Source organism: Bos mutus, chromosome 7 (assembly GCF_027580195.1).
Source record: "Bos mutus isolate GX-2022 chromosome 7, NWIPB_WYAK_1.1, whole genome shotgun sequence".
Classification (NCBI taxonomy): Eukaryota; Metazoa; Chordata; class Mammalia; order Artiodactyla; family Bovidae; genus Bos; species Bos mutus.
Genome location: NC_091623.1, coordinates 56,997,364 through 57,107,875, shown reverse-complemented (window position 1 = coordinate 57,107,875; position 110,512 = coordinate 56,997,364). Strand labels below are relative to the sequence as shown.

Below are 110,512 nucleotides of genomic sequence, written 5' to 3'. Positions count from 1 at the left end.
GGACCTATCCCACCTGGACATCCAGGAGCCGGACTGCCTGCCCTCCATCCTCGGGCTCTCAAGGGGCTTCAGGGCTCCAGTGTTCTTGATGGGGTTGCAGCTGAGGCCCAGGTAACTCCGGCCAGGTGACCACGCTGCCACCATCTCCAGGCCCCCAGGCCCCTACTGAGGCAGCTGACACTGAACACGAGCTGTGGGACCATTAGGGAACCCTGGGGGCTCCAGACCCCCATAAGCTCCCCCGACACACACTTCTCAGCCAGAAGCCTTGGATCCACAGCTGGGTGACCCTGGGGAAGATTCAGCCTTTTAGGGGAGCCTTTTGGGTATGACATGCAACATGTGGGACTTTAGTTCCCTCACCAGGGATCAAATCCATGCCCCCTGCACTGAGAGCACAGTCCTAACCACAGGACTGCCGAGGAAGCTCCAAGACCGACCCTCTAAGTATCTCACTTTTCTAGTCCTTAAAGTGGGTGTCATGACAGTCTGCCTTTGGAGTTCTTGTGAGAATTCACAGAGGGATGGGGAGAGAGGGAGGGGGCTTGAGAAACGTTGGCCAGCAGTTGACATCCCTCCAGCCACCAAGCCTGTGGCTGGCTGCCTGGGGCCCTCTCAAGAACCTGGGGAGGAGGTGGGTCAAGGGTCCACTGTACAGATAGAGAAGGCGAGGCTAGGTTGGTAAGCTGACTGAGCCCAACTCTAGCCAGGCTCGGTTCCAAAGTCACACTGATTTCTACACGACCCCAGAAGTGGGACACAGTTACCACTGATGAGAAAACCCAGGCACTCTCACCTTTTCCTGCACCTCCAAGGCCCTAGACACCTTTGGGAATATGGCCCTAGGCTCACCCTTTCCTGCATCTCCAGGGGACCAGGGTCCCCCAGCGCCTAGAAGTCTTCACCCTAAGGCCCTCGTTCAGCCACCCCCGAATCCAGGCCGTGCCGTGTGTCACTTCCTAGTGTGTCAGGACCTTTCCAGAGAGACTCAGAGCCAAATGTTGGCCCAGGTACCTGCCTCCCAACTCCATCATCCACGTAGATGCAACAGCCCCTCCCGTGGGTACAGTGGGTCCACGGTCCCCATGCTCCCCGGGCCCCTCGCTGGCCTCTGGAGCAAGCTGAAAGTGCTCTGAGGCCTGGCGAGTTGGGTCACTGGAAACTGCCTCCTACCCTCGTGCATGTGTGTTCAGTCGCTCAATGGTGTCCGACTCTGTAACCAGTAGCCTGCCAGACTCCTCTGTCCATGGAATTCTCCAGGCAAGAATACTGGCATGGGTTACCATTTCCTCCTCCAGGGGATCATCCCAACCTAGGGGTCGAACCCACGTCTCTTGTGTCTCCCACATTGGCAGGCAGATTCTTTACTACTGCGCCACCTCCTACCCTCATCCCCTCTCAACTCATGTCCAATCTTTGTCTGCTCGCTTGGGAAGTCTTACTGCTCCCAATGTCCCCAATGTGCCTTATGGGCCTCTGCAGCCCCTGGCCTCTCTCTGACCAACCAAGCTGTGACCTCAAAGAGGGTTCCTCCACAGCCCCACCACCTCAACTCCAAGATGCCTGAAAGCAGTCCCTCTGAGGGCCCCAGCTCCGCCCAGCAGAGGGCGCTCAGGAGTGTCCATCTGAAGGGAGGATGAATGAGGGGCCCACGTGTCCAGGCAGGCACCCACCTTGTGCAGCTACCCGAGGGCGCAGGTTGGCCAGAGACTGCAGGTTCCCAGGCTCAGCAGCTCTGGGACACAGACCTCTTCATCCTCAGCCTCAGCCTCCTACTCGGAGGGGAACCCACACCAGGAATGTGACCCAGAGTGCATGTTGGTCTGTGCAGGGCCCTAGGGGCCCCAGAATCCCCGAGCTCTGCTCTTAGAGCAGACACACAGGCGGAGTCACTGCCAACTGCTGTCTGTAGCCTTCTGGAAACTTCAAACATCCCTGCTAGTCTAGGTGTGATCCTTGGACCACAGTATGGGCATCATCTGGGATGCTTCAGACTCTGACAGACCTGAGGCACAGCTCACACTTTATCGGGATCCCAGGGTGACTAGTGGACACAAGTTCTTTCCCAGCTTCACATTAGAATCACCCTGAGGGTATGTAAGAAATCCCCAGGCTCAGGCCACAACCCAGACCAATTAAGTCAGAATCCCCAGGAACAGACTTCCCTGATGGCTCAGTGGTAAAGAATCTACCTGCCAGTGCAGGGGACATGGGTTTGACCCCTGGTCCAGGAGGATCCCTCATGTTGAGGGGCAGCTAAGCCCCTGCACCTGTGCTCTAGAGCCTGGGCCCTGCAACTACTCAAGCCCCGCCCCAGCTCCCTAGAGCCTGTGCTCTACAACAAGCGAAGTCACCACAATGAGAGAAGCCTGCACGCTGCAACTAGAGTATCTCTGCTCTTTGCAACTTGAGAAAGCCTGCAAAGACCCAGTGTAGCCAAAAAGTTTTAAATTAAAAAAAAAAAAAAAAGGATCTCCAGGAGTTTCTGTTCACCTCTGTGAACTCTTCAAGGGACCCCGACGGTGTGGCCAAGCTGAGAATCAGGGCTCTGCTCTCCCCCACTGGGTGTTTTCTCCTTTCCTATGAGCCCCAAGGTCACTGACCTCTTGGGAACCAAGCCAAGCCATCAGGGTTTCCCTCCAGACAGTGCTGGTCTTGTGCCCCACCTTTACCCCCCCTTTGCCGGTCTCCCAGCCACCCCCATTTTCCTCCTTCCCTAGTCCTCTGGGAACCTGGACACTGCCCACCCATCCGCCCATCACCAAATCTGCCACCCCACCTGGGCCGTCGGCCTGTGTAGCAGCTGTCCCTGCAACAGGAAGTCCTGAGTCCTGCTCAGAGCTGGAAATCGGGACTGCAGGGAAGTGTTGAAATGAGGAAGGCATCTTGAGGCAACAAGGGCCAGCAGGAGGGCCTCACCCACCCGGCTCACTCCGACTCCCGAGTAAGCATGAAGCTTACCATGTCCCTTCCCTACTGAGAACTACCCCTCCCCTCGCACGGAGGCCCTGGCTGGAGGTGGCCTTGGCCTGCCTCTGTTGGCAGGAGGCCCTCCTGGCCTGGCACAAGTCCTCCCTGGAGTTCGGAGGCCAGCACACGGCAGGACTGGGGTGGCAGTGAGAGGGCAGCGGAATCTAGAAATGAGTGACTGTTGGGAGGGATTCTGCTAACAGGATGCCCAAAGCTTGCAGGGCAGGACAGGAATTCAAGAAGCACTGACAGGATCTGAGACCAGGCTGGGGCTGTCCCCGCCTCTGCCCCTTCCTCCCCTCCCCTCCCCGCCTGGCCAGCAGACCCCACCCCGTGGAGCAGAAGCCACAGTCACTTCCTGAAGGCAGCGGTCCTGGCCTGGGTCCCACTCGCCTTGTGGTCCATCGCCCTCCTGCAGCCATGGTGAGTGAGTCTCCAGGGCTTGGGAGAGCCCCACACTGGCTGGAGGTGAGGGATGCCACGGGTGGAAACCAGAGGGGCATATTCCAAAGCGGGGCGGCAGAAGGGCAGGAAAGCTGTTGGGGACATGAGAAAGACCGCCACAAATGCCCAGAGGTAAGAAGCAGCCGGAATCCACTTCTGGGACAGCTCAGGCTCCGAGGGGCGGCAATGGGCTGAGGCTGTGACCAGAAGGGGAACAGGTGGGCCTGCTGGGGTGACTCCCCTCCCCCAAGGTCAGCATGAACAGCCACCGGGTAACAGGCAGCCAGGGTGAGTGGCAGGGACTTCCTGTGGGTGACAAAGTAGGTCATATACCTGCTTCCCACCCCGCCCACCCCAGCAGTCCTCCAGGCCCTGACCTGCTGACCTGACTTCTCCGGCCCCCTGGGTCACCTGGGAGCCTATCCCAGCCCAGCTGGTGGGGGGTGCTTTCAGAGGTATCTCAGGCCCTAGGCAGGAACTGCCACCCTTCCTTGTTCTCTGGGTCAGGGGAGAGTGAAGCTCAGACAGGGCAGATGAGTGAGGTCCTACCCTTCCCCTCCCCAATCTCCTAGACCCCAGGTGAAGCCAGGCCCAGGGGCCTGTGGCAGGGCCACTTCTGGGGTCATTTGTCAGTCAGAGCAGCCCTGGCCTACTTGTGTGTCTCCTGTGTCTGTGACCGAGGGTGTAGGTCCTGTCGAGACGGGATCCGGGATGGACTTCATGTGCCAGGGCTGGTGCACCACATCAGACTGGATGTGGCAGAGTATATGCTGTTTGTCTCAGTGTCCAGTATATATATATAGATAGATAGATAGATTTTTTTTTTTTTTTTGCCGTGCCACACGGCAATATGTGGGATCTTAGTTCCCCAACCAGGGATCAACGCACCTCCTGCATTGGAAGCATAAAGTCTCAACCACCGAGCCACAAGGGAAGTCCCTAGTAGATTCTTTATTTCAACAAATAGTTACTGAGCATCTTACTGAGTGCGAGGCACTGGGAAGACAGCAGCGCTGCTGCCCTCGTGTCACGTTCAGGGGCAGCGGGGGAGGGAGTTGACACACACAACACACAAACCCTAAATAGTCAAGACATTTAAAAAACAGTACTGGGTGGCAGTGTAGCGGTTACGACTCCTTGCTTCCAATGCAAGGGGCACTGGTTCAATGCCTAGTTGGGGAACTAGGAATATATAGTAGCACATGCTACGTGGCATGCCAATAAGTAGTAAAAAAAAAAAAATAAGTAAAAATAAATAGGATGATATAGAGTGGTAGGCACTAAGAGAAAAATCAGGCAGGTTGGGGGGATCAGAGTCCTAGGGGGATCCTTTTTTTTTTTTTAAATCAGGGTGTTCTGGGAAAAAAGGCCTCTACCACATGGAATAAAGGAGTAGAAACCCGGAAGAGGAGAGAACGTGCAGTGGGAAGTGTGGCCCAGGCAGGCCAGGCGGCAGGAGCCAAGCAGGAGAGGGAGGCCAGGGAGGCGGCAGCAGGGGGAGGTCAGGCGTGCCGTTCAGGGGGTTCGTGAGCTCTGGAGCTTTTACTGTGGGGAAGTGACAGAGCACACCCAGATTCAGTGCAGACAGACTCAGGCCTCCTCTGGCTGCTGCGGGTGCACTGACCCGGAATGGGGGTGTGGGGCGTCGGGGGCAGGAGAAACAAGGAGGAGCCTCTTACAGTAATGCTGTTGCAGGGGAGGCCGCCTCCCCTGGGTGGATTCCAGGACAGGGGTGCAGGTGGTCCGAAGTTGTTCAGTTCCAGATATACTAATATACATTTCTTGCTTTTGGCTGCACGGGCTCTTAGTGGTGGCACGCGGAATCTTCAGTTGAGGCACATAAACTCTTCATTGTGGCATGTGGGATCTACTTCCCCAAACAGGAGCTAGGAGACTTAGCCACCTGACTGCCAGGGAAGTCCCTCCAGATACATTTTGAAATAAGAAAAGAAAGGCCTAGGGACATGCAGGAGGGGAGGAGGAGCTTGAGGATGCTCTACAGAGTTCGGGTGGGGGCAGGTATGGGAGCAGAAGGCCACAGGGGACCCCAGGAGCGTGGGTCCAGAGTGGGGTGAGGTTGGGTGCACATTCCGGGCTTAAGTGATGAGGTCAGAGGGTGTGTGGTAGTTCAGGAAGAGAGCCTGGCACTCTCACGGGGAGGCTGGAGACAAAAACATGGGAGTCTGGTCAAGAGAAGAGAGTCAACAGCAGAAGGCCGGGAGGAGGACGACAAGGGTGTGTGTCTGTGGTCGGTCTGCTTGTCCCCACGTCCGTCTCTCCATGGCCCCCATGTGTATGAGTCCCTTGCCTGCCTGTGTCCCCTAGGGGAGTCATCAGGACTTCCGGAGCCTTCAAGCAAAGTTCCAGGCCTCTCAGCCGGAGACTGGTGACCTCCCCAAAAAGCCCCCGAAGCCTGAGTTCCAGAAACTCCTCAAAAAGTTCCCACAGCCAGAGCTAGGCGAGCACCCCAAGAAGCCCCCACAGCCTGAGTTCACTGACCTGCCCAAAAAGCCTCCCAAACTTGAGTTCAGTGAACTCTCCAAGAAGTTCCTGCAGCCCGAGGCCACGCCGCTCCCCAGAAAGCCCGAGGTCCCTGAGGCCCCCTCTCAGAAGCCCCCGCAGCAGCCTGAGCTCAGCAACACCCCCAGGCCCCCCGTGGAGCCCAAGTTCAGTACTCCTCATAAGAAGCCCCCGCAGCCTGAGTTCTGTGGGCTCCCCAGAAAGCCCCCACAGCCTCAAGTCGGTGGCCTCCCTAAGAAGCCCCTGCCGCAGCCCGAGTCCAGTGAGATCCCTCCAGTGCCCCTCTTAAAGCCCGAATTCAGTGAGCCCCATCCCCACTCCTCAGAGCCTAACTTCAGTACTCTTCCCAAGAAGCTCCCACAGCCTGAGTTCTGTGAGCTCCCCAGAAAGCCCCTGCAGCCTCAGGTTGGTGGCCTCCCTAAGAAGCCCCTGCTGCAGCCCGAGTCCAGTGAGGTCCCTCCAGTGCCCCTTTCAAAGCCCGAATCTGGTGAGCCCCACCCCCACTCCTCACAGCCCGACTTCAGTACATTTCCCAGAAAGATCGCCCGGCCTCAGCTGAATGACCTCCCCAAGAAACCCCTGCCACCTGAGTTTGGTGACCTCACCAGGACATCCTCGGAGCCGGAGGTCAGTGTGGTTCCCAAGAAGCCACGCCAGTGTGAGTTCAAGGTGCTCTCCAAGAAGCCCCCGCAGCCCGAGCCCACCAGCCTCTCGAGGACATCCTCGGAGCCCGAGTTCAGCGTGTTCCCCTCAAAGTTTCTGCAGCCCGAGTCTCGGGGACCCCCCCGCAAGCTCTCCCAGCCGGAGCCCGGTTCTCTTCCCAGGAACCTCCCAAGAAAGCCCCTGCTCCCTGGCTCCTTTTCAGAGAGCTCGCTGCCCTCTGCTGTAGCGGGCTCCAACCCCCGGGTCCCGCTCAGCCCAGGGTTTGGGGCACGGCAGCAGAGATCAGGAGCCCTCGCTCGGAGTGCTGGCTCCAGGCTGGGTCTCAGACCTGGTCACCTGCCCCGGCGGAGGCCTCTACCCCCGGCCAGCAGCCTGGGCCCTCCCCCAGCCAAGCCCCCACTGCCCCCAGGCCCCAGGGACATCCAGAGCTTCCGGAGAGCTGCAGCAGCAGACACAGGTGGGTGTGGATGGCCCAGGTAGAAAGCAGGGGCAGGCAGGTCGATGCTCCCTGGCCTACCCACGTCCCCACCTCCCATCTCATCTCTCCGCAGCTCTGCCCAGGACCTCCTCTTCTGCTGGCCTCTACTTAATCCCACAGTGAGCATGGGGAGTCAGGGAGCACAGGCATGGGTCACGGGGCTGAAACAGGCCCTCACTCACGTCAGGTATCCCTGCAGGGACCCAGACGAGGTGTACGATGATGTCGAGCCCACAGACCACTCTGGACCCGGCCCCAGGAGCAGAGGTGACAGAGCGGGACACTCAGCCAGACCAGTCTGCTGAAGCATCCGAGGAGGGGGAACAGTCATCACAGGGGCCTATTCTGTCCATGTTGCTAGTACCAGGCCCCATGACAACCCATATGCCTGAGGGATTGAAAGCAGAGCTGCTGCTGCTGCTGCTAAGTCACGTCAGTCGTGTCCGACTCTATGCGACCCCATAGACGGCAGCCCACCAGGCTCCCCCATCCGTGGGATTCTCCAGGCTAGAACACTGGAGTATAGCTAGGGGAGAAAAAAAGAGAGAAAGGGGTCAGAGAGGTCATGGCAGCTCCTGGTGGAGGAACAGGAAGGACAGCCAGAGGCCAGCAGCCTGACCACGGTGCGGCCAAGCCAAGGGTTGTGTCCCAGGGTGGTGGCCGTAGACATGTAGAACAGGGGAAGAATCCCATAGAGGGGCATTTCCCTGGTCTAGTGGTTAAGACCCTGAACTCCCAACACGGGGGGCACAGGTTTCATCCCTGTTCCAGGAATAAGATCCTGCAAGCAGCGTGGCCAAAAAAAAAACAAAACCCAAAACCGGCAAGGATGTAATGGTGTATCACCAGGGATGATAGCAAGCAAACTCAGGATAGGGATGAGGCTTAAATGTTGAGCCTGCACCTGGGTGTCAAGTGGAGGTGACCCTGAGTAAGGAAGAGGTGTCAGGAGATCCACAGCACTGGAGGTGCCTGAGGGGAAGGGCTTGGGCCTGAACTCAAGAAGGAGAGGGCTGGAGCCAGGATATGGCCGACCCTCCAGATCCATGTGCTCTGGGTGTCCAAGGCCCCTTTTGTCTCGTTTTCCATGCCTCCGCTCCTGGAGAGCAGGAGGAAGGCCAGGCAGGTCCAGCTCAGGGAAGAGGCATTCACCGACCTCACATGAGAAATGCACCCCATCTCCCCACCAGCACTTAATGGATGTGCACTGTGCCCCCCACCCCCATTTTACACAAGTGGACGCTTGAGACATGACTTGCCCCAGCTCACAGCCAGCACATGGGAGCCTCTGCCCCCAGGCTGCTTCCTGCCCTTATCTCTGGAGGGCCTCCTGCCAGGCAACCTCTTGTCAGAGGTACCCGAGGGGTCCCCAGCTGCTGCCCCTCCTCACCAGCCCAGCCCCCAAAGCCTGCTGCCTCTATGGCTTGACTCCTTCCTGGGCCCTGCTACTTCTCCTGGGCTTGCTTTCCCCAGGGGCTGCTTGCAACACCTCTGTGAGCACAGAGCTTCCTGACAGGGCCCCTCTTGCTTCCGCTCTAGTGAGGCTCTGTGGCTTGGGTCTGGAGGGGGCTGCCACTCCTGGGGATGTGGACCTCTGAATGCGCCACCTCCAGCAACTCTGCAGGCATGAGCCCACCCTTTTCTGTTTCCCCAACCCCAAGTAGACCAGACACATCCTTAGCTTAGCTCACTGTCCCCCATCCTGTGCCGGTCATTCTCCAAGACTCTGACCCAGTACCACACGCTTGCCCAGATCTCTCCCTCTCGAGGGGTGGGGGTGGGTGCTCACAGCAGTGCAGACTGTCCCAAAGGCTGCTCTGCCCCTTTCGTTTATCCCTGACCTGAGGGACTCTGGGTGCCTCCCTCACACTCTCTGCCTCACTCGGAGCAGTGGCAGCTCGCTGCACAGACAGGGAGCTCCTCAAGGGTCAGGAGCTGAGGGCAGCCTGCTCAGGATCTCACTGCCCAGGGTGCCGGGGCTATAGGGCGCCAGGGTCTGCCCTGCTCGGCTGCACCCAGGGCTGTGTGCGCTTAGGTTGCGGGAGGTGTATAGGAGCCCTGGGATGAAGTCAGTACTGCTTCCAGCTGGGTGACAATCTCCAGCCCGGGTGGCCTCTGGGTGTGACTGTCACTTCAGTACCAGGCTGAGGCTGGAGGCAAAAAGTGTCTGGGGAGGGAAGAGTGCACCATGCAGATATGCAGCCCCCTCCCCACCCCAGCGTGGTCTGGTATGCCCAGGGCGGCACTTCAAATCGTTCAGAGAGGACTGCAAGAAGAGCTGGGGGCTACAGGTTCTAGATCCTTCACTCACCCAGTGTTCATGAGGCTCTCACTGTAAGCAGACCCTTGGCCAGCAGTGCCCTCACCTAAAAAGCTGGTCATCTGCCAGGTAGTGAGTGGGCTGCCACCTGGGTGACTCCTTCCAGTCCAGTCTCCTCATCAGCCAGACCAAGCAAGAACCCCAGCCAGACACAGCCCCTTCTCAGAGGCAGGCTTTGTTTGCTTTGAGGAAACACTTTTCTTGGCCTTCTTTTTTGACCCATGCCTCATTAGAATTCCCAAAACCTACGTGCTGTAGGAGGGAAGGGTGAAACTGCCTCAAAAGCTGACAGAGGAGCCCTGCCTCTACCATTTAATGGCTTGGTGGCCTTGGGCAGGCTGCCTTACCTCTCCAGCCCTTGCTACCTCCTCAGCAGGCAACTTGGGATGACAGCCATCAAGAAAGTTGAAAGAAGGGACTTCCCTGTTGGTTCAGCGGCTAAGACTTCACATTCCCAACGCAGGGGGCATGGGTTCGATCCCTGGACAGGCAATTAGATCCCACATACTGCAACTAAGACCCAGAGCAGCCAAATACATTTTTTAAAGAAAAGAAAGTTGAAAGAAATGGTTAACGGTTTCTGCCGTGCCTGGCCTGTGGCAGGAGTTAGGAAAATGGAAGGGAATCTACTATGAGAGGCCTGGGCAGCTGAGGGTGAGGAGGAGACCCAAGTCCTGAAAACTGACCAGGGAACATCAGGCCACCAGAGCCAGAGGCCCACACTCAATGGCCCTGCCCTAACTCGGCACTCTGACTGTCCCAGATGAAGCGTTGTCGGCTCAGCAGTACCCGTGGAGGCCACCTCAAAACCCAGAGCTCAGGTACCAGAGGGAGGTGGGCAGGGCTGGGCTGAGCTGGGGAGAACAGTAAAAGGGGGTCCCTGAGAAGCATAAGCACCTAATTCCTTGGGGGGGCGGGTGCTCAGGAAGGAGAAGGTGCCCCTCCAGCCACCGCAGGTGCCGCCCACGGACCTGAAGTCCCTGAAGCAGCTCCGGAAGGCAGAGAAAGCTGAGCGGGAGTTTCGGAAGAAGTTCAAGGTGTGAATGAAGAGTCCTGGGAGGGCTGGGCTCGGCCCCAGGTGGCCACCGCCCCACACGGGGTTCTGAGGGCAGCAGGGCAAGCGGCAGCTCTTGTGTCCCCCTCCCCAGTTTGAGGGAGAGATTGTGGTTCAGACGAGGATGATGATCGACCCCAATGCCAAGACTCGCCGTGGGGGTGGCAAGCACCTAGGGATCCGGCGTGGGGAGATCCTGGAGGTGATTGAGTTCACCAGCAAGGAGGAGATGCTGTGCCGGGACACCAAGGGCAAGTGTGAGTGAGTCACCAGTGGAGGGCAGCCTGGGAAGGCAGGCCGCCCAAGGAGGGAGGAGACCTCACCCACCCACCCTGCTCTCTTCACAGATGGCTATGTGCCTAGAACAGCTCTACTGCCCTTGTGAGTGCCAGCGCTGACTGGGGACAGGGGGTGGGGGTGGGGGTGTGACAATAGGGCAGGGTGACCCTGACCGACCCAACTGTGCTCTCCACCAGGGAAACGGAGGTGTACGATGACGTCGCTGCCTGGGGTATGTAGATGCTCTGGGTGGATGGGACGGGTGGGGCGAGGTCCTCTGCTACTCCTCCAGGGGCTGCTGGCTACCTGCTCACAGGGAAAGGGTCACTGAAAGTCACCTTTCTTGGCAGATCCTTTGGACAGCCAACCATTGCCCTAGGGACAGTAAGGCTGCAGGTGTGGGGATGAATGGACAGCCCACCAGTCCAGTCACCTGCTAATCAGGAGCTCTGGACCCCAGCGGTTGCCTGGGCTCCTGTCTGGCCACGTCCACAGACCACATAAAGTCCCTCTTTTAAAGTGACTCCTGTGTCTTGTCTTTTCTTTCCCTGCTAATGACCACACACAGTGGAGCCATGATCAAATACTGGGGGGAAATCTGTGAGGTCCAGGTCTCCTCACCCCTCAAGGATAAAGGCCAGAAGGGAAAAAGGAGGGCAGGGGAAGGTGGCAAGGGAGGGGGCCACTCTTGGAAGCTGAGCTGAGGGACCCTCTGATGGCACCAGGTCAGCTGCGGTCAGCGAGCAGAGGGAGATGCTTGGGGGCCCTCCACGTCCAGCACGACAAGCAGCTGCTGCAGCTCCTCACGGGCAATAGCCCAAGTCAGTCACATTGTGGAGAGAATGTGACCCAGTTCTGACCAAGTACAGTATCAAGTTCAGCCGAAACCTCTGACAGGGCAGAACATGCTCAGAAACCTACACTCTTCTTGGTCTGTTTTAGCAAAGAAAAGCTGCTATGGACTGAAGTTTGTGTTCTGGCTGTCAAAAACAAATTCCTAAATTGAAAACCTACCCCTCTAGGTGACGGCACAAGAAAGCATGAGGTCCAGAGGCAGAGTCCTCGTGGATGGGATTTGTGCCCTATGAAAGAGGTCTGGGGACTTCCCTGGTTGTCCAGTGGTTAGGACAATGCACTTCCATGGCCAAGGGCCTGGGTTCAGTCCCCATCCTGTTTGGAGAACTGAAGACCCACAAGCCACATGGCACAGCCAAATAAAATATTGTTTTAAATATCTGAGAAAGTTCCCTCGACGACTCCTGCCATGTGAGGTTACAGCTAGAAAGTGTCATCCATGCACTAGGACAAGGCCCTCACCAGGCCCTGGATCTGCCAGCACCTTGACAGGACCACCCACCCTCCAGGACTGACAGAAACAAATGCTCCTTTCAGCAGCTGGGGCAGACTGGGACAAAGTCTGGAAGTGGGCCCCTTGCAGTATCTGTGCCCCATAGAATCACTGCACTGGGGAGACAGGCTGGTTGTGACAGCCAAGTACACCACCACTGGCACTGGAGACTCAGGCCCACTCAGGACTCGGTTTCCATAAAGAGATTTTTCTCAAGAGGCTGAGGGCAGTGGCCTCTCACCTCAAGGGTCCACACAGCTCCAAGGGCAGAAAGGAGACTGAGTGGCTTTGGTTCCTCAACCTCAGGTGGTTACCCCACAACACACACACAGAAGCAAGCAGCTTTCAGGAACTGGTATTTATTATCAAAGTCATATTCGATGTCAACAAGATGCCACAACTACAAAAAAAATTGCGCACATTGCAATCTCAATGCAAACAGTCAAATGGAACCCCAGTCATTAAAAAAGTAATTCAAATTACCCCAAAAAGCAACTGAATTTTTTAAACATCTTTATACATCCAGCCAACAAATTAAAATGGTTAACAAGAAAAAATACAAATTCAGAGGTCTGGTATCGATGTTTAAAAAAGGCAACTGCTTAAGCATTTCTATCGATTCGAACATCAATCTCTCGGCCACTCAGCTTCATCCCATTCATCATCCGGCAGGCTCTCTCAGCCACCTCTGGCGACTCAAACTTAACCACACCGCACCCCTTGGACTTCCCATTCTCCATCTTGATGTCAGCATACAGCACGTGGCCTGGGCACAGGGAGGGAAGAAGAGACCACAACTCATCAGGCAAACCCAGAGCTCAGTCTGGGCTCCACTCAGTCCAGATCACCTGTTGGATTTCGGTTGACAGAGTCAAAAGGGAGAGCGGCCCTTGCGCCTGACGCAAGAATACTCAGAACACAGCGGCTGGAACCCGGCTACCATGGCCCTCCACCACACTGCCATTCTTCTGCCCACGGGACAACAATCTGACTCATGATAAGCAGTCCTGAAAGTACACCTTCATGCTCAAGAGTTATTTAAAAAAATACGCTGTGTGAAGCCAACTTTATAGGCAAATTTTACAGAGGCTTCACTTTTAATACACTGCTCCTCCGTGTTTACAAGGCCATCGCCAATACCATGGACACTTCTGTACTGTCCAAATACAAGCTTTGTAATCATTAACAAGCAGGTTATTCCTTCAAGCTCTGGTTAAGCATCCTGGTTATGTGTCAAGCACTGTGGAAAACAATACAAGGGAAGAGCTACAGAAACGCAGGGCCAAGAACACAAGTGTAGCGGGGCTGGCCTGCACAGCACTAGGGCCATGAACTCTGCTTAAGAGAAGGTCAAGCCCTGGAGGGCTTCTCACAGGCAAGTTCTAAAACAGCTTGGGCAGACACTAAGTGGTACAGGGCTTGTAGTTTTGGATTTCTCTTGCCAACAGAGGGACAGACACCTCCAGGCCTGGGAGGGGAAGTGGCATGATCCACTTGACTTTTCTACTACAATCTGTGAACTAAGGAGTAGGGAGAGAGGGCAAGAACAGGGCAAGAAGGCAGGCTATGGCTCAATAACTGACCCAAGAGAAGAACCAGGAGAGGCTGCAACATTGGTGAAATCTGAGTTACTGCGGCAAAAGGAAATGAGAAAACACTGAGGAAGCCTTGATCCAGAGTCAGCCAGGCCTCTGGCTTAAGGCTGGGGCTCCCAACTTGCCATGGTTCAAAGAACAAAAGTGGTGGGGGTGAGGGGCAGTGCCTCACCCAGAGACAACAGAACTTCCTTTTGGCCACAAAGCAAGCCATCCAGAGTGGCTGCCTGGTTTGCCAGGAAACCACACTGCACACAAACTAACACCTGCCCTGAGCCCGGGAATCCTCATCCGTGCCTGCTGGGTGAGTGCTCTTTGAGACACAAACCCATGGTGCGGTTGTGGAAGGCACCCTTGTCTCAGATGTACTTATTTTACTGAGCTTTGTCACTTAGAAGCCATGTGATCTTGGCAAAGTGACTTTGCCTGACTCTGTACAATGAGGACAATGCCCACCTCTTTTCAAAAACCGGAAAAGGCACACAGCAAAGATGAAATGAGAACAGGGGTGAAGAAGTGTCTGACACATAACAGGAAACTCAACAATCGGCCTGAGCATTTGCACAGGCAGAAAAATGGCAAGTCCCATCCGTCCTCTATAGAGTCATGGAAGGTGTCTACAAGACAAGGATGGGAGCCTTGACACAAGCCACAACACAAGGAAGCATTTAGGAAGCCGCTCTCAAACACTTACCGCATTCGTTGAACTTGTCTTTTAGCATCTTCCATGTAAAATCAAACGGGAGCTGAGAGTGGAGAAAGGGGGAACTGGTGAGTGATGCAACCAAATCCTAATGCAGAAACCTAAAATGTCTCAGGATGCCTTTAAAACCTCTCATTACACACAGATACTGGCTGACCTTCACACTGCGGTGATCAGCAGAAAACAAGTCTGTCTGGGTGAGGTCCTAAACTAGCACAGCAAGTTCATTCCCTGTTATCTGCGGCAACTTCACACAGGGAACAGGACGCACAGCTGCCCGTAGTCAACAGCCCACAGAACCACAGCACAGTGGCTAAAAGTGGTCCATCTGGTGAAGGTAATTCAGATATAGCCTTCTCCCCACTCTGAATTGTCATGCCAGGTATTTAGCAGCTCATCAAGCTGAGAGTTAAAAAAAAAAAAAAACCCTCAAGTTCTCCAGATCACAGTCTTCTCTACCTAGTAGTCAGAGAAGCCCAGGATTTCACAAAACCCACTATTTCTGCTGCACAAGTGTCGTAAGCTCTCATGTTCCCACCTCATTCTACCGACACCAAACCTTGGGGACAAAGGCAAGGTGGCCTTGCATGCTAAGCTCTCCTTCTGAGGCCATCCCCTCTCACTGCAACCTGCCACCCTTGGTCCTGCTGACCTCTGCCTCCCTCTTCCCCATGTGCACAGGGGCCGAGATGTTCCTGAAGAGCCACTTACATTTCTCACAAATATCTGGCAGGCCTTCCTGGCCACCCCAGGGGCATGGCCTCCAGCTCCACCAAAGGAACCCGCGAAACTTCCTCCAAAGTTGCCACGCTCCATCTCGATGGCACGGTCAAAGCTGGCACCGCCACCGCCACCCATGGCCAGGCCCATGCGCTCAATGCCAGCGCCCAGGGCCGGGCCCATGGCAGGACCCATACGCTCTAGGCTGTTGGCGCCCATGCGCTCCAGGCCCATACGCTCGAGACTGTTGGCGCCCATACGCTCCAGGCCCATGCGCTCCAGGTTGTTGGCGCCCATGCGCTCCAGGCCGGTGGCCATGCGATCCATCACGGGGCCCATGCGCTCCAGGCCTGCCCCCATGCCTGCGGGCACCATGCGCTCCATGCCCAGGCCCATGCGCTCGATGGCAGGGCCCATGCGCTCCACACCAGAGCCCATGCGCTCGATGGTCTGGCCCACACGGTCAATGGGTGCGGCCATTCGCTCGAGGCCAAAGCCCATGCCGGCACCCATGCGCTCCACGCCAGAGCCGATGCGCTCCATGGTCTGGCCCATGCGCTCGATGCTGGAGGCCATGTGGTCGAGGCCCAGGGGGCCCATGCGCTCGATGCCAGAGCCCATGCGCTCGACGGAGCCCATGCGGTCCATGACCAGGCCCATGCGCTCAATCTCGGAGCCCACACGATCCATGCCGTGGCCCAGGCCTGCGCCCATGCGTTCCATGCCGGCCCCCCCGATGCGGTCAATGCCAGGGCCCATCCTCTCAATTCCAGGGACACTGCCTCCGCCTCCACCTAAAACGGAGACACAGAACAGGTGTATATCAGGGGCTTGAGGACCTGTGTGCACATTGTGCCTGGAGGGCTCCCTGGGTGCAGAGGCCTGGGCAGTTTACAAGCTCAACCATGGTTCAGCAATAATTTATCATAGATAACCCTCAAAAGCTGGGTAGTGAGTACATCATTCTTCCTACTTCGGTGCCACAGTTAATTTCCACAGAAAAATTTAAAAGGGGGGAAAACCCACCCGAGGACTTTTATCAACAATGTCCTTCACATCACTTTGAGGGTGCTGATACTTGGGACAAGCTTTGTGAGCAACAGACATCAATTCTTGAGAACTCTGCAGTGCCCCCCCAAAAAGACATTTATAGGGGTGGGGGACAGAAGCCCCACACTCAGCTGGTCACCCAACCAGCTTACATGGAATATAAATAGTGACAATTAGGATTGCTCACAAGCTCTATCATCCCCCAACCTGTCCTCTACAATCCCCTGCTGGTAACCAGTTTGGCTGCATGTCCTTAGCACCTCCACAGCATACAGAAGTTATTACACAGCCAAGTGATCAGGAAGAGACAAATAAAACCAAAATCAACACTAATACAGACCCTTATCTATGAATGAACACAGCCAGCCACTTCCAATGAACCTCACTATGTCTGTCAGGGAAACCGTCACCTGACTGTGCCATGTGTAACTCTGCCAGCTTTGAAAGAAAAAGCCGATGGCACTGCAGAGAAGATTCTGGAAGTGGCCTGGGATCAGTCCCTCACTGCCATGGTTCCTGGTTCAGCTGGACACTGAACTACGGCAGGTCAGCAGGGCACAGGGACCCTGAGATACCTGCAGTTTTAGAGAGGAGGGTCTGCTCCATCACCAAGGCACCGCCCACCAAGTTTTTCCACATGCAAAGCCCAAGGGTTCCTCTCATTCAAGTTTCACCACCACCACCACCACCACCACCACCGGCCTCTGAAAAATGAGCAGCTGAGCACCCAGCCTGCCACTACTGAATCAAGTAGCCAAGGCCAGGATGCAAATCAAGAAGAGGAGATTCTTTGATTCTCTAACTGACCAAGCCCATGACCTTGCACAAGTCATGCCACTTCTTGGTGACTCTTTTCTTCTCTGAGTAACAACATACCAAGTGGCAAAATATAAACATAATTTTAAGTATATTAAACTTTCAGAGCCAAAATATCTCAGAAACTATAAAAATGTTAACAAGTCTAGAGAGGTTGGATAGCATACCCAGATGATTATCAAAAATGAGTGTGACACTTTAGATGCCAAGAGCAGCAGAGAACTAGGAAGAAACAGTACCCACATGGAATTCTAGAATCGGCCCACCACAGAGTAACTCCAGCAAGTGGAGTTAGCAAGGACATGCCAAGATGCTCAGAGCCATAAGAAAAACAAAAACAAAAACTTTTTTCCCCCCTTTTCTGAAATAACTACATTTAGTTTTAGGTACCCGTCAAAAAAGGTGTACTAATGCAAGAATGTATTTCAAAATATTTATAGCATTCATCACTGGGCAGTGAGATTTCAGGTATTTACGTTCTTCATAATTTTCTGAATTTGAGTACATGTATACAGTCCATTTGTTATGATTAGGTGGTGTACACTTTTATAATCAGGTTAAGATATTTACTTTTAGCAATTTGCAATTTTACACTAGAAACAAGTAAGTCCCCAAATCACATGGACATTCTGACAATGGCAAAAGTGTACACATTAACTCATTTCCTTTACAGACCAACCCTATGAGGTAGGTACCATGATAGCCCCATTTTACAGCATGAAAAACAGAGAAGTTCAGTAACTTGCCAAGTGTCACACAGCTAAGAGAAGGCAGAGCTGGTTTCCCACCCCAGGCAGTCTATTTTTGAGCCCGTGCTTTCAGCACTACACTCTACTACCCCCAGTAACACAAGCCTATTCTAAACATCAAAACATCAAAACTAAGCGTTTCCTACCTCCTCCCTGCTTTGCAATGATCTCTCCTCTCTTCAGGGCATTACTTAGGATTTCTAAGGAAATCAGGAAGAAAAAAAAATTAGCCAAATTCCTCTATGGAAATAGAAATTTATCACAGATTCCAGAGCAGGACTACTACTAATTAAAAAAGGAAAGGGGGAGGGGTTGAGAAACACACACACAGACAAGGTCATTTTACTGGGAAGCTGCAAGAGTCCTGACGACGGGTCAGATGGCAGGGCCCATGGAGCTCCAGGCCCAGGCCTGCTCGGGAGGGCCTCTGGAAAGAGGCACCCGTGAGCTGAACTCGGTAAGTCACAGCAGGAACGGGGGGCCAGCAGCCCAGTTTTCTAAAGCCGGTCCAGACCCTCAGGACTCGCAGACTGAAGAGCGCACTCACCCGCCCATTTCCAGTCAACCCCTCACAGGTACTCTTCAACAAACTGCTGTAGCTACACTGAGAGCCCAAACCATAAAAACCAGCAGTAACCTTGTGCAGTGCTGGAAGTTCGTCCCAGTCCACAAGCCAGGCCAGGCAAGGCGGTAGCCAACTGAGCCCACCAGCCCTGCGTGGAGGGAGCTACATGTGATGGTGACCAAATGACGGACGCCACCGCAGGAGAACAAACCCCAATATGCTCAGCTGTCCAAAACAGCAATACTGCTGCTTGCTTGCTGGCGGTTCAGAAAAACCTATTTTAAGCTAGTGTTAGCGTTTCAGTTTCTTCTGGGTCTTTCATTATGTAAGAGAGACCTGTCCCCACCCTCTCACTGGTCTTGAAGAGTACTAAGCAACATGGACAACAGCCATACAACACATCTCATATTGTGACGAGGAGACTGAACCCTCGCCCTGCAGCTGTTTTAAGTGTTACAATTACCTGCTAAAGGAAGGGGGCGGGAAGGTACACCAAGAAGCAGACCTCCCACCTGCAAGCAAGACCAGGGCTTACTCTTGCATGACGCCTGGGAGCCTGCTCTGTATGCCCAGGCCTGTGGTTTAGTTCCTATAATATCACATGGATCAAACCATTCCCTGCAAAAGACTTCGCAGTCGGCCCACTGCTGATTTGAAGAGAAAGACCAAATTATTTTCACAAAGGGCATTCACAGGCCTCTCTGCTCTGACTCTCAATTTTAATCTGTTCTTCCCATCCAAGGTAGACCAACACCTCCAAGCCTCTGCAACTGACTCTGTCAGCCCTCTCTATGGGCATGGACCCTTCTACCATGCTGAAACCCAGCCCTCCAGCGTGCCCTGCAGTTACTGCATCATCTTCCTGCACCCCCACCACTTCTACCAGTCAACTAGAGTGGTGCTTTTATAAATCCTAACACAGAGAAAACAAGAGCCTTTGTGTGGTGCTCACATGGTTGCCAAGAGCCCAGGAGCCAGCATCTCCACGGCTCCCTCAATTAGGTCACTTCTCCGAGTTGACCTGTGGCGCTGCCCTGAGCCACTCTTAGCATTACTCCTAGGTGACAGCACACTCTTCAAGGTCAAGGATCCATCTACGTCCCTGCAGTACAAAGTACAGCTGTCCGTACAGAGAGGTAGAGATCTACTGCCTTGACAGGAAGGGACACCGAATGGCACACCAAAATGACCTGTCGAATAAGCCACACAGGAATACAAGGCCAGAAACTGAATCTGAAAAACCACCCAGGCAACTCCTCTGAAAACCTGACTTCAAAATTTGCTTTGTTACAAAGACCGTTTTGCTAACTTGGGTCTGATCCTAAGAAGCAAGAGAACAAAAGCTCTTTACTGTTGCTATGGCCACTGTGGGAAGGCTCAGGACAAACAGGATGCGGTCTCAATCAGAGAGAAGGCCCAGAGGAGCAGGAGAGACCGAGGCCGGCAGTGGCCATTCTGTATTCAGGTCGGGAGAGGACAAGTTTCCTGGCACCACACAAGAGGACCTCAGCAGGCCACCTCCTTCCTGGGCCACCACAGGACCTGGGGCAAAGCTGACAGCCTCGTCAGAGCTGAGAGGTACCCAGAGCAACAAAGGATCAAGGCTCAAGAGGAGGAGAAAGTGCCTGAGGGAGCAAAGTCATGTGCCATTTTGTTCTCATCTACAAATTAGTATTTGCAGTCAAACGACAATAACTAATTTTTTTAATATCCCACCATTCCAAGACACAAAAACAAAGACAGTTATGGCAACAAGAAACTTGTAACTGACCTAATCACTTACCCCCAAATTCTAAAGCTCAATCTAGAATAAAGCAACAGTCATAACAAGCAAGCCAGGAAAAAAATCTTGACTACCAGTCAATGTCGATACAAGAAAAGTCACTCAACTTTCCTAACCACGGTCAGGGGGGTAAATGAACCAAAGTTCAACCGGCTACTCTGAAAGAAACAGTTCTTAATAATTCCTGATTTTCATGACGTAAACACAGAAGACTGGGTTCCTGGAGATAAGCTGCAGAATGTTGAACCCTGTCTCACTGATGACAAATTTTCTAGGGCCTTCATAAATTCTAAGAATACAGCTCAGCTCACACAAACTAGACATAAAAAGCTTACAATTCTCACACATAGCCCAAGGTGTCCCACAGAGACAGAGGCTGAGCACTCTGAGGCTAGGACCTAGCAGCCGCCTATCTGCTCAGGATGATGTGCCAGTGAAGATGGGGAAAGGGGGCATGTGTGTGGCGGGGGGGAGTTATCCACGTTCTAAATCTCCTGAGAGAAACAAACTCTAGAGCCCATGAATAGCCAATCTCCTTGTTCCACGCTAATTAACAGAGAAGAATTAGGCTGACAAATTCTTAGAAACATCTAAGCTCAAAACAGGGGAAACCAACTATGGAAAAGTAAAGAATACACTGCTCTACAAACTAACCAAAACTACATTTAGATGGACCCAGTACTCAAAGTCTTCCAACATTAGGAAACTTCCCTGGTTCACCAAGAGCTCTTTCACATGCAAGAGCAAGCACACCCTCATTCAACTGGAACCCTACAGGCCACTGGACTAAGGAGACTCACACCCCCGCTGAGCCTTGACAATCTTCCCCATGACTAGAGAGCCACAACCTCACATAAATACAGCAGTCTTAACTCTGCAGCAAGAAAACACCTTATACCAATGTGAAAAAAGCAGCCATTTGAAAAGACTAAAACAATAATAGTGCTGCTGCTGCTATCAATAAAAAATTCAAGGACCAAAAGTTTGTATCAGGTCTAGAAAACATACAATTTTTTAAAAGCCTTCAGAAAAATAGCTGACTTGCCTAAGAACCTCCCAATATCAGGGTGAGCCTGCACCCCTGGAGGGTTGACCCTGCCCACATGGGGTCCATGGGGCCTTCTTACCCATTCCTCTGCCAAGGGGCTCTCCAAAGCTTCGAGACATTCCCATCTGCTTTCTGGCAAAGTCTCTCTCAAATCCTCCACCCCTGCCACGCTCCATCTCTGTGGAGAAAAACATTACCCTCGGCCTTTCCAGGAATGCCATTATGTTTTAGACATTAAACCCCAAAACTATAGATACACAACTACCAGCAAGTCAGCACGTTTAGTTTTCTACAGGAAACCAGTATTCATCCTCTATTCCTTAAAAAAGCAAGTCACCACAAATGAATCCCTGAAAATACCCTACCTTCAGTCCACTGAGATGTAACTTCCGCTTACATCACAATCACACAGAGAGTGCACGGAGCACCCACTCCCGCAGTAGCTGGCGTGGGAAGACTACAGGAGAGCCTGCCCAGGTTACACACAGCAGCAGCAGCAGCTACCCGCTCTGGGGCACCCCCTCATGCTTGCCCAGCCCAGGGCCTTTACATGTGCTATGATTTCATGGACTCCTCATAACCAGCCTGCACACCTGCATCACCCTCCACCACTACTGGCCCCAAAGTGAGGCTCAATGACTGAGAAACTGACCGATGTCATATGTTCCATAAAGAGGGAGGCAAAGGCTGGAACCTAAATCCAACACAGAAGTCCACGGTCCAGTCACCAGCACAAGAACAGAAAGACACCTGTGGACAGACAACACAACTGCTCTTCCAATAACTGGAGCAGTTTGATCTATATAATGGGGTTTGGGAACTTCATTCTTCTACACTGACTGCAGGAATACTTATTATTTTTTCACAACGTCTTCTAGAAACAAAGGTCTTAGCTCCTGTGCAGGAAAAGCCCTGCCACTGCTGTCACCTGTTTGAGAAACCCTTTCAGGATTCCTGTCATTCACTACTTCTTCCCTTGTACATTCCTCTAAAGCAAGACAGAGTGTGCATCACACTGTCTCCTTTCCATATTGAAAGGTCCTTGGAAAATCTGGTTTATTAATTTGCTCCTGAGAAACATGAGGTGTACAGGTGCTATATAATGGATGCTTTCTATTGCACAATTATCAAAAATGCAGCTGGAGCCCCTATACTTTCAATGAAGCAAATGAATGCATTACATATTTATAAACATGGAAGCAGGCCAGCATTATGAATTAATAAGATACAGCAGATAACAGCAGTGGACTTCAGTCACAATTTGAATCCACCCCACTGAGCGTCACAGGTTGGTGGCTCGCTATCTGCTAGAAATACATCTAACTCAAGCAAGCCTGTGTATGGTAGGCAGAACAGAAATCCCAGAGTGGTAACGGATGGGAGCTCTGCCGTGCACCTTTAATCCTTATCATAAGCCCATGAAGAAGGCAACATCCCCCAACAAAGAAATCATATGCAGGCATTAACGTGTTGGCAAAGGCCTCAGAACTTATCTTCCCAAGCACAGGGAGCACTATACAAACTCCAAGGTACTCTCCCCAACACAAAAAGGAGAGCAAGAGTCAGAGAAAGAAGTTTCACTGTCAAATACTGCATCAAACCAATCACTGCTTGATATGTAATGACCTTCCCATAAAAAAATGTTTGTATGTATCCTAAGATTTGACCCTCACTGGCTGGTTGACTGGCCCTGAGAATCTGATCTCTAACAGTCTAATGTCAGCACCCGTGACCATAATGGAATGCATCATGATCATCAACTAAACATTAAGAGTTAAATCTGACACATCTTTATTAACTTCTCCAGTGACTGAAACCTTCCTTGGACCCAGCGCCCAAGGGCTCTGAAGCCAATTCAACTCAAATCTCAAAAGAGCTCCAATGCAGGAAACCTCCAACTCTCTGCTGCAGAGGATGGAGGAGGACGACTCCGAGTCTGGATCTGGGAACATCCAAGAACACAAGAGCAACAACACATCCTCCACTATGGCTCTTCAAGACACTCAGCACTTGGAACCTTGAATCACCAGGCTCACAAGTGTAACTGCTGAATTCCATTGGCCAGGTTTCCCAAGACTTAGTCCCCATGGCTCAGCATAGGCCCACCCTCATTTCCATCAACTTCTAAATCATATCACTCCACTCCTCAGAGCAACAACCCAAATCTCCTTTTTAATGGTTCATCTGCTCTGAGCAAATACTTCATCAAGCCAGACTTCTCCAATTCTTACTTTTTATTAAAAATCCCATGCACACATGAGCTAAAGACAAGCCTGAAAGTACACTGGAAACACAAACCTCTGTTCCTTCATTTCTTATTATTCTTCCTAAATCTTTTTATCATCATCTAGAACAAGGTACTCCATGAAGAAGAAGGGCAGCTTATTCAACAGGAATCTGTCTTTCCAGTTTGATAGTTACTATCTATCCTAGTAAGGTTCTTACTTGCTCTATACAGTCTTCACATGGTATGTTACACAGACCAGCAAAGAAACATTTAAACCGAAATCCTTACGTGTATAATAACTGAGTTACTTTGCTGTATAGCAGAAATTAACAAAACATTGTAAATCAACTATACTTCAATTTTAAAAGTTTAAAAAAAAAAAAAAAAAACCCTCCAGCCCCAAATTCTTAATAACTTCTCATTCCACAAAAGTTAGTAAAACAGCAGCATTCCCACAGCTGTGGGTCACAGAGGATTTCAGAAAGACTCTCAAAAGCAGCAAGATCTTCATGGCCCTCTATAGCCCTATTTGGGGGAAGGATAGGGTGGGAGGGAGTGGTGTCTATGTTGGAGACAATTCTAAAAGGCAGGATCTCAGATTAAGAGCCAAGCTCTGGAGTCAGACAGCCTGGGTCCACATTCCATCATTACTAGCCATGTGACCTTAGGCAAGTCACTCTGGGCCTCAATTTCCAATGAAATGGGGATAACAGTACCTACACATCATATGGTTCTTACAAGAACTAAATGAAATAACAGTTTTATCATTATACTTGACATAACTATGTCTCAGTTATTAAGATGGGAGGCCTGTAAGATTTAAACAGTAGTACACCAAATTTCACATGATATAAATACAAAATTAAACAAATGCTGCATCCACTCCCAATTTGCAGACATCAGAGCAGATGATCAAGCCTCACCCAGTCCAGCACTCTAGGGGAGACAAGTGCTGGAGGCCACAGGAATGCTTTAAAGTTTTTAAAGTTTTATTGGACAATTACAGGGAAGATCTGAAACAGAAAACCTCAAGAGTTTAGTAACTAAGAGAATGAACACTTGCCTACCATTAAATCTAGCTTCTGGAATACAAACTATTTAAGGCAATTCAAAGTTATCAGATTCAGCACAAAAGTGGGAGGGTGAAATCACTTATTAAAAATCAGTCTGCTGCCTAAAGGTCACCTAGAGCCAACAGACAGGAAAGGGTAGGTAGGCACACAGAGCTTACCGTTTATTCTGCCCATGTTCATCCCAGATCCAAATCGACCCATGTTTTCCATACCACCACCAAAGGGTCCTTCCATGCCTGAAAGAGACATATTTACATTTTAGCAGCAGCCTAACAAGACTCAAAGTGAACAGGAATAGAAAATGTTTTCACAAGTTTCACCTAGGGCATGTGCTGCCAAAAACTTACCAAGTCTTAAGGGCTTTTGGAGAAAAAAGGCTAGAGCCCTTACTTAAAAATCACTATCTTCAAAAGGCTGATCTGATCCAATCCAGTCAATGAACAGACAAGCAAAGAGAGACCCAGAGAGATGGAGTGACTTGCCCAAGGTCACAGAGCTAGTCAGTGAGAAAGCCAGAACCAAAAGCCAAGTCGCCCAATAGAAGGATCAATGGGTAAAAGTAATCTCTAGACTTAAACTGTTTGGAAACCCAAGTGAAAATTTCATGCAGGGCTTAAGAGAAAAGCAAAAGGGAAGAAAAGAGGGGAAACCATACCTAAAAGTAGTTACATTCATACTTCATTTGAGTTGTCTTACCTCCCATTTTATTTATTCCAAATCCTATGCCTTCCATTCCCATTCCTTAAAAAGAAAAAGTCAATGCAAACTAAAATTATGTCAAAGCCGTAATGTTTGAACTTAAAAAGCACAAGAAATTCCAAACAGCAAAAAATATCCCTGACTCCAAATATAGTTTGTCAAGGGGGAAAAAAAAATGGGGTAGGGGCTCTTCCATTTCAACTGACAAACTAGTACATCCCAAGAAAGCAACTTATGCCTTTAACTAAATAATCATCCTGTGACTCAAAATTTGATAGTGTTCATACAGTTTCACTAAATGACCAAGTTAGACATGAAATGTTAAGTTTTAGGAAGAGTGTAGGGCACATTCACTTTTTAGAAGCTTACTTCAGGGAACAGAAGTACATTTTAAAATCTCCTTTAAAGGTAAAATTCTCTAAGAGCAGTTCCTAAAAACACTGAGGCTTCCCTCTCCTCAACCCCAGACTCTCCTCTGAAGTGTCAGGTCAGGGGATGTGGTGTTCAGATCAGTAAAGCCACCTGAAACACTTTCTTCAGCCCCAGAGCTTAATCTGGGAGGGAGACAAAGGAAAAGCAGAACTGACGGTAGCAGGGTTGAGAGTATCCATCTTGCAATTCAAAGAACTGCAAGCAAGACATAAGTCTGAGGCCATAAAAACACAGTATGTTTAAATGATATGAATGCCTCATTGCACAAAAACACCAAAAAGTGAAGTTTAAAGTTCATTCTACATGTCAAAGCTTTAATCGTTAGCTATTGCTTTTCTTCTTAAACAGGCCTAGGAGAGCTATGTAGTCATGCGACGAGGCCCTCCATGTCTTTCTGCATCCGACAATGCCCCTGCCTCAAGAAGCCCTGTAAACACTAGGGGACAGCCCACAGGCATCTGGGTGATAGATGGTGGCAGTGAGGTGGTCCCAAGATCAGGAATTTCTGTCACTAACTGATAGTGTGACCTTGAGCAAGACCATCTCTCTGGCTTGCCTCCTCTTATCCAAAGGCTTAACTGAGTATCTCAGCTCAGAAGGACTTGTGAGGATAAAATGCAAAGCACGAAAGTATTCACTTGGTAAAAATGCAAAATACTGCCTTAATCAAAACGTTAGTTAGTCGCTCAGTCGTGTCTGACTTCTTGTGACCCTCTAGGCTCCTCTGTCCATGGAATTCTTTAGGCAAGAATACTGGAGTGGGCTGCCATTTCCTTCTCCAGGAATCTTCCCGACCCAGGGATTGAACCCATGCCTCCTGCACTGCAGGCAGATTCTTTACCGTCTCAGTCACCAGGGAAGCCCAATTAAAATGCATCAAAGATAAATAAGGAAGGAATTAATTTTGTCCCAATATGAGCCTCATTCCACTTGAACTACTCAATGTCCAATTATCCCAAAAATTATTAAGATAACTTTAACTTCCCCAGAAATCCCCAGTCAAGAGGCACACTGTACTTCTCACCTGCAGGTCCCAGGTTGCCCATTCCAATGCCTTTATTCAAATGGTTGGCATCAATAGGCTGCCCTCCTGGTCCTAACCCCATGCCAATACCACCAAGTCCATCTGAAAGGAAATGAGAAAGTCAGAGTATTGATTCTACTTCCTTAGGAAGCCCTGACCCTAAAAGTTAAAAAGACCCTTTGTTTACTGTGTAGTAGCTGTTACACTCGCCCCACCGCCCATCTGCACCACCAAATCCAGGGCCTAATCCATGATTCAACACTGATGCATTTGGGAGCTCTCCCTTTAAAGGCATAAGCTCTCCTAAAACAACAGGGACTAGAATGTGTGATCTATATAAAACGAGCACAACTAAAAATCAGTTCACATGAGAACTACAGAGAAGATCTGTGAACAACAACCCACACAGTGACAAGTTGTGAGCACCTACTTGTTTCCCTGAATAGTGAAATGAGAAATGTTTAATCAGAAAAGGCAACTGGAGACCTCACAAAGAAAGCAGCACAAATATGCCCAACCCTCATTTCTCAACCTGGTGACCCAAAGGACTTTTCTCCGGAAAAAACAATGTGATAAACCAGCCAATTAACACATTGGGCTTAGGCTATTCTCTGACTCTGCTGCAGGTGGTTTGAGTAATGAAGCTAGTGTATCCAAGGAACCCATCTAGTACCCAGAAAGCTTCCTGAGCCAAGGACTGCACCCTACCCACAGAATACAGGCCGATCTCAAAACAGCCAACGAGGCCTCAGAGTGTATGATACTTCCAATGCTCTGGGTGATTATGGCTTAGAGGCTAAGACCAGGTGAGATTTTTAAAAATAGGAACAAAGTTCACTTAAAAAAAAAAACAACATTGACAAAACAAAAAAACAACAGTTCTCCAATTTTTAATCTGATAAAAACCGTGTTCTGAAACCGCACATAAACAGCAGCAAGAGCTCACCAAGGTTACTTACTCCCAAAGCACTGAAGTCAACCTGAGATTTTCTGGGGAAACCAAAAGCCACAGATAATGGGCTCCCTGGAGCCCAGGGTGCCAGTCTGGCGGCCAAGCAGCCCTCACCTCCTCCTCTAGGCACAAAATCAGCAAGAGCCAGCACCCTGTTCCTGGTAATTACCGTAAGAGACCACACAGATTATGACAAGGAAATGGGGTCCATCTCTAAATAATGCTAACTTTCAACAGATTACCCATCTTATATTCGTGAAACCATGGACTTCCCCTCAAACATCTGTCTCTACTATGCTTCTATAATCCTAAACTGCAAACAAGAATTAGTATGCTAGTCTAGGCTCCCATTCAATTCAACCTCTGATGGCTAAGCATTAGGCATGAGCCACTGCTCCAGACAGGAGGTGGCCCTGGCCGGCCCTCCAAACACCTCAACCCCACAGCCTCACGTGAGGAAAAGTCCTCTCTCACAGACACCAGCTGGTCTGGCCCTATCCCAAGCCTCAGTCTGCCTCCCACAGGCCAGCCCTGCCTGCACTGCTGACACACAGCCCCTCAGGCCACCACAAACCTCCCCTCCACTGCTCCCTGTGCTCAGGCTCCCTGCCCTTCTGTGGGCTCACCCAGGATGACTTCACTATTACCCGCTCTTCCCACCTATGCCTTCCCTGCCCCAGGATGGACTTTCACCTGGATGTCACAAATAACCCTATATAAAAATTCTGACTGTTATACTTCACACACCATAAACTTCACCCTTTCTCCAGGCCCTGGCAATCACAATCCACCTGTCTTATGAACTCGCTTATTCTAGACATTTCCAATAGACAGAATCAAATTCATCCATACTGTAGCATGTTACCAGTACTTTGTTTCTTTTTTACAGCTGACTAATAGTCCACTGTATAGATTTACCATGTTTTATTTACCCATTCATCAGCTGAAACCATGCAGTCGTGAATATCTGTGTACAGGTTTCTGTGTGGGTACAAGGTTTCAGCTCTCTTGTAGTGTACACCTAAGAGTGGGACTGCTAGGCCATATTGTAATAACCAATCTCTTCTGAACCCAAGTGCAAGCTGGCTTTCATTTTTTTTTGCAGTTTGTTTCTTCCCAGCTACACCTTCTGTGTCCTGGGCTGCCTGCCTCACCGCAATGTAATCCTAACAACCCTTCCTTTATTGTCTCTCTGCTTATTTTTCACCCCAAAAAAATTTATAAGGAAACCAATCTTTTTGAATGTTTTGCTCAAGAACAGTCTAGATAACTGCAGACTGACAGCCCAAGTTCAAATGTAATTGTAATTTTCTGGTTAGAATATGTTAAATTCAAAATCGTAGCCATAATAATTGAGACACTTACGGGGAAGTTGTTGTGGACGCTCAGGAGGGAAAAAATCTCCCTTTGGTAAGGCCCTCTCATCCTGAAAGAGAAAGTGAATAAATCTCAGTATTCCCTGCAGCACTGCCAGCATCAGCAAAAGCTGGAAACAATTCCTACCAACAGAGGACAGATCAGAGACATGATGATACACCCATGCCACGGAAGAACATGCCAAGTATAAATAAAAGAATATGGGGGAAAAAAAAGAATACAGGAGAGTTGCGATCTTTCATGCAAAGGGGGAAAGATAAAAAATAAACGTTCACGTCACTGTGGAGGAAGAATGGGACCTGGACACAAAGTAAGAGAAAGACTCTCACACTCAACTTTTCATGTGTTCTGACTTTTGAATCACATGAAAGTGAAAGTCGCTCAGTTGTGTCCAACTCTTGGTGACCCCATGGACTGTCCATGGAATTCTCTAGGCCAGAATACAAGTGGGCAGCCTTTCCCTTCTCTAGGGGGTCTTCCCAAGCCAGGGATGGAACCCAGGTCTCCCGCATTGCAGGTGGATTCTTTACCAGCTGAGCCACAAGGGAAGCCCAAAAACACTGGAGTGGGTAGCCTATCCCCTCTCCAGCAGATCTTCCCAACCCAGGAATTGAACCGGGGTCTCCTGCATTGCAGGTGGATTCTTTACCAACTGAGTTATCAGGTGAATCATGTGAAGCAATTATCTATTCAAAAAACTAAACTGAACGCTTAAAGGAACAAAACAAATCCTTAATAGTTTCTTCTGTTTTCTTCCTGACCTTCAGTCCTAACTAGATGACCCTCAGCACGTTCCAGTCATGCCTGTATTAATCATTAATACTGTTATCTTTGGCATCTTTGGCACAGCCACAGCTGGGCTAATGTTTATACTAAAATGCTCCAAAAGAACTTTAAAGGCTTTCTGAATCAGACTTCATTATGTTTACAACAGATAGGATGCTAACCAAACATACTTTTAATACTCTGAAAATTGAAACCTATGTATATAACCATTCTCTGAAACCAACCATTTGCTCAAGCAGGATACAGGATACTCAAGTGACTCCTGATCATGCAAAGGAAAAAATATCTGAAGAGCTGCATGAGCAAAAGTTATTGGTTATTTCTGTCATAAATTTGCTCAACATACTGCAGACTCTGACTCAGACTGATCCATAAATAGAGCAGAATGGCTATGTGCATGTACACTCTTAAATAATCCCATGTTTTTGCTAACCTTATTTGAGTATATTAAAGAGATCCTTGGAATTCCCTGGTGGTCCAATAGTTAAGAATCCACCTTCCAATGCAGGGGACACAGATTCAACCCCTGGTCCAGGAAGATTCCACATGCCACGGAGCAACTCAGCCCATGAACCACAACTACTGAAGCCCATGTGCCCTAGAGCCTGTGCTACACAATAAGAGAAGTCACTGCAATGGAAAGGCCTGTGGCCCACAACTAGAGAGTAGCCCTCACTCCCAGCAACTAGAGAAAGTCAGTGTGCGGCAACAAAGATCCAGCAGAGCCAATAAATAAATAAAAGATCCTATTAACTTACCATTTTCACGTGCATTGGTCTGTCAAACAGCAGCTGGCCATTAAACATAGCTGATATTACAATTAAGGCTATTTCTTGCAATTCTAAAAACACGCATAGCACGAGAGAAATACCCAAGAGAAAAATACTCCAACTGCTGCCACCAGTCCCTCTAAGTAGTGAATTTATGAGTAATTTTGATTCCTGCTTATACTTTCAAGTATTTGTTCCTACAGTAAACATAAAAGCAACAATAAACAAGGCTCAAGGGGATAAAACGAAACCTCTGCTTACTCCTTAGGTGTGGATCTTCATTCAAAAAACCTTAAAAAAAAAAAAAAATCTTATACTTCTCACTAAACCATTCTCCTCTTAAAAAGCACTCACATTAGGGACTCCCTCCATGGTCCAATGGTTCAACGTCATGCTTCCAATGCAAAGAAAGCAGATTTGATCCCTGCTTAGCGAACTAAGATTCCATGTGCTACATGAACGCCCCCTTCGCCCGCCACCTCCCAGCAAAAAAAACAACAGCACTGACATCAGTTTTCCTAGTGCATCCAATAAGCCCGGTCTTCTAGCATGTTTTGAAGTACTGTGTTTTCTGGCTAATATACTCAGTGACAATCTTACCAGAGTTTAAGATCAGTGTTCCTGTGTGGTATCCTCTCTGTGGTCACTCTAGAGTGAGCAGCCTAGAGTCAGAGAGGTGCTTTTTCCAGAATGTCAATCCACTGGAGAAGACAGGCCCTGTAAGGATTTACCTCTCCCTTCAAATCAGACCCTCTAAAAAGAAAACCCTGGAGAAGACCACCCATTGACATGTGCCCATTTTCGAACCATCGCTTCTATCTACACAGTATTGGACTCCCGTAATAATATCCACAGTAACATATTCTCAATCCCAAAGAAAGGCAATGCCCAAGAATGCTCAAACTACTGCACAATTGCACTCATCTCACATGCTAGTAAAGTAACGCTCAAAATTCTCCAAGCCAGGCTTCAGCAATATGTGAACTGTGAACTTCCTGATGTTCAAGCTGGTTTTAGAAAAGGCAGAGGAACCAGAGATCAAATTGCCAACATCTGCTGGATCATGGAAAAAGCAAAAGAGTTCCAGAAAAAGATCTATTTCTGCTTTATTGACTATGCCAAAGCCTTTGACTGTGTGGATCACAATGAACTGTGGGAAATTCTCAAAGAGATGGGAATACCAGACCACCTGTCCTGCCTCTTGAGAAATCTGTATGCAGGTCAGGAAGCAACAGTTAGAACTGGACATGGAATAACAGACCAGTTCCAAATAGGAAAAGGAGTACGTCAAGGCTGTATATTGTCACCCTGCTTATTTAACTTATATGCAGAGTACATCATGAGAAACGCTGGACTGGAAGAAGCACAAGCTGGAATCAAGATTGCAGGGAGAAATATCAATAACCTCAGATATGCAGATGACACCACCCTTATGGCAGAAAGTGAAGAGGAACTCAAAAGCGTCTTGATGAAAGTGAAAGTGGAGAGTGAAAAAGTTGGCTTAAAGCTCAACATTCAGAAAATGAAGATCATGGCATCCAGTCCCATCACTTCATGGGAAATAGATGGGGAAACAGTGGAAACAGTGTCAGACTATTTTTGGGGGCTCCAAAATCACCGCAGATGGTGACTGCAGCCATGAAATTAAAAGACAGTTACTCCTTGGAAGGAAATTTATGTCCAACCTGGATAGCATATTCAAAAGCAGAGACATTACTTTGCCAACAAAGGTCCGTCTAGTCAAGGCTATGGTTTTTCCTGTGGTCACGTATGGATGTGAAAGCTGGACTGTGAAGAAGGCTGAGTGCTGAAGAATTGATGCTTTTGAACTGTGGTGGTGGAGAAGACTCTTGAGAGTTCCTTGGACTGCAAGGAGATCCAACCAGTCCATTCTGAAGGAGATGAGCCCTGGGATTTCTTTGGAAGAAATGATGCTAAAGCTGAAACTCCAGTACTTTGGCCACCTCATGCGAAGAGTTGACTCACTGGAAAAAGACTTTGATGCTGGGAGGGATTGGGGGCAGGGGGAGAAGGGATGAGAGGATGAGATGGCTGGATGGCATCACTGACTCAGTGGATGTGAGTCTGAGTGAACTCCGGGACTTGGTGATGGACAGGGAGGCCTGGCGTGCTGCGATTCATGGGGTCGCAAAGAGTCGGACACTACTGAGCAACTGAACTGACTGAACTGAACGTATTTTCTCTAGTCATGTGTACATACACGTTCACTTGTGTCTGACTCTTTGAGACGCCAAGGACTGTAGCCCATCAGGCTCCCCTGTCCATGGGATTTTCCAGGCAGCAATACTGGAGTGGATTGCTATCGCCTCCTCCAGGGGGTCTTCCTGACCCAAGAATCATACCCATATCTCTTGCATCTCCTGTACTGGCAGGTGATTCTTTACCACTAGCGCCACCTGAGGATCCTCTAGTAACACAGGAAATGCTAATACACAAAATTACCACTTCCCCACACAAACCTGCATTACTAATACAACATTTAAGCCAAACTAAATTCACTAAGTTGAATTCCAAAAAAAGGATACATATAGCTTGCACGGCTTCAATGGACTGTTCAAAAGTAACAGTGCCTATTCCACGACTTTTTCCGTCTTTATCCTCAAGAATGTCTGCTCGGACCACCACACCAGCCATACTAAAAACTTCCTTCAGTTTCTTCCAGCCAACTTTATAATCCAGCTAATCAAGAGAAGAGAGAGGCAAATCTCACTGTAAACATTTTTACTACATGAATGTGACATGCTTTGGGTAGAAAACAAGCATTAGAAAATGTTACAAAAATAATGTCATAAGCCTATTTTAACTACTATTTACTGAATAGTAAAGTCTTTTCTCTAAAGTAACGATTTAAGTCACCTCATTCCTTTCAAGGTAATGCTTATTTTGTGAATACTAAAAAACTTTGCTCCCCATTTAAGGTTTACCATCATCCTCCCCAATCCACTTTTTCCCTTTGCAAATGACAAAGGTTTATTACCATACACCCAGACGTAACAAGAAGGGAACATCAATATACAACCTCTGTTCATATACTTTACCCGGCACGTACTCTTACAAACACAAGCAGAACTCAGTAAACATGCCCCAACAGGACCATGGGTCAAGCCTGTGTGACTTATGACTACTGTGGTCATTAGGGGATAAAGCCCATAACCCTCCTTTAGCTCCCCCACCTCCCCACCCCCAGCTCAAATGTCAGAGCTACTGTTTTAACTCATTGACAAGACCATCTAAAGCAGTAACTCAAACTTTACGAAACAATGTGTCCATTTACTTACATTTGCTACAAATACTGTGCTTCCAAGTCTTCCAGCCTGTAATGCATGGATAATCTCATTTGGGATGTTAGGATTATTTAGGATACTGGGTGGGATATTAATCATTCCTGGGCCACCTGGTCCCATACCCATCCCACCAGTCGTAGCCATCACCTTTTGCATTGCTCTCCTGGCATGTTCACCATCAGGATCCTAAAATAAGCACAAAAGGGTTATATTTAACTGACCCAGTGACAATTAAAACCAGCTCCAACAGTTAAGTGATGTTCCTAAAATTTCAGATACTGAGAGGATGTTTAGAAACCATTTCTCAAAATCTGTAACAAGAAATTCAAATGAACTAAAACCAAATTGCCAGGCCAGGAACAATTCCAGCCAAAAGAATGAGGAAGAAAGGAAGGGTATAAAATTTAGCTCTCAATTTGAACTAAGAAAAAAACAAAAGGTAAAGGGGTGGATGAAATGATTAGCCAGAACTTCCAGGTTGAAATAAGATCTTCAAGGGCTTGGTATAATTGAATTCTCACTAATTCAATGAGGTTTTATAATTTGTGTAAACCCCATTGGTGATTTCCCAAAAGTTTGAAAACACAGCTCTAAATCACCAAGGTTATTTACTTCATCCTTCAAGAATTCAGGTATTCAACTCATGAGTAATGTGTGCAAAGGTTCATGAATCGCTGGTGTTTATTCTTGAACTCTGCTGTTTTGTGTGCCACCTTCACATGAGAGCACTCAAGTCCTACCATGCTTCCTCTCTGGCCTCTGTGTACTTACTGACCTTCCTTCAAGAGTAGGAGGTAAAAATAAGTCAAGGAAGGATTGAATTAACCAAAAACCTCCCATTTTCATTCAGGGACAGAAGACACCTGATTTGGATTAGCTACGAAAAAGGACTCAAACACATTTAACAAAAAAAGATGAGGATTCAGACTGAGTAAAACTGCAGATGTAGAATACCTTAAAAACAAACACACACACAGTAGAAAACCATGGGCTCAGTTTGAGTGGCCAAACCAAGGCAGGCTGGCCTAAGACAAACCACAGGTGTCAGGAAGGCAGCAGGCAGTGGCTCAAGACATGTTCAGCCACTATCCCAAAGTTCTTATGGGAAAGATTGCTGAAGCCTGCGACTGACCCTCCTCTTTACAAAACAACAGGACGTTCTGCTCTGTAAAATGTCACCAAGGACTATGTCTGTCTTTTCCTATCTCCAAACAGGGACAACTCGACAACTACAGATGGTATCCACAGTGTTTCATGAGCTTACTTCTTTGACTTTCAGTGGTCTTCCACTCAGACTATGCTTGTTTAGAACTTCAGCAGCTTTTTTCATGCTCTCTTCCATCTTGAATTCAACAACACTATGAAGAGTCAAAAGGAAATGAGTGAAACCAGTCCTACAGCTAAGAAGGTTCAATTGCCAATAAGTAATGAGACAATACTTACGCACATCCCTTTGGAAGAAGCCACAGACCAGTCAGAAGAGCAAGAGGGGGAAAAAAGAAAAAAAAGTAAATTTCAGTGACAGTTATAAATTAAAAGTATGATTTTTGTAACAGTTTTTAAATTAACCCTTCTAAGGGGAAGCTGACAGAGTGTCTTGCCTGGCCTTCCTTATTAAGAGCTCCGCTCCTAGCGTCTCCTCTCTTCACATTACCAGCTTTTGCACTAGTGCTGCTGAAGTTATAATGAGCAGACCTAATTCAGGTTCTCCAAGAAATCACACAAACTTTAGATCTGCTTCCCTCGGCACTCAATCAATTCCTTGTCATACTCCTCCTTAAATCCATCCCTTCCATAAATTAAGCTCATCCTTTTGATTATTCTAAGCCATTCTATTGCACGACAGAAAATAGTTAATTTTCTCTTTAAACGAGGCCAATTTTAAACGTTCACATTTTATTATTTGTTTTACAATTTACTGGCACAAAGGCAACTTTTCAGAATCTTTGGTTCACACAACTTTCAAATTCAGCAAACAACCAAAAGTAACATTTTCTAGACAAGAACACACGTTTTACATTAATATACCACCGCTAAAATTCCATGCATAATTCACACACAGCCAATTCCTCTGTTAACAAAGAGACAATGCTGCTCTTGGTCCCCAGTTATCCAAATTGGGCATCCAAAAAGAATACCAAGAAGCTCGTTGGCCAGCCATTTGGAAAAGCGGGACTCCAGTTGGCAAATCCCCTCCCACCCCACTCGGATGTTTGGCAAACCAAACATAGCTACTGTAACATGAGCACTCACTGCCTTCCTGATTTCATTCGATTCCACGCCACCATACAGTTACATTTTTCATGTAGTAAATCCACAGAAGAAATTCTCTCAGACACTTACCCTTGACTTTCCTTCAGCGTCCATTAAGAGCTCCACGTATGTTACCTCACCAACTACAAATCAGTTTCCAGACGACACATAAACCAAGGGAGAAAAGCCAAGAAAACAATGGGAATTTAGAACAATCATCAGCAACCTTGTATGGAGCCTCTGCCTTATAAGAAAGCCCAGAAACACTCCATGTTCTCTAAACCGCCACACTAGGCATTACAGGTGTGCAGTAAAAGTAGGTGAAACTTGTTAACAATATGTCCTTGATTTTCCTCCCACCTCAAACAAGCTATTTCCCTGTCTGAAATGCTCGTTCATGACTACAGGCAATCCAAATCTACAGGAAAGAAGTCTGCATGATTCACTTTTGGGAAGAAGGAAGGAAAACACTTTTACACATACACTGACTGCTGAAAGCAGGTAAACAGCACACTAAATGCAATGCCACTGAATGAGCTCAACTGTTCACTACAAAGATGTGTACATGTATATGCTCAAAAGGCGCACACACAGCGTGGCTGGCTACAGGAGTGTGCAACCTGTCCAATCGCATTGGGCTCTGCTGAGGGCCATGCACATAGTTAACGCTCTGCTGCTGTCTTGAAATGCTCAGTAGTTTTTAAATAAGGGGCCTGGTGCTTTTATGTTGCACTGGGCCCCACAAATTCTGTGGCTGATTTCTGCACACAGCACTAGGCTTCATAACTATCACAAGCAGGATGTATAACTTATCCATCACAAAACCAGAGCAGCATCTGCATTCTTTTCAATGAATTAAGCCAGGCTTTATTCTCACTGCTCTCTCAACCTTCTCACTACAGGACACAGATAAATGCAGACTTAGAGCTCAGTTGGCACCTCAAGAGCTACAAAGACTCACTCAGAAGGCTAGTCGACACAAAAGGGGAAAAAAACAAACATTTCCAAAGAACCCACAGATTTTCCTCCAGGTTTGGATTGCCAATTCATGACCACCACAACCAGATGTTAGAACCCACCAAGACAACCACCAAAATGGCTGCTGAACTTGAAGATGGCACAAACACACCAAAAAAGCCTAGAAATTTTAGTGTTAACTTGGAGGAAATAACAACTAAGCAGACTCTCCAAAGTCAAGAAAGGGCTTTTGTTTCAAGAAATATTTTTTTCATTTTCAGGATTATTCTTTATGATGATAAAGCCTCCTCTCACTCAGTTTTCAATTTGGTTTAGCAGTACAAAAATAAATCTCTTAATGGCCCCAAGTCTTGCCTAGCCTATTCCTTTGTTCAAAGGATATTAAAATTATAAGGATTTTTAAATTAATATACCACAAAAAGACTTAAGTGCAAAGTAAGATTAATTTTTTTTAATTTGAAGAGCATACTTATTAGTAATATATTTGCATGGCAGTGGACAGGAAGAAGGTCAAGGATTCAAAGTTTAAATCTATAGCCTCACCTCCTTTGTCCTTTCCTGAAATATTACAGACTACACCAGCACTTTGCACAAAACAGGAAGGAAAATCGGTGCAAAGAAAAGAAATTAGGATTATTTCTAAAGAAAAAATTAGGAGGAACTGGTTTAGTTTAACTTTTGGATTATGCACAACTGAAAAATGATCACAGCCAAGGAATAAATAGTCATACAAATTGGCTTTCTGTCATCCTTACAAAAGTAAAGAAAGTCCAAAAATGCTGTGGTCATTCTTGAGGCCATGTTAAAAGCCATTTATTTCAATAGCAGCAGCCATTTGAGGACCAACAGCCCTTGACTCCACGTTGATGAAAATGTCAAGTTGTATCAAGACAGTGAAAGAGACCCCATCCCAAGTTAACCTCCTAGAACTGAGACTACTACCTAATAATCTTAAAAATAAATTTAAAAATCACAGTATCTAACTCTGACAGCTGTAACCATGTTGTCAGAATTCAAATACTGTTGCATTTTTAGAAGTTTCTAGTTTGTGCCTATAAAGACACTGATTTATCAAAAAGTTGTCACTGCAACCCAGAAACCAAGCAAGTCTAAACCAAACCTTTTTCCATGATCATAACCATTTTAACCAAAAGCCAGGTTTAGAAATTAGGACTTTGTCTACTTAACATTCTAGAGACAGCACGAATCCAACTTCAATCCTCTCTACCAATAACTCTGCTTAAAGGGTTCTCTCTTCCCCAAAAGGTACAGCTGCTTATTAAAAATTATATTTAAAAGACCTCCATCCTCAGTTTAGCTATAGGTCAGGCAAGTCTTGCGGTTCTACCATGAGTAGCACTGTTTCCATAATAACCACGTTCCTCATAAATTCATAATTTTCTGATCTCTACCCTGAGAGACCACATGAATTCAGAGGTGTAAGCAAACCACTGTTAGACAATCTGCAACAGTTACCAATTCATACTTCTCTACAGGAAGATGGTAACAAAACCTTTAAAAAGGTCACCTCTCCTTTAGTTTTACATTATTAAAGCAAAGGCCTGTTAAGTACAGTCAGTGCAACTATTAACACTTTGAAGGCAAAATGTGTCAACTATTCATAGTCTAGTCACATTCAATGAAATGAAGTTTAAAAGAACAAATCAACCCAAGCACAGAAGTTAAGGCTGTGAGGCAAAGTTAACAAACTGGCAGTTTCAAGTCTCGTAGAGATAGAATCTGCAGGTATTAATGGAAAATACTGCTGCTCCTCTTGTTCCTGATCATGGATGGAATCCATGGAATCCCAAGAGTAGATAGACTGCTAAAACAAATTCTACTGCAGCTTTAAACATCAAAGTTTCTGAATGAAAAAACGAAGTCTTTGAAAAATTGAATGCCAAATGTTATTACCTACCTTTATTTTAAAATGCTCCAAGAACTCACTGTTAACCAACATTTAGGTGGATTATTCAAAATATTACCTCAAGAATAAAACATGATGAGGATAAGAAAATGAGCAACTCCCAAAGAACTCAGGTAGTCCCTTGGAGCTACTCTGCTCTAACACTCCTGCGCATCTTTGTACCAAAGTACAGGGGCTAAAGCTTCACTGAAGAAAACTCGTAAGTGAAAGGAATAAAGGGGGTGGGGGAGGAGCTCAAAACCATGTTATCAAACATTGTCACTCAGCCAATGCTCAGGGAGCCACTCTAATGGAGGGGTGCACGGGGAAAAATGCGTATTTTAACTTGGAAAGCGTGTTTCTTTGCTATACAGCTAACTTGACACATAGCAAAAAACATTATCCGATACAATGAATATTCAATTCATGGACAAGTTAGAAAAAATGATTAAGCACATTCTTGCTGCTAATTCCACACAGCAGAACACTGCCTCTCTAACTTGACCGAAACCCAACAAGTAAGACAGGCAGGCTGTACTGTTAAGGTTCGATCCAAGTACCCACAAATATGAATGCTGCAGCAGCAACAGACCTTTCCAAAAAGCAGGCTGAATATCCAACAGAGGAAATCATAAAGGAGTCACAGACTTGGTATTTTTACCAAGGGATTTTTACTTAAATTGAAAATAAAGTTCTGCTCTGCAGACTCACAATGTAGATTATCACTGAGAGCCAACAGACTTACTATTGGACTATACTTGCCCTCTGGGCCTCAGTTTTCTGTCAGCTGGAATTTGAAATTTACTTAAAGTGACGCATTCAATAAAAACAGAAGGATTAAGTGCTTAAGAAATCCTTGCTTACACAAGTTAAACTGACTGCTGCTACCCTTGAGATTGACTGAGAGTAAGCTGTACCGCTGGCCTTCTGTCTTCCTCACACTGCGCTCCCAGCTCAGTCCTGCCAGGGTGCAGCGGCCCCACCTCCAGGCTGCTGGAGAACAGCTCAACTATGAGCTTTCCTTGGGCACACAGGACTTCTCTAAAACGGTGCATAACACCCTTCAAGTTTACAATTCCCAAAATCAATCAATCACCCTTTGCTCACAGAAGTCTTAATTTTTCGCCCAGACCTTACAGTCAAACACTCTTGAGATGTTCGTGTCTACCAGTATTTGTCAAGTGATGAAAACCAGGCAGTTGTGAGACTGTTCAGTCACTTGCAAACCTAGTCTGGCAGTCTCCAATTCAAATTTATCTTACATTGGATTTCAGTTTTTGTTTCAATCCACTCTTCAGTGTTCATGGAGTCATATGTTCCACATAATATCTCCATTAAAAATAAGCATGATCACAGGGACAAAGGAAAACATGAGGAGCCAAACAGGCTGGGTAGGGACTTTTACTTAAATTGAAAATAAAGTTCTGCTCCTAGATACACAATGTAGATCTTCTTGAGCCAACAAAAAACCTCTCTGCACCTTCAGGACATTCAGAGCAGGAACAGGGAAGCTCAAGGAAGGGTGAGTTCAGTTCTGTGGGCTGTTTAATCCATCTCTCCCTGAATGGTTTATGATGCAAGAGGGGGCAGCGGAAGCAGCCTGGCACAGAAGGAAACAAAGCTCTCATACCTCTTCTCTTTAAAACCAGCAATGCTGACTGCATGACACTGCCACCAAACAAGCTTTGTGATCCCATCCAGGGGAAAAGGCACCAGCGGCCTGTTCACATAAGACATGCATTACTAACAGGTGCTCCGAGAATACTATTAAAAGCTAACAGAGAAGATACACCTGGTGTCCGAGGAGCAGGAATTAGGGAGGAGTACATGATGAGAAGGCTGTTAAAAGCTAACAAACAGAGAAGATATACCTGGTGTCCAAGGAGCAGGAATTAGGGAGGGGTACATGATGCGTGATCATCCTTAGAAAAAAGCTCCTGTCTTGCCATCTCAAAGCTACTGAGTTCTGAGATGCAGCTATTATATATTATAGGTAGTGCTGCAATGACAGAGCACTTTTCACATCTCTAAGCCGAGGACAACTAATTCTAGCCATCTCACTAGTTTTCTGAAAACAACAGGGGTATGATTTCATCAGGAACAGACCTTAAAATACAGACTGATAAAGAGTGGTTGGATCACAACAGCCCATTATTGTGGTTTGCCCACTTCAGAGACTGTCCTGAGAATAATACTTTTAGACTGTAAGAGCCTCTATCCCCAACTTTTTTCTCCCCTGTGCAATAACAAGTCTTCTAAAACCTTAAAACATTGCGACAGATTTTAAGAATATATTTCAGATTTCAAATAATCATTGAAACATATTTTTGTTTACCAAGACATGAATTAAAAGTTTTAAAAACCTCAAAATGAAAATAAGAACATTTGTACTTACATAAACAGTAATTTTCTTTTGACTTCACATACTGAATATAAGATTTACCATGAAAAGATTACCTTTCTCTTATGAATCCCTTTATCCACAATCCAATACTGCTAAAACTTAATTAAACAGAAAGGTAATTAATTTAACCTGTACAGGGGAGCGCTAAACAAGAACATTTTAAGGTTTATTAAAAATAACTGATTTACTGCACACCTGTAATTCTAAATTACACCACCAAAAATACACTGAAAGGGCTGAGCCAGGGCATTCATAGCAGTATGCCAGGGGAATATGAGAACCAGTTTGGAAGTATCCGAATAAACCACCAGGCTGGCTCCACACTTAATACAGTGCAAATAGGAAGTTGAGGTGAACTGCTTCTACATCCAGAAACGTCATGGCTGCTGCTGCTGCTACCAGCTTTAAGGCTCCCAAAACTGAATTACTGAATGGTAAAGCAGTAAAAATGTCACCTACTTTATCCATCATGTCCCAAAACTGGTTCACACACTCCTAAAAATGGAAAATAATTTGGCCTGCAATCTCTTACAAAGTTCTAACAATTGCATTTTCAAAGCCACATTCCTGGTTCTTGGAACTACTATACCTTATTATCAATGGATGTATCCATTCAGCGGTTCAACCAAATCGCGAGAACACAAATTTGGAGGTTATTCCAAAAACTAATTCGAATGAGACCCAACTGTGCTGTACAGAAATTCTAAGCTTTATTGAAGCAGCAGTCCCAAAAACCAAGAACACTGCATCTGGGATGCCTCGTGACACGCCCTTCAGACAAAAAGAAACTTCACTCGTGCCCTAGGAGCACTGGCAGGAATGATTTGGCTGATCAAGGCAGGAAAACAAACCTCACACCAGAACGTTTTTCCATCCATGTTACCTGGAGAAATACTACATGGGAGCAGCCTACATGACTGTACAGAGAGGTTCACAGTGCCTAATGCTTCTGGCATGTTGTGGTTGAATTAAATGATGGGACCATGATGGCAGTGGGCCGTTCATAATTTCAAAACCCAATGCTGGGAGCACCAGTACACATACCAAAATGGCCTATCCAAGTGGCATCTGTCTGTCACTGAGATGTTAATCATTTGACAAATCAAGCTCAAATCTCTTTACATTATGAATGCTCCAGAAAAACCAGTACCTTTCAGTCCTTCAAAAAGACTCCGGTTAAGAATTATTTGATTCTAGGTTTCCCATGGGGTAAGAGTGAGGGGAGACCTCCAGGCCTTTAGACAAATGGTTCTCTATCAAGTTTCATCTAAACCAGGGCTGAGCAATCTCTTTAGCCCTGTGTGCCACCAGCAGGGCCCAGAATCAGGAAAAGACGACAAACGCAGCAGAACAAGAGTGTGACGAGGAGGAGGACACACACGGTGTGCACAGGAGGCAGAAACAGAGGACACGGGGGCAGCCAACCGCCCAGGGCCTCCTGGTGGCAGCAGGGCTTCCGTTCCTTCCTCTGCCTCAACCAGACTCTGGACACCAGGGTTGGGACTGGTGGGTGCCTGAAGGCACCAAATTACACAGCGGATGCTTTACTTTGAGCTACCCAACTGCCGATCGAGTCTGTGTTTTCCTCCCCAGGGCATGGATTTATAATTTAGAATCTGAGCAGCACACGTTCCAGCCACCAAATTTTGATCCCAGGAAGACATCCGCAAAATTTAGACAAAGTACTACCTTCCCGCCAGAATTTTAAAACAAAAAGGGAAAAGAAAAAAATTTCTCCCACCTAATAGGAAGAATTCAAAAAGTTTCCTTAATTCCCTAAGAAAGAGGCTCCCCTCAAGTTTAATCGAAGCCCTGTTAACCATACTAAGCCAGTGAAATCATTCATAGGCCAAGGGATCATACAAATGCCCCCATCTGACACACAAGTGCATGACCACAAAAAAAAGGAAAAAAGGTAGGGTGGATGGGGACGGGGCTTAGCTCTCAAGCCTGGAGAGAACACATGCTCTACTCAGAACAGCTTCCACTGACAAAAAATAACCAAGGAATTAGGCACAGAGAAGATGACACACCAACCTTCTGACCCTACTCAACCACCAGTACCATTACCTTTTTCTTTAACCAGGTCTTTAAGTGACTGCCATTTCACATCAAAAGGTATGTTTGTAATGAAGGCTCTGTATCTTTTAGTTGGATTGGCATATGGCTCAAAGCGATTGCCTCCTCTTTTTATGTTTTTCTCCTTCCTCTTCTCATTCTGAGCAGGTCGTTCTCCTTCACTGAATTCAAAAGAGGAGAAAAAAACATTCACAAGTTAGCACAACCCAAAAGACAATATTTGATTTTCCAGGCAAATTATCCTGATTATCTCAGGCAAAGTTACATATAACACAAGAATATTGAGTCACTCAAACTGAAGTGGTCCATAGAGCAGAAAACTGCAGTAGTACACTCCTGAAAATCCACCTATCAAAAAAACCATTTCCAAGACAAATGTGCTTTCCTAGGCCTTCACACACTCCTGTGGGGCTCTAACATATGTGGGGGGTGCGGAGGCCATCTCCCTACCTGAGGTGCTTTAATTCTAAGACAGTAACAGGAAAACAGAAGGGAAGATTTATAAGACTTCATGGAACCCCAAAGAGGTGGTACACATAGGCCCAACAAACTTCAGCCCTACAAATAAGTAATTTTCATTGTGGGGCAAAAAAAATTTTTAAGTGGGAACGTAAAATGGTGCAGTTACTACAAAACAGTTTGGCAATTACTCAAAAAGTTAAAACATAATTACCAGAGGACCGAGCAATTCCACTCCTAGGCAGTTATTATTCACAGTAGCAAAAGGTGAAAACAACCCAAGCATACACCAAAAGATGAACGGAATAAACAAAATGTGCTAGATCCAGGCAATGAAATATTACTCAGTCATTAAAAAAAAAAAAAAGGAATGAAGTGCTGATACATGTTGCAAAAGAGATGAACTTTGAAAACATTATGCTAAGTGAAATAAGTCAGGCATAGAGAAAAAAGGAGAGGTAAAGTTACCCAGGACTGGGGAGAGATGGGAATGGTGAGTTACTGTTTAATGGCTACAGAGTTTGTTTGGGATGATTAAAAAAAAAAAAGTTCTGGAAATGGTGAGTGAATAGGTACAACACTGTACCTAATGCCATTAAATTGTACATATAATCATTTTAAGATGGTGAAATTTACATACATCTTACCACGATTTTTTTTTAAGTTTTTTTTAAGGGAAAGAAACCTTTCTCTACTCAACTCCATTACTTTGAGGCTAGGGAAACTGAAGTCAAGCAACTCTGGTAGGTAAAAAGCAGGCTAACAATTCTTTAGTAGAGAAGGGTGGATTTTTTTTTTTGCGTGGACTTTCCTGCAATACTCTCTACCTTTGTGTGTTAGGTGCTTCCACGGAGTAGCATTTCTAAACCCTACAGGTACAAATGTGGCTTAGAGTGAGCAGGAAAAAGGTTCACAAAAAATGCAGGCTCCCAAAGGACAGAACCAGACAGGCTGGAAGCCCGGGCTAAAGCCCAGGAACTGGCCAGAGTGTGTGCACAGCCAGGGCAAGGCTGGGCCAGCTGAGCAAGACTGCTCCCTGAGCCCCCGTGATCACAGGCGGACACCAGTGAGAGCTGACCAGGAACAAGTAGGGAGCCAGCAGCCACAGAAGTCCTCTTGTGCATCAAGTCCAGCACTGTCTGCTTCCCAAGCCCTCTGCTTTTCTACCAGTGAGAACTGAGGGACTCCCACAACTACAGATTCCAGCAGAGACTTTGTGATCCATGACAAAAAGGCAAAGAAAACAAAAAAATCAAGACTATGGTATTGATGATTTACAAGACCACCTTTTTTAAAGTAAGAGTTGATCTTTATTCTAGGATATGTCTTCCCTGCAGTGGGGAATGGCAGCTGGAGGACTTTCTTTCGGTGTACCTGGAAAAATTAAAGTTAGCAAAACTTATTTTAGTCCCCAAGGTATTTTTTTAAAAACTGGTCCCTCACAGCCAAATACAAGTGTGCCAAATGTTAAGGAAAGCAACTTCCTCCATGATCTGATTGATACCAATATCAACATGCAATCAACAGACCTCCTTCACAAGGGCTGGCAGATGACAGAAAGGGATAGGGTCACACAATCCCTGGATTCCTAGAAATCTTTACTCTGTCTACCCAGGCTCATGACAGACTCTCCTTAGGCTGACTGCACACCATAAACACAGTCCACCTGTCTACTCCACAGGAAAGCCCAGCACCAGGGCTGCCAAACAGCACGCGTCCATGCGTCTTACCCTCAGCAGATGAGAAGGACAAGTATTACAATTAATAAAATGGAGATCAATTTTCATTTCATGGGCCTAACTACAGAGGGTCTATGGGTAGAAAAACATTGTAACAGAATTGGCTTCTTTTGAAGCCGAAATATTCCATCAGCAACATTAAAAAACATTATTCTGACACAGGGTCCATGACACAGTTACAGTTTTAGCCTGTGTTTTAACAGACTGCTCAACTCACCTTATAAATTACAAAATGTATAAATAACTCATTACAAGACAAAGGTAACAAAGTGTCTAGGCCAAATTCTGCCATGCAGCATTACTGCTAAGAATAAACTGCCCAATCTAACCACAGAAGATGGGGATTTGGTTTGGGGTTAATCCACACCACAGGGCTCGCCATCCAGAAGGCAGCTCATGTGGGTTATGCCCAAAGTATGCCCACAGCACCACTATACCCAAATCCTTCTCCAGCTAATCATTTCCTCTCTCTGAGAAGTTTCCTCCTAAGTAAAACAGATGAACTATCTCATCACTTGCAGTTTCTTAAGAAATTGACCTTTTCATAAATCTAATAATCATTATCAACTCTATTCTTTACAGAATAGTAGAGAACCATCCTCAAAAAAACCTCACATGACACATATTCAAGTACAGATGATATAACTGAACAAAATCCCATTTTTAAAAAATGTTCAATTTTCTCATTTATCTTCTAAACAGAATTAGGGGAATATTCTTCTAGCCCTAAAATACATGTAACACAACTGTAAACACCTTTTAGAAATACATTTTTACAGGTAGATTATCATTTAGCTACACTGACGAAAAACTGTTTTATCCTAAATACCCCAAATTTATGAGATTATAAATTCAAAATGTTAAAATACACCTACCATGTTATGCACAACTAGATACCGAGAAGAAAATTAACATATCCATGCAAAAACTTATACCTGAATGCTCGTAACAACATTATTTATTCCAGTTTCCCAAAAACTGGAAATCTAAATGTCTACCTACAAACAGGCAGAGATCAAGCTTCCCTGGTGGCTCACTAGATAAAAAATGTGCCTGCAAAGTAGGAGATCCGGGTCAAACCCTGGGTTGGGAGGATACCCTAAAGGGAACTGCTACCCACTCCAGTATTGTTGTCTGGGAAATCCCATGGACAGATGAGCCTGGCAGGCTGTACAGTCCATGGGGTCACAAGAGTTGAACACCACTTAGCAACTAAATTCACCACTAACAGGTGAATGAATCAACAAACTGTATTCATACACTGAAATACTATTCAACAGTAAGTAATGAATTACACACAACATGGATGAACCTCAAAATAATTACACTCAAAGATACCAGACAGAAAAAGCGTACATATAGTATGACTTCACCATGTAAAACTGTGTGAGAAAATGTAATCTGGCAAACTAATTTACAGCAGGTTCTCTCAGTCTCAACAGTATGAACATTTTGGGCCAGAAAATTCTTTTGTTGTTTGAGCCTGCCCTATGTGCTGCAGGATCCCTGATCTCTTCCCAAGGGAGGCCAGAAGCAGCCCCATTCCTCAGATCTGAAGATGAAGATAAGGGGGAAAAAAAAATCCCCAAGACACTTTCAAATGTCTCCTGAAGGGAAAGAAATCTCCCAATGAGAAGCACTGATACATAATGATGTGGAGAACAAACTAATAGTTGCCTGGAGGTGGGGGAAAGGAGGACTCAGGATTACCAAGGGGCAGCAAAAACTTCTACAGGTTATAACTGTATTATTTTCATTCAGTGATGATATCAAATCACACACTTCCAACCTGTGCAGTTTGTTGTGCCAATTACACATTTCTTAAAGTTTCTGCTGGTTTCTCAAATTCCAAATCTTACTCCAACATAACTTGACTTGTAACTGCTATATAAAGCTAACAAATTTGCAATCTTTCAAAGAAACTGAAGCTACCTAAACCAGCTAAATAAATGCCTTACCGATAGTCTCCTTGCTAACTTGCTTCCAATTGTCAATAAACACCCTATTTGATTCTGGTACCCAATTATCTATCTGAAGTTCTAAATAGACCCAGTATGTTAAAAACTTTTCCTGACAGTCTATAACCTAATTCCTAATACATCGATAAAGATAAGTCCAAAATACCTTAAGAAGCTTCTGAGTCAGTCAAGTAAGATTAATTATGATTAATATGGTTTTGGAACTGTTTTCCTGATTATACTCTTTGAAGATTGGTAACTTACCATGTCACTGCTCCACCGTACTAGAATTATACTTTACATAAAGATCACAACTAAAAAAAAACAAAATACTGAGTGCCTAGTCCACAAAGAGCTGCTACATGCACTAAGTAAAACAGTAAATCCCTACCCTCTCTTACGCTTCCACAGCATTCCCATGTATAATGCTCTCATAACTCCTGGAGTTTTTCAATCAGGAGTGTAGTTTGAAACAGCAACTACAATATCTTGAAATCCTCACCACATCTCTTGAGGGAAAAGACCCCCCTCAACCTCCATATTCCCTTCAGAACTATCCCTTATATAGAATGAGTCTTCACAAAAATCCTTTCAATCCTGAACTCCACTAATGTATTGAACATGTAGAGAGCACCATTCTAGCTCCAGGTCTACCACTTAACTACCCACGTGAGTCCAGTTCTTTACCTCTATGGGTCTTTACCAGCAAAACCAGCATAACCTGTATCCACGCAGCTCACAGGGGTGTTGTGAGAATCAACAAGCAGCCTAACAAAAAGCAGCTTGATAAATGTTCAGCGCAGTTATCTAAGAGGGTAGTACCACATGTGACTAAGAGGTAGGGTCATCTAAGTCTGAACCCCAATGTTACCAGCTCTTTGCCAGGCCTCAGTTCCTTCATCTGCAAAAGGAGGTTACTATCCACACTCACAAGTTTAAAGGAGAAGCTGGCACACTAACTGTGACGATGACGTATTTTTGTACCAAAAACTTTCTGGAGAATGATTCACTCCTTGCATTCTACCACTGCACATACTGATTAGACTTTAAGCCCACTGGGGCCGTGGCTAAGGAAACCTAAACACTGTACTTGCTGTTTAGCGCCATGTTTGACTTTGTGTAGTCTCTGACTCTTTGTGACCCCAAGGACTGTAGCCCACCAGTCTCCTCTGTCCAGGGGATTTCCCAGGCACGAATACTGGAGTGGGTTGCTGTTTCCTTCCCTAGAGATCTTCTCGACCCAGAGATCGAACTCCTGTCTCCTGTATTGCAGGCAGATTCTTTACCACTGAACCACCAGGGAAACCTCCACTGTACTCATCACAGACTACCAAAACGGTAATTCAAATTTAACCTCACTGCAAAACACGGTAATGGAGGAGTCTATCTGAGAAATCCCAAATGAAACAAGCAACCTAATCTTTGCAGACTAGTATCCCCTAGCCTAGCCTTGAATAAAATCAAAAAAGCAAAGAGCTAGCAGCATGCATTCCAACAATCCAGAGCCCCATTCTAATCCTGAGCTCACCATCAAATATGTCTCAAGATTATCAAGCATACAAGCACTTCTTAAAGTGCAGCAAACACTCAAGTTACCGCAAAAAGCACAAAGAATCTGGTTAAAAATTAAAAAAAAAAAAAAAACACTTAAAACGTCTGTTTACTGAGAGGTTTGCTGTGGAAACAGCAAAAGCCTTGAAGTCAAGATGGCCTCCCCCAGATTCTTAGCGTCAATTTCTTTAACCTGAATTTTCTCAATTGAAAAAAAAAAAAACCTTTTCTTGACTGTAAAACAGTCTTAACACTAACCTTGCATCCCCAGAAATTTACACTAAATACAAATTTTTATTTTTAAAATAGCCCATCTCTCACCTTTCAGATTCGGCCACAGGTTAATCTGGAAGTGGAGCAGGTTAAGTCACTGATTTTAAATGTATAGTGTAACCTCTATTTTTAAACAATAAAAAAAAAAAACCCCTAAGCCTATGTGTCCCTCTAAAATGAACATTTTTACCCCCAATACACTCTAACTCTGAATCTTGACTGTCCTTAGATGGAATGCATTTCTCATCAATATAAAAAAAAAAAAACAGTCGGCTTACAGCTGGGAGAGAAAAGGAATTGCAAAACGGGCTGTGCTTTTCATGGTCCTCATGAAGCTTGGTGTCTCAGTGCCTTTTCAGCTTTCAGCACACTCCACTCCTGGTGGAGACAAAGGTGAGAAGAATCCAGTCTCACTTATTTCCCATCCCGCAAAAGTGGCTCAGCTGGTAAAGAAACCACTTGCAATGCAGGAAACCTGGGTTTGAAAGATCCCCTGGAGAAGGGAAAGGCTCCCCACTCCAGTATTCTGGCCTAGAGAATTTCATGGACTGTATGGGGTGGCCAAGAGTCGGACACGACTGAGCGACTTTCACAAAATCACAAAAAAGCTCTCAAGATAAAAATCTGAACTCCCTAGTCTGGAATTCACTGCCCACCAGCTGGCCCCCAGTGCTCCAGCAGTTTCAGTTCTTTATAAAGAAAGTAAAAGGAAAATGAAGTTCTTTATAAATATATATCAAACATGTCAAAATCTTTGAAAACTCCTCTCTGCTTCTCTCCAATGATCACCTTTCATCCTCCTCCTCCTAGGGGAACACCTGGTCGCCCCCAACAGCCTAGGATTGAGGGAGGGGAGTTCCTCCAAGCTCCCCACCCCTGTAACTCCTTTTACTTATATCAACTTTACTACAAAAATATCCATTGGTCCCTCCCTATGAGCAGGAAGACTGTTTTCTAAAGAGCTCTGCTTTAAAGGCTTCCCGAGGCAAAACACACACACACACACACACACACACAAAAACACCCAAAATACAAACTTTTCCAATGGCCCTACAAAATAGATCTAAGTGTTCCTAACTGCCTAAAATATTCTCTATTTCAAGAGTCTCAGACTGAGGTTCTCCCAACAAAGACTTTTTTAAATTTCTGAAACCTTCAGATTCTTTCTGAAGGCCCTGTTTTATGTTTGTCAAATGAATCAGTCACAAAATGACTATTTGGAAATGGACTGTGGAAAATGGGAAATTTGGAAAATGTACCCCAGATGCTATAATCTGTAACTAATAACTTCTCACCTAGCACGATTCTAGCAGCACTCCATCCTGTGATAACTGCTTTGAAAGAAAAAAAAAAAAGGACATAAATGTATATCTTAAAGGCCTCCAAACATGGTCCTCAAATATCCTACCAGGCTCCCTTAAACAAGTTATTTAAAAAAGTCTAAATGAACACGTCCCTTTCCAGAGTTTTCAATAACAAAAGAGTTGGGAATACTTCTAGGATGCCTTTCTCTCGATTTCCAAGGACCAGTAACCACGGTATTCGGCTCCTCCCCACCTCAGGAGACAGAGTTTTTAACAATATAGCTAGTATTTAGTGAGTGTTCATAAGCAAACTACTCTTAACTACACTCACTTTTAATCTCCATGAACTCTAATTATACACATTAAAAATTGGTGGGAAGGTAAATCCATAGGAGACAGAACGCATAGTACAGGTATCCAGGAGAGGTGAATGGTTAAGTTAACTGCTTAATGGCTACAGTTTCTATTTAGAGTGAGGAAAAAGTTTTCAGCGTGGATATTCGTGATGCTGCACAAAACCGCGAATGCACTCGATGCCACGGAATCATCCACCTAAAAATGGCTGAAACTGTAAATTTCACCAGGTTTTTAAAAAAATGTATGTGGGAAATCAAAAGTGTGCCCAAGCCTTCCCCTCACCTCCCCCTACAGTTGGCGGGCGAAGGCAAAACGTCTTTCCGCACCTCTCAGCCGACTGTAATCAGAATGAGTGGGGTTCACCAGAAACATAAGACGATGCTTTAACGCTTTAAGAAAACTTTCAAAACCGAGGACCTGAGACAGAGCCCCCAATAGGACTCGAAAGGGTGGCCGAGTTTGGAAATAGGTGAACCCGCCTAATGATGCAAAATCTTCCCCTAGAACACGGAAAATGTTTCCCTTTTTCTTTCTTTCCTCTTACACTTTGTTTCTACGGATGAACACTGAGCAGCAGATCCGATCGCTCCACATACACCTACCGCGCACCTGGGGAGGAGCTGAGGGACTAACTCCCGGTCGGAGCTTGGGGCAAGGGGCAGTTCCGATCGAGGCACTTCCCGCGGGGCCGGGAGGGGGGAGGGGAACCGCGCGCTCCGGGGCGGAAGGGGGAGGGGGAGTCCGACCGTCCTCGCGGTCCTTCCCGATACCTACCCGCCTCCGCTACCGTTTACCGGGACCGACCGCGCGCGAGGTCCTGCGTGCGCACTTCCTCCCTATCCCCCACTTTACGGATCGGGAAACTGAGACCCCGGACGACGGCGAAGAGACGGGAAGCCACGCGCCCAACCAAGGTCACCCGACAGGCCAGCAGGTCGCGGACTCCGGGTCTCGTCGGCTCTGGGCCCGCGCGCCATTATCCTTGCGCGCAGAGGCCCGGCCTAAGGCCTCAGCGTCGGACCCGGTCTGGAGAGACCAGAGGAGCTGAGACCCGATGCCTGGGAGAGAGCGGTCCTACAGGCGCTCACGGGGCCGCCCGGCTTCACCCCTCACAGCCTGGGCCGCCTCCACCCTCGGCAGACTCTGAAGGGAAAGAAAGCCCAGCTGAGGCCGCGCCGGGAGGAGGCCCCAACAGATCTAACGGAGCCGCCGCCAGCCACCGCGAAAGCGCCCAGCCTGGGACAAGGAGCCGTAAAATACTCACCCTTTCGGGCCCGGAGCTCCGTTGCCGCTTGGCACGCCAGGCGCGCCGCTCTCCTCCTCCATTTTGGGCTCCGTCGCCGCCACCTCGGCCGCCGCTTCGACCCCTGCCGCCATTTTCTCCGCGTCTGGGCTTTGTGTGAGCGAGAGGGCTGCGCGGCGCTGCGCCTGCGTGCTCACGTGACTCGGGGCGACCAGTAACGCCTGCGCGCGCCGCGGCGGCCTCCGGTCTCCTTCCCTCTCGGCCCGGGCCACGCCCCTGCTCCGGGCCACGCCCCCGCCGCGCGCACGCACGCACCGTCAGCTGTTATTAATTCATTCTTACAACAAACTTGTTTCGCTCCTACTGGATACAGTATCCTCTCTCCAGGTGTAATTGTTGTTATTATGGCTCAGTCGTGTCCGATTCTTTGCGACTCCATGAACTGCAGCATGCCAGACTTCCCTGTCCTTCATTTTATCCCGGAGTCTGCTCAAACTCACGTGAGTGGGTGATCCCATCCAACCATCTCATCCTCTGCCAGATCTAATGAGGGAGGCATCTCTCCACCCGCCACACCTGGACCTCGTCACTCCCAGCTTTCTGTAATCCGAGCTGGGGTAGAATGACAGCTAAAGTTCTGTTTCCTAGGCTATAAGGAGTTAGCCAGGCCAGGGTAGGACACTGAAGGGCCAAGCAGTAGGACAAATGTGCAAAATGTTAACAATGTCTCGTTAAGAAATTATCTCATCCTACACCAGGAATACCTGGGCTCAATCCGGCCTGAGAACTCAGTGCAGAGCCCATGGCCCAAATCTCTCTCACTAAACAGCCATCAGCTAATAACAGGATGTCTAGCTGGAGACTTCCTTTGTGCTTATGAATGTTTGTTAAGTGAGTGCACAAGCAAGAAGCCAAACCTGTTGATAGAAATCACATGATGAGAGAAACGATTGGACTCCTTCCTGCCTGACCCTGGGTCCTTCTGCTCTGAGAGCTTGGCCCTGTCCTCAGATGGGTTTTCAGGGTTGATACAGGGCTGTGTTCTGGGGCAGCCACAGTGGCCTGGGAAGAGTCCAGAGCCCCCAGCATAGACGCCTCAGGCTCCCTTCCCCAGCAGCCACCTCTCTCTCTGGTATCTCTGGTACATTGAAATGTTTCACTGGAACTTGCAGACATTCCCATATAACCCCCAAACTCTCTCTAAACTCACAAAGGGAAAGAGTTTTGTTGGTTTGTTCTTGTTCTTGTTGTCGTTTTACCCTCTCTCACTGAATAACTACATTCATCAGCCTCTGGGAAACTCTCTCACTTGCTACATCTTCCACCAAATTAAATACTTAATCCAGCCTGGTGATTCTGACCCTGGCTGAGAACTGCAGGCCCAGAGAATAAATTCAGTAAACCCAGCATGAGGCAGAGGCTAAGCCCCACTCACTCTTTCTGCTATGGGGGTTTTGGGGCTTCCTAGGTGGAGGTAGGGCTTCCCAGATAGCTCAATTGGTAAAGAATCTGTCTGCAATGCAGGAGGCCCTGGTTCGATTCCTGGGTCGGGAAGATCCGCTGGAGAAGGCATAGGCTACCCAGTCCAGTATTCTGGCCCGGAGAATTCCATGAACTGTATAGTCCATGGGGTCGCAAAGCTAGTGGTAAAGAATCCACCTGCCAATGCAGGTAGACGTAAGAGACCCAGGTTCGATTCCTACATCGGGAAGATACCCTGGAGAAGGAAATGGTAACGCACTCCAGTATTCTTACCTGGAGAATCCCTTGGACAGAGGCAGGCTACAGTCCATGCACTTGAAAACAGTTGGACATGACTGAAGTGACTTAGCACACACTGTTGAGGTGGAGGCTAGGCCCCACCCTCTCCTGCTCCCAATCCCAGTTCAGTTCAGTTCAGTCATTCAGTCATGTCCGACTCTTTGTGATCCCATGGACTGCAACACACTAGGCTTCCCTGTCCATCACCAACACCCAGAGCTTGCTCAAACTCATGTCCATTGAGTCGGTGATACCATCCAACCATCTCATCTTCCGTCATCCCCTTCTCTTCCTGCCTTCAATCTTTCCCAACATCAAGACTTTTCTAAGGAGTCATTTCTTCACATCAGGTGGCCAAAGTATTGGAGTTTCAGCTTCAACATCAGTCCTTCCAATGAATATTCAGGACTGATTTCCTTTTGGATTGACTGGCTTGATCTCCTTGCAGTCCAAGGGACTCTCAAGAGTCTTATCCAACACCACAGTTCAAAAGCATCAATTCTACAGTGCTCAGCTTTCTTTATAGCCCAACTCTCACATCCATACATGACTACTAGAAAAACCATAGCTTTGACTAGACAGATCTCTGTCAGCAAAGTAATGTCTCTGTTTTTTAATATGCTATCTAGGTTGGTCATAGCTTTTCTTCCAAGGAGCAAGTGTCTTTTAATTTTATGGCTGCAGTCACCATCTGCAATGATTTTGGAGCCCAAGAAAATAAAGTCTGTCACTGATTCCATTGTTTCCCCATGTATTTGCCATGAAGTGATGGGTCCGGATGCTGTGATTTTAGTTTTTAAGCTAAGTTTTAAGCCAACTTTTTCACTTTCCTGTTTCACTTTCATCAAGAGGCTCTTTAGTTCTCCTTTGCTTTCTGCCATAAGGGTAGTGTCATCTGTGTATCTGAGGTTATTGATATTTCTCCCGGCAATCTTGATTCTAGCTTCTGCTTCATCCAGCCCGGCTTTTCACATGATGTACTCTGCATATAAATTAAATAAGCAGGGTGACAATATACAACTTTGACATGCTCCTTTCCTGATTTGGAACCAGTCTGTTGTTTCATGTCCAGTTCTAACTGTTGCTTCTTGACCTGCATATAGATTTCTTAGGAGGCAGGTAAGGCAGGTATACCCATCTCTTTAAGAATTTTCCAGTTTGTTGTGATCCACACAGTCAAAGGCTTTGGCATAGTCAATAAAGCAGAAGTAGATGTTTTTCTGGAATTCTCTTGCTTTTTCTATGATCCAGCGGATGTTGGCAATTTGATCTCTGGTTCCTCTGCCTTTCCTAAATCCAGCTTAAACATCTGAAAGTTCTCAGTTCACGTACTGTTGAAGCCTGGCTTGGAGAATTTTGAGCATTACTTTGCTAGTGTGTGTGAGATGAGTGCAATTGTCCCAATCCCAAGCACTTCTCAAACTTCTTGTCTCAGAACTCCTTTCTCTCCCCCATCTGCAAGCCCCTCCTCCTCTCATCTTGGCCCCTCACCGCCTTACCCTTGCCCCTCCCACTCAGAAATCTCTGATCTACTAAAATCCACCCTGCATACCAACCCTTCTCTGCTGGCCCCACTGGAATCTATCTCAGTTTAACGTCTTCTCCCTTCGACCTCTCTGACCAGAGTGGCCCTTGAACCAGAGGAAGCCTCACAAATCTCTGAATTCCCTTGTCCAGCAGGGCTCAGAGATGGCAGAGGAAGGTGACAGCAATCTGTCAGAATCATGGAGAGGAGTTCGAACACAAAGCACTGGGGACAAGAAGCCACTTCTCCTCTGATCCCTTCTCCCAAAGTGGGTGTGACTGGAGATCAGCCACAAGCCAGACCCAGGGAGAAGACAAACTCTCCACTATAGGCTGGTGGATGTAACCCCACCCTGACCAAGTTCCTGGGTTTTGTCATCGCCTGGGCTATTAATTCTTTCACACTTTGCTGTAACTGATGCTTTACTGTCTTTAAAAGAAGGATGTTTGAGGAATTCCCTGGAAGTCTGGTGGTTAGGACTCGGCGCTTTCACTGTCAGGGCCTGGGTTCAATTCCTGATCAAGGGCCTAAGATCCTGCAAGCCTCACAGCTTGGCCAAAAAAAAAAAAACAAGAATGATAAAAAAGATGTTTTAAAATGTTGCTTAAAGAAAAAAAGATGTTGCTTTACCTCACAGCCCATATGAGGAAGACCTGAATTTGATCTCTGGGTTGGGAAGATCTCCTGGAGGAGGGCGTAGCAACCCACTCCAGTATTCTCGCCTGGAGAATCCCCATGGACAGAAGCGCCTGGTGGATTACAGTCCATGGGGTCACAAAGAATCGGGCACAATTGAGCAACTAAGCACAGCACAGCACACAGCCCATATTGAAAGCTTGCTATAAATAGCTTATTGTAAAGAACAAGAGATGATGCTATTAAAGTACACATGCAGTCGTAGGCTCTGCCAAAGGCTCTAAGACTTGCTCTCTCTTTGGTAGAGTTAAGAGTCATGAAAGACAGCCTAGCACCAAACTACAATTTTCTCTTTGATGTCATGGAAAGTATTGGAAGAGGTTTGCAAGGGAAACAGCTTTCTCTCTTCACGATAGCATACCCTGGGGCCTCTTTACATCATCCAAAGGGCACCACATTCTAAAGCTGGCCTGAGGGGGTGGGTGCCAGTCCTATGTAGAGGGAGACGCTACAGAAGCAAGAAAGGCCCCAAATGACGACAGTTAATGCCTGAGGGTGAGCCTGTTTCCGCAGATGCCTCCAGGTGATGCTCATCTTTCTAACTGCCTCTCCTACCCCTCTGCCCCTCAGTCACAGGGCTCCATGCATAACCCATCTGCCACGCTGCTCCTCCTCCATGCCTCTCAGGTGCCAGCTTCCAAGCCTCCACCCCTGCATCCCAGCTGGCCTCCCCAGGGCAGAGGGAACTTTACTTTTAGGGCATGCGTGCTCAGTCACAGTCATGTCCAGCTGTTTGTGACCCCATGAACAGCACCATGCCAGGCTTCCCTGTCCTTCATTATCTCCCAGAGTTTGCTCAAACTCATGTCCATCGAGTCGGTGATGCCAACAATCTCATCCTCTGTTACCCCCTTCTCCTGCCCTCAATCTTTCCCAGCATCAGGGTCTTTTCCAATATTCGTGCCCAAAACAACAGAATAGCCAGATGCTGTGCTAGGCCCACTGGGGATGTGCAAACTCAGGTGAAGGACCCTATGGTGGTTTTGAGCCTCAGTTTGCCCATCTGCAAAATGGGACTCATAAGGGACCCCCCTCCGCCCACAGAACCCACTTTCAGGGGGGTGCTCTGAGTATTCAATGTGGCCTGAAGCAAAGAACTATCAAGTGTAAAAAGCTCAGAAGTTTCCTCAGGAAGCAGGTGCTGTAGTTAGAATGACCATGTTCAGCTTCTTTACCTGGGTCCTCCTCAAGGAGAAACACAGAGGCCAGCACAGGGGCCATGCAGACCCCAGGGTCAACCCCCAATTCCACTTCCTGGAGTTGTTATAGTGGAATTCTAAGGAATTCCACTTCTTTAGACAAAGGCTGCCTTGTTCTAGGCCTCAGTCTTCTTGTCTGTAAAATGGGGTTAATAGCCATTCCTTCTGCTGATAATGGTAGAGGGGGTTAAAGGGCAGATGTCTGTTGAGGTTTAGAACTGGGCCACATTCGGGGTGACCCTCCATAAGTGTGGATGTTACGTTAGTGAGTGCGAAGGGTCTAGCATGGTATCTAACCCACGGGAAATACACAGGAAGTGAAACCTATTCTTCTCATGTATATTTATTTTAAATCATTTACTACGTAGCCCTGCTACCTCCTTGTCCCTGGAAAACTCAGACACTGCTTCTAGCCCTGCATTTCACAATGGATCCCTCAAACCAGTTGGGAGCATCTGCTGTTGCCACTGTTACCTCTGGGTAGTCCCTGACCCCCCTCGGTCCCAGGCCCTCCCTTTGAGGTCTCAGAAATGTGACTGACAAGTCCGTTTTGTCCAGCAAGGGGCTCCTTTTATTCATTCGGAGGGGGGAGTGTTCTGAAATGTGGTGCAACGTTATAAAGTCAAGGGTGCCTGGAAAGCGAGCCTGCCAGGTGCAGGAAAGTGCAAGAAGCCTGCAGAGCCTCCTGGCCCGATGGGCACTCAAGACTTGCCTCTGGCTGCGACTGGTGGCCCAGGAGGGGCCAGAGAGACTTCAGAATGAGATCAGGGTGCCCGCTCCATCCAGAGCTTGGGACCACATCTGTCTGTTCTTCATCCTCGTGTACAAGAGTGTGCAAAATCAATCTGAAAACAGCTTCACTCAGGAATCACAGAATCGGCTCCTCCGCTCGGCATCTCTTGGCCTGAGAAGCGCTCTGGCCGTGCAGCAAGGGTCAGGCAGTTTCTGTCTTTCTGAACACCAGGGCATTGCCAGCTGCCTCCAGCCCAGGCAGCAAGGCCGGCCCGGCCTTCACACGGGTGTCTCCTCAGCCACCTTCTTCAGGAGTCCGGCCGCCAGTGGGGAGTGCTGGCTGCCCTCGGAGCCATCAGCCTGCATCTTCAGGCGCACTTTCTGGTTGGTCCTTCTCCACTCGGAGTACAGCTGGCAATGGTAGCGGAATGAGACCTGCAGGGCAGGGTGGACATGAGCGGGAGGGCCAGTGGCTGGAAAACTAGCGCCCCTGGGGCCTCTGCCCTGACCCAGATCAGCACCAGGCCCCTGCTTCCAGAGGCAGCGGCAGCATCAAAGTGGTTCTCACATGGACAGAGCACATACACCCACTCACTCGCCCAGGGACCCTCCCCAGCAGCACTGAGGGCCCTGCCAAGGGTGGGTGTGTGTGGGTGGGTGGGTGTGTGGGTGGGTGGGTGGGTGTGTGTGGGTGGGTGGGTGTGTGTGTGTAGAGGGGGTGGTCCCTTTCTGTTTCTCAGAAGGTGGCAGTGAAGTGATACAGCCCCTTGCGTGCATGCATGCTAAGTCGCTTCAGCCATGTCTGACTCTGCGACCCTATGGATGGTAGCCTGCCAAGCTCCTCTGTCCATGGGATTCTCCAGGCAATAATACTGGAGTGGGTTGTCGTGCCCTCCTCCAGGGGATCTTTCCGACTCAGGGATCGAATCTGTGTCTCTTGAGACTCCTGCATTTGCAGGTGGTGGATTCTTTACCACTAAGCACCACCTGGGAAGCCCATTAGACTATTAGTCAGCTCTAAAAAGAAATGAGCTATCAAGCTGTGAAAAGACATGGAGGAATCTTAAATGCATACGGCTGAATGAAAGAAGCCAATCTGAAGAGGCTACAGGGAATTCCCTGGTGGTCCAGTGGTTAGTTAGGACTCGGCACTTTCACTAAAAAGACCACTTACTGCGAGATTCCACCTCTATGACATTTTTAAGGAAAGGCAAAACTATGGAGACAGTAACAAGATCAGTGGTTTTCCAGGGATCAGAGAGGGAGGAGGGATGAATAAACAGAGCACAGCATTTTTAGGGTGGTGAAAACACTCTGTATGATCCCATAGTGGGAGATACGTGTCTTTATACGGTGGTCTAAACCCACAAATTGTTCCACACCAAGACTGAACCCTTGATGTAAACTGTGGCCTTGGGTGATGATGCGTCAGTGTTGGTTCATCGACTAATGAACTTGCCGCTCTGGTGCCACGTTGACAGTGGGGGAGGCTGGGCAGGTGTCAGGGAGGATTTTGGAGAACTCTGTACTTCCCGCTCCATTTTGCTGTTAAACCTTGAACTGCTCTAATGAATCAAATCTGTTAAAAAAAAATTTTTTTTCCCCCCAGTAAATGTCAGTGGTTCCTACTCTTTGACCAAGGAAGTTCCAAGAAACATTTGCACGGGTGGCACCCAAAGCACTGTTTATAACAGCAAATAAAGGAGAAGGAAAAAAAAATTGGAATAATCCCTGTGTCCATCAAAAGAGATTAGTTAAATAAATACAGCACACCCACACAATGAAGGACTGTTGGGTGACTGCCTTTTTTTTTTTTAAAGGATGTTAGCAAAGTGAAAACAAGCAGACTGCAAAGCAGGACCTATGATGCATCCTACTTGTATTAAGAAATCTGCGTGGTGGGTGCACTGGCAAATAATTCTTGAGGAGGGGGCACCCCCATAGCTGTGGTTCTATCTGCGGGACCTTCCCCCCCGAGTGAGGGTTCTCATGCCTCCAGATCCCAGGGACAACACCCCTACCACACTCACTCTCTCCCAACCCCAGTCACCTTTTCTCTCAGTCTCCTTATTTTTTATTTTCTGGCTGCACCACATGGCCTGTGGGACCTTAGTTCCCTGACCGGGGATCAAACCAAGTCCCCTGCACTGGCAGCCTTAACCACTGGACTGCCAGGAAGTCTCTCTCAGTCTCTTGATCGTCCTCTCTGTCTCTCTCATTCTTCTGCCTTTTCTCCCACAGTCTTTCCAGTGGCTCTCTGCCTCTCTCCCTTCCCCTTGCCCCCAAAACCCAGACAGTCCAGTCTTAACAGGACTCGTGGCTAGTGGGGCCTGCACTCAGCTGAAGTGATCCTGTGATCTTGCATTCCTCGGGCAGAAGCCTCACACTTGGCTCCTGGGACCTCAAACCGGCCCGGAATCTGGAGCTCCATGAGATGCTGGGAGTTGCTTCCACCCCACGGTCCAGCCACAAGCCCAGGCAGGCAGAGTGCCGCCTGTCCCCCACCCCAGCTCCATCCAAGTCACTGCCCAAGCCCCTGACCTGTCTGCTCCCAGATGCCTGCTGTCTGGCTGGCAGCCACTCACCAGCGTCCAGAGGACATAGATGGTGAAGAGGGCGATGGTGAGGGCGATCAGCCCCAAGGCCTCCAGATGGCTGTGGAGCCGGAGGTGGTCCTGGGCCCCTCGCAGGCACAGCCAGCCTGAGATAGCGGCCAGTGGCGTGATGAACAGGAAGCACACCACGTCACAGCACAGCGTCCGCTTCTCTGTCCGAGGCCCGGGATCCTTCAGCCACTGCGGGGAAGGAGGGAGGGGGAGCCGGTGAGAGGGACCACCACACACCGCCCTGCTACGAGCCTATGCCAGGGGATGGGGCATCAGGGCCCTCTCTGCAGACACCCATCTTCATCACTGTTCCTGCAGGACCCTACTCCTGCCTTGCCTCCTACAATCCTTTCTTTCTTTCAGATACTTACTGAGATGATGACAGGACAGGCCTGGGTAGGTGCAGGGCATTTCTGCCCCTGGTTTTGTTTTTTTTTTGCCACATCACAAGGCTTGCAGGATTTTAGTTCCCCGACCAGGGATAGAACCTGCACCTCCTGCAGTGGAAGCTCAGTCGTGTCTGACTCTCTGTGATCCCATGGACTGTAGCCCACCAGGCTCCTCTGTCCATGGGATTCACCAGGCAAGAATACTGGAGCCGGTTGCTGTTTCCTCCTCCAGGGGATTTTCCCGACCCAGAGATAGAAACTGCATCTCTTGCATCTCCTGACTGGCAGGCAGATTTATTTATTTTTTTTACCACTAAGCCACCTGGGAGGCCCTAGATGAAGAGTGGAGTTAACCACTGGACTGCCAACGAAGTCCCATGCCTATTTTACAGATGGGAGAAACAGAGGGCATAGAGGGGCTGACTCCTTTGTGCAAACTCACATGGCTAGTGGTCTACAGAGCCAGAACTGGAGCCCAGGAAGTCTTGCCTCAGGGTCTGTGTGTCCTTGGCTGCTATGCTACACTGCCTGCCACAGATGATGGGTGGTAGGAATCCCTGCCTGCGGCTTCCCTGCTGGTTGGGGGAGAGAGGAAATGACTGAATGATCAGGGTGGGGACTGCTATGCTGAAGAGGTAAGGCTGCTGCTGCTGCTGCTGCTGCTGCTGCTGCTAAGTCACTTCAGTCGTGTCCGACTCTGTGCGACCCCAGAGACGGCAGCCCACCAGGCTCCCCCGTCCCTGGGATTCTCCAGGCAAGAACACTGGAGTGGGTTGCCATTTCCTTCTCCAATGCAGGAAAGTGAAATGTGAAAGTGAAGTTGCTCAGTCTTGTCCAACTCTTAGCGACCCCATGGACTGAAGCCTACCAGGCTCCTCCATCCAAGGGATTTTCCAGGCAAGAGTACTGGAGTGGGGTGCCATGGCTGCAGAAACCCAATTGAGCAGAAGGAACCTCATGAGGAATGGGGGAGATGTGCTCCAGGCTGCAGAAACAGCATGTGCAAAGGCCCTGGGGTGGGAGCATGTGTTCCACACAATGGGTAGTGGGGAGAGGGTGAGCTGTGTGGACAGGCCGGCTTGCCCTCCCACTGTTCTCTTAAGAGTAGGTCCTAGGCGGGCCAGGGGCTCTTCCAGGAGCCCCCACCTCAGCTCAGTGACATCACCCCTTGTAGTTCTCAGATGCCCCATGCCAAGCTAGGCTGGGCAGGGAGGAGTCTGGAGGGCACCCTGGTGAGCAGCAACTGCTCTGGGAAGCCGTGTGGCTCCCACCACACTTGGAAATACCTTGTCTCGACCCCGACCCACTGCACTCAAGCTGAGCTCTCGGGATTGGCCCACAAAGTCCCCCGGCCAGGTCACCACCCCTCCTTCAGGGCCACTGTCCTCCTCCTTTAACTCCCTTCTCTCCAACCACGTGGGCTTGACCAAGGACACCAAGCTCCTCCTCAAAGGAGGCCTCAGGGCCTTTACACCTGCTATGCCCCCTGCCAGGACTGTCCTTCCCCAGGTTGGGGCTCCTCATTCCTCAGGTCTCAGCTCTAGGGTCACCTGAAGTGACCAAAACAGGGAAGGGGCACAGGACCTGTCAGATCTGGAACCTCAGGCCCAGTTCCCACCCCCATCAGCAGAAGTGGCCCCAGGGAGAGGAGAGAGGGTCCTCCCTCTAGAGAAGCCGCTTCCCCAGCCCACTAGGATCCTCCAAGGCCATTTCCTCCTTCGGCCCCATGTCTGCCTTCCTCCCTTCTCCCAACTCCGGCCTCTGGCTCCCAAGCGTACCTCTGTGAGAGATCGGGACCGCTTCTCCACTGCAAACTCTGTATGGCACAGCTCGCAGTAGCTGGTGTTGGATGAGGAAAGCCACCTCTCCAGACAGCTCTTGTGCACAGCGCCCAGCGTGCCACTGCACCCACATGGAGACAGTAGGCTCTCCCCATTTGCCCCCTCATGGCAGATCCGGCAGAAGGGACCATCGCTAGACACAGAGATGGGACACATGAGTAATGGTTGAGCCTCCTGCCTGCTCCTGCTTCACTATGCCCTGGATCGTAAGCTCAGTGCTGCCCCTATATACTGCTTTTTGGCAAACCCCTATTCATCCCTCAATGCCCAGCTCCAAATGTCCTTTTCTCTTGGAAAGCCTTCCCAGACTCCCACAGGTGGAGTGATGTGCTCCCTCCCCAGGGTTCCTGCAGCATCGTTTTAGGCCCAGGGTGGGCATCACTTGTACCTGCCTGCCCAGTGTCTGCTCCTCCTTCTATACCACCACTCTAACTGTGTTGGGCAACTGCCCCAATCTCAAGAGGACACCCCTGATGACCCCAGGCCTGACCAATCAAAACACCACACATCTCTGGTCAGAGAGGCTGACTCAGGGAAGGGCACATGTGATGCAGAGCCACTGGAATTGATTTCTGAAATTCTTCTTTTTTTCTTCTAAACTCCAGAACTACAGGCAGCATGGCTGATGTAAGTCTGGAGCTGCTGGCAGCAGCTCGGGCTCCACCTGGAGTCTGCAAATGATGCTAAAACAGAGGATCACGGAGCCAAAAGGTAGGGAGAGGCAGATTCTCAAGAACATCATCAGAAGCACCAGATCCAGCCACACCTGAAGGCCATGCCACCGGAGAAACCTGTGCATCCCAGAAGAGCTCCTGGGCTCCTCCACTCTAGTGAAGCTGGGAAAACAGACATAAAAAGGCATCTACAGGAAGCCATTTCCCATTTCAGGGAAGTCTCTGCCCCAGCATGGTCTCAGGGGATTCTGGGTCCTTCCTGGGGCAGTTCAAGAGACCAAGGGCATGGCCTTAGTGGGCCCAGAGGCTGTCCAGCACATGAGTCATTGTTTTCCAGACATTTCTGCCCAGAAAGTGGATTGCAGGAACACATGAAGAAAGTGGAGCAGGAGAGCTGTTTTCCAGACAACACTGCCAGTTTCCCCTAGGAAACTTTCTCTCCTTTTCTCAGTGTCCCTGCTGTGGGGGTGGGGCCCAGCTGCTTTGAAACCCAGGAGCTGAGAGCTGACCCCTCAGGTCTGCTTTCTGGCCCTTGGTCCTATGCGTGGGGTGATGCTTTCTCCTCCGACATCAAAAGGGCCTGCCCAGCTCCCGTGTGCTCCCACACCCTGATCCCATGTTCCCGACACACATTCAGTGAACAGGAAAGACATCCCTGCTCTAGGAGCCAAGCCAGAAAGTGGAAGCAATGAGGACCAGGAGAGCGAGTTACGTTGGTTTGGGGGGTTTGTCCCGGGGAACCCTACGTAGGAGGTTCAAGTTCAGAGAAAATGAAATATGGGTAAGCAAAGCACACACTGACTATGATGGAGCGCTGATCAGGTCCCACACACCATTCAAAGGGCAACATGGGGTTTAATCTGTTTCGTTCTCACAGGGAGCCTGGGAGGAAGGTGCTGTTATTGCCCCCATTTCACAGATGTGGAAACTGAGGTATTGAGAGGTTGACTTGGTTGTGCCAAGTCACACTGGATTTGAACCCAGGAAGTCGCTCCAAGGCCTGTGAACCTGGAACCACTAGGTTGCCTGCCCCCAGAAGTAGGGCAAGAGAAGTGGGCTCTACTGTTTGAAATTCTGGCAGGAAAATCATGCAGAGGAAACAGGAGAGGAGAAAATGGGACGGGAGAGTGGGTGAGACATCCACAGGCCGCTGTCGGGCTGCCCGGTGCAGGCTCCACAGAAGAGAGATGTGAACAAGAAAGGAAATGGAAGCCATGCCCAGTGACGCTGGCAGGTATCCAGTTCTCTCCAGGCCTCGGCTTCCGCAGGTATCAAAAGGGAGGGTGGGGCAAGGTGCCCCATGGGAACCCCATGAAGGGAGAAGTCCTCCCCACCCCCATGCTGGCAGCTCTGGCTGGGAACCCCCTAGGCCTGCCAAGGGTCCCCTCACTCCCAGGCTGGGTCATGTGGCACAGACACCTTCCTGACTCAAGGTGTCTGATGGAGATGCATACAGAAAAACCAAGACCCTGGAAGAAGCCCAGAAGGAGCCCTCCAGTCTCACTGGGCTCAGGCAAGGCAAAGACCTGTAAGGGGCCCAGCACTGGGCTCCCTCCACAACACGGCAAGGCTTCCGTCTGCTTCTCTGTATGTCTGAATGAAAAGTTTATGAATTAATTCTGACACCTGCTACCCATGTGGATGAACCTTGAGGGCGTGACACTCTGTGAAAGAAGCCGGTCACAAAAGGACAGACTGGCGAATTCCACTTCTGCAAGTTTTCTAGAGGGAAGTCAGATCCAGAGACACAAAGTAGGAATGGTGTGGGGCCCCGGGGCTGAGGAAGGGGAAGGGGGAGTGAGTGTTTTAGTGAAGACAGAGTGCAAGATCAAAAGAGTTATGGGAGGGACTTCCCTGGTGGTCCAGTGGTTAAGAATCTGCCTTGCAATGCAGAGTACATGGGTTCGATTCCTGGTCAGGAAACTAAAATTTCACATGCTTCAGGGCAATTAAGCCAGTGTGCCGCAACTACTGAGCCTGTGTGCTCCAGAGCCCGCACGCTACAGCTGGAGAGTCTGTGACCCACAGTGAAGATACCAAGTGCTGCAACGAAGACCTGACAGGGCCAAATAAATAAATATTAAAAAAAGAAAGTCGTGGGGCTGAATGATGGTGATGGTTACACAACACCATGAATGCACTTAAAGCCACTGAACAGTACACTTTCAAGTGGCCAAAAAGGTAAACTGTACGTTATATCTTAACCATAAAAAAACTAGAAGGAAAAGTTTATGAATTTGATGATCTGAAGGAAACATCATGGTAATACATTAGACTTGAAAAACTGGTGGCTAGCTTAAATCTTCGGAGAAGGCAATGGCACCCCACTCCAGTACTCTTGCCTGGAAAATCCCATGGACGGAGGAGCCTGGCAGGCAGCAGTCCATGGGGTCGATAGAGTCAGACATGACTGAGCGACTTCACTTTCACTTTTCACTTTCATGCATTGGAGAAAGAAATGGCAACCCTCTCCAGTGTTCTTGCCTGGAGAATCCCAGGGACGGGGAAGCCTGGTTGGCTGCCGTCTATGAGGTCGCACAGAGTCGGACACGACTGAAGCGACTTAGCAGCAGCAGCAGCAGCTTAAATCTTAATGAGTTAAGGCAGATTTAAATTGGCGTGGGGTTTCCTTGGGCTTCCCGGGTGGCGCTAGTGGTAAAGAACCCGCCTGCCCGCAGGAGACATAAGAGACCAGGGTTCCATCCCTGGGTTGGGAAGAATCCTTGGAGGAGGGCACGCCACCCCACTTCAGTATTCTTGCCTAGAGAATCCCACGGACAGAAGAGCCTGGCAGGCTACAGTCCACGGAGTTGCAGAGTCGGACACGACTAAAGCTACTTAGCACGCACACATGGGGCTTCCTTAAATCTCTTTCCCTTGATGATAAGTTGGTGAACCAAGCAGATTCAGCTCACACATGTGTCTGGAAGATTGGCACCGAGGTTTAAGTACATTAATCGAAAACTTTGCATGCTCAGTCGCTTCAGTTGTGTTCGACCCCGTGGACTGTAGCCCGCCAGGCTCCTCTGTCCGTGGGATTTTTCAGGCAAGAATACTGGAGTGGGGTGCCATTTTCTCCTCCAGGGGATCTTCCCAACCCAGAGATCGAACCTGTGGCTCCTGATTATTTACCACTGAGCCATCAGGGAAGCATTATGAGGTGGCAAAGCCCCTTGTGAGCAATATATGGGGACCATGGCCATGCACTTTCAGAACCACTCAGCAAGAAGGTGCCCCAGGTTAGAGATACAGGGGAGCAGCAACTTTTGCCAGTCCTACATGGAGAGAGGCTCCCATCCCACGTGGGCACCAAGCCCAGGTACCTTGAGGCCACAACCAGCACTACCAGCTACTTCCTTGTGCGGCCTCCCCAAGATGTGAACTACTCACCAACATCAGATCTCCGAATTTCACCCAGTAATCTGGAGTTTCAGCTTTTCCTGAAGAATCTGACCTGTCTACCCAGTTTCCATGTGGTGATTACTCACTGGGCCCCTTTCGCTGATTTATTTGCCTACCTGGCCCCTCTAGGTGGTGAATTTTTCTTTTCTTTTTTTTTGGCTGCACCACTTGGCATGTGGGATTTTAGTTCCCCAACCAGTGATGGAACCCACGACCCCTGTGGTGAAAACGTGGAGTCTTAACCATTGGACTGCCAGGGATGTCCCAGGTGGTTGGATTTCTGACTGCAGGCGGGGCTGGGAATTAACTGGGCTGGAGAGTGAAGCAAGTGAAAGCATCAATTCCTGCTCGGTCACCACTCACCTTGGTGTCTCCAAGGCCCGGATGACAGTCGAGAGGAGCCGGCCATCTCTTGAAGTCACCTGGGCCACATACTGGGGTGGTCCGAGGCCTGTGGCCTCCACGACCTTGGAGAAGGCAGGGCTGTCGGAGCAGTCACACAGGGAGCCGGGGAGGTGACAACAGTCACCCGTCGTCATGGCCACAGGGCGCCCTGTGTCCTCAGGGCCCAAGGCCCATGGTCCCAGGAGCCTGGGGAGAGGCCGGCCGGAGGATCAAGAGCAAGGTTAGCAAACCACACACAGCACAGAGCCAGCTCTCTGAGCTGTGGTTGAACAATCTCTAAGATGGGCCTTAGGAGGGGGGCTATGAGGATTCAGTCAGGTCACACATGCAACTCAGGCCAGGCCTGGCGCATCTCAGGGGCCTGGCTATATTCTCTCTGGCTCTCCTAAGAAAGGCCAGCCTGGTCTGGCCCACAAAGCATGCAGGACATCACCTTTCCAGCCTGGATAGCAGTGGCTAACAGTGACTGAATACCATCTGTGTGGTAGGCCCAGTGCACGGTGCTCTCTAGGGCCAGAACTATCCCTGCCAAAACCATGGAGAAACTGTTCCCCGTGGACTGGATTCCCAGGGTTGGACTCAGAGAGGATAAGCCTGCCATGGAGTGGGCTGGAACTGAGCTACAAACTTGGCCCAAATGACCAGGATGGTGAGTCATTTTGACCCTGCTGGTTCATGGCTTCTTGTGGGCTCTGAGTTTCTTGATAATTCAGGCTATCGAGGAAGTGGTAGTCCAGAATGGGGTAGTGTCTGTCCCCACCCAGAAGAGCAACCACTTAGAGCAGTGCCTCTGTCCCCAAGGAGAGGCCATGGGAGATAGCCAGAGCCTCAGGCAGCAAGCTGAAGTCTGCTCTGGTGGCGAGGGTGGGGACTGACTTCAGCAGGATTCCATCCCCCTACCTCCCCACCCCAGGGTCTGACCTGTCAGCAGGAACCCTTGGCAAGCTCCTCTTCCATCCCAGAACCAACCAGCAAGGCTTGTGTGTTTCCCTGTGAGAATTTCAGGAAAGGGACTGAGGCCTCTGGAAGCCAATAAAGGTGCCCCAGAGATTAGGATCTCCATCCCAAACTTATCTCACCCTCCACCATCTGCCCCCAGAAACTGTGGCCCAGAGACCCCAGAAACACTCACCGAGGTACCCCTCCACACACACACAAGTGGTTTTTACCCACCCTTGCTAGTCAAACTCTGAGATCCAAAGAGGGGCGGAGGGAAGCAGTGCAAGTCACTGGCTAACTTTGTGTACCAGGACAGTCTCCTGTGGATCAACAATCTCTGAACAGCTCAGCCAGAAGCACTCTGGGCCCAACAGGCCCTTCTGAGCCTTCTAAGTGGGGCCACACAGTCAGCCAGATAAGCAAGTGTCAGCCCAGAGGCAGGAGGAGCCTTCGAGGAAGGCTGCATGACCGAGATAACACCCACAGGCCAGTGGCCAGGCTGCCACGTCGTGCACACTGCTGTCCCTCCCAAGTGAGGCCAGCAGGGAAGTTGCTGGGCTACCCAAGGGAAAGGCTGCAGAGGGGACTCCACGCCTCTTGCCCCTCCAAGGATTGGCCTTCACATTTCTGCAAGTAATTGGGCGTCCCAAGACACATCACAGCTCCTATGCATTAAGTTCTACCATTTCTTTTATTGTCAGAGGAAAAGCAATAACAGAACCAAAACAACACTGGTAAAATCTGCTCATGCAAGGCTTGCAAATCAACCAAATGATGCTAGCAGCTACTGCAAAATAAACTCATGGTTGCCGGGAAGGGATAGTTAGGGATAGTGGGAAGGTCATGTACACACTGCTATATTTAAAATGGATAACTGACAAGGACATTTCGTAGAGCACAGGGAACTCTGCTCAATGTTATGTGTCTGCTCTGATGAGAGAAATTCTGTTACTTTCATGTAATTCTCAGAGGGAAACACACAAGCCTTATTGGCTGGTTCTAGGATTGGGCGGGGTGGGGGGGGCAGTGTTGGAATGGATACATATATATGTATGGCTGAGTCCCTTCCCTGTTCACCTGAAACTACCACAACATTGTTAATCGGCTATACCCTAGTACAAAACAAAAAGTTTGGGAAAAAAATAATAGTGGCTACTGTAAGTAACTGGTAGGACATCCCCAGTGGTCTAGTGGCTAAGACTCTGGGCTCCCAATGCTGGCGGACCAGGTTGGATCCCTGGTCAGGGAACTAGATCCCACAAACCTTGACTAGAGATCCTACATGCTGCAACTAAGACCCAGCTCAGCGACAGCATGGACTGTAGCCTGCCAGGCTCCTCTGTCCATAGAATTCTCCAGGCAAGAAAACTAGAGTGGGTTGCCATTCCCTTTCCAGAGGATCCTCCCTACCCAGAGATTAAACCCAGGTCTCCTGCATTGCAGGCGGATTCTCTACCATCTGAGCCTAATATATATATTAGGGCAAGCCTAATATATATATAAAATATATATATATATATATATATTTAAAATGTACCTAACCTCAGTGCTATATTTAAAATGGATAACCAACAAAGGTCTATTATATAACACATAGAACTCTGCTCAGTGTTATGTGCCAGCTTGGATGGGAGGGCGGTTTGAGGGGAGAATGGAAACATGTGTATGTATGGCTGAGTTCCTTTGCTGTTTACCTGAAACTATCACAATGTTGTTAATTGGCTATACCCCAATACAAAATGGTGTAAGAAACAATAAAAATTTTAAAAAAGAAAAGGTACCTACTACAAGCCAGGCACTGTGCTGAGTTTATTGAACTCCAATAGTTGTTATAAATGTTCCTTCAAAGGTCACCTCCCCAGCAAGGCCTTCCCTGATCACTCTGGTTGAAGTGCTACTCATGTCCACATTATTGCCCTCACAGATGTGTCCCTCTCTGAAATGCTCTTATTTCTTTTTCTTTTTTTTTTTTTGCCCACATGGTGAGGCTTGTAGGATCTTAGTTCCTTGACCAGGGATTGAACCTAGGCCCTCAGCAATGAGAACACAGAGTCCCAACCACTGCACCACCAGGGAGGTCCCTTTAATGTTCTTATTTCTTCATCTGCTGTTTAAACCACATCTGTCTTCCACTATCAGTCATCTCCAGCGCCTGATCCAACGTCTGGTACACAGTTCCTGTATTAATTCCTCAGCCCCTCTTCTGTGTAAGAGCAGGGTGGGAGAGCCAGTCCCTTGATCCCCAGACCCTGGTTTGCCAGCACCCAAGATGGGAACCAGAAATCTTCAGAGGCTGGAGATCTGTGCAAAGCACAGAGGCTTGGGCTCAGGAGAGGCCAGTCTCGAGCCTGGATACAAGGGTAGGGTGGCTGCAGGCTGGACTCAGCTCTGGGGCTGCTGGGAGGGGTGACTAAGCCAACGCCTCCAGCAAACTTGGCCCAGTGCCCAGGAGATGGATTTCACTGAATCTTCACAACAAACCTATGATGGAAGTCCAATAACTATCCCCATTTGACAGTTGAGGAGGCTCAGAGAGGGGCAGTTACTTGCCCAAGATCACACAGCTAAGTTGGGACAGTGCAGGATTTGAACTTAGTCCAGTGAGTGGGTCTGGGACCCAAGAGATCTGGGTTCTTTTAAGTCCTGACTCTGGTGCTGATGCTGTGTATCCTGGGACAAGTAACTTGGCTTCTCTGGGCCTCATTCTCCTCTTTTGTCAAATAAGTTGATGAAGCTAGTGCACTGTGTCTGCTGAAGGGCTTCATAAGAAGAAGGGTCAATTCAGGCTCAATTCCTCCAGCAAAGCTTGTCCTTGGCTAGGCTTGTCTGGGGTGGCACGGGGGCACCACAACATTTTGAACAGCTTCTTTTTTCTGAGGGCAGGAAACTGAGGGAAGAAGAGTCAGATGGCCCTAATTCCCCCACAGTGTTGTCTCAGTTCAGTTGCTTCACTCCCTGGGCCTCAGTTTTCTCTTTTGTATAACGGGGGGTTGCAATGAGACCCAGCTCATATATGCATAAGCATGAATAAGTTGATAAATTTTAGCTCTTATGATAATTATTGTCCTCAGCTTACAGACAGCTGTTGGGAGGGTCTGATAATACAAGGCACAGTCAGTGCCTGGCACACAGTAAGCACTCAACAAATGCTCAGTTATTTTTTTTTAGGATAAATGTGTAGTCTGTGAAATGCATTCATTCCTCTTCACTTAGCAAAGAGAAGCTCCTGTGTGCCCTTCAGCACTTGCATAGCCCTGCACTGGAGGCCAGACTCTAATCCCAGCTCTGATCTTTACTCACTATGTAGCCCTGGTTGAAAAGCTGGCCCTCTCTGAGCCTTGACTTCCTCAGCTGTATAGCAGAGAGGGGCTTCCCTGGTGGCTCATTGGTAAAGAATCCACCTGCCAAGGCAGGAGATGTGGGTTCGATTCCTAGGTCAGGAAGATCCCCTGGAGAAGGAAATGGCAACCCACTCCAGTATTCCTGCCTGGGAAATCCCATGGACAGAGGAACCTGGTGGGCTACACTCCATGGGGTCGCAAAAGAGTCAGACACGACTTGGTCACTAAATAACAGCAACACAGCAGGGAACATTTCTTCCCTTGAAGTACTTGAAGTATCAAGTACTTCCACTTGATATTGTCACTAAAGGATTAAATGGACTAAACCTATAAATTCTGGCTGTCCTGTTTTGAGCACCCACTAACAGCCAGGCTCTCTGCTAAGCAAATGCCTGGGTCATCATCTTGACTATTTTCCTGGCAGATCCCCTCTGAGGAGGAGGTTGGGGAAGGTGACTGGTCACTTATTGACCGCCTACTATACGCAGGGCGCTTTCTTCGTCTGCACCTCCTTAATCTTCACAACAGCCCCGTTAGGTTGGTCCTGGGATGACCTAGTTTCACAGATGGGGAAAGTGAGGCTCAGAGAGGCACCTACTGTGCGCCAGCCCCCCGGAGACCTCCTGCCTTCTACAAAGACGGAAACTGAGAACACCTACTTGCTGGGAAGGCTGAGGCCGACGGTCCGAGCCTGGCCGTCCTTCAGGGGGCCGGGCTCGGGCCTCGAACTCTGGGCCATGCAGCAGAACGGCACCCCTCCACCCCAACCTCCCGCCCGTGCCCACCTGATCCGCGGCCGGGCCGGGCGGCCGCGCAGGCCCCTCCGCTCGCCCCGGCCCTGGTCCCGGCCCGGCCGGTCCCGTCAGCGCCGCTAGCTCCGCTCTGGCCGGTACCTGCGTCTGGACACCGCCCGCCGAGCCGACGGTGTCACGGGCCAATGGCGACCACCTCTCGCCTACACTGGCCAATTGTCATGGATGTCCCGCCCTGGAAGGCGGGGCCACAGGCGACGGGGACGTTCTGGGCCGCACAGGCCCGGCGGCGCCGCAGCTACTGACTCCGCCCCTGCCGCGTCCTGGCTCCGCCCCAACCTCGGTCCCGCCCCCCGATCCCCGACCCCGCCCTATCTCGACTCGGGGCACGAGCGGGGCAGGTGGCGCCACCTGCAGACGACCAGTTAATAAATTAAACCGTTACCGAATTCAACGTGACACCAGCAGAGGGATTTGTGTTCCTCACCTGCCTTAAGCGTCTCATCAATTCTGGCGGCGGGATGAACCATCTGATCACATTTCACAGAGAGGAAACAGAAACCTAGAGAGGTTAGGGGGCCGTGGAAGAGCCTAAAGCCATCATTTATTCATCATTCATTTTCATTCATATATACAACAAATTAATTGATTAGATGTAATAAACATCAATATGAGCCAGGCACTGTGCTAGGCGCTGTGGACACAATGTTTAATATGGTAAATAGTGCTGCCCTCACAGATCGCAGTGTAGGGGGTGAAGTAGACGTTAAACAGTCAGTAATGTAATTATTAATTGCAAAGGTGATAAATTGTAGCGAGCGAGAGAGGCATATCACGGAATATTTGGAAAGTTCAAAAGTAATTCCCTAAAGAAGCAATTGAACTGACACTGTCACATGCAAAGTGTCTGAGGTGGGATGGAGAATTTCCTTAATACTCCTTTCTTCCCCTGCCTTTATTGAGTATGTAGATCCAGCTTAGTCACCTTAGTCAAATTCTTTCGTGTTGTACTGGCTTATATTTTTTAAAAATGGAATTATAAATCATATAGGTTACCTATAGAGGGAAGTAGAATAGAAAGGACAAAATAGAAGCTACACTTTTTAATTTTTTTTACTTTTTGGCTGGACTGATTCCTCACCAGGAATCTGAACCTGTGACCTGCATTAGAAGTGTGGAGCCTTAACCACTGGAGCACCAGGGAGGTCCCAGAAGCTAGGCTTTTAAAACTGTACCTTGTTTTATACATTCAACTTTACAAACATGTAGATATTTTATATAACTTTAAAACAAAATTTTAAATGTAAGATATCTAAAAAACAAAACTGAAATAAAATGAATTAACCTGTATATCCAATTGGTGACAAAATAACCCAGAGATGAACTCCTAGTGACTTTAAAACACCAGAATTTGACTGTCCATACTCAATATAGTGATGGTGGTGGTGGTGGAGATAAAATGGTTATTCTGAGCTTGTTGTACACTTAGTCTGGGATAAAGCAAAGGAGTGATTATGTCAGTATCAAGAACTGGGTTTTTCATAGGGAGTGAAGGAAGCACAGATGTAAGATTGATCACATTAAAGGAAAAAAAACCTGTGGTCTTGAATTTGGAGTATCACGATACATTTCGTCTTTATAAAAAGCAAACATTTGCTGCCTGTGTCCACTGAAAAGCCTGCAACAAGCATCCCACAGCCCCAGTTGTGCTCAGTCGTGTCCGACTCTTTGTGACTCCATGGACTGTAGCCCGCCAGGCTCCTCTGTCCATGGAATTTTCCAGGTAAGAATGCTGGAGTGGGTTGCCATTTCCTTCTCCAGGGGATCTTCCTCACCCAGGGATCAAACCCACGTCTCCTGCATAGGCAGGTGGATTTATTTTTTCTTTTTACCACCGAACCACTTCGGAAGCCCCCATAAGCCCAGACAGTGGTCTCTAAATACCATTTCCATTTGAAAGAGGCTAGGAATATTGAAGAAAACAACAGACTGAGTCAGGGGCAGGAAATGTACAGATGAACATGGCACATCTTTAAATACCAGAAAGGGAGTTATCAAAGACATTACCTACTAACATAATGTCAATGGGAACCAATTAGCAGCTTCCACTGGCCACAAATTAGACTATTTCACCTTCAATAAAGATCATGATCGCAGATCAAAATGAAGCAAATGTTCAACTTCATGCACTTGGGTTTTTAATTTTTTTGTTCTAAAATAATGTCAAATTGATGAAAAAGTTGCAGAAATAATGCACAGAACTCCCATAAACCTTTTGCCCAGATTCCTCAATTGTTAATGTTTCTGAATCCTTTGAGTATAAAATAGATATATGGTGTCTCATTAACCCTTAATGCTTCAGTGTTTATTTCTTTTTTAAAATTAATTATCTTGGGCCATGCTCTGTCTTTGTTGCTGTACTCAAGCTTTCTCTGGCTGCGGCAAGCAGGAGCTATTCTCTAGTTGTCGTGCACCAGCTTCTCATGGCAGTGGCTTCTTTTGTTGCGGAGCACAGGCTCTAGACTCATGGGCTTCAATAGTTGCAGCACACAGGCACAGCAGTTGTGGCACACAGGCTTAGTTGTCCCTTTGAGAGTGGGATCTTCTCAGACCAGGGATGGGACTCATGTCCCCTGCATTGGCAGGTGGACTCTTAACAACTGGACCACCAGGGAAGTCCCAGGGCTTATTTCTTAAGTAAAGTACATTCTTCTACATAATTATAGTATTATCTTCAAAATCAGAAAGTTAATATTGATCCAGTATCACCAGGTAGTTCCCAAATCCCATTCAAAGTTTCAATAAAGTTCTTTAAAGCTCCAGACTCCATTCTAGGATCACCTGTTATATTTTGCTGTGTAATTCAGTCTCCTGCAGTCTGGAACAATTCCTCATCCTTTCCTTGTCTTTCATGACCTTGATATATATATATATTTTTACATATGTCCATTTATTGATTGCTGGGAATACAGCTTATTGAGAATACATTGACATGCATTTGAGGGGAGAAATTAACCAAACCTGAACGGAAGCCATTCAATAAGCCTGAGAGTTAATAAGGTAGGAGAGATCAGATCTAAAGACACAATGTGTGGGGTGACTCCAACAACCATGGAGTCATCCTTAAGATGCCAGCTGCAAATACTTGGGGAACGTCTCTGTTCTGAATTACTTTGGAACTACCAGGAAAGAGAGAAGATCACCTTGCCTCTTTAGTTTAAACTAATAAGAGAAGGAAAGCTGTTCACTGATGTGCCAAAAAACAAAAAACTTGCTGTCACTTCGAACTGTTTTAAGGCAATTCCATTTTTACAAATTCTTCCACACCAATTTGTATGCTTTAGATTTATAAGCAGCTATAAGACTTAGGAAAGATTCACAACTGATGCAAAAGACTGTAGCCATATCATTCCAGTATCTGCTGATTCATGCTCTGTTTTAATACTAGCAGATTTTTACAGCATACTATTAATTTTTCCCCAAGGTGTTGAACTCATTGATATGATAAAGTGATATAAATTCAAAGAATTCCAGTTACACTTAAAAGGACAGAGAGATTAAATTACTGGAATGTCTCAGATCGTAATTTAAAATTATTTAATGATATATGTGGTACCTACGACATAAAGATTTTCATCTAAAGGTGGATAAAGCACTGAGACATACTCCTAACTGCAGAGCTACATGCCACAGAGTTTCTCCCAAACTTTTTAATGGGTATTGTTTTCTTAAGATGATAACATCAATGTTACTTGATATTCGAAATGGTTTGAACCGCTTTCTGTGGTAGCAGGAATAAAAAAGAGAAAACAGAAACGGACATACCCCAGCCCAGTGGAATAAAAAAAAAAGGTGGGGAGAAGATTTTGGCTTTTTTTTTAAGAGGCAGTCTGTTCCTTCCATGAACCGTGTGTTCTTTTTCCTTAAAGCTCTGGGGGTGGCGGGGGCGGGGAACCGGTCATGGCTTGCAGCGCTGAACAAACCGAGGGGACAAGCGCACATCTTGGATGTGATATCTGTCCAGAATCCAATGACCTTGATATTTTTGAAGATTACTGGCTAGTTACTTTGTAGAAAGCCTCTCAATTTGCATTTCTCTAATATTTCATCAGGGACAGAAACCACCGAAATTATACTGTGTTCCCAGTGCGTGTATCAGGAGGCAGACAATGTTACATACACACACAGACATATATAAATTATTTTTCATATTGTTTTCCCTTATAGGTTATTACAAAATATTGAGTAGAGCTCCCTGTGCTATACAGTAAATTCTCCTTTGTTTATCTATTTTATATATGGAGTGAGTGAAGTGTAAGTCGCTCCGTCGTGTCTGACTCTTTTCAATCCCATGAACTATACAGTCCATGGAATTCTTCAGGCCAGAATACTGGAGTGGGTAGCTGTTCCCTTCCGCAGGGGATCTTCCCAATCCAGGGACTGAGCCCAGGTCTCCTGCACTGCAGGCAGATTCTTTGCCAACTGAGCCACCAGGGAAGCCTAGTAGTGTGTATATGTTAATTGCAACCCGTCCCTCAACCCACCAGTCATTTTTGAAGGCTACTTGGGAACCAACTCAAAATCTTAAAAATTATGAACCTTGAAAATTGACAGGCAAATAGAGAATTAATTATTTACACTGGCTTATACCATCTGTGGGGCTTCCCAAGTGGCACTACTGGTAAAGAACCTGCCTGCCTTTGATGCCTGGGTCGGGAAGATGCCCTGGAGGAGGAAATGGTAACCCACTCCAGTATCCTTGCTGAAGAATTCCACGGACAGAGGAGCCTGGTGGGCTATTGTCCATAAGGTCACGAAGAGTCAGACATGACTGAAGCAACTTAGCACGAACACACACATACCATCTGTAGCTCCAGGTAACCACATAGATGAAGGGAAATTTCTCTTTACATATGTATTTCAAAAGTAAATAAAGAAGAGGAAGGGGATATATGTATACTTAATAGCTTATTCACATTGTTGAACAGAAGAAACTTTACAAACAGCATTGTAAAGGAATCAGAATAATTTTTCTCCAATAAGAAAAATAAATAAAAATGAAAAAGGAAATAATTTTAGAAAAGAAAAAAGAGTAAATGAAGAAGGATAGGATTTGAAAATAAACAACAGTTATCATTTTGTAACTCTTAATAGATTATGAATCTAGGTGATGCTTCTCACCAGCTGCTACCACCATGAATGAGAAACGCACTGACATTACCTGCCACCTCGGGTTACATACATGTATTACCTACGAAGTGTCCACTCCTAAATGCAATCAACCTCTAGATCCAGCTATTCATTTACATCATTGGAAGGACTGATGCTGAAGCTGAAGCTCCAGTACTTTGGCTACCTGATGGGAAGAGTCAACTCATTGGAAAAGACCCTGACACTGGGAAAGACTGAAGGCAGGAGGAGAAGGGGGCGACAGAGGATGAGCTGGTTAGATAGCATCATTGACCCAATGGACATGAGTGTGAGCAAACTCCAGGAGATGGTGGAGGACAGAGAAACCTGGCAAGTTGCAGTCCATGGAGTCACAAAGAGTTGGACACCACTTGCCACTTAACATTCATTTACAGGAAATTTGGGGGACAGTGGGACACATTAATGCCACCCTGTGTCCACAGAGACAGAAAGCAGATTAATGATTGCCAGAGGCTGAGGGATGGAGAGAGGAGGAGGGAGTAACTGCTTAATGGGTTCTGGGTTTCTTTTTGGAGTGGTAGAAAACTTCTGGATTAAATAGTGGTGAAGGTTGCCCAACATTTTGAATATCCTAAAAACCACCAAATGTATTTTTGAAACAGTTCTTAAGTGGTGAATTTTATGTTATGAGAATTTTGTCTGCAATTTTTAAAAAGCAAAAAGATACTCTAGGGATGCCATAAACAAGAAACTACAATACAATTGACCCACTTATTTAACAGAAAAAAAGGGGGGATATTGGGAGATTGGGATTTACATACACACAGTACTATACATAAAAGAGATAATAAGAACCTACTGTATAGCAGAGGAAACTCTGCTCAATACTCTGTAATGACCTATATGGGAAAAGAATGTAAAACAGGGTGGATATATGTTGAATGTGTATAATAACTGGCTCACTTCACTGTACAGCAAAAACTAACACAATATTGTAAATCAACTGTACTCCAATAAAAATTTTAAAAATAGGGACTTTCCTGGTGGTCCAGTGCAGAGGATACAGGTTTGATCCCTGGTCCGGGAAGGTCCCAGGTGCCATGGAGCAACTGAGCCTATGCGCCACAGCTACTGAGCCTGCCTGCTGCAACCACTGAAGCCCACGCACTTAGAGCCTGGGCTCCACAACAAGAGAAAAATCAGGTTATCCCCTGATAACCACAACTAGAGAAAAATCTGTGCACAGCAACAAAGACCCAGTGCAGACCAAGATAAATACATAAAATTTAAAAATTAAAGAAAAATAGAAAATAAAAAGTTTAATGGCAAAAAAAAAAAAAAGGCAAGAAAACAAAGGGATCAGAGGGGGAGAATGTGTACATTAAAAGTGATCAAAGAGAAGTGTCAACCAATTGGAGCCAGTGGACCGTGAGTCACATAAATCATTAACAAATTATAAGACAATCAGGTAAAGCAAACACTAGCTCTTTGGTAATATTAGGGAATTACTGCTCATTTCTTTAGGTGGGATGATAGTATTGAGGTGATGTTTTTAAAAGCCTGTATTTTAGATAAACACACAGAAATATTGATAGCGAGAGCATGTTGGGGATTTGCAAACAGGAGATTAGGGTGAAATTAGATGGGTTGAAGTTGGGTGGTGGGCTGATGGGGATTCATTAAACTAGTCTGTCCACTTTTATGTGTTAAATTTTTCCATAAATTAAAAAAAAATTTTGGTATGCTTCTTCCCAGCCTTTTATCTGGGCATCTTCTCCATTTATTAGGGCTTTCTGGCTTATGGTTGCTGCTGCTGCTAAGTCACTTCAGTCGTGTCCGACTCTGTGCGACCCCATAGACGGCAGCCAACCAGGCTCCCCCGTCCCTGGGATTCTCCAGGCAAGAACACTGGAGTGGGTTGCCATTTCCTTCTCCAATGTGTGAAAGTGAAAAGTGAAAGTGAAGTTGCTCAGTCGTGTCCGACCCTTAGCGACCCCATGGACTGCAGCCTACCAGGCTCCTCTGTCCATGGGATTTTCCAGGCAAGAGTACTGGAGTGGGGTGCCAGTGCCTTCTCCTCTGGCTTATGGTAGACACTCACTAAACATTGGGTAAAGCCCCACAGCTTAGCGGCTATAAACCCAGCTCCAAAGTTGAAATCTGCTCACTTCTTACTAATCGTGGGACCCTTGGGGTGTCACTCACTTCTGTTCCCCATCTCTAAATTGGGGCTATTAAGTTATGCCTACCTCCTAGGCCTACTGTAAATAGCATATAAATGAGATGTAAAAGACTTATTTTTTGTGTGTGGTATCATGTTCTTTTACATATCAGTTTATTTAGGTTAACACAATTCCACAAAAAATTAAACACAGAATTACCATGTGGTTCAGCAATTCCACTTCTAAATATGTGTGTGTGTGTGTATCAGTCACTCAGTCATGTTTGATTCTTTGCGACCCCATGGACTGTACCTGCCAGGCTCCTCCGTCCCTGGGGTTTTCCAGGCAAGAATACTGGAGTGGGTAGCCATTTCCTTCTTCAGGGGATCTTCCCAACCCAGGTCTCCCACACTGCAGATTGCTTACCATCTGAGCCACCAGGGAACTTCTCTGGGTATACATTCAAAAGAAATGAAAGCCGGAAGTCAGATATTTGTACCACTGTGTTCATAGCAGCATGATCCACAAGTACCAAAAGATGGAAGCAACCCAAGTGCCCATCCACAGAAAAATGGAATATCCATACAGCCTTAAACAGGAAGGAGAGTCTGACAGCTGCTGCAACGTGGATGATGTGATGGACGTGATGCTCAGTGAAAAGAGCCTGTCACAAATGAGGATTCCACTTATAGGAGGTCCCTGCTGCTGTTGCTAAGTCACTTCAGTTGTGTCCGACTCTGTGTGACCCCATAGACAGCAGCCCACCGGGCTCCCCCGTCCCTGGGATTCTCCAGGCAAGAACACTGGAGTGGGAGGTCCGAGAGGAGTTAATTTCACAGAGACAGAAAGTTGAATGGTGGCTGGCAGGGGCTGGAGGAGGGAGAAAGAGGAGTTAGTGTTTAGTGGAGACAGAGTTTGAGTTTTGTAGGGTGAAGTTTTGGAGATGGATGGTGGTGATGGTTGGACAACAATATGATACTTAATGTTGCTGAACCATATACTTAAATGGCTAAGATGGTTTTTTTAAGATGGCATGCTTTATGATATATGTATTTTATGGTAATTATGTGTATTTTAGCATTAAAAAAATACTTCAAGAGCAGTGCCTGGCACAGAGAGAAAACACTGTGCTTATTTTTTTTTTTTTTTAACACTGTGCTTATCAAATCACTGTAGAGTAATCGAAACAGCATTGCAGGACTGTCACCCCCCCAAGGGCACAGGGACACATATTCTTGTTCTCAGATATGTGCCCCAGGCCTGGGTCATCACAGAGGCTCCATTAAGACTTGATTTTTGGGGGGTAGGGGGTGGGGACGCTGCTTGCAATGCAGGATCTTAGTTCCCTGACTAGGGATTGAACCTGTGCCCCCCTGCAGTGGAAGCAAGAAATCCTAATCACTGTACTGCCAGGGAATTCCCAGATTTCATCTTCTGATCGCCTGACACCCTTCTGGTGCCTCATCACTTTACCTGGCCCTCCTGAGCCCTCTTTACACCATCCATCCTCTCCATGCCCTGCCCTGTCCAAACCCAGGGGAGTCAGCACCCCCCAGGGGCTGTGTTCAGCCCTGGAGTGTGCAGTCCCACAGGACCCCCAGTTCTCTCACTGGCCTTGGCCCCCTGGACCACACATCCTGATTCCACCTCCCAGGTCAGAACACCCCTGCGGCTCTGGGCTCTGAGCTCTTCCAGGAGAGATTTGTCAGGGTCTGTCCATCCTTCCTGGCAGGGCAGCCGGAGCCTGGAGGGCGTGCCACCACTCCTCCCCCCAGCCCCATCCCACTCTGGTGGCTCTCCTAGGGCTCAAGGGCACAACTGGCTTCTCTCAGAGGCTGGAGCTTCTAGAACAGCTGCCAGCGCTCAGGTGATGGGTGGGGGGAGACACGCGCGTGCGCGCGCGCACACACACACACGCACACGCACACACTCACGGTTATGTGATCAGAGTGGGGTGGGGCATTGCTCTGCCCCCTCCACAGTGAGAAGTGATCCTCAGGCCAGTCCTGCCCACACGGGCCAAGGGGAGAAGCTGGGTCCTGAGGAGACCCAGAGGAACCATCAGCGCCCTCCACCCCTCCTCTGTCACAGGTGTTCCCCCAGTGGGCACTCCTCAAAGGCTGGTCTAGGATGGAGTGAGCTGGGGTGGAGCTGACATCGAGCAAGGTGACGGCTGAGGAGGAGGCCAGGTGGGCGGTAGAATGTCAGCTGCTGCTGCTGCTGCTAAGTCGCTTCAGTCGTGTTCGACTCTGTGCGACCCCAGAGACGGCAGCCCACCAGGCTCCCCCGTCCCTGGGATTCTCCAGGCAAGAACACTGGAGTGGGTTGCCATTTCCTTCTCCAATGCGTGAAAGTGAAGTCGCTCGCTCAGTCGTGTCCGACTCTCAGCGACCCCATGGACTGCAGCCCACCAAGCCCCTCCGTCCATGGGATTCTCCAAGCAAGAGTACTGGAGTGGGGTGCCATTGAATGTCAGCAGTGAACCCCAACCTGGGGGCTGAGAACGGGGAGCAGTGGACACAGCCCACCCTTTCACACCCTCAGGTCTTAGGCCTGGCAGTCCTAGTGCCGGGGGCGTCTAACTGCCCAGCCCCCAGCCTTTCCTGCCTCCCTGCCTCGGGGCGGCAGGAAGAGGGTCCACCCAACCACACCCTCACCCACCCCAGGACCACGGTGGGATCTGCTCTGTCCTGCGCAGGGCATGAGCCATGGCGATGGGCGCCTGCAGTGAGACCCCAGCTCAGGAGCGCCACCTGGCAAAGAAAAAGAAGACAAAGGCGCAGCGGCAGGTTTCTGTACAGGAAGTTCGAATTATACATTTTAGTAACCGGGCGAGAGAAACGAGGCATCCGGGCAACAATGCAGGGGCCACAGGGAGAATAAGAGATCGAGAGCTAGGGTTTGGCGTAAATCTTACAAAGTGTATAAAGAATCTGTGTTTCTCTACAATAACAAAAAACCAAAGGCTACAAGAGCGGTTGTATATACAAAACACGGAGATATTGCTTCACTTGCAAACAGGTTCCTGACCAGACGGGGAGACAAGACAGAAAGGGGGGCACAGGATGGGGTGAAGGCTGGAGAGCGCGCTGCGTGCAAAAAGGAGGGGGAGGTGGGGAGAGGGTCTTCTCCCAGCATAAATCTACAGGCAGGAGCTTGAGTCGCGCACGCGCGGGAGAGGATGAAGGCGTGCGCGGTGCCGGCTGTGCGTGGGCCAGCAGGCGGTTGAGAGCCAAGAGTCCGCCTGCCCAGCCCCCGGCGCCTTGCTTGGCTGGCTGAATCAGCCAGGAGTGGGGTTCGGGGTGGGAACCCGCCAGAGAGGGAGGGCGGCGATCGCTCCTCTGAGGCTGCCGTGGAAAACTGGAAGAGCCTGCTGCTCATCCCCCTGGCCTCTGGCCCGCGCCTTCCTCCTACCACCCTCCCCGCCCCGCAGAGATGAGAGGCCCACTGGAACCCAAGGAGAGCAGGTGCAGCAGCCAGGGGCTCCTAGCTTTCCTTGGTCTGGTTCTTCGTGCGGAGCTTGAGGGGAGGGCCGGAGCCAGTCGTAGAGGGGCGGGAGGGTGGGGGCGGGGCAGTGAGAGGGGCGGAGGGCCGGGACGTGCACGCACGCTCGGAACAGGTGCGGGGCGGTCACAGGTTCTGGCAGCACTGCAGCTTGTTGGGTTTCTGTCCGTCGGTGGTGGGCGGCACGCTGATGTCCACAACGTTGTTTCCGGGGGACTCGTCGTGCGCTGCACGGTCCGCAATTTGCTTCTGTGACACGATGCGATAGATCTCTACGGGGTGGGGGGAGGGAAGCACGGGGTGAGGCCGCAGTACTCTTCCGGATGTCACCTCCTCCAGGCAGCCCTCCGGATGCTGAGTTGGAATCCCTCCCAAAGGCTCCCACTGTGCCCTGGGCGCCCCTTAATGGGCTCCCGGAGGTTCCCCCCAATCCCCAAGGCTAGCTGTGTACCCGGAAACAGAAGGACCCACACCTGTCTGCAAATGTACCTCCCACCCAGGGCCACTCGTTCTGTAAGATCAGAGGCCTTCTTTTCCAAGGAGAAATTTCCAGAAGCCCGTGGGCTCCGAGTCCCTGAGGCCACATGCCTCCCGCCGACCCTGCAGGCTGTTCTCTAGTGAAGCTACCCAGGACCCACCTGCAGGAGGGTCCCTGTGTTGTGAGTGACAGTACGGGTGGGACCTGGCCTCATGCTGTGGAGCAGGCCCTGTCTGTCCCCATGTCTAGACTGAACAGTGGTTTTCATGAAGGAAGGTTTGGGGGCTGTGCTCTGGAGCATGTGACCTGGGTGGCTGGGGCCCTGCTCATGCCCACCCTCTGGGACCCCAGCTTGGCCCTGTGACCACCTGTGAGGATGTTCTTAAATGCTTCCTCCACGTTGGTGGAATCCAGGGCTGAGGTCTCAATGAAGGACAAGTTGTTCTTTTCTGGAAGAGAGGATGTGGCCCAGGTGAGTCAGCTGGGGGGGTGGGGTGGGGGGCACCCCTACCCTCTCCTGGGGACCCTGCCTGCCTGCCCACTCACCTGGTCCAGGAGATGAAGGTTGGGGGCCAAAGGGGTAGGACTGGATACTTACTCTCGGGGAGGGGAGACTGGCTCTGTGGCCACAGGCATGGAAGATGCACCCAGTGTGGGCCAGCTGCCTTGCCTGCCTTCCAGATGCTTCTCTGACACCTCAGAGTCCCGCTCTCAGCAGCATGGCCCCTCGAGGCCCCGGCCAGAGCAGATGACCCAGAGTGACCCCCTGGCTGCCCTCTGGCCACCCCTTCAGGTCTGGTGGGCACTCACCTGCGAAGGCGCGGGCCTCATCCGTGGGCACAGCCCGCAGGTGGCGCAGGTCGCTCTTGTTGCCCACCAGCATGATGACGATGTTGCTGTCAGCGTGGTCCCGCAGCTCCTTCAGCCAGCGCTCCACGTTCTCATACGTCAGGTGCTTGGCAATGTCATATACCAGCAGGGCGCCCACTGCGCCACGGTAGTACCTGTGAGGATGGAGGGGCGGGGCCAGGTGTGAGCTGAGTCAGTGCCTGAGGGGGCATCCCAGGCTCCATGGGCAGCAGCTCCTTGGCCTGAGGGGTGACCAACGTGGCCTCGAGAGAGAGGTGCGTGTCCTGAGGCCCCAGGCTCCACCCCCCGGATTCAGCTCAGGAATGGGGAGGCCTGAGAGAGAGTTGGGAATCTGGGGTCAGAAGACACTCCTTGGGTCAACCACTAAAAGGAGAAGACCACCACACAGGGAAATGCCCTGTGTGGCCTAATGCCCGCTGTGGCCTGTCCTGTCCGGGGCACCAAGCAGATGGATGGACAGGCATTCAGTCCAAGAGATCAAGGAGCGGAGGAAGGGACCTGGCCTCAGTGAAAGGAATCCAGGAGGCAGCAAGTGGCTGATGGAAGTTGGAAGGGTCAGGGAAGAGGCAGCCTGTGGGGTCATGATGGCTACTGGGAGGCCAGGATGGAGTGGGACATGGTGAGCACTGGTAGGGGGCTGGGCGGGCTGAGCAGACAGGATGGGGCGCAGGCAGAGGGGAGTGGCCCAGGCCAAGACTGACGATGACAGCCCTCACCATGCAGCCAGTGCCCAGAGGCACGGCAATACGTCAACAGGACCCGGGGGTCAGAGGGGCTGTGGGGCGTGCCCACCTGGGGGTCACAGCATGGCCAAGACTGGGCACCAGCCTTCTAGCGGGTCCACAGCTCCCAGGGATCTTGTCCCTCCACCCTGGGCCTCCTGCTCTCGGGGTTGTGTTCACGATTCCCCTCTCCCCTGGCCCCGCTGCTCACGCCGAGGTGATGGCGCGGTAGCGCTCCTGGCCAGCAGTGTCCCAGATCTGCGCCTTGATGGTCTTGCCGTCCACCTGGATGCTGCGGGTGGCGAATTCGACGCCGATGGTGCTCTTGCTCTCCAGGTTGAACTCGTTGCGGGTGAAGCGGGACAGCAGGTTGCTCTTCCCCACGCCCGAGTCCCCGATAAGCACCACTGGGGGGAGGGGTGGGGAGGGGCACGAGTGAGGCTCCCTGGGCCAGAAGCGGGCAGTGCCCCAGAGCCGAGACCCCACATGCCGCCCACATCCACCCACAGGGCCTTCACAGCGGCGCCCAGGGTGCTGCAGACGCATGACAAGAGTCAGACGGAGCGGAGTCAGTACTGTCCTGGGCCCCTAGCATGAGGTACGACACGAATAGGGTCCTTTAGAGCAGGGCTGCCCCAGATGGGACCCAGGCACTGGGCAGAAGGCAGCCTGGGGAGTCGCAAACCTCGACAGTCCCAAACTTCCCTGGTGACCTGGGAAGTCAGGGCATGCCTGAGAAAGCCTCAGGACTGGGTGACCTTCCGCAGGTCACTTAACCTCTCTGGGCTGCCTTTTCCACAGGAAGACAGTGACGGGAGCACCTTAGGGAGGGGGTCATGGGAATGCCTGGGATCGGAACTCAGCCAACATCTGGTACACTAGGGCAGGTTTGCAGGGCAGGTAGGGGGGTGGTGTCAGATCATCCTGCAGGCACGACGGAACAAGAGCCTGCCTGAGCCGTGAACGCAGAGCAGGGCAGAAAATGGGCGAGTCTCTCTCCACTCTTCCCTTTATCGTGCTGCCTGTCCCCAGCTGTGTAAGCCCTGCCTCTGGGGGCCCAGCCGCTCCAGGCTCTGGGCTGGAAAGGCCAGGAGGGGCTGTGTTCAGGCTCAGAACACAGTCCCGGGGACTTGTGTCCATGTGTGCACCGTGTGTGCGCAGTGCAGAAGAAACAGCGTCTCTCTAGATGCTCCAGTTGGAAACCACAGGGACGCCCAAGCGTTGGTCTTAGGCTCTGGCACCCCAGGGGCTGCGGACATGGTCGGTCGCTCAAGGCCCCAGCGAAGTTTTTCCTTGATGAGAAATTCTATGTGTGCGCGCCCAGATTCCTGCTGCTTGTTACAGCTTCGCTGCTCCCTGACCCCAGACAGGAGCGTCGACGAACAGGCTGTTTTCCTCTATGCCGCCAGAGGGCGCCTGTGAGCACCCAGAGTGGGTTCCCCCCCCTCCCCCACCCCCTCATAGGGATCCCACCTCCAAAGTCCGGAGCCCACAGGGCCCTGCATGACCTGCCCCGTCCCCTCCCTGCCCTCACCTCCCCTCTTTTTCCCCCCTCACTCACTCTGTTCCAGACACGTGGGCCTCCTCGCGACACTACCCTTTACCTGGAAGGTTATTCCCCAAGTACCCACCGGGTTCCTGCTCTCCTCTGTGTGGCCCCTCTGGTGGCACTTGATCAAGGAGGCCAAACCCTGCCATTTTCTTAAAACGTCACTCCCCAGTCCCCTTCCCTGCCTTTCCTCCATAGCTTCCAACCCACCACACTCGCCAGCTTTCATTTAATGATTTTTTTTGTCACTCTGCCTCGAGGGCAGCCATCTTGGACAGTCTGGTTTGCTGTCGTATCCCCAGGACCTGGCGCGGTGTGGCGCACAGGACACACCTGATTAATACCTATTGGATGAACGAATGCCAAAGGAGCTGGCGGAGCTTCCCAGGCCCACCTCTCCCCCACTGGGAGATGCCCAGGTCACCATCCTCGGGCTCTAAGTAAGGAGGGGTAGGCCAGGCAGCTCCCAGGACTCAGTACGCTCTCTGGACTGGCTGCATTAGAGCCAAGAATAACAAGAACAAGAAGAATGTTCTGTGCTGAGAAAGCTCTTGATGTGCTATCACCTCACATATACATCACATGACGCATTTTACAGATGAGAAACTGAGGTGCAGACAGGCAGCCACTTGCGTGGGACCATCCAGTTGAAGAGTGGTTCAGCAGGATGTGAACCCAGGATTCCTAAGTACAGGGCTGAGCTCAGGGTCTGGGTTTAGCCTCCTCTCCCACCATCTGGGGTATCCTGACCCCCTACAGTAGCTGGAAACTCCTATTCATCCTTCAAAACCCCTGGGTTCAGGCACTCCTCTCCTCTCAAACTACCACCAAGCCACTGATGACAATGCCAATGTCCTCTCCTGACACCATGGGCACCAGACACAAGAATGCCAAGTTGACTTCAGAGAATGGTGGAAAGAGGTCAGTGAACATGGGCCTGAGGGCCAAGGACTCCCAGCCATGCCAGTGGGGCCACGGCTGGACTGACTGTGGGCCCACTGTCCACACCCCCAACCCCTGACCTCCTTCCCATGGTGATGGCATGAATCTGGCCAAAGCCAAGATTTGCACACAGGTCTCATGTCCTCAGGAACAGAACAGGAAATGCAGAGGAAGAGGGTCCCTTTGGGCCCGGCCCTGTATTCCCCCTACCCTCTCACGGTCTTCCCAGCCCTGTCCATCTGTCCAGCCTGGGGGTCCCATTCTCCACATGGGGTCTGCTCTGGCCCAGCCAACAATCTCTTGAGCCCCACAGGCCAGGCCCAGCCCTAAGGGCTTTGTTATGGAGTTCGCAAGGCCACCCCAGGGACAGATGCTCACATGATCATGTATAGTTGGGGATGCTTAACCCAGAGTGACCAAGTCCCCTGGCCCAAGGTCACGCCATGAGAACAGTGGAGCCCAGAGCCACACAAGGGCCACCAGCCACAGCCCAGACAAATGGCCCAGAAGGCAGGGCTGCCCCCTAGGTCCCTGGCACACGGTGCCCAGTGCAGAACTGGCTGGTGAGGCAGTGGCCAGGCCAGTCCTGTGTGCAGGCTGTGGAATGAGGATGGCATTGTCCAAAGTACAAGTCATCTGTTGTCTCAGGGAAACAAAGAGCCCTTGAGGACATGGCCCCCAGCATTTCCCCAGAAGTTGGTGGCATCACTGGCCGGGACACAGTCCCCCAGGGCACACCACTTGGCTGGCCAAGCAGGCAAGCCCCGCTGGCAAAAACAAAGAGCTGGCACCTCTTGGAAACCCTTGGTCCCCTGCCCTGCCCCAGGACAGTGCAGCACATCTAGAGTCCAGCCTCTGACACTCAGGCCACTGAGTGGCCATCAGAGGCACTGCCCCCCCCCACTCCAGGCTGATCAGGGGTCACAGATGCTCCCACTGTGGACCTCACCACCTGGTCCATCAGAGGAGAGGTCAAGGGAACCCCTGGGGAATTGACGGGCAGGCTGGGGAAATGGCCCTGGACTGAAAAGGATAAAATGTTAGCAGGATAAAAGTGAGGGTCTATAATTAGATACAAATAAATAAACTCACTTCTGGGGGTGCGAGGGATGAGCCTAGTGGAAAAGGAGAAGCATGTGGGAAAACCCCCAGGGGGACCTGTTGGCCTTGACCAGGAGGACAGGGGAGCCAACCTGTGATGTGGCTGCCAGAAAAGCACATTGGTGCCGGGAGGGCTGGGCAGAGGGCAGCCAGTGTCCTGAGTGAGCGGTGTGGCCCCTCCATGCCCAGGGCAGGGCCAGGGAAAGGTGACTGAAGCCTGGGGGAGGCTGGGCACAGGATGGGGGATGGGAAGATCACAAACCACTCCACTCCAGAAGGGCTCCCCCGACCAGGCGGCAGGGCGGGGGAGCTGTGTGGTGAGAAAGTGGATCCTTGTCAACCCTTCCAGCACAGCTGTGTCTGGACACCTCTCTACTGCCCAGGCCTGACCCTCTGCAGGCCATGGGGTCACAGGAGGGCCTGTGGGGGGGCAGCTTATTCACATTTCTGTCTACTTGCCATATTTATGGCCAGTGATGCGATAGTGGCAGCTCGCTGCCTGCTGTCTTCCTTCCTTCTTTATTTCCCAGAGTCAGAATTTCCTTTTCCTATTTAACTGAGTGGATTTAGAGACAAATATTAAAAGATAATTGGCAGGGGAGGGGGAGGGTTCTTCCCTGGTGGCTCAGTGGTAAAGAATTGCCTGCCAATGCAGGAGACACAGGTTCAACCCCTGGTCTGGGATGATCCCTCATGCCATAGGGCAGCTAAGCCTGTGTGCCACAATTATTGAGCCTGGGAGCCAACACTACTGAAACACGCATGCCCCAGTGTCTATGCTCTGCAACAAGAAAAGCCATTGCAATGAGAAGCCGACACCACCACAGAGAAACTAGCCCCCTCTTGCCGCAACGAGAAAAGTCCGCACAGCAACAAAGACTTAGCACAGCCAAAAATAAATAATAGAGGGTCAAAAAATAATAGAGAGGTCCTCTGACAAGGCATTAAGTGTGAAGGGAGGTCTCAGATGACCAGACTGGGAACCGCTGACCTTGTGGGTTAGACTGTCACTTCTGACCCGGCTCGAGGTCAGCAGGGCACCTGCTAGAGCGCAGGGGGAGAGGGCAGTGGGGCAGGCAGGCATTGCCCCCTGGGGCCAGTTGTCCCTGAAGTATTTCCAGAAAGAGGACTCAGGAGATGGGTCCTGGGAAGTGCACAGCCCAGTTCCAGTGCCCCTGACCCAGTAACTGTTCTTCTGGGAACAGACTTCAAGGAAATAAACCAAAGGACAAAAGATGACTCGTGCAAACACTTGGAGCTGGATTATTTACAACAGCAAATTGTTGTGTTCCGAGTGGGCCTGGAATTAGCTCTCAAGGGTGGCCAATGTCAGCTGGGGAGCCCAGCTCAGCGGCACAGGACCTGACCAAAGCCTAGGTTCACACAGAAGACTCTGGAAAGTCAGTGACCCCTAAACCAGCCCTGCAAATAACAAGTGAGGAAGGACCACAGAAACACTGGGAGGGGGAATTTCCCTGGTGATCGACCCAGTGGCTAAGACTCCATGCTCCCAATGCAAGGGGGCCAGGGTTCAATCCTTGGTCAGGGTACTAGATCCCACATGCCGCAACTAAGTCCCAATGCAGCCAGATAAATAAATATTTATAAAAGAAAAGAGACTCTGGGAGGAACGCCCCCTACCCAGGCCTGCCCAGCAGTACACATGCAGGTGGGAGCCAGTCAGCACCTGGGGAGCAGCCCCCTGGAGTAGGCTGGGTAGACATAGGCACCATGTGCTGCAGGACTGGCATCCAGGCCACCTGTCACCCACCCTCAAAGCCCTGACAGTGTCCATTCTCGCCTCTAATGTGAGACCCCCCAGGGCTCAGTCAGCACCTGAGCCAGATGCCTGCTGACCACACAGCCTCACCTGCTGGCAACCTATGAGCTTGCAAGCAGCTCCTGGAGCCCACAATGCTGTGTGACAGAGTGGCACAGGGACTCCCTCTGCCCAGAAACCATTCACTACTGGAGATCCCACTTTCTACATCCCCAAGGTCCCCAGAACCCCAGACTCAACCAGGGATGATACCACAGACACATAGTGACGGGCACACTACATTCCCAGCCATGGCCAAGCTCCCCCAATGAGGCAAAGATGCCAAAGGCTGGCATGGGAGGTAGCATGGCAAGGGTGCCCCGAGTGGGCCTGGAGTTAGCTCTCAAGGGTGGCCAATGTCGGCCGGGGAACACAGCTCAGTGGCACAGGACCTGGCCAAAGCCTAGGTTGGCACAGAAGGCTCTGGAAAGTCAGTGACCCCTAAGCCAGCCCAGCAATGGCTGCCTGACCTGCCCACGTCTTACTTGAGGCCCCTAGAGCCCTCTGCTCCCTGGCCAAGGAAGATCCTTTGGTAGGTTGGAGGAGGAGGTCTGACAACCCCAGGTACACTGCTTAAATGGTCTGGGTTCAAATCCTGCTCCACCACGTAAACTGTGCCCGTTTCCAGGTTCGTAAAGAGAAAGACTGGATAATACAATACCGACCTCACTGTGGCGAGGGCTTCAATGAATTCACGTGTGTAAAGTGCTTAGAAAAGTGCAGGTATTTGGAGAGCGCTCTTAAAAGAGTTCTAAGAGTTAACCATTAGGTCTGGGTTTAGCACACACAGTCCCTGACTTCCCCCCCCACTCCAGGTGCCCCTCAACGCATTTCCGACTCCACTTCCCAATCCAGGCTCCACTGCCCTCCCACCACCACCACACCTTGATCCCCATTGTTCTCCCCTACCTTCCCGGGCACCCTACAGATGCACTGCCACTAATCAAAACAGGCCCCTCCCACTAGGTGAGAGCACCGCCCCCATTCGCCCAGCCCATTTCTTGGACACGCCCACCACATCCTAGCACCGCCTCTAACGGCCCCGCCCCCATCGCGAAGGGAGCTTTCCACTCAGCCCGGCCCGCCAAATGCTGGGGCGGCCCCGCCCCTCTGAAGGCCCGCCCCTAACGGCCTCTCCCACTGCCCGGGGCCCCACCCACTCTGGGCCCTGGCCCCGCCTCGGCGCATCCCGGGCCCCCAAGCCTCTCTGGGCAGCCGGCCTCGCATGGCCGCGCACCCTGGCCCGAACTTGACCAAGACCGGCCTTCACTGGCCTTTCTCGGCTGCCCGGCCTGCTGGGCCCCAAGCTTCGGGCTGCGGCCTAGGCCCAGAGGCCTGAAGCGCAGCCTCGGCTCCTGCCTGCCACCGCCCGCTTGCCCGTCTGTGCCCCACCGACCGCACCTTTGAATAGGTAGTCGTACTCGTCGTCCCGGGTCCCCATTGTCCTGGCGCTTCCGGCGGGATCGGCGACTCCGCAGCCCCACCACAAACACCCGACGGGGGCGGAGCCGGCGCCGCGCAGAGCGGCGGCCGAATGGCCAATCAGCGGTGGGTGATGTAGCGACCGGCACCCAGGGCAGCCAATAAGAGACGGAAGCAGAGCCTCTGGGGTGGGCGCCTCCGGAGACCCACCTTCTTCGCCCTCGGTCTCCCGGAGAAAGGCGGAAGGAATGCGGACCTTTCGGAAGTGACAGCCTCACCAGCCTATCAGAAGCGAGTTCTGGAAGGCGGGGCGGAAGACTGGAAGAATGGAACGGATTGACGGGGCGAGTAGCCAATGAGAGGTTTGATTCAGATAGTACCGGGCCACCAGATGACCTGTCCGGGAAGGGAAATAGGGCTACGTCCAGGTAGTGTTACGCTATTTAACGTCCCGATGACGTCATAGGTCAATGCGCGCTGCTCTGCGGTACGCCCACTCCCACCCTCGCTGCCCCAGTAAATGACAGCTCCTGGCGGCATCTGTGTGTGGACCTTTTCTTCTTAGAGGTCCCCTTCTTTCTGGGTTGCAGTTTCCATCCCTACGGCGGCCTCGGTTTCCTCACTCTGTATAACAGGGAAGAAATCTTAGGGAATCTTGGAGTATAACTAGATCATTGATCTAAACAGATCTAATCTACCACCACCGTCAGTCATTGGGTCTTTGTTTAACAAATATATATAAATCCTTACTGGATGTCAGAATCCCTCTGCCAAGCAGGAGATGCAGGTTTGATTGTGGAGAAGGAAATGGCAACCCACTCTAGTATTCTTGCCTGAAGAATCCCATGAACAGAGGAGCCTGGTGGGCTACAGTCCATAGGGTTGCAAAGAGTCGGACACAACTGAGCGACTAAACAACATCTGGGATGTCAGACACTCTCCCCTTCTCTGTCTCTTTATCTTGCTTTATTCCACATCTCTTCTGCCGTAAGGAGGATTTATTTATCTTCCCTTGACATTAAAGTATATTTCCCTCTCAATCCTGTTAATAAACAAAATTCAACTGAGTAAATGTGAAGATCTTATTGCCCTTATTAAAAGGTTCATGAATCAAGCAACATCTCATCTGTCAAGCAGAGATAATTCCCAGTTGTTGTTGTTCAGTAACTCAGTTGTGTCCAACTCTTTGCGACCCCATGGGCTGCAGCACCCCAGGCTTCCCTGTCCTTCACCATCTCCCAGGGTTTGCTCAAAACCATGTCCATTGAGTCAATGATGCCATCCAACCATCACATCCTCTGTCACCCTCTTCTCCTGCCTTCAATCTTTCCCCGCATCAGTGTCTTTTTCAATGAGCTGACTCTTTGAATCAGGTGGCCAAAGTATTGGAGCTTCAGCTTCAGCATCAGTCCTTCCAATCAACCTTCCATTGAGGGTTCATTTCCTTTAGGATTGTACAAAATGGAAGACTTTTATAGAAAAGAGGGTGGAACAAAGAAGTCATGCACAACAGAAAAATGAAAGCCTTCAGGTGAGGCCAGCTTTTGATTGGCTGAGTTGTGGTGTTTCCATTGGCTGGACAGGAAGAAAGTCTTCTTTTCTCCCACTTGAGTGAAGTAGTAGCAGTTTCTGTTTGGGAATTGGCTGAGTTGTGGTGTTTCCATTGGCTGGACAGGAAGAAAGTCTTCTTTTCTCCCACTTGAGTGAAGTAGTAGCAGTTTCTGTTTGGGAGCATAAGGTGCCTCTCTTCTGGTTGGGGTCTGTAACTGATGTCTTCCTGTTTGGGGTAATTGAAGAGTGGCAGGTCATAAGAACTCCCTCTGCAAGCCTTTTTAACTCCTTTTTCTTTTTTTAATTTGCCTGCGCTGGGTCTTAGTTGCCGCATGCGGAATCTTTTAGTTGAGTCATGGAGGCTCTTAGTTGCAGCATGTGGAATCTAGTTTTCCTGACTAGGGATCAAATCAGGGCCCCCTGCCTTGGGAGTGTGGGATCTTAACCACTGCGTCACGAGGGAAGTCCCTTTGATGCCAATTTTAGTTGAGGTTTCCTGTTTTTAATTTTCACAAATATATTTACATATTTAGTTTCTGTCCCCCACCAACAGAGCATCAACCCTGTGAGGGCAGAGACTGTGTTTGTGGCCATCACTGCTTTGTCATAGCTAGTGCACAATAAATGGTTGATTAATGATAGTGTAAGTATAGGGGCTTCCCAGGTGGCACAGTGGTGAAGAATTTGCCTACAATGCAGGAGATGCAGGAGACTCGGGTTTGATCCCTGGGTCAGAAAGATGGAGGAGGAAATGGCAACCCAATCCAGTATTCTTGCCTGGAAAATGCTATAGGCAGAGGAGCCTGGTGGGCAGGCTACAGTCCATGGGGTTGCAACAAGTCAGACACAACTGAGCATGCAGGCATGCTCTATGCAGTGTAAGCATAGAGCTCATGTGCTAATTATAGTAATTATTATAATTGCCTCCTGGACCTCATCCTTGGGATGTTCACCAGGCATCCCAAACACAAATTTGACCTCTTTTCCCATATTCTCTCCTCCTCCTGTGACTCCATCCCCCCACTCCCATCATCAAAGCCAGAGGTTGTGGACTCCTCTCTTTTTCTCATCCTTTATTCCCCTGCCCCTCTCTCCCATCCCCTCCCTCAATTGCATTACTCTGCCCCTCCTCCCTCCTAAATTTCTGACCACTTGGCACCCTCTCCTCTGCTGCTGCCCCTGTCCCAGCCCTGTCATCACTACCTGGACCTGTGTTTCCTGTTCCCAAAATTCCCTGCTCTGTGCTCACCTCATACAGTCTGTTCTTCGCATAGGAGTCAGAGTCTTTCTTCCTTTCTTTTCAAATTGAAGTATAGTTGATTTACAATGGGATTCCCTGGTGGCTCAGATGGTAAAGAATCCACCTGCAATGCCGGAGACCTGGGTTTGATCCCTGGGTCTGATCCCTGGGTCGAGAAGATCCCCTGGAGAAGGAAATGGCAATCCACTCCAGTATTCTTGCCTGGGAAATCCCATGGACGGAGGAGACTGATGCGCTACAGTTCATGGTGTTGCAGAGTCAGACATGATCGAACCGACTAACACTTTCACTTTCACTTGATTTACAAGTATATAAATCACTTGATTTATATACTTTCAGGTATATAGCAAAATGATTCATGTAAGTATATATGAATATATATTCATATAAATATATATATCTCAGATTATTTTCCATTATAGGCTATTGCAAAATATTGAATATAGTTCCCTGTAGTGTACAATAGGCCCTTGTTGGTTACCTATTTTATGTTTAGTAGTGTGTATATTGGAGCAGGAAATGGCAACCCACTCCAGTGTTCTTGCCTGGAGAATCCCAGGGATGGAGGAGCCTGGTGAGCTGCCGTCTATGGGGTCGCACAGAGTCGGACACGACTGATGCGACTTAGCAGCAGTGGCGGCAGCAGCAGTGTGTATATGGGGCTTCCCTGGTGGCACTAGTGGTAAAAAACCTGCCTGCCCATGCCAGAGATGCAAGAGACATAGGCTTGATCCCTGGGTTTTGTTCGTGGGTCGGGAAGATACCCTGGAGGTCGAAATGGCAACCCACTCCAGTCTCTTGCTTGGTGGTGAATGGATCCCATGGACAGAAGAGCCTAGTGGGCTACAGTCCATGGGGTCGCAGAGAGTCAGACATGAACTGAAGCAGCTTAACACGTGCACACACATACTGAGAAAGTCATACCTTTTTTTTCCAGTTCTTTTTTTTAAGTTAGTTCTTTATTGAAGTATTGTTGATTTACAATGTTGTGTTAATTTCAGGTGTATAGTACAGTGATTCATATATATATAATATATATTCAATTATATATGGAGACATATTTTTCAGAAATTTTAAAATATTTATTTTTATTTATTTGGTTGTGCCAGGTCTTAGTTGCGGCAGGAGTGACCTTCAGTCTTCATTGCAGCATCTTTAATTGTGGCATGTGGGATCTAGTTCCCCGACCAGGGATTGAACCCGAGCCCAGAACACTGAGAGCCCAGAGTCTATTTATTTAATTTTGGCCGATCCATGAAGCTTGCGGGATCTTAGTTCCCCTAAACCAGAAATTAATCCGCACCCTCAGCAGTGAAAGCACAGACTCCTAACCGCTGGACGGTCAGGGAAGTCCCTCTAACTGGAATTTGAAAGCATCGGCATTGTTTTTTCACCGAGTTTAGTTTTCCTAACCTATTTATAGCAAGTGATATGGGTTTTCCACATGCTGTAGAGATATGCCTCTACTTTTTAAAAAACTGGGTCAATAAGTCCCTGTATGCCTAGGAGTGTGTCGTCTGGCTTAATTATTAACAACACACCCCCCTTTCACTCTCAACAGTGTCTCCATTTGGACGATCAATTAGAAGAGTGTCTCTGTTTGGACCCTTATCTGTAATGGGAATACATGCATGGTGCTGAGACAAATCTTTTAAAAATTTATTTATTTTTATTCATTTGGCCGAGCCAGGTATTCGCAACTGGCCGAGCCAGTTGCGGCAATGGGGATCTCTGATCTTTGCTGTGGCATATGGGGTCTTTTGTTGCGGCTTGTGAGATCTAGCTCCCTGACTGGGGTGGAACCTGTGTCCCCTGCATTGGGAGCATGGAGTCTTAGCCACTGGACTGCCAGGAAAGTCCCCAGATGAGGATCTTTCTGTTGACTAGCTGTCCCAAGCACTTGGGACAGGGCTTGGCCTTTAGTAGGTGCTTAAGAAATATTAGTTGAATTTATATGTGTGTGTGTGTGTGCACACCCGCGCACTAAGTCACTTCAGTCTTGTCTGCCTCTTTTGTGACTGCATGGACTGTAGCCCGCCAGGCTTCTCTGTCCATGGGGATTCTCCAGGCAAGAATACTGGAGTGGGTTGCCATGCTCTCCTCCAGGGGATCTTCCCAACCCAGGGATCGAAGAACGTGTGTCTCATGTCTTCTGCACTGGCAAGCGTGTTCTTTACCCCTAGTGCCACCTGTGAAGCCTATATATATATATATACACTACATACACATACACACATATATATTTTTTCTTTTTATTCACCCCTCCTCACCCCCTATATGTATATATTTTAAGGCTAATTTAAAGGAAAACTTTTGCAGACATAGCCAAAAGTGGGAAGAGTTTACACAAAACTCTGCATTAATGTAAGAGTAGAGGGAATTCCCTGGCAATTCAGTGGTTAGAACTCTTGAGCATTCACTGCCGAGGTCGTGGGTTCAATCCCTGGTAGGAGAACTAAGATCCGCAAGTTGCAAGGCAAGGAAAAAAAAAAAAGTAACACAGTAGAGCTGGGTTGTGCAAGATGGTGGCCATTGGCCACTGTGGCTGCTGAGCCCTTAAATATGGTCGGTCCAAATGGAAATGTGCCGTAAATGTGAAATCTATACCGGGTTCAGAAGACTCAGTACGAGAAGCCACGTCAAGTATCTCAGTAACTTTTATATTGACCACATGTTTAAACTGCAATATTTTGAATATATCAGGTTCAATCAAGTACACTCCTAAATAATTTTTTCTTTCTTATATATATATATATATATTTTTTTTTTTTTTTTTTTTTGGCCCATGCCACAAGGCATGTAGGATCTTATTTCCAGACCATGGATCAAACCTGTACCCCCTGCAGTGGAAGCTCAGAGCCTTAACCACTGGACCACCAGGGGAGTCCCCTACTTTGTTTCTTTTTAAACTTTAGCTGTTTTTATTTCCTTTTTCTTTGTTTTGCTTTTTTAAAAATGTGACCCCTAAAAAAAATAACATTAAATATGCAGCTTACATCCCTATTTCTCTCATGTGGCCAGACACTAAAAGGTTATCAAGATTCATGTGCATAAGTATGATCAGGAAGAGCATCAAACTTTCTCTATTACCTGCTTCCAGAAGGACCAAATGAGGGTTTTGCTTTGTACCTCTGAAAATGAACATGAGATCTCCATTATGAAACCATAAGTGAAGGAAGTTGAAAGCAGATGTTGGAGACGGTGGGGATGACTAGCATTGTCCTCAAGAGCCCTGGAGTGTTCACCCTCCACCCTGTGAGCCTGTTTATGCGGACTCTGAAAACTGTCCACTTTGAAAAACAAACCAAAGGACATAAAAGAATGAAATGTTTTGAAGTTGCTTTTATTCCGAGAATTCTGTGGGTTCCACCCAGACGCCGTGGGCGCCAGCTGACTCACAGCACCCAGGCACCACAGTACGGTGAGGGTGCCCAGGCCTACGGGAAGCCCTGGTCCTCCAGCCAGTCAATGTGACTGAATCCACTGGCCATCGAGGGCCGGCCTGGCTGCCCCACCCCCGCAGGGTCCCCTCTGCATCCCCTGCTCCTTGGCGGGTGAGGGGGGTTTCTGTGCCCCTCTGTCCCACGTTTTCGGGGTCTGTGCCCAGCAGCCCTACAGCTCTGCTCTCCTCAGAGGGCATTTCCTGCAGCCTCCCCTACTCATCAAGGGGACCTCTCCAGTCATGGGCATCTTCTCTGTCCTCGAGGCTCCAGACAGCCCTTGCCTGGAGCCCCTGCCCAGGCAGGGAGTGGCCACACGTGGACAAGAGTCACTGTCCTCTGGGGGCCTGAAACCAGGCCCCAGAGAGGAGGCTAGGAGGCCGCTGTGGGCTGTACCAGGATGGTGGTGGCCTGCAGTGGGTAGTAGCGGCCCCGCCAGGTCTTCCAGAAGATGCCCTTCTTACGCTGCTGCCGCTGCCTTGGAATGGAGTGGAAATACTGGCCGTTCAGGTTGGAGTGACTGCAGGTGCCAAACCACCAGCCACCTGCCAAGGTCAGAGAAAAGGGGACATGGTCAAGCCTGTGGGTCCTTGGGTCTCCAGTGGGGCCGAGGTGGGGAGGGGGCTGGGTGTTGGCCATCACCCGCTTTAGATGAGAGAACTTTGGCAGTGGTTGTCAGACTGTGTTCCAAGGAACCCCAGCTTGTGACAAAGGCACCTCAGGGGCTCAGGGCACCTCCCCACCCCATCCTGGTAACTGCGGCTTTTACATCTGTGACCCTGGCAAGTTACTTGTCCACACTTGCCACATGGTGAACATTTATTAAAGCCTTTCTATGACTGTCGTGTGTTTCACTAGTTTGTATCACACTGAACCATGTGAAATTAATCACTATTCCATCCTTCTTCCCAAGACGGAAATGGCAACCCACTCCAGTGTTCCTGCCTGGGAAATCCCATGGACAGAGGAGCCTGGCAGGCTACAGTCCTCGGGGTCACAAAGAGTTGGACATGACTCAGTGACTAAACAACAAACAACCATCCTTCTTCGACCCACCACAAGGCGGTTTCATCTGTTTCACTTCATAGGTCGTGGGCTCTGCCTTCAGTTTGTCTTGGTGGCTAGCCTGTGGCAAAGTCATCTCATTGTATTAATATTTTCATAGCAATCATGTGGTGTGGGCAGAGTGGTTATACCCTTTCTTTTTTTCTGGCCTCACCATGCAGGATCCTAGTTCCGTGACCTAGGATTGAACCCATGTCCCCTACAGTGGAAGCTCAGATCCCCAACCACTGGACCACCAGGGAAGTCTCTATACCCATTTTAAAGATGGGGAAAATGAAGGGGGGGAGGCCTTGTCAGTTGCCTAAGGGTCCACAGCAAGTAAGGAGAAGGGGGCACAGAAATAAGGACTTCCCTGGTGGTCCAATGGTTAAGAATCTGCACTCCCAATGCAGGGGGCACGGGTTTGATTTCTGGTCAGGGAACTAGATCCCACATGCTTCAACTAAGACCTGGCACGGCCAAAAAAAAGAACAGTGGCATGGAAACAGATGGGGTTGAAGGCGGGGCAGGGATGCAGAAAAGCTGTGTGGAGAAGGGCAAGATGGGGAGGGACAGGGCTCGCTTACCAGAGAGGCTCCTGGCGCAGTTCTTGTCTCCGCGGAGGTCGTGGTCCTGGTCCCAAGTGGAGAAGGGCAGGGAGAGGCCACTGGGCGAGAAGGTGGTGGCGCCCAGTTTGCTGGCCACCGGTGGCGTGAGCTGCAGGCTGTAGGCGGTGTCTTCACCCCCCAGGTGGATGGGGAACTGCAAGGACTCGGCATTGCCCTCCCAGTCCTGCAGCTGCACAGCCAGGCGGCTGCCACGGTCCCCAAGGATGTGATGCACCTTCTCCAGGCCCAGCCAGAACTCGCCTGCCATGGGAGAGGCCAATCCATGAAGAGGACCCCCAGATCTGTAACACTCTCCTCCCCGCTATGCCTCTGGCCTGCAGGAAACACCTACCTTGGGGGTCTCCGAAGCCATCTTTGTAGGCTTCCCAGGGCTGGTTAAAGTCCACGGAGCCATCCTGACGCCTCTGAATTACGGTCCAGCCTCCATCTGCCCAGAAAAGTGCGAGGTCATCAGGAGGATTCTTCTTATAAGGGATCCTGCCTCCCCAGTTTGGCTCCCTAAACCCCAAAGCACCTCTAAACCCAGGGAGAACAGTTCCTCTCACCCACCCCAGCAGGATGGGAGGAAGACTGGCAAAGAAAGAAGGTGAGCTGGCCAGTAAGCTGGGGGTTCTGCCTAGATCTTTGTCCTAGGACTCAGCAGAGAAGGAGGAAGTGGGGAATAAGAAGTGGCTGCACTTGACGGAAAGACAACCAGGCCTGTGATATTCAGGGTACCTGGGGGCCAGCCCAGCCCTACCTGAGGTCATTTTGCAGTTAACCAGGAAAGGCGGGGATCCCTGGGGCTGGATCTGGAACAATCCACTTTCCCTCTCTCCCTCTTCAAACAGCTCCTGGCAGTCCCTGGGCAGTCCTGAAGGACAGACAAAAGATGGGGGGGATTGAAACGGAGAGCCGTCCTAGGGGCGTCTAAGGAAACAGGCATGTCTGGGGGCTAGGCAGCATGTGACAGGGGCAGGAGGGGGCACTCCTCAGCTCACCGTGCCCCCTTCCACTTGCCTAAAGTTGCCCATCACTCCCCAGGACCAGCCAGACCCATCCTGCCTCCTCCCACCCTGAACGCCCATCCTCTGGCCACACAGCCTTCCTGGTAGCACACACGCTCTGGCCACAGGGCCTTTGAACATGCTAGTATTCTGCCTAGGACCTCTTCCCTCATGCAGTTCTCTGCCTCATATTAAAAGTCCCAGCTTCTGGAAAGGATGATGTCTCAGACACCCATCCCTCCCCTCCCCTCCCCCACATCCTGTTGCAATAAATAGGGAAAAAAGAGGAATGAGTTTTTTTCTTTCCCTTTCCTGAGAACAAAGAAGATAAAGAGAACAGTGATCAGGCCTGAACATTCCTAGTTGTTTCCTTTTTCTTACTTTAACTGCTCCTAACTCTGCTTGTCAGTAACGAAGCTTGCTCTTCGGCCTTTCTGGGGTTTACCCTTACAACACCCTTCCCCTTGTAGTTACACACTGGAAAGAAGACCACAGAGCCACGGAACAGCCAGACTCAATCACTGAGTTACCAACACCAGACTATGACTGTCTTAGAAACAATGCAAGAGGGAGAAATCAAGACCCTGTCACCTTTGTTCCTCATCACCGACCCCTGACTATGAGCCTTTGCCTTATATAAGGCCCGAGACTCATCATGGGCGTTGAGGGGGCACAGTTCTTGAGGCATGAGCCTACCGTGTTTCGAAACTCTTTGCTGGCTGAGAATTAAAGCCACCTTTCTATTCCCTCCAAACTCTGTCTCTGTATTTTTTTCTTCAGCTTCAGTGGGCAGAGAAGGCCAAGATTTTGGCCATCATTAGCCCGAGACCAGGCTAAGGGCCACTGAGGACTTCCTACTCCCCAAAACTGGGGACATCTGTGATCTCTCCACAACTTCCCATACTGTATGAAGTCCCTGAAGTCAGGAATGAGGAATGGCTCTCTGCCCACCATCTGGCACCAGCTGATGCCAGCCCACAGCAGATGTTTAATAAAGATGCCATGAAAGAATGATTGAAGGAGCTGGACCAGAGTGGGGGTGGGGCCGGAACAGAGAGAAACAGGAAGGGGCTCTGCTTCCTCCAGCCTTGGGTGAGCATTAGGCCTGGATAGGGTTTGGAGGGCACCACAGAGGCCCCACCCGGGGTCCCGGGCATCTGAGAGGGAGAAGGAAGGATTGAAGAGTGAAGGAGGGAGGGACGGAGGGATGGCTTGGGCATGTCTGCAGACTGGGGAAGTCCCTGGCCCCCACCCCAGCAGGAAAAGTAGGGGAAAGGTTGAAGAGGGAAGGGCAGGCTCAGGTTGAGGGGTGAACATGTTGGCGCTGTGGGGGTGGGGGCGGGCCCAGAGTGACTGCTGACATTTCCCGGCTCCTCAGGCAGCTCCCCTTTCGCCTACTTTCCTCTCTTCCAATCACAACAGGCAGCCGGCCAAACCACCAGTGTGGCTTCCATTAGCACCAGCTGTTTGTCTCCTCAGCTCTGACCTTTCTCTGGCTTGGCAGGGCTGAGCCTGGAGTCCCCCAACCTACACATGACCCCCCCTCCCCCATCACATTCCTGAGGTGGGACCTTTGCCTGCTGGCCCCTCCCAGAAGCCCCTCATGGCAGGGCTACCATTTGGGAGGGTGTAGCGGACCCTTCCCCTTCCTGGTGGGGGAGGTGGTGGGACCAAGAGATGGGAGAGCCCTCAAGACCAGAGGGCTGGAAGCCAGCAACCAGCCCGAGGGCGGGTGTGAAGAGGGGGATTCGAACTTTCACCCGGTTGGCTGTAGACTGCTGCAGATGCCAGTGGGGGGATGGGGTAGGAGGACCTCAGAGAAGTCAGCCAGGTCTGGACCTGTGAACTTAGGGTGGGACAGAGACACTGGGGAGCTGGGAGCCAGGGTCAGACACCTACAGACATGCTGGTTTGGAGATGTGGGGTGCTCTGGGGCACACACAATAAAGGATCTAGAACTTGTAGGAGTCGGGGCAGGGTGAGAAGGGGCGATCAGCACTTCCAGGTCAATAGAGCCGTGAGAGCCAGGCAAGGTGCATGGATCAAGGGCCCCAGACTTGTTAAGAGATGCAAGAGTGAATGGTGTGACTGGCCGGGGAGATGGGGGTTCCCTGCCTTAGTCTCCCTTCCCAGATCCACACTCTAAAATGAGGGCCCAGAATTCCCTGGCCGGCCTGTGGTTAAGACTCTGTGCTTCCAGTGCATGGGGCGTGAGTTCAATCCCTGGTCAGGGAACTAGGATCCACATGCCAAGTGATGCAGAAAACAAACAAACAAACAACAACAAACACCTGGTGGCCCCAAACATCAGAACATCCCCCTCCCCAGCAGCTGTTCTCTTTTAACCCAAGGGGGGCTCCAGTCTCCCAAACTGGCACCCTTTTGTCCACCATCCCGCCCTCCTGCAAGGGTCCAACCCCCAGGAAGGTGTCCCTGAGCCATGCCAGCCCTTTCCCCACACCCTTGCAGCTCAACCCCCTCTTGGACCCACTTTCCCAACCCCTGCTCCAGTTAGTGGCTCTCGAGGCTTTGGGAAAATCCCACTGACTTTCTGGGAAGAAGGGTTTGAGGGGAGCCCAGAGAGGAAGGGTAAGGGCTGAAGAGGAGGATGTCCTGGTCACCCCTTCACCAGAGACCTGTCCTCCCACGAGGATGCACAGCCAGAGCCTCTCTCTTTCTCAGTAAGGTGGACCCAACAAGGAAAGGGGAAAGAATGGTAAGTCGGGGAATGAGGGTGGGGGTTGGGGGGAGTTTGCTAGAGTCCAGCAAAAGGTTGGACACTCACTGTGCAGGCGGCTGATATTGTGAGCTGGGCCAGCAAGCTGGGCCATCTTGGGCAGCCTCTTCCTCCTGGCGGGCTTGGCCATCTCGTGGCCCGGGTGCCTGGGGGCCAGGTGATCCATCTAGGACAGGACCAGGAGGAGGATGTCAGGTCTGGCTGGTTCAGGCTGCTCAACCTGCCTGGCTCCACAGCCAGACCCACAGGGTCCACCTTGAACCTCCCTCCCCATCTGGAGCAAGCACTGGCACCTGGCTCTGTAGATTCTGGATTCGCAGCTGCTGCTTCTCCAAGTGCCGCTGCTGCTGGGCCACCTTCTGGAAGAGTTGCTGGATCCTGCTGTTCTGAGCCTCCAGCTGAGTCTGGGGAGAGTGTAAAAGTCTGGTGAGGATCCGGTCTTCTGCCTCCACCTTCTCCATTCATCCGCTGGTCCTGCTTCCAACTCTCCATCCTCTGAGGCCGGGGCAGAAGAGCCCAGGCTTCCCTGGTGGCTCAATGGTAAAGAATTCGACTGTCCATGCAGAAGATACAGGAGAAGTGGGTTCGATCCCTGGAGATCCGCTGGAGGAGGAAATGGCAACCCACTCCAGTGTTCTTGCCTGGAGAATCCCATGGACAGAGGAGCCTGGAGGGCTACAGTCCTGTGTTGTGCATAGTCGCTCACTCGTGTCCGACTCTTTGCGACCCCATGGACTGTAGCCTGCCAGGCTTCTCTGACCATGGGGATTCTCCAGGCAAGAATAACGGAAAGGGTTGTCATGCCCTCCTCCAAGGTATCTTCCCAACCCAGGGATCGAACCCAGGGTCTCCTGCACTGAGGCGGGTTCTTTACCGTCTGAGCCACCAGGGAAGCTCGTTACAGTCCATGGGGTAGCAAAAGAGCCGGATATCACGGAGCGACTGAGCATGCAGGCAAAAAGGAGAGACCAGGGTGTTCGGGATGCGCCCCTTCTTGTTCACTCCCTTCCAGGGCAGTAGCGTATATGTACCTTCAAGCTGCGGAGGGTTTCTGGGGAGGCGTCGCCGCCGCCGGGATTGACCAGATTGGCCTGGGCGCGCGGAGGCGCGGCGGACCCCTCAGGATCCTTGCAGGCGGCCCCACACGCGCCCAGACGCCGTTCCAGCTCGCCCAGCTGCCCACGGGTGCGCTCCACGTGTTCGCGCAGCCCGTGGCCGAGCTGCAAGAGGCCGTGTGCCAGCACGTTCACCTCGTCCCAGGAAGCAAAGCGCGGCGTCTCGGGAGGCTCCGGGCGGCCCTGAGCACTCAGCAGCCCGGCGGTGGCGGCGCACAGCATCAGGGCTGCTCCGGCTGTCGGCGCACAGCGCATCCTTCCTGGTGGTCCAGGCTTCGGAACGCGGAGATTCGGAGAGGCAGGAATGAGGGGGCGCCAGAGAGACTCTGGGGTCGAGGTGCGAGGGCTGGAAACCCGAAGGCCCTGGCGGAGGACTCGCTTCGGTGCAGAAGCCAGAGGAAAGACTCGAATGACAGCCCCCGGCCCTCGGCTTGGTGTGTCTGTGCGACGCCCTCTGTTATAAGCGCTGCGCGCGCGAGGAAGGAGGAGCCTAGAAGGCGGGGCGCGTGAAGTTCCGGGGGCGGGGAGTGGGGGCCGGGGTTGGGGTTCAGTATGCTGGAAGCAGGGTAGTTATGCCGGCTCTGGGAAGCCGTGGGAAGTGCAAAAGTCTGGCTTCTCTCACCAGGTCCTGATGTGCGTTTTCCGTCGTGCCTTCTCTGCTGACCATGGGAGACGTGACTTCCTCTCCCCGCGGTCCCCTTCCAGGCACCGGCATTCCGAGGCCCTACCCCCACCCCACCCCAGCCACGTTCGGTGGGGAAACGGCGCCGGCAGGAACGGCATGCCCGGCAGCATTCCTGACCCCCACTCTCCAAGTCAAGAGCTAGAGAAGAGGGTTCTGGTATGTCGAGTCCAGCAGGACCAGGCAGGAAGCCCGGAAGCACGCAAACATCCCCTCATCCGGGAGAGCATATCAAGCCCAGGCTGGACCCCCTGGGGAGGCATCTCCCAGGCTTCTGCTCTCCTTCCTGCTCAAGGCTTCATCATCGCAGATGTGTTGGTGGGATTTTCGTTTTCTTTTTTAAATTTGGGTGTGCTGGGTCTTAGTTGAGGCATGCAGGGTCTTTAGTTCCCTGACCAGGGATCAAACCTGGGTCCCCTTCATTGCGAGCTCGGAGTCGCAGCCACTGGACCACCAAGGAAGTCCCTTTGCCTGATTCTTAAACATCCCTCATCCCACTCCTTGGAACTTAGTGCCCTGGTGGCAGGGCCCAGATCTGTCTTGCTCAGTCTCCAGCTGGGGCCTGTCTCCCTAATGCCCACTCACCCTCAGGGTCTTCAGAGTCTTGAGTATTTGCCTGTACTGAAGCAGGAAACTCAGAAGGGAAGAGGGGCTGCATGGAAGAATGTTCTTCCATGTTCAGTCTCCCTCTCCTGCATTCATTAATTCAAAAAAAGGGCCCTCTGCTCTACTACATGGAGTCCCCAGGGTGGTGGAAGGACCCCACCATCTGAGCCTGGGGTAGGGGCACAGTTGGGACAGAGGAAGAATTGAATTGAGGCCATGATGCAGACCACGTTCATGATTTGGGCTGCTACTGTTTAGCTGCTCAGTCTTGTCCGACTCTTTGGGACGCCATGGACCACAGCCTGCCAGGCTCCTCTGTCCATGGGATTTCTCGGCAAAAATACTGGAGTGGGTTACCATTTCCTTCTCCAGGCTTAGCACTTATTTGACAAACTTTTACTGAAGTCCTCCCCCTCCAGCCCCACCAACTTCCCTATACCTTGTACAAAAATTGAGGCTGGCATAGAAAACCTGCCTGCCAGGAAAAACCCAGGGCACATTGGCTCAGACAGAGAGAGCACAGGCAAGAAGAACAGGGTTGACTCAGCGGGGCTCTGGAATCTGAAACTCCCCGCCCCGGGGCTGACGTGCAGGTCACCACTCATACACTTGGCTGAGCCAGACCAGGATGGCAGATCCCGGCAGCTGTGACAGGCAGATGGGAAGGGCGGGGAACAAAACCTTGGCAAGGAGTACATCTAGACAGCCACCATCTGCCCAGGCAGCCAGCTGGTTCAGCTGCCAGGCCTCAGCCTCTTTCTGAGTGAGGGTCACTGGTCTCCCAGAATGGGCTCTTCTCTCTGGCTTCTTCTTCTTTTGTCAAAGATATATTTATTTATTTAATTTTTGGCTGTGCTGGGTCTTTGTGGGCCTTTTTCAGTTGCAGTTCGCAGGCTTCTCATTGCAGTGGTTTCTCTTGTTGGAGAGCACGGGCTGCAGTAGTTGTGGCACACGGACTTAGTTGCTCCTCGGCATATGGGATCTTCCCGGACCAGGGATGGAACCCAGGTCCCCTGCATTAGCAGGTGGATTCCGTACCACTGAGCCACAAGGGAAGCCCACCTCCCTGGCTTCTTGAACTGAGAAAAATGATCAATTACTTTTTCAACCTGATGGCCATTTCCTGATCCACTTCTCAGGGGCTTCTATCTCTGTGCTGTGTTTCAGAGGGCACAGAATACACCCAAGGCTCTTAGAAACTCCTGTAGTGAACAAGCTACAAAAGAGTTTCTCCAGGAGCCTGGAACTGACCCTAGACTATATCCTAAAAACTGCTCTGTGGAATATGCCTTTGTTCTAGCAATAATTTATCACCATGATGAATTGTTTCTTTGGCACCTGTTTTGCTCTGGCTGGGGCTTCCCTCATTCAAATGGTAAAGAATCTACCTGCAATGTAAGAGACCAGGTTCTATCCCTGGGTCGGGAAGATCCCCTGGAGAAGGGAATGGCTATCCACTCTAGCATTCTTGCCTGGAGAATCCCACAGATTCTATATAGTCCATGAGATCACAAAGAGTCGGACACCACTGAGCATGCACCATGAGGATCTTTTTAAAAAGGCAATTTCGAGGCTTCCTTGGTGGCCCAGTGGTTAAGATTCCGCCTTGCAATGCAAGAGACAGTGGTCTGATCCCTGGTTTGGGAAGATTCCACATACCATGGGGCAACTGACCCTTGTGCCACAACTACTAAGCCTGTGCACCCTGGAGAGAATGAGAAGCTCTCGCTTGCCACAGCTAGGAAAAGCCCACATGGAGCAACAAAGAACCAGCGCAGCCAAAAATAAAGAAAGAAATAAACTGAAGCCACTGAGCAGCAGCAGCAAATCTGTTCCGTTCAGTCGCTCAGTTGTGTACGACTCTGCGACCCCGTGGACTGCAGCATGCCAGGCTTCCCTGTCCTTCACCATCTCCCAGAGCTTGTTCAAACTCATGTCCATCGAGTCGGTGATGCCATCCAACCATCTCACTCTCTGTCGTCCCCTTCTCCTCCTGCCTTTAATCTTTCCCAGAATCAGAGTCTTTTCAAATAAGTCAGTTCTTTGCATCAGGTGGCCAAAGTATTGGAGCTTCAGCTTCAGCATCAGTCCTTCCAATGAATATTCAGGACTGATTTCCTTTTGGATTGACTGGTTTGATCTCCTTGCAGTCCAAGAGACTCTCAAGAGTCTTCTTCAACACCACAGTTCAAAAGCACCAATTCTTCAGTGCTCAGCTTTCTTTATGGTCCAACTCTTATATCCGTACATGACTATTGGAAAACCATAGGTTTGACTAAACAAACCTTTGTCAGCAAAGTAATGTCTCTACTTTTTAATATGCTGTCTAGGTTGGTCATAGCTTTTCTTCCAAGGAGTAAGCGTCTTTTAATTTCATTCCTGTAGTCACCATCTGCAGTGATTTTGGAGCCCAAGAAAGTAAAGTCTGTCCCTGTTTCCATTGTTTCCAGGTCTATTTGCCATAAAGTGATGGGACCAGATGCCATGTTCATTGTTTTTTGAATGTTGAATTTTAAACCAGCTTTTTCACTCTCCTCTTTCACTTTTATCAAGATGCTCTGTAGTTCCTCTTCGCTTTCTGCTGTAAGGTGGTGTCATCTGCACATCTGAGCTTATTGATATTCCTCCCGGCAATCTTGATTCCAGCTTGTGCTTCATCCCTCCCAGCACCTCGCATGATGTACTCCGCATATAAGTTAAATAAGCAGGGTGACAATATACAGCCTCGAAGTACTCCTTTCCCAATTTCAAACCAGTCTGTTGTTCCATGTCTAGTTCTAACAGTTGGTTCTTGACCTGCATATAATTTTCTCAGGAGGCAGGTAAGGTGGTCTGGTATTCCCATCTCTTTAAGAATTTTTCAGTTTGTTGTGATCCACACAGTGTATAAAATACACACAGAGGAAAAAAAAAAAGATAATCATGCAATTTTTTTTTCCTGAACCACTTCAGGATATGTTGCAGACTTGATTCTGCTGCAGACTTGATTAGTGCTTTTACTAAGAACAAGGACATTCACTTATGTAACTGCAGCACAGATAGCAACTTGAGGAAGTTTGACCCTGACATAATGCTATTATCTAATCCATGGTCCAGATTCCAGTTTCATCAACTGTGCCCTTTACAGCAATGTTTTATCTCTGGCGTTCCATCGAGGATCACATGGTGAATTTCCTTGTTGTGTTTCCTTAAGTATTAGTCACCTCTGTCGTGTCTGACTTTGTGACCCCATGGACTGTGCCCGCTAGGCTCCTCTGTCCATGGGATTCTCCAGGCTAGAATACTGGAGTGGGTAGCCATTCCCTTCTCCAGGGGATCTCCAGGGATTGAACCCGAGCCTCCTGCATTGCAGATGATGTCTTTACCATCTGAGCCACCAGGGAAGCCCCAAGAATACTGGAGTCGGTAGCCATTTCCTTCTCCAAAGGATCTTTGCAACCCAGGGATTGAACCAAGGTCTCTTGCACTGCAGGTGGATTCTTTACCATCTGAACCACCAAGGAAGCCCAAAGTAGGATCTTGCTGTTTATCCATCCTATATATAACAGCTTGCATCTGCCCAGTCCACCCCTCTCCCACATCACTCCCCCTTAACAACCACAAGTCTGTTCTCTTTGCTCTATATTTAACCACTTAACTTTTTTTTGTGACGCAGCAGGTGGGATCTTAGTTTCCCGACCAGGGATCGAACCCAGGCCACCTGAATGGGAAGCTTGGAGTCTTAACCACTGGCCTGCTAGGCAACCCCTAACCACTTGACTTTAGTATTGGGTGATTGATGCTGTAATGGGAAGCACAGAAGGTGGCAGAGAAGGGGCCACCCCCAGCAGGAAAGGCTTTTGGTGGGGGGCAGGGGGCAGCTGAGACTGAGGATAAGATTATCCAGACGAAAAGTGTCTGGAGTGAGTGACCCAGATTGGGGAAGACAGTGAATAACGCACTGTAGCCTGGGATGTGTGTCTGTTTTTTCCTGGACCAGGTCAGAGGGACATTGGGACTCTGTGTGTAGACATCCTAAAAGAAGCTGCAGGGTCTCTGTCCAGGAACGGCCCCCTCACCACCTTTCCTGTCAGAATCTAGTCACATCCAGGTCACCAGGGAAAGTCAGCTTTAGGGCAGGAGGCTCAAACCAAAAAGGATGACTCAGATTCTGGGCTGAGCCTCCACAAAGAAATGGCGTGGACTCTGCCCAAGTCATTCTTCCCACCTCCTCTCGCCTCCCACC

General features: G+C 49.4%; 5 protein-coding genes across 13 annotated transcripts; 1 reads left to right on the top strand and 4 right to left on the bottom strand.

Moving 5' to 3' along the window:
- Positions 1-3,326: 3,326 nt before the first annotated feature.
- Positions 3,327-11,213, top strand: PRAM1 (PML-RARA regulated adaptor molecule 1). Its single transcript, XM_014476676.2, has 10 exons — positions 3,327-3,393; positions 5,740-7,054; positions 7,149-7,194; positions 7,275-7,342; positions 10,159-10,216; positions 10,321-10,432; positions 10,544-10,706; positions 10,797-10,830; positions 10,926-10,960; positions 11,079-11,213. Exons 1-10 carry the CDS (start codon positions 3,391-3,393, stop codon positions 11,105-11,107), a joined length of 1,863 nt encoding a protein of 620 aa, XP_014332162.1. The 5' UTR covers positions 3,327-3,390; the 3' UTR covers positions 11,108-11,213.
- Positions 11,214-12,419: 1,206 nt separating this feature from the next.
- HNRNPM (heterogeneous nuclear ribonucleoprotein M) lies at positions 12,420-52,434 on the bottom strand. Of its 6 annotated transcripts, XM_005890716.3 has the most exons (17): positions 52,276-52,434; positions 43,362-43,531; positions 36,094-36,146; positions 35,194-35,201; positions 35,015-35,108; positions 33,898-33,936; positions 33,745-33,780; positions 32,992-33,145; positions 30,434-30,483; positions 28,878-28,938; positions 26,561-26,662; positions 25,102-25,146; positions 24,564-24,641; positions 17,856-17,909; positions 15,086-15,888; positions 14,366-14,417; positions 12,420-12,842 (listed from the first exon to the last, which is right to left on the bottom strand). In XM_005890716.3, the coding sequence occupies exons 1-17, from the start codon at positions 52,386-52,388 to the stop codon at positions 12,679-12,681; spliced, it is 2,076 nt and encodes a 691-aa protein (XP_005890778.1). In that variant the 5' UTR covers positions 52,389-52,434; the 3' UTR covers positions 12,420-12,678. The 6 variants fall into 6 exon arrangements, with proteins under 6 accessions (XP_005890778.1, XP_005890777.1, XP_070229884.1 ...); XM_005890715.3 differs by having other exon boundaries at positions 33,745-33,936; XM_070373785.1 differs by lacking the exons at positions 35,194-35,201; positions 36,094-36,146; positions 43,362-43,531; positions 52,276-52,434 and having other exon boundaries at positions 12,809-12,924; positions 33,745-33,936; positions 35,015-35,161.
- A 5,549-nt stretch (positions 52,435-57,983) lies between these two features.
- On the bottom strand, positions 57,984-72,704 carry MARCHF2 (membrane associated ring-CH-type finger 2). Of its 3 annotated transcripts, none has more exons than XM_070373786.1 (6): positions 72,550-72,699; positions 68,406-68,474; positions 67,443-67,670; positions 62,941-63,136; positions 60,753-60,962; positions 57,984-58,602 (listed from the first exon to the last, which is right to left on the bottom strand). In XM_070373786.1, the coding sequence occupies exons 3-6, from the start codon at positions 67,616-67,618 to the stop codon at positions 58,447-58,449; spliced, it is 738 nt and encodes a 245-aa protein (XP_070229887.1). In that variant the 5' UTR covers positions 67,619-67,670; positions 68,406-68,474; positions 72,550-72,699; the 3' UTR covers positions 57,984-58,446. The 3 variants fall into 3 exon arrangements, with proteins under 3 accessions (XP_070229887.1, XP_070229888.1, XP_070229889.1); XM_070373787.1 differs by having other exon boundaries at positions 68,406-68,506; positions 72,550-72,685; XM_070373788.1 differs by lacking the exon at positions 68,406-68,474 and having other exon boundaries at positions 72,550-72,704.
- A 10,674-nt stretch (positions 72,705-83,378) lies between these two features.
- On the bottom strand, positions 83,379-92,436 carry RAB11B (RAB11B, member RAS oncogene family). Its single transcript, XM_005890720.3, has 5 exons — positions 92,216-92,436; positions 85,615-85,810; positions 84,622-84,815; positions 84,180-84,260; positions 83,379-83,605 (listed from the first exon to the last, which is right to left on the bottom strand). The coding sequence occupies exons 1-5, from the start codon at positions 92,253-92,255 to the stop codon at positions 83,460-83,462; spliced, it is 657 nt and encodes a 218-aa protein (XP_005890782.1). The 5' UTR covers positions 92,256-92,436; the 3' UTR covers positions 83,379-83,459.
- A 5,939-nt stretch (positions 92,437-98,375) lies between these two features.
- Positions 98,376-105,675, bottom strand: ANGPTL4 (angiopoietin like 4). 2 transcript variants are annotated; one of them, XM_005890721.2, is made up of 7 exons: positions 104,916-105,667; positions 104,178-104,288; positions 103,933-104,050; positions 100,901-101,014; positions 100,493-100,588; positions 100,120-100,401; positions 98,376-99,033 (listed from the first exon to the last, which is right to left on the bottom strand). In XM_005890721.2, the coding sequence occupies exons 1-7, from the start codon at positions 105,252-105,254 to the stop codon at positions 98,861-98,863; spliced, it is 1,233 nt and encodes a 410-aa protein (XP_005890783.1). In that variant the 5' UTR covers positions 105,255-105,667; the 3' UTR covers positions 98,376-98,860. The 2 variants fall into 2 exon arrangements, with proteins under 2 accessions (XP_005890783.1, XP_070229882.1); XM_070373781.1 differs by lacking the exon at positions 100,901-101,014 and having other exon boundaries at positions 104,916-105,675.
- Positions 105,676-110,512: the final 4,837 nt, after the last annotated feature.

Bases quoted from the DNA above. Each gene is read 5' to 3' on its own strand.
- HNRNPM (XM_005890715.3), bottom strand. From the start codon at position 52,388: ATGGCGGCAGGGGTCGAAGCGGCGGCCGAGGTGGCGGCGACGGAGCCC. The intron at 25,147-26,560 runs GTGAGAAGTACA...TTTCTTTTTAAG, and splicing joins GGGCAACCTGGGACCTGCAG to GAATGGGAATGGAAGGCATA. The intron at 15,889-17,855 runs GTAGGAAACGCT...TCTCCGTTTTAG, and splicing joins CATTGCAAAGCAGGGAGGAG to GTGGAGGCGGAGGCAGTGTC.
- MARCHF2 (XM_070373788.1), bottom strand. From the start codon at position 67,618: ATGACGACGGGTGACTGTTGTCACCTCCCCGGCTCCCTGTGTGACTGC. The intron at 60,963-62,940 runs GTACGCTTGGGA...CCTTCCCCGCAG, and splicing joins GGTCCCGATCTCTCACAGAG to TGGCTGAAGGATCCCGGGCC. The intron at 58,603-60,752 runs GTGAGTGGCTGC...CCTGCCCTGCAG, and splicing joins TCTATGTCCTCTGGACGCTG to GTCTCATTCCGCTACCATTG.
- RAB11B (XM_005890720.3), bottom strand. From the start codon at position 92,255: ATGGGGACCCGGGACGACGAGTACGACTACCTATTCAAAG. The intron at 84,261-84,621 runs GTGAGTGCCCAC...CCTCTCTTCCAG, and splicing joins TGAGGCCCGCGCCTTCGCAG to AAAAGAACAACTTGTCCTTC. The intron at 83,606-84,179 runs GTGGTCACAGGG...CCCACCCCGTAG, and splicing joins ATTTAAGAACATCCTCACAG to AGATCTATCGCATCGTGTCA.
- PRAM1 (XM_014476676.2), top strand. The intron at 7,055-7,148 runs GTGGGTGTGGAT...ATCTCTCCGCAG, and splicing joins AGCTGCAGCAGCAGACACAG to CTCTGCCCAGGACCTCCTCT. The intron at 10,831-10,925 runs GTGAGTGCCAGC...GCTCTCCACCAG, and splicing joins AGAACAGCTCTACTGCCCTT to GGAAACGGAGGTGTACGATG.
- ANGPTL4 (XM_005890721.2), bottom strand. From the start codon at position 105,254: ATGCGCTGTGCGCCGACAGCCGGAGCAGCCCTGATGCTGTGCGCCGCC. The intron at 100,589-100,900 runs GTAGGGCTGGGC...TTTTCTGGGCAG, and splicing joins TAACTGCAAAATGACCTCAG to ATGGAGGCTGGACCGTAATT. The intron at 100,402-100,492 runs GTAGGTGTTTCC...CTCCCATGGCAG, and splicing joins TGGCTTCGGAGACCCCCAAG to GCGAGTTCTGGCTGGGCCTG.